This window comes from Tetrao urogallus (genome assembly GCF_951394365.1).
Source record: "Tetrao urogallus genome assembly, chromosome: 10".
In the NCBI taxonomy this organism is placed as follows: Eukaryota; Metazoa; Chordata; class Aves; order Galliformes; family Phasianidae; genus Tetrao; species Tetrao urogallus.
Window position 1 is genome coordinate 4315881 of NC_136823.1, and position 144179 is coordinate 4460059.

At 37.6% G+C, this 144179-nt stretch overlaps 1 protein-coding gene across 1 annotated transcript; it reads left to right on the forward strand.

The window, feature by feature from the left end:
• Positions 1-1412: 1412 nt before the first annotated feature.
• On the forward strand, positions 1413-80136 carry SLC6A11 (solute carrier family 6 member 11; the record flags this gene model as incomplete). The annotated part of the gene is made up of 14 exons (XM_079540442.1): positions 1413-1632; positions 4741-4875; positions 5023-5163; positions 6064-6154; positions 23699-23831; positions 41655-41789; positions 68156-68259; positions 71904-72028; positions 72563-72675; positions 73463-73600; positions 76167-76269; positions 77059-77159; positions 78481-78651; positions 79984-80136. 14 exons carry the CDS (start codon positions 1413-1415, stop codon positions 80134-80136), a joined length of 1863 nt encoding a protein of 620 aa, XP_079396568.1.
• Between the last annotated feature and the right edge of the window lie 64043 nt (positions 80137-144179).

Genomic DNA, 144179 nt, shown 5'->3' on the forward strand with positions numbered 1-144179 from the left:
ATTCAAATCAAATTTTAAGCAAAATGCTGGTTAGAAATGCTTATGTGGGTTGCTTCTACGCTTTCCAGTGTGACTAGAAAGGGCCCATAGCGTGTCCACACCTTCCAAATGTTCCCCCAACATTTCTTTACCCTTTTCTTACTGCCAGTACCCTGCCTGCTCCCTCTCCCCCAACTGCAGTTACTGTTATCTGCTTTAAGCTGGCCTCCTTTCTCATGTGCCACACCTGAGCTTGAAGGAATGGAGGAGGAGAGAGGGGAAAAAAAAAAAAAAAAAAAAAAAAAAAAAAAAAAAAAAAAAAAAAAAAAAAAAAAAAAAAAAAGGAAAAAGAAGGAAGAGAAGGCAGCAAACCAGGCTCCGGGCTGCCGCCTGAGCAAGCAGCGGGCACTGCAGCGCTGCAGGTGTGCGGGAGCCGCGGGCCCTCCACGAGCCGCATGCGGGGAGTGCGGGGTTCGCTGCCGCCCGGTGCTCGGCCCCGGCTGTCTCACCGGCGGGGCGGGGAGCGAGTAGCTGGGGATGCTCGGGCGGCGATGCCGGGAGGAGGGGGAGGAAGAAGAGGAGGAGAAGAGGGGAGCCACTGGGACAGCCTGAAGTGGGCGGAGGGGAGAGGCGGGTGTTATACCGTCGCTCGGGGGAAGGCTGAGCGTTTGCAAATTGCGGCTCCGAGGCTCGGGGCGCATCCTATCGCCGCCGGCCGGCCGGGCGGCAGCCGCAGCGCAGGACGAGGCTTCCCGGCTCCCCGATCTCCTCGCGCTGCCCGCGCTGTCCCCGCCGTCCCCGCCTCTGCCTCCGGCTGCCCTCAGCTGCTGTGCCCCTCGTCTCCTGTGCAACAGAGAGGAGAACGGCAGCACGCGGAGGTGCGCTCGGAGCCGAGTGTCGGCTAGAGAGCCAGTCCCTCTCCCAACCGCGCAGACATAAGCAGAACCCTGGGTGAGTAGTCTGGGAGATTCCCTGCTTCTCCAGGCAGGCCAGAACCGATCAGGCCCCTTCAGCACATCCCTTTCTTCCTTTCTTCTTGGTCTTATGCCTGGAACATGCAGGAGATCCCTGTCCTCTGTGAGGTTAGTCAAACTTGTGTACCTGCTTGGTGAAGGATTTTTGGAAGGTTTTACTACCCAGCCATTAGAATAACGTTCTACTATGACTGTCCCAACTTGAAAACCTTTTTACTTTCATGTATGAAATTTTTTTCCTTTTTTTTTTTTTTAATCTTTTTTATTAAAAAAGTTTATCATCTTTTACAACTTTTTTGGCCTTATGGAATTGCCCTGTTCATTTTCACCTGTAAATTTATGTAGGTAACACATAATTTGAAGCTAATGATATGCTAAGGAGTTTCTTAGTCCTTGAGTGTTGTAATTAACAAGTGATATCTGCATATTTTTCTTTTGCTTTCTTCAGGCTGAACAGCCATGACAGCTGAAAAGACTATTCCTATAATTAACGGCAAGCCAGAAGATGTTTTGGATCCAGAAGCTTCAAGTACCAACCTCGTCCACAGCAATGATAAGAAAGTTCATGAAAGAGGTCACTGGAATAATAAGGTTGAATTTGTGCTTTCTGTGGCAGGGGAGATTATTGGGTTGGGAAATGTATGGAGATTCCCATATCTTTGCTACAAGAATGGAGGAGGTAAGATGGCGTCATGTGTTGATTTGCAGCTCACTGTAAACATCTGGGAAATAAACACTTAGGGGTGTTTCACAGTGATTTCTTGCACTAGTAAGAGGGGTTCAGGACTTAAGTGTTTGTGTGTGTAGGTAGGGAAGTATTAAGCACCTGAGAATGAATTAAAAAATGTGATGTTTCCTTTACCTTCTTCTCCCCAAATACTACGCAGTTTAATTTCTCAAGGTTTTTCTTTGGTTGTGAGGTTGCTTTTTTTTTTTCATTATTAATGTATTTATATATTATTGTTGTTGGCTTTTTTTAAGGTAAAAGAAACTGGTTAGAATAGAACATTTTCTTGTGCATACAGAATCGAGCCTACTCAACAAAGTTTGTCTGACAGAGAATAAAGTAGCAGTTTATTTTTCTGAATAGCATACTTTGGGGAGGAAGAATATTGTTTCTGAAAATGCTACTTTTTTTATGACAAAAAAAAAAAGTCCTTTAAGTCAAACACTCTTTTTTTTTTTTTTAATCATTACTTCCCCAATCAGTACAGTAAGGGAGGGGAAGATACAAAGCTGACTGTTACTAAGCCAAGAGAGCAGGGTCTGTATACCTTAAAATAAGATGGTAGAAGTCTATTCTTTTCTCTCTCAAATCACAGAAGTATAATGTATTGTATGATATGTATTACTTACAGTCAGGTATCAGCTAGGTAAGATACATGACAATTAAGAGTAAGCACATCAGCCATGTCTCACACAGAAATGAAGGAAGAAAGACAAAACCTTAAGTTTAGAATCCTGTGAGCTAGATTCAACATTCTCCCACTTAATGTCTGAATCGGCCCTAGTGTAAACGTATATCCTTCAAGAACAGTGATATGCTCAGTGACTGATATATGCAAAGATCTGTTCTTAACAGGTTTGTTTGCTAACAGTGCTATGCCAGATTTCTTTCCCTCGTTTGCACAAAACTAGGTGAACTCAGGGGTGGTTTTGGCCATTTTGTCTGCTGTTTCTAAAGACTACTCTTGTGGTAGGTGTGTTACTAGTTTGCAGCTCCTCTTTAACACATTTGTACTGTGGCAAAACTAAGATGACAAGAATTCACTCATTTTAGCATGCTACTGTACTTTTAGTCTCTAATCAGTCTGTTGGATGACTTGCTGAACAGTTGCTGGCTTACTTAAGTATCATCATTAATCACTACAGCAGTCTTTAAGAATAGAATGAATGCATGTTTGATTGGCCATGTCCTGGTACCATGGGAAGTTTGCCATTAACTTCAGTTTTCTTTGGTGAGGTCTTAGTCTACGACCTTTGGCTAACACCTCTGTTCCTGTAACTCTCTAGACTGCTGAACTAGAATTAGACTTGGGTCTTGTTTGTTGCACTGACTGTAAATACTGGGAAATACTTTATGTGTAATATGTAATCATAATGAAGAGGTATATGAGCTAGTTACTAAATAGAATGCCTGCTAGGTACGGAACAAATTCAGAAGCAGGATGGGTACTTCAGGTCTAAGCTCTCTCTGGCACTACCAACAGATAATGTAGGCATAAGCTTCTATATTTCTGATTTGCTCTTATGGACACTTGCTTTTTTTTTTTTTTTTTTTTTTTTTTTTTTTTTTTTTTTAAATAGTTCGCTTATGTTTCTTGAATTAGATATTTCATGGAAACTAATTGGTTTGCAAGCAGGCAAACTTGGTATACTCTGTTGTTTCCTGATGGGTATCTGTTGTAGAGGAATTTTAAAAAAAATATTTAAGCCATTATAATAAGTTTCATTAAGTTGCTATGTTAAACTCACTGTGCTTGTCCATGTGAGTGAGCTAAACTTGTTTTCATGCTGGACAGCAGTTCTTTAAATCATGGCCTGGAAAGATGTTGTCTTTCAAGCTATTTGCATAAAGTGTTGTTCATTAATGATCAGATCAATCTTCAGGACTCCTGTTGAAGTAGGAATGTTAGTGCTCTAAAGAACTGATTGATGTGTGCAGTTACTACATCTATCAAAACTTTTGTGGAGTACTTCACTGTGTTTGTCTGATTAAACCAGTGGAACTTTGTTCACCGGTGTCAGTAAAAATGGCCCAAATAGTTACTGTTTCCTCCTAGTATTTGTATTCTTCCTTCCTTGTTTCCCCCTGAATCAGTGTAGTTAGTTGCTTTCTATCTCATCCTTTGGTTTATTAAGAAATCTGAGTACCAGGGGAATGAAGGAAAAAAAAAATATTTTGGCCTTGTATGTTAATGGGGTCTCTGTATAGTGAAAAGGCTGTATTTCATTCCTTGTTATTTAGGTTCAGTTCTAAATTGAATACTTTAAATCTACTGTATTAGCAAGTGACAATGTGCCTAACAGGTATCTTCTGTTGCTTCTTTGTTCATACTTCAGTCATGTTCTCTGTCTGCCGTACCTAATAACGTGGTTAATCATGAAATAATACAGAATTTCTGCTCTGTGTTAATAAGAGAAGAATGGTATTTTATTGAAGGCTTCAAGTTGTACTGCTCGCTATCTTTGCTGGAGTTTACTGTCAGCATGTAAGAAAAAAAGCTGATGTTTTGTAAATTCCCTACAATTTCTAGATGGCAATGCCAAGTCCTGTTTTCTTTCTCTGTGTAAGAAGTCCTAAGGTGTATTTTGTCATTCCCTTCTTACGATCCTCGTCATTGATCTTATCTAAATAACATCACAGTACTTGGATTTCATTTCCATAATGCTTCTTCATCCCTGCTTTTCTCCTGAGAAAAGAAAGTAAGAGAAGAGAGGGTAGAATGATTTGATGATAATCAGATCAGAATGGTGTGGCTAAGCAAGAATGTGATCTTTCCTGTGCTTGAGAGAATGTTCAGCAGAGTTTAGCCTATTCTGAAAAACTTAAGTATGCTTTGTGTTTTGACTGGGGATGGGGTGGTTTTTGTATTGGTTCTTTGTTTTCAGTCCACAATAATGGCTTAAGAGTTAACTTTTAATATTTGGTGCCAGAAGTAAACACTTTTTGCACTTTTAGCACTGCACCTGCAAGAATTAGCTAAGGAATGAAAATAAATTTTTTGCTAAGCTATCAAGGAACTGTGTTCATTGTAACCAATACCACCACAATGTTTACTCATAGGTGCTTTCCTCATCCCGTATGTGGTTTTCTTTATTTGCTGTGGGATACCAGTTTTTTTCCTGGAGACAGCCTTGGGACAGTTTACTAGTGAAGGAGGCATTACGTGCTGGAGGAAAGTTTGCCCTTTGTTTGAAGGTAACAACCTTTTCTGTGTTCTACCGCATTAAATTTTAAATGAAGGAAAAAATCTTACAAAAGTTAGGATGTACTTATAGTAGTAAGCATTTGTTCTTAAATTATCTGAAAAGTACAAATTCTTTGTTCTCTCTTCCTCCTCTCCAGGCATTGGATATGCTACCCAAGTTATAGAGGCACATCTAAATGTATATTACATCATTATTTTAGCATGGGCTATCTTCTATCTGTTTAACTGCTTTACTACAGAACTTCCCTGGGCTACATGTGGGCATGAATGGAATACAGGTATGACCTTGGTGGGAATATGTGCTGTACAAATAATGACTTCCAAGTAATAAAATGAATTAGTGTTGAGAACACAACTATTGTGGTAGAAAAGTCTGTGGGAATGGGCTGATCATGTCAAACTGTGATGAAATGAAATCACAGAATCACAGAATTGTAAGGGTTGGAAGGGATCTCTAGAGATTGTCTAATCCACCCCCCCCTGCTGAAGCAGGCTCTCTAGACCATGTTGCACAGGTCGTGCAGTGAAGACTTAAACATACCTTTCTGATTTAGGTCATTGTATAAGCATTTGTTCCTGTGAAATATAATGTCAGATGGGAAAAGAAAGCTTTTGCCTTTGTTACTTCTGTAAAATATTCTGGCTAAATCCCAGGACTCTCATTTTCAATCATACCCATTCTCTCAGAATACAGTAAGTGAATTCAACAGAAGAGCTCTTCTTCTTTATTTTAGATACAAGTTAAAGAGTGACTTTCCACTTGCTCTATGAAACAAAGTGGAGACTTGTTGTTGGTTGTTTCATCAGCCAGTTGTTGCCATTGGCCATTGAACAACCACTTGAGGAAGTATTATGTTGTAGTTCCTGAATGATTGCCTCAATTTCTCAAAGCTTCTTCATTTAGCCTCAGATGTTTAGTTGGCCCTTGTCATTGCCAAAGTGCATTTAGAAAGTGTAGGAATGTGTAGAGTACTACATGGATATTTTTCTAGCCTCTGATCTGGTGATCAAAATACTATTACAGAAGTAGCAGCTGGAGGATTTTAGAATATCTAGAAATCCTTTTGACCATGTAGAGTATGATATAGTAAGTGGCTTTACAAATGCACAAACTAGAAGTTGGACCAGAAGAAATGTATGTACATGTCAATATAACAACTTTGTTGTTGTTTTTATAGAAAACTGTGTGGAATTTCAGAAACTTAATATGAGCAACTGCAGTCAAATCTCTTTGCAAAATGCTACGTCTCCGGTGATGGAATTCTGGGAGTAAGTGCACATAAATAATCTGCTTGATCTGACTGTTCATTATCTTCCAATTTTTTTTTGTTTACAGGTTATTAGGTATTTTATAAACTGATAGCACTTAGTGATATGAGTTCAGCTGTAAATTTTCTCATATAGTCAAAAGATTCAAGATGAGAAGTTTTAACTCTTTTTAGAGGATTCAAGGAGAAGAATTCTATATTCTGAAAGAACATAGAACAAAGTGTGCCACTTACTTGGGATCTTGGCTCCTACTGCTGGAGGAAAGAGCCTCAAATACATACTAATGAGGCAGAGGTGAAAGAGGATGATTTTAAGTGTTTCTTGTTGTTTGATGGTGGTTGTTTTGTTGGTTGTTTTGTTTTGTTTTCCCAGGGTGTTTGCTCTCTTTTCTTCCATAACAGTTGCATCTTCATCTGAGCTAACTAATATTTTGCAGTCTGTACATCATTATATTTGAATGGACTGTGTTCGTTTTTCAGTTAGAAAAAGAAAGCTTAACACTCTTGCGTCTCCTTGATTCTGGTTTCTAGTTAGTGATAAAGAATTATCTCTTCACAAAATACGGACTGCTTTTGTGATGACACATTTTTTTCTTACTATAAATATTTAATTAGTACATGTGTAGTTGCATACTTGTTCTTTGCAAGGCACAGTTTGTATTAAGACAGTCACAGAACTAGATTTTTACTTTAATGTTAAAGTAGCTCTTCTTAATTTAAAGGAGTGTATTACAGAGTTTCTGGTTACTAAATATTCTTGAGAGCCCATTCTAATTACCAATTTATTATTTGGAAAAGCGTTATTGTGGGACTGCAGTTACAGTTGTTTTGTTGTTTGTTTTTTTTTCCCCAAACTGCAATAGTTACCTTTGAAAGGGTTATAAGTTAAGACTGTTCTTCAAGGGAGAACTCTGCATTTGGCATCATTTTCTTGAACATTAGCATATGCTTTTGTCTTTGCCTCTGGTCCGCCTACTCTTGCTAAATAAGTTATCTTAGTCTTAGCAGGTGGTAGTTATTGTTTCAGTAAATAATGTATTAAAACAATATTAAATTGTACAAGTTTTCATGTTTCTTTTCTGTTAAAATCAGAATAACCTAAGCACTCAGTCTGCTAAATTACAATATGCCTACTCTATCTACTTCCCAGGTAATCTTTATAATAAGAGGTGCCACATAAGAAAATCTTCTTTGTTTCTATGACTTCATTTTAACACAAATTATGGTTCTTTAGGACAGCTGAAACTGAACTTTTTTTTAATTTAAGGGGCACAGCTAGAGTAAATGAACAAAGTATTTTCTCCAGTACTAGCCTTATTTGCTCACTGTTTTGTTTTTTTTACTTATTCAATTATATTCAAAACTTGGCAACTGTAAGTATCTCCAGCTATCTAAGGAAGCAGGCAATGTTCAGTTGATTTCTAAGGAGGGCACAAGCTAAGTTCTTATCTCCCTGTGTGTCTAGGTGTTCTGTTTGCTGTTCTGTTTTTTTTTTGTTCTGTTTTTTGTTTAGTATTTCTGTAGTATGGTTTTTGGGAGATTGTCTGATTTTCGATGTCGAAGTTATTGCAACCTATGTGCAGGAGCATTTCAAATGCATTCTTTCTCAGAATTCTCTAAAAATGAAGCTGAAAAAGATTATGTAGCTGAACTTGGATTCCTGTTACAGTACATTTTGAATCCTTCAAATTCTGGATGTATTTGACTACCTGAGTTAGGCTGAGTTAGGAATGAGTTATGAAACCATAAAGGCTGATAATCAGATTAACTTTTTCTCTAACGTCTGTTACAATCGTGTATGAAAATGCACATTCTGGACTTCTTGAAGTCATTAAAAAAAAAAACCCTCCGAACCACTTCTTGTTATTAGTTTTTTTGTTGTTCTGTGGAAAAGCTTTTCATAATATTAACAGTTTTTACTGACCAAAGTAGCTTATGATATTAAACTTATCTGCTTTTGGTGCCCAAGCAAAAGTGGTGCTTGACTTTCCATCCTTGAAAACTGAATGTATCTACAGCTAGGTCAAGTTGCTCAAAGCCCAGTCCTGCCTGATCTTGAATGTCTCTGGGGGCAGAGCATCCACTGTCTCTCTGGGCAACCTGTGCATCACTGTGTTTATTGCATGTATAAAAATGAACAAAAAATAGCCCACCTTCTTCCTTATGTCCAATCTAGATCTTTCCTTAGTTTGAAACCGTTTCCTCTTTTTCTGTCACAGCAGACCCTGCTAAAGGGTCTCTCCTTTCTTGCAGCCCTACTTCCCCCTCTCCCCCCCCCCGCTTTTGACTACTGAAAGGCTGTTCTCAGCTCTCCCTGGAGCTTTCTCATCTCCAGTCTGAACAGCCCTAGCTCCTTCAGCCTAGCTTCATGGAGGAGTTCCATCCCTTGGATTATTTTCATGGTCCTCCTCTGGACTCCCTCCACCAGTGCTATGTTTCTAATGTACTGAGGACTCCTCACCTGGACAGAGGTGAAGTCCAACTAGAGCCGAGAAGAGGGGCAGGATCACCTGTCTCATTCAGCTGGTCATACTTCTTTTCATGCATTTGGTTTTCTGGGCTGCAAAGGCATATTGCTGACTCATGTCCAACTTCCCATCCATCCACCAGTACCCTCAAGTCTGTTTTGGCAGAGCTGTGCTCTATCCTTACATCTCCCAGCTTGAATTGATAGCTGGGATTGCCACGATCCAAGGGCGAACCTTGTACTTGGAGTTACTGAATCTCACAAGGTTCACCTGGGCCCATTGCTCAGCCTGTCTAGATCTCTCTGGATGGCATCCTGTCCCTCAGGCTTGTTGACTGCACCACACAGCTTGGTGTCCTCTGCACCAATGATCCTGCTGTCAGTGTCATTGTTGAAGTTGGTAAAATGATCCCAGTACTGACCCCTGGCTGACCCCACTTATCACTGATCTCCATTCAGACAGTGAACCACTGGCCACCACTCTGGGTACAATCTTGCAACTGGTTCTTCATCCATCAAACCCTCCATCTGTCAAACTCATATCTTCCTAAACTGGAGAGAAAGATGTTGTGTGGGACCACATTAAAGGCCTTACTGAAGTTCTGTTATGCTTATACAGAAGTCCACTAAGGTGATCAGGTATGACTTGCCCTTGTTGAAGCCATGATGGTTGTCTTATACCACCTCCCTCTGTTTCCTATCTTCCATGATAATTCCCTTGTTAAAATTTAAGAAGGTACATTGTTACATGAGTTTCAAATTCAGAATGGATATGATAAACTAGTTGAGAAGGGGAAGAGCAAACTTCACATACTGGGATTGGCTTTGCACTAAGATGACCACCTGGAGCTAAATTTTATAATTTAGATACATCAGGTACAGTAGAGCTCTGTGCTTAAAAATATACAGTGCAGATCACAGAGTAATTATTATGTAATAAATGTATCACCAGGCTAGTTAATTTGTGCAGTAAGTCAACCTGCAGATAACTGTTTCCAGAAGTGTTAGCTAAAAGCTTAGTAAAAGTCTTGTTCACATGATATTATTTCACTCCTTTATAAATGCTAGTGTCAATAATCATAAGTTTATTGAAAGATTCTTCTAAAAACGAAGTTAAAAGAAAGTTGATGGGCTAAACTGGACAGGGCAGATGCTAGCTGTTAATTTCAGAACTCAGAGATAGTGATGAAGCTTTTCACACTGCAATAACCAATCACAGGACTGAATTGATTTGCATAATGACTAGATTTCTTGCAGTTATATTACTTGATGCCTGTGGAGGATGGGGGAGGCGCTAGTTTTCTTCTGAACAACATCACTATTCAGATCCTTCTGTACGTTTTGCTTTTTGCAGTGTTGAAACTGCAATTCAAACTTCTCTAAGTTATGGTCATGATAAACACAATTTATTGTGGAAAGAGCTAGCTGGGGTAAAAAGTCTTTTGAACTATTAGCATCTATTCTTGAGACAATTTATGAATCAGAGTGGTAATTATTGTGAGTAGTCATCTAATTTCAAGTAGAATCGAATAGTGCATTTGTTAATTGTCAAGCTGATGTTAAGTTTTTCCTTTGGTAAGCATATAACCTCACTGCAGTCTCCAATTGTATTCACAGAATCTTCAGACATTTTAATTGTTCTAATTTAAAAATTAACAAAGAAAAAAAAAGCAAAAGGTACCCCTTCATTCTTGGAGACTGGAGAGGAAGAAACCTATGAACTGCATGAGTTATCAGTGCCATGTGTTTTCTTCAGGCCAATTGCTCCAAGAGTTGATCACAATGAGGAATACAGCGGTTGCTATGTATTGCACAGCAGACTAGACTGGCATTCTGTAAATGCCAGCAGAGGTTAGTAGCAGGGCACAAGCTGGATTTGTGTGTGCATAAATGAATGCACAAATCCTAGAAGGGATGTCTTCAAGAGTGTCTTTGGAAAGGAGTAAATTTTTTCTTTTCTCCTTATTACTGATAATTCTGATAATTACTTGTAGCTTTGCTGCCATAATGGCCTGATGCTGCTGAAGGAGCAGCATGCAAAGTCTGGGGGATTAGATTCACTTTACTTGCTCTCCTGCGTAGTTAAAAAAGTCTATCCCTGTTAATGTCTGTTTTAAGACTTAATTTGAGTTAGCTGACTTGTCATTGACTTCAGCTATCAGTGTTGACAACTCTGGGAAAAAATCAGGAGCTTAAGGAGGATTTCTTACCTTCCTTAAAAAGATTTGGTAATTTAGGGTATTGATTAGTTTCACATTCCATATGCATATACAGTTTTCAGAAGTAAGCAACTGAATTGATCAAAACTCAATTTTTAAACTTCAAACTCATTTTACAAAGGACAGACGAGAGTCTGAAATTTCTTTCATTTAATACTGGTGCCCAGGATTCAGAAACTGTCCAGTTAATTACTGTTTTTCATCTCATCCTAGAAGACCAGCCTGATAAAAGATTTAAAAAAAAAAAAAAAATAATAGTTTGAAGGTATGCCAAAATAATAATTTGAAGGTAGGTTTTTTTTTTTTTTTGTACAAATCTTAAACGGTAAATAGCATAAGCTGCAGTAATAATAGAGGTGTTGATCATTTTGGATATGTTAAAGCAGACCTATGAAAGAGATAGGTAGCCACAGATGGGGCTAACTTTATAGCCAGGGAAGTAGTATAGAGATTAGAAAATAAACTATTCCATTGTGCTGTGTGTTTTCCTAGGTGGGGAAGCAGTCTGGTAGGTATAGGGGACAGCAACTGTATCTTTGTGCTCCTTTGACTGTTATTCCGGTCTGCCACCGTGGACAGGAATTTGAGATTTCTTGTGCCTGGGAAGGGAGCTGGACAGACAGAGAACCCACGGTTTTGTGGTTCATTCCACCTCAATAGTTTTTTATTGGCTGTATGACAACAACTTAGTCCTCTGCTAAAGAGGGTCTAGTTGTTGTCCTGTCATTCTCTGAAGGGAGTGACACATCCTGAGCGTTTCCAAGTAAAAAACCTTTTTTTTTTTTTTGTTTAGGGGAAAAGAAAAGGATTTGTTCTCAGCAAAAAGGAGAAGGCACAAACCCTTTCCTTGAAAAGTCAGAAAGAGTTTTTCCTGTTTCATTCAGTCTGCGACTGACTGCAAGAGTCACATTGTGCTTAATCCCCCCTATCCTATGAAAAGTCATTAACAAGTTGGGCTCAATCCTGCAGTGCTCAGTACCCAGAGACCTTCAGCACCTCTCAGAACCAGACCCTTTGTGCATGTCTTGTCGAAGAACACTGAGCTGTGCCAGACTTGCTTGTTCCAGTTTAGTTCAAGAGAGGCCATGTGAAAACAGCTTTTTGTTTGGATTCGCATGAGCTCTTCATCTGGTTTTGCCTCAGAACCACAAATTCTGCCTGATTTCAGTTGAAAGAAGGAAATGGGGTAGGTCTCAAAGTGCTAAGCCAAGGGTAAATGTTAGCCTAATCCAGACAGATGAACTTTCCCTTGATTTTGATTTTATCTGGAATGTTTTGTGTAACATTTCAAATACACAGAAAAAATTACCTCAAAGTCATGTACTTGAATAGTACAAAATGCCAAAAGTAAGACTGTGCTACTGTAAGTTGATATTTTATATGAATTTGATTATTTTTGGTTAAAGAAACACATAATATTCTTTTCAGTAGAACTGAAAAGGATGAATAGGAAGAAAATGCCATCTTGGTATTCTGTATTTTGTTATTGTTCTCTTTATTCATTTTCCTGTATTCTGTAATCTGTTGACGAAGATATTGATTTAATCCAGGCTTTTTAGGGTGCTCGTAGTGTCAACACTTTTGCAATCATAGATTTCTTGATTACCTTCACATTCATTTATCTTCATAAAATCTATGTAAGATCTAATTATTCCCACTTTACAGAAGGGGCTCTGAGCTACAGAGAGTGCAGAAGTGCTTAAGTGTCAGAGGTCTGATAATTGTCTTTATTGTAGAATAAATTGCTATAAATTAGCTGTGCTAGTTTTAATTCAGTTAAGAAGAAAAATGAATGTACATGAGTCAGTGGTTCAAATGTTCTCCCTGTGTATGCAAATAACAATACTTGAGTTTGGAAGGGACCTTTGGAGGTCATCTTGTCTAACCACCTAGTGAAGCACAGCCACCTGGGGCAGGTTGGCCATGACCACGTGCAGGTCATTTTTCAATAACTCCAAGGAAGGAAACTCTGCAACATCTCTAGGCAATGCTGTGAATCTGAATAAATATATTTATATCTTAAAATAGAATTCGTAAGGGAAACTTTTAGTTCTCCAGTGAAAGTTAGGAGCTACACATTTGTGGTTTTGAAAAGTAATTGTATAATGTTGCAAATTCTTTTTCAGTAGTTGTAGGAGCTAAAAATAACAAACTTGGTTTTGTTTGATTGTTAGGGAGCCATGAACAAATTTGATCTTTTGTTTTCCAAGTTACATGGATTAATATCAGTATTTCAGATAATATTCACAAAGCATCTATTTCATTTTCCATGATTGAAAATGTCTTTGTAGCATTCAGTGGGAAGTGTGGGAAAGTTTTACCTGCAGTGTTACATTTTTGTAGCGAAAATCACACGGGAGCTAAAATCACCTCTTGATCACACAGTTCTTAGAGTTCTAGTAAATATGTTATTGCATTTTCTAACAGTTGGAAAATGCGTGCAGGGTGCTGAAAGACATGCTTGTAAAGCTGATGTCTTTGGAAGCTGTTGAGCTGGGTATCTAGTTTTGCTGGAGTGCTAAACCTTTTTAATTTTCTATTTATTTTTTTTTATTTTGAAGTATCAAAAATTTCCATATTATTTGTAACATACGAGTGTGTGTTTACAGACGCACCTCTGTAAAAGGCATTTCTTGATGTTGAGCAAAACAGTTTACTTACAGGGAAATTGAAAATAATTACATTTAAAAATTGTGAAAGGTCTACAACAACAAAACCTTACTTATGTCGCATGAAGGTTAATGAATCAGTCGATTCAGAGCATGCTAAAATAACCAGATGTGTTTTTTTTCTGACTTTGCTTCAGTTTTCATTTACTTTGTATATATGTAACTTTGTTATTTGAGGGAAGGCCACTACTGAAAAGCCTTCTTTCAGTATTGCCAGATTTTGTGCAAGTACAAAAGAGAAAACATCCTCTTTAAGATAACAACTTCAGTAAAGGATGTGGAAATCCTTGCTTTACTGGAGACCATACTTAGTAAATGGTTAGGGGTTCCCTACTTTAGGGTAGAAAAAGGGAAGTACAATGACAGATTCATCTGAATACTACATAGTCTTTAAAATAATCCTTTACATGGCTTGATCTTTCCTTCTTTAAAGGTGGTGATCCAAGTTCTGATAAATTTTTGGGTCACAATGCAAGGCCACGGTACTTTGAACAAATATCTATTTTACTCTTTAGCAGATTCAAAGTGTAGATATCATGTAGAAATACAGATTCTTTAAGTTTCCCAAAGACTTGGGAACCATTCAAACTAGTCAACAATGAATGATGTTGAAAGCTGTCGTACATGTTCTTCTACAGTTGTAACTGAGCAAAGTTCTAAATCTTCTAGAATACTGAAGGTTACTGAAACTGAGATACTGTCCAGGATAACTGCTATCTGAAGCCAAGTAGTCCAGTAGCTCTCCTAAAGAAACAAATGTACCTTTCACAGTTGAAGCTGAAATGTTAAATTTCAGTTTTACAAGATTTGAATGTGTTTAAAAACCATTTGGATGTGGTGCTCAGGGACATGATTTAGTGGAGGGCTGTTAGCTAGGGTAGTATGGTTAGGCTGGACTTTCTTTTGCAGGTCTTTTCCAACCGGAGTAGTTCTATGATTCTATTGTCTTCACTAGTTTATCATGGAAATAAGAGCTGCAAGACTAGCAAGACAAATAGCATGCAGCTCTTCTGGGGCATGTTTCTTCCATGTATCTAGAATTCTTTAAATGTGTTTTTATAAAAATTAATAGACTACCATTTTTAGCTGTCCAAGAATATGTCCATTAGATTTGTTCAGTGTCTTGGTATCAAAATTCTTAAGGACACTGATGCAAAGAATTTTTGAGACGCCAAAGTAATTCTGAAAAAGTTAAACAGGACAATAACATTAATCTTCCTCTTGGTTATCTGTTAGTGTGGGTACTGCATAAAGGAAATGGGTGCGTGCATTTCAGCAGCCTGATATTGATTTTGGCTTTTGAAACAGTGCCATTGTAGACCTTATTCTCCACAAAAACAAAGCAAAGTCAACTAACAATAACAACAAAATTGGGTTTTATTTGAATTAAGACACTTTTTAAGAGTATTTTCCAACTACAACTTTGTGGACTCAGGGAGGTAGCTGAAAGGGTGATTGTTTAGTTTAAAGTTCCTAAAGGAGAGATGCTTTAAATGTGCAAAAAAAGTTTGGTAGGTTTTTCACTCTTTTCTGCTATATTCTAGTGGGGCAGCAAGGAAACTGAGTTTTAGTGTCAGGAGGTTTTCCTCAGGAAGATTCATTAGCTAGTGTTACGGGTTTCATGAGTTTCTTATGAAGACTGAACAACGTCAGACAGTGCAAGCCTTCAAGCAACCATGTAGGCACAGTTGTCCTGCTGTGCAGAAACAGAAATTGGCTGTTACGCTCCTGAAGTCCCCTCCTCAGATATATATATTTTTTTTAATGATTTCAACTCTTCTGGCTATTGTTTTTAGTAAACAAATGAAAAATGGAGCCAGTCGAATTTACCTGAATTTAAGTAAGAGTCATGTAAGTGTTGCAGGAGGGTCGTGATGGTAATTTTATGAAGATTCCATAGTTGTAAATATGGACAAAGGAATCAAGACCTCCCAAAATATCTCACTTACAGTATTCTTACTTTTCTCTTTTGACCTGTCAACTGTTCTTTACTGCCTTGCGTCCCTGCTCCTTTGCTTTTTCCATTCTTAGTTTCCTTTGTAAGTACAACTTAGTGCAGGGCCAAGAACTCACCATCGAGGACTGTTTTGCGTAATCGGGGAATGGTTCTCAGTATTTCTTTTGGTCTAAAGCTGTTCTCATATGAATGCTTAAAAATGAACAATGGAATACAAGTCAACAAACTGCCTAAACAGCACAACAGAAAATTTGAGAGCTATCAGGTTGACCTAAATTTCTTTCGGTGCCACCAGTTCACAGCTACTGTGGCCTGAGTGCTAAACTAATTTACATCACTTGGTGAATGAAAACAACGTAGTATTTTTGTTTTTGTTTTACTTTTTTAAAACACTGTATAACTTCTTCATAGGGCAGTAGGTGGAGTAGAGGATAAACGTCACAGGGACTGAAGGTTATGAGAGAAATCCAAGAAACTGTAGAGTTGAGGTGAGTGGAATGATACAAAAAAAAGGTGATTTGATAGAATTAAACTTTGATTTGGTTAAGAAGTTGTTTCCATGACTTCAGTAAAACAGGTTGAAGGAAAGTAGGTCAGAAATAGCTACAGGAGAAGCAAAATGTTCCGAGTTTATACATCACGCTCTCTCTAGTTGTAAATACACAGATACAAACAAGTTGGTGCTGTATGTATATATGCACAGTAGTTGCTAAGTGATGTCTCGTTCAGATAAGTACTGATTTCAATGAGACAGGTTAACACAAATACTTTTAATTATTTTCCAGCAGCATGAGAAATTTTAGAGAGAAGTCTGCTGAGGAAACTTTAATATTTTAAATTTTGGTAAGTTTAAAAATGTTGGATAATGAATGGTGTAACATAACAGTTTTAGGACTTCAGAAGGAAAAAAACTAGGCTGAGCAGCAGCAAATGTAACTCAAGTAGAAATAATTCTTTCTGATATGTGTAGATCTCAGAAATATGCTGTAAGAGGTAAATATTTCATAGCTGTGCATAATTCTTCAGTCATGGGATTCTCACTAGTGTGACCACTGGGAATTATCTGTCTGCTGCTTTCTGAAAGGCAAGTATAAAATACAGTGATATTCAAGAAGAGAATTCTTACAGTTTGAGAAGATTTATTATTAAAAGAAATATTATGAGAATTATAAAATAAACTGCTAGCCATTTGATTTTACAGGGTTTTATGTCTTCACCATTTAGCGTACTTTGAAAAAAATTACAATGGGACTATGTAAGACAGTGAAGCATACTGCCTCAATTTTTTAGCATTTTGTATACCCTCTGTAGTGTTCTTTTCTCTCATTGTAAGAGAAGAACATTCTGTATTCAAGGAAAGGTGTGAAGCATGTAATTCTGGTGAACTTGTCTTTTCTTAGCTTTTATCTCTTAGTACAATAACTTGTGTGTCCAGTTAGTAAACTGGAACAGCTTAGAGCCTTCTCTGAAATACCACTGGCTGTATGTTTATATATTATTGTTAGAAATAAACTTCTCTTTATTCCATAGAGAACAAATCTCTGGAGGCATCCCAGGCCAGTTTGGGTGGGGCCCTGGGCAACCTGTTCTAGTGGTAGGCAGTCCTGCCCACAGGAGGGAGGTTGAGGCTGAATGATCTTCAAAGTGCCTTTCTACCTAAGCCATTCTATTTTATTTATTTATTTTTTTGCTTGTTTGTTTCTATTTACTTCCATACTAGCATTTTTTCAAGCTTTTACTCTTCATAGGCTTTTCCACTTTTGAGTTGTATGCTCCAGATGAATTGATTGGTCTGCTTTCCAAAATATCAAGCAGTTAGCATGTACTAGACAACCATAAGGAAATGTTGCAGCTCTCTGTTCTAGAAAAGTTTCTGTGCTGTTCCGTAGAGCTTTGTGTTATAATAGAACCAAAATATCAATTTCAGTACCTCTGAGATCCTTAAAGCTGCTCCTAATTGCAAAATCTGAGGAAAGAGGCTGGTTAAGCACTGACTAGAGCAAAAATTCGCAGCATTGCTGCTTCCTAGTAAGGCTGCAGGGTCAAGTGAGCTGCAGCATTCTTTTTTTTCTTTTTTTTCTTTTTTTTTTTTTTTTTTTTAAGATTGTCAGATAGTGGGAAAACTGAAGTGACTTAGATAACGAAGAATGAATATTGCTGGTGGAGAAAAAGCTGAAAGCAGCTTTAAGTTATTGATGTCAGTATGTAATTAGCTAAAGTGTCATCAGTAAATAATGTGTCACAAATGCTCTTTGTTAGATAAACAACTTCCTCTGATCACTGTGAGAAAAATAATGCTACTTTATCACCTTTATCAATGTGTCTGGAATACTGCAGTCACTACGGTTCTTCCAAAGAAAGCTGACTTTATGACTGTTAACTACTTGAATAAGCTTTTGGCTGTGTGGCGGTCCACAATGAGATTGTCCTTCTGCAGCTGCTTACTAGAATCTTAGATGCTGGTGACTCTTTGGCCTTGTAATTCAGGTATCAACAGAGGATCCAGGTACACAAAAACTGAATCCCACCAGTTTTAGATTAAGTTTCTGAGTGTCAGAAATTGTATACTTGCACACAATACTCTAATAAATTTGGGTATGAAACACTCAAAGCGATACATTTTCACAGAAATCAGGCAATATCAGCTGCATAAAGTTGAGAGATAAAGAAAAATGAGAGTTTAGAAAACGTTTTTTGATGAAAAACTTCTGCTTGGGAATGGAGAATGACTGAGAGTTGATGATGCTCCTGAGCTGATGGGAAAGCTATGTGGCACTGCTGCTCAAATCTGTTACACTGTTTGCACAAGGAGCTCGGTGACACGCAAGGTACATAGACAGGGTGTGAAAAATCCACAGGTATAAAAAGGGCATATTAAAACATGAAAGCAAACTGCACCATAACACTACTGCAGCTTTAATTCCCCATGCAGTGCACTGAGGACAGAGTCTGGTGTGCAGTACACAGATGGCATTGCCACCTATTTTCCTGGATAAACAGATGAGAAATGACCTCAAGAGGCTGTGTTCTCTACTTCATGTATTTGTTTTGTCAAAGAAAAATGTCTTGTAAACTGCTCCAGATCAGAGAGGGAACACAAAGGGGCATGTCCTTAAAAAGATTGAATGCACTCTTCAGCTTTCCAAACCGTGAAATAATGCAAGAATTACCTCAGAACATTCCTGTCAATAATGCGTTAGTAGCACTTAGTCCTCTTTCTCTTCAAGAGCGTGCTACAGCTCTGCACATTGGAACACTTTATTAAAGATGCTCTTTCTCCGGAAAAGTGTTCTCCCAGTCCATGGGAAATGTAGTGCTGTGGTTCCTGTGTCCCAAGAGAGTGCACTTGTAGAAGCAGCAGCTTTCAAACTGTTTTCAATGTGGATGAAAAGGTTATTTTTAGCTACGAGTAGTCAGAATAATCAGTTACTCTATAGTATGCCCATCTGCAGCAGTTTCAGAAATGTAGGGGCCCTTCTTTCCACCTGGTCTACTGAACCACTAAATTAAAAGGTATTTTAGGAAATTCACAAACAAAAGCAATTTCAGTAAGTAAGTAATACTTTTTCACTTGATTTCCTTTCCATATTTTTTTAGGGGAAATACATGAAATGATGTTGATTGAAAGAAGCAAGGTAACCATTAGCAGCAGTGTGTTTCTCAAATGTAGGTAGCAAGAGGTCATGGAATGATGCCTGGTTACTTGCTGAGGTCTACTGAAAACATGCTGAGATTTCTGACTCTATACTCTCTCTCAATCTCTACTTGTTCCTTTATCTTATACACGCTACTTTTTTGATTCAAAATGAACTGTCAGCATTCGGCTTACAATATTTGATCCAATAAACTGTAACCAGAATGAAATTGCCCTCTAAGTAATAATGCCATGATTTTGTTCAGTCTGGTTATAAATGTCTTTGTGACGAAACATCAACATTTCTGGAAGCTCACAGGAAGCAAACAAAGTGTGCTGCACTTCAGGTATATCCTGTTATTCCACTTACATTTGTCTTTTCTTCATTTGAGGCTATTAACTTTTAATTTGTGTTATTTCTATGGAGAAAAATAGAAATTATTCTTCAGTAGTAGTCAAGCTATATGTACGTAGCAAGAGGTAGTGTAAAGCTTCTGTGTGTTTTTGAATGTTAAGCATGTTGCAAATCTGCTCTGGTTTAAATTCAAAGAAGAGATCTTGATTTTCCATTTACAAGCAAAATATCCTGTGTAGAGTTAATATTTTGCTACTACTGATAGAAAAACTCTGGTCTGGCTTAATCTTTAAATTCCAAATTAACCCTAATCCAGATGGGCATCTTCCTTCAACATTCTTTTCTAGATGTTCAAATGCCACCAATCTTCTGGCTTCTTTCCCGGTTATTGGCTGGTCATGAAATTGAACTGTTGTGTTTAAAAGCAAATATGAAAATGAAGTCTTCACAATGCTTCTGGATTTTTTTGACTACTGCTGTTAAGGATGGACATGCATTATTCTTCTTGGAAAGAAAAATTCAAGCAAATTCTAAGAGGCAATTACTAACAATTGTTTGTTTTGCAGTATGACTGGTGTTTACCTGCACCTCTGCTGAGCTGCATGGCCACTTGCATCCTGATACCACCTGGGATGCTAGTTTTGACAATTACAATTTTTTATTGTGCAGAGGTGTTTGGAAAGCATTCCCTAGTTTTCTGATTCCCAATACCTGAGTTCAACAAATCAGTCAGTTGTCGCCAGCGTCTTCCCTGAGGCTGTCCAGTTGGTATAGTTATCTAAACAGAGCACTTCTGGCTAAGAAATTCATTGCTTTTCATTTTTACTTGTAGTATCACCTGATAAATTAGCTTATGAAAACTTGATCAGTTTGCAGCTCGTGTGAGGATCTCACTGTCTCCTTTCACAAGACCACATAATAGTTTATACCAAGAGTTTCTTAGGGCTGCTTAGGATTCCTTGGGTCCTCTGTTCAAGAATCACTTCGCCCAGAGGGACCACAAGGCACTCGCAACCTCTTCTCATCTGAATCTGCATAAATTATTCTGTGCACATATATTACTCTTCCCATCTGTTCTGCTTTAATATGAACTATCAGAAGTGATGAAGCACTGGTACAACCTTCACAGATGTGACTGTTCCTGGGCATCTTAATATAGAACATTTTCAAATGGTTGTTACTCTAAAATAAACAGTATTACTTTCTACATTGTTTTACTATTCTTGCTCTTTCTCTGTCTTTCTTCCCATGAAAAGATGAGATGAGGAGGATAAAATAACATAGGAGGTCTTGCAGTATTAAGTGAAGATGCTACTTCTTTCTGCTGTCTAGGTAATCTATTCAAGGTCACAGCAGCTTTTAGATAGAAGTTGGACTGCTGAGGAGTGAGAAGCTGCAATCAGCTGTCATCTTCCAGTCCCTGAATACATCAGCCTCACTTAGTTGCAGGGTAGGGCCATGTATTTTTTAAAATGCTCCCCCCTTTTTTATTAATTTGTGTTGAATAATGAAAGGACGTATATGAGGGTGTGCACAGTCAGACTGAGATGAGGCTTCGTGAACAGAATTTCATGTTCTGAATGACTTCTCTTTTCAATGCCTAACCTCTGCCACTGCTGTTTCAGGCAGTTTCAGAAGGAGAGCTAAGGTCCTGACATGGTGCAGGGTTGCATCATGCATCCTCAGGAAATCACTTATTGCCTCTGAGCAAGGCTTTCTCTTGGATGTATGTGGCACAATATATGTTATAGTTTAATTAGATGTTTCAGACTTGTTGCTGCTCGCTTTCTATGGGAAACTTTAAACCTTCATTTTCTTAAACAAAGAAACCATGAAATAATTTGTAGTGCTTTAATATATTTAAAAATACTCACTACAGTGCTAGCAGTTGAAATTGTTTGTCACGATGTGTCTTTTTTAAGTGTGAGAAGCAGGGCTAATTGTTTGGAGGTCATTAATCTGCCATTTACAAAAGCATCTCACCAAGGCTTCTGGATGGGAAAGGTATGCGTCCCTGCTATTTGACACTTCTCATAGAGCATTCAAAGACTGAGCGTGGGCATTCTGTGGACAGCTTCCAGAAACTAGTTGCTTTCAAAGTTTCTCAAGTCTTCACTGAGAATTGTGTTCTTAAGACAAAGTTGCCTTTGAAAACTGGATGTGGATTATGGCATGTCTAATACTATTCTGTGAACTTTGAGCCCTGACTATGTCAGTGTATCATCTATATACTTTCATTATAATTGCTATTTTGCACATTTCTCACTTGAGACGTTCATGGGTCTGGAAGTTGATTAGTGCTTGTAGCCCTTCGCAGAGCTGTAGGCAGGACGCGAGCATGGAATGTTTCAGTGCAGCTGCGTAGTTGGTACTCATTGGAATTAGTGACTGGTGTGATGCAGTTAATTGTCCATATGGATGTGTACAAATCTCCAAGAGTAGAATCAGATCAGATTCTTCTCCAGCTGTCTGCAACACCTAGCACATTTTCTGTCTATAATTAGGGAATGCAAGAGTCTTCATTGTGAGCAGTCGCTGCTGATGCATGGAAGGTGTTTCTCAAGACCTTGTAAGAGAGAGCGCGTAAGATGATGTGATGCAACCCCCTTTTTATTTAACAGAGGATAGAAGAAATGACAGCAACAGATAGAAGGGTGCTGGCAGAATCTTAATTGTGCTGCCTTATGAAGAAATTTTGCAAGAGAAAATAGATAGGCAGCATGTGTGCATATAAAATTGACTCTGCCCGTTGGCTTGTTGTGGTCACCTCCTTTCTGAAAGCTGTGTAGCCACAAGGTATGGATTGTGAGTCAAAAGCCTCAATTGTCTGCCCTGCTGCCTGGGAAAAGGAGTTGCTTATATTTAGGGGTTGTGCAAGCAACACCTAACAAAAATTTCAAGGGCATTTTGGATCACTATAATTTGTGTAAGGCTGAATGCTGGAAATTTATATATGAATTTGTCTATGTATATACAGCATATAACGCTGCCAGTATAGTTATGGAAACACAGATAAAACGAGCTGTGACCAGACCCAGCTGAGATGTGATTAAAGGCCACAAAAGGCCTGAATGGCTGATATTAATTATTCAGAGCGTAAAACTAGCAAATGACTAATTGCTTCATTTAAGTTGATTAGGGTTTCTTTTAGGTTAAAGAGCAATTGAAAAAACTCAAGGGAGTTCATGAAAATCAATGATGTTGATAGGAGTAAGTTTGTACTTTTAACTCTTTATCCAACAAAATCCGAACTACCTGTGTTTTATTTACAGGCTGGTAAAGAACTTTTTCCTTAAACTGTGCGCTTATCTAAAGCAAAAATCAAAGAACATGAAAGGAATGTGAAATCTCTCAGATAAGAGATTAATTCTGAAGTTTGGTCCCACAGGTTTCCTGTCTGAATACTAACAAGTGACTTTTATATCTGCTCACTCTTGTTTTATGAAAACAACAAAATAAACCCCTCTCTGTGTTGTTTACTAATTTAGTAAATCCTTTGGCTACGGGGATGTGAGGAATGTTCCTAAAATGGGAAGTTAAGTTTTTAGATCTGAGTGGCCTTCTCTAGTATTTTAAATATGCTGTTTTGAAATAGTAAATGCAGTATATATTTTTATTGATTGCTTTTCCCCCAAAAAAGGCAATTTTAAAAAACATTGAAACTTTCCTCCTGTTTCCAAAATATGATCCACCTGAAAGATGTTATGAAGTTCGACTTTAAATATAAAAGTTGTAAAATCATAGTTCAATTTACAAAAGGGCATTTATAAAAACAGGTTTTACAAGGCAAAAATAAAGGTTTCAACTCAAATATTTCTTATTGGAAGAACAATAAAACTGAAACTACAACAATAAAACAGAGCAAAAAACATTATTGGAGTGTTTTGTTTTGGATCTGTATCTTCTGCTGATGATTCAGAGAGGTAGAAGTTTTGTTTTTCTTTCTTTGACTTTTCTTTTGTACAAAACTTTCCATGCTGAATCTATTTAAAAATCTTTTTGATTTTTTTTCACTGACCTGTGAGAGTCGCACACTTGTTTATTTTTAACCTGATTTTAAATTCACTGGCAATATCCCCTTTTTTCCCCTTTTGTATCTTTATACCTGACGTGGTCCATTCTTTCTAGTCAGTAACCAGAAGTCTTCCTGGTTGAATATGGTTTGGTTTTAGATCAGTGTTTTCTGTGCAGTACTATTTTGTTTCAGTATTGTTTAATTTTTCTTATTGTTTCCCCCTTGGTAGACGCAGGGTGCTGGCCATATCTGATGGCATTGAACATATTGGGAATCTTCGCTGGGAACTTGCACTGTGCCTCCTCGCTGCTTGGACTATCTGCTACTTTTGCATCTGGAAAGGAACAAAGTCAACTGGGAAGGTAGGGTTGAAATACTGTGTATCAACTGAAGTATCACTCTCTTGTGCCCCAAACCTGTGTGTTATTATTTACCTTTCCTTACACTGTAATGGTAGAATTTATGTGTGTTTTACATTTTTCTAAGTAGCTGCATTTATAGAGTTTATGAAGTACTAATACTGATTAATTAAGAATAAGTCCTTTTTTTTTTTTTTTTTTTTTTTTTTTTTTTGCATTGGTTTGTTCACCTTATTTCCTAATTCTTTTACGTGAGGCTGGTTTTTTTTGTTGTTGTTTTCCCTGTGGTTGTTTTGTTCCTTAACAGCCAGCCCTTGGACCCTGAGATCAGCAAGAGTTGTGTTGTTTTCTGTACACGTGGTATTAAAATATGAATTCAGTCCTTAACTGAACAGGGTTGAAACTCTCTGTGACAAAACAAATTACACAAACAAGCAGTGCATTCAGAAATACCAGGAAACTATAATAATGCTGAGGAAAATAAAATTGATCAACAAAAGCAGAAAAAAAACATTAAAAAATAAAAACTCAGATGAAGATGGATGTATTAGGCAAAAATAAAAAATTCAAAATAAAAATCCAGCCATTCTATATTGGAAACCCAACAGAGCAATACAACTTCACAGCCTAAGGAAGTCCTGGGACAATGGAGGCGTTACCTCAGTGTAGTAGCAGACATAGATCTGAGTAGAATATGTGATTAGTTGACTAAGCAGAGAGAGGAAAAGAGTAATTGTTCTGGTAGGAACCTGAGAAAACCCAACGGTTTCTCATGTGGAAGCCAAAGAATACAAGAAAAAAAATGCTGGATTGCTGAAACATTTTGTTTATCTAATTTTTGGTTGTTTACTATATGGTTAGTTTGTAATTATGGTTAATTTTTTTTTTTTGTTTCTGTTTCAGTAGGCTGCATTGATAAATGAAATATTTGAAATATAGTGTGTAGTTTTTATTATTATTTGGAAAATATTGAAATGACTTTTTCTAGCTTTCATGAGCACATTCATTCTTCTTCCTCTCAAAATTATGGCTGCAATTATTTGCTGAATTCTGTTTCTATCTGCCAACTGTGTCAGTTAACCTGGCACTGCGTTTTTCACCTAAGTAATTTACACAGATGGATTTAGACAGCCCTACTTTTATCAAGTTGCTGCTTGAAAGAAGCTGAGAGGCATGTCTAGAGATACATATAAGCAATAATAGTTTAGAGGAAAGGGGGAAAAAGAAGACAAAAATATAGAGGCAAAAAAGTGAGATAAAGGTATGGCAAGGTAAATATATATATGTCTTTGAAGTATGTACTCCAAGGAGGTACGAGAGTGGTTTAGAGCTACAACAGGCAGCAAAGAAATGAAGTTGAGCAAAACCAATCTTTTTTTTTCCATCAGAAAGAATGTCTAACGAGGGATATCTATTCTAGCATAGAATAATCTTGTCCCAGAGGTGAAGGAAAAGCATGTATTTTGAATGCACATATGTGTGTGAATACAGGGCTGTGCAAAACTGTGTACAGCACTGAAGAAAAATAGCATTGGTAGGAATGATCTGCTAATAGGAGGAGTCTCTAGTGATCTTGGAGGGAATGTACTTTCTTTTAGCATTTGTGCAGTTTACATTTGGATTTTTGTTATTCCCCATGTACGTATCGCATAAGATTCCTGCAGTTTATACCACTTGCCCAGAAAAAGGTCTCGCATTTGAAAGTGATTCAAGTGAAACTGTTAGATTTTTTTCCTGACTGCTTAACTAAAATCTTAGCTCACTAGGAAATGTAATAAATGTATTTTTCTTCAGTTTCATTTTGATAACCACCTTCCACATGAGGTTAAGTGAAATAACCTGAGATAGAAACATTTCTTGCCCACTTGAAACAGGATGATACCATTTCTGATTTCAACTAACCAGAATTAACTTAGCTGTCTTGCAAAAGAAATGCAAAGAAAGTGAAATCGGTGCTCAGTCTTCAGCTTTATTGGTCTCAGAGGGGTCCTGCATGAAGTAGATTCATTATGTATTTATACTACTGAGATTGTTTTGCCACAAGCTGCGCTTTTATCTACAAAATCATGAGGAAGGCAACTGATTCCTCACACTAAAGACCACACTCTGGTCTTCAGCAGTCTGTCAGAGGATCTGCTGTTGCAGTAAGATTATTTCATAGCCAACAGTGATTCTTTCTTATTTCGTTTCTGCTTCTGTAATTAGTAAGGAAAGCCTTTTAGTAGATCCATGTGTAATAGTGCAATTGGTTTCAGCGATACATTTTTTTTACCCTGATTTTAATTCATTTTTCAGATTTGTTTCAGAATTGTAATATTCTTACGCTTGCCTCTTATCACTGAGAAGGTCCCTGCAAACCTGTGCCATCTTACTGCCTCCTTGGACTTTCTAAGCACAGATTTAGTAGTCAAATGTTGTGGTGTTACAAAGGATCAAAGTCCTCAGAAATAGAGATGGCAGAGCAGTTTTCTGGTCTGAGTTTCTGTGTCTGATATAATGGTGCGTTTTAAAAGTTCCTAATTAAGTTAATCTCTCTCTAGTCTTTTGTGCTAGATTGAATTTTGTTATGTGTTTATTTCCAGGGAGCATTTAAGATTTTCCTCTAGATTTTTATTGTAATATTATTTTTTTTTATGCTAGGCTGTTAAATTTCCTATACACATCAGCTGGATTGATTATTTTCAATGAAATAACACATTTATTCAAAGCAGAAAATGTCTTAAATTTTATTACTTTTGAAGACATATTCAAAGACTGGTGTCTGTGGGGCAGAATATCAGGAGATAAAGAGGAAGGGGAAAATGAAGAAGAAAGATAAAGGTCAAAAGAGACATAATGTTTTCAGATAACTATGCTCTGTGAAATATTCAAGAGGTCAGTTTATTCCTTTCCTCTTTTTCTCTGCATCCTAATGCATGATGGCAGGAAAAAAAATCTAAGCAATAAAAGTTGTCATTAAATCAAACCATCATTCTCTGAGTAGCACTAATACAGAATTCATCTACTCAGATTATGAATTGAATGTTTAATATTTTAAATTAATAAATGTATTAAATCTAATATACAGCTTAACTCCAAATGAAGTTCCTGTGACACTGTTAATGAGGTGTTTCAACCTTTTCCACTTCTTGAGTTCTTGAAACTCATCGCTTTCTTGTAAAACCTTTTAGTTTTCCATTCCAATTAATGTCTAATATTAAAACAATTTCAAGTAGCTCTGACAGCTAAATATGCCAACAGAATGTTATTCGTATATTATAACTTACTGAGATTGATAACATATGACAATCTTGCCCAAAAATGCTCCCAAAGTTGAGGTAAGAACTACATAGGAGACTGATAAAGATTAATTTTCTGAACACATTAGGTATTATCCTAGACTCTAATCATTAGCTCTTAGTTTAGTGCTTCATCTTTGAAAAACATTTATGTTTAATAACTATGGCAATTCTGAATATTTCTATGATGTGTACAGCTTGCATAGTAGCTGGGTCTTGCTAATTTTTGATATTCAAATAACATCTGTGAAATCTTCTTCATGTAGCAATGAAAAGGATACCAGTTCTTTTGTGGATCCTAACTGTCTGTTTATTAATTTGACTAATTGTCCTTGAGCTTTAAACTTTGAGAAAGGGACATCAGAACTTCCTACTCAGTTCTTCTGAGAGTCCTTTCTGACTATTAGATATTTTTCTATTTTTTTCTAATATTTTTTTCTTTTTCTAATGGCAATACAAATATTTTTTCAGATAGAGATCACTCCTATGACCTCATAGTGACTCCCTGTTTCAAGAAAGATTTCTATACTAATCCATATTTTTCATGTGCGATATCATTTACATTTCCAAGAAAATAATGTAAGGATGCTCTCTGTCTCATTGCAATGACTTGGGCTCAATGAATGAATAATGCAAACTCTGCTGCATATTTCAGTAGGTCTGCCAAAGGATATTATAGATTGCCAAAAGTCATGTTTTGCAGAACATTTGTAACATACTAGGTAATATTAACATAAGAATTTGTGCTCCACCATTTTCTTTTTGCTTACAACTCCTTCTTGATTATTTATATATAGGGTCTACTACAATTATAATGCTAATAATATACCATTATTGTATTTATATAGGGTCTAATACAATTATAATGCTAATAATAAATGCAAACAACTAATGAACTTATATTCCTTACTATATTAGTAAACTATAATAAAATTTAGAGTTCAGTCCAATTTGTGCTCTGAAATCTTCCCATAAATTAGACCAGTAAGTGTGGTTATTTCTCCCAGTATATGGCTGCTATCATTTGGGTAATACTGATTTGGAGAAAAAAAAAAAAAGAGGGTAGGAGAAGGAAAATTTCTGTTGGCCAGGGAAATTTCATTTAGTAAAGAGATAAAAATAAAATAGCCTACTATAATGCTGTAAGCCAAATTCCTTGTTTCAATTGACTCAACATGCAGTAAGCATTTTCTGATAGGAAGTGTTAGTATATTGTGTATCAGCAGGATTTTGATATTAGACTATCATACTGCTTGTAATGATCACTGAGACCAAGACTCATGTCATTTTTGAATCATCACAAATGAGTTCTCATTAGTACCATGAAGAATCTTCTTTTATTATAGACAAAACCAAACAGAAAGTTATGTAGCTTTTTTTTTTTTTTTTTAACTTCCATCTGTCTCCTGGTGAAAATGTGGTAGAGCTTTAGGATCATTTGGAAAAAAGAAATCCCATAAGAGGCTCTTTATTTGTAATTTTTAACTAATTTATGCATCACAGAGATGGCCTAATAATCTTTGAACAGTATTTTTTCTGACTTTGATCTCTCAATGTTTTATCCCTTCCTAAATTTTGTGTTGAGTTCCCTGAATTTCAGCACACCCTAATTTTAGTTGTTGACCTTACGCGGTTTCTCCACTTACACTTCAAAGCCAAAACATAAGGAGAGGCTAAAAAAACAACAAAAGAACCTGATTCAGAAATATAAGGTTAGAGATATTGTACTGACTTAGCACCAGGACTTTCAGGAGGGATCAACTCTTTCACAGTTAATGAGTGCCTACAAAACAATTGAGCTCAGAGCTCCTAGACACAGAGCTCCTATGTTTTGTCCTGTAAAAAGTTGTGGATATCCCTCTAAAACTTGTTCTCATTGTTATTGTTGCTTCTTTTTGTTTTTAGATCATAATTGACTTTTAAATGTCTTGTACGCCTTATCAAGCTTTGTCTTGAAAGCACGTCAGAAATCATTTTATGGTTCTGTTTATAACTTGCTAACTACTTCAGCTCTGTGGGTACTCCATTAACCAAAGCACAAAAATTGTTGCTAAAAGGTATTGTTGTGCTCACTTGTATAAACAGTAGTCAGAATAGCCATTCATATAGATGCCCTATCTACATGTACATGAGTTGTATAAGATGCTTGATTAAATTGTACTATGAGTCAAAGTTTGGAAGAATAGCATAGTGATTACACGGCATCTCCTCCTAAAGCTTTTCTTTCTTTTCTCCTGATTTTTCATTCAGTAACCTCACACTATCCATTACATCTTTAAAAAGGATATTGTTTGGTTAAGAAAATAATTTGCAATCATTTTAAATTAATAAATATGAACTCACTGCATCAGTGGACAAGGGAAGAGCCCCTAATGTTCCCTACCTCTACCTCAGTAAGGCCTTTGACACGGTGCCCCACAACATCCTTCTCTCCAAATTGGAAAGATAGGGATTTGATAGGTGGACTGGTCGATGGACAAAGAACTGGCTGCAGGATCGAGTTCAGAGAGTGGTGGTCAATGGCTCAGTGTCTGCATTGGAGATCAGTGATGAGTAGTGTCCCCCAGGGCTTGGTGCTGGGGCCAGTACACTTTAGTATCTACATGAGTGACATCAACAGTGGGGTCGAGTGCACCCTCAGTGAGTTTGCAGATGACACCAAGATGTGGGGTGCAGCTGACACATCAGAGGGATGGGATGCCATTCAGAGGACCTAGACAGGCCCAGGTGCATCTCATGAGATTCAACAAATGGAAATGCAAGATCTTGCACCTGGGTCAAGGCAATTCTCACTGCCAATACAAGCTTGGGGATGAAAGGATTCCGTGCAGCTCTGCTGAAAAAGACCAGGGGGATGGGAAGCTGGACATGAGCCAGCAGTGTGCTCTCACAGCCCAGAAAGCCAACCGTATCCTGGGCTGCATCAAAAGCAGCGTGGTCAGCAGGTCAGGGAGATGATCCTGCCCCTCTACTACTTGCTGTCAGACCTCACCTGGAGCACTGCATCCAGATGTGGAATCCTCAGTACAGGACAGACATGGACATGTTGGTGTGCATACAGAGGAGGGCCACAAAAATGATCCAAGTGATGGAACAGCTCTCCTCTGGGGACAGGCTGAGACAGGGCTGTTCAGCCTGGATAAGAGAAGGTGACCTGATAGTGGTCTTTCAATATTTAAAGGAGAACTACAAAAAGAAGGAGACAGACTCTTTAGCAGTGTCTGTGGTGACAGAACAAGGGGAACTGGCTTCAAGCTCAAAAAGGGTAGATTTAGGTTAGACATAAGAAAAAAATATTTTACAGTGAGGGTGGTGAGACACTGGAACAGATTACTTAGAGATGTGGTGGATGACCCGTCTGTGGAGACTTTCAAGGCAAGGCTGGGTCAGGCCCTAGGCAACCTGATCTAGCTGTGCTGTCCCTGTTCATTGTAGGGACGGCCTTTAAAGATCCCTTCAAGCTGTAGGAATTCTATGATTTTAGGACTTTGAAAACTTTCTCTGTAGTTATCACATATTAAAGTATGAGGCATTCTGAATTTATTTTTTTTTTAACTGGTTACTTCAATTATTCATTTAAGTATTTTGTTTTCTATTATGATGTCTTTGGGAAAGTTATAAACACTTCAGCAAAGCTAAAAACTTGCTTTTTCTAAGGGAACAGCAGTACTGTTTAACCTACCAGAAATATGCAGTGTATTGGGTTGAATATATGCAAGCGATGGCATAATTATTTCACTCCTATGCTGTTATTTGTTTTCTGTGTATATATACATAGTATATTAACCTGTAAAGCTAGGTGGGTTTTTTTGTCTGCTTAATGTTCTGATAAAAGCCTGTCTCACTCTAAATGATATGTTTGGCAAATTTGGTTGGCTCCCATGTAGACGGATTGTTCATGGTTTCAGGGTTTTATTTACGTATAAATCTTGAAGTGTTTGAGGGTATTAAGCTGAACTTTGTGAAATTCATGTTTTGACAGCATGGCTCTTGTCCTTTCCTATGCTTTTCTATTTCTGACTCTTTAATTATTTCTACTGATTCATTTCATCTGCTGAGATGACTAGAGTTTGTGGCCATTTAAGGGTAAATTGACAAGATATTCAATAGATTCTAAACTTTATGTATTAAAGAACCAGAGACAGGAGAAAGCAGCCATGTGTGAGTGTCTCCAGCCATGCCAAGCCTGGACTGTCTTGGCATAAACCTATCAACAAAAATAGCATGATGGTTTTGTAGGTAGCTCTGATATTAATATTAATCTGTAAAAATTGATGGACAGAAAAGAGTCATGAACTGGATGATCATTTAGAGCAAGTTAATAAGATAGCCAATGAATTGTGCTACTGTACAATTAACATCTGCAATTAAGTAAGTTTTAACTAAAAATGGAGGATCCTGTGTTTGCACTCTGTGGGAGTCTTGAAGACCTTCTGTCCCAGGCTGCAGTTCTAATTGGCCTGAATAGTTTAATCTGAAGTTGACACCTGGGCTTTTGAAAGTTTATTCTAACAAATCAAGCTTCTCAGTATGCATTAGAAAATAATGTGACAATTTCAAAGGTGACAATTTCACTTAAATATTGGTTATGTATTATTGTTAATTTTTCTGTTGAGGAAAAAACATTGTGTGAATGGTTCAAGCTGTCAACAACAATAAATGTTAAGCTGTCAGACTGCTTGACTGAGTATAGTGTCATCTTTCACTGCTGAATGCTGTACTTTCTGATGTTACTTCCCTTTTTCTAGTTTTCCTCCCTTCTCCTGCATTTTCTGTGTATGCCTCATTTGGTTTGCATTGATGATCTTTACCTTTTCTCAGGAAGGTCTCTACTTTGTCCCTGTTGCTCCTTTGCTTCTCTCACGTTGTCGACCTGCCTAAGGGTAGTTGATCATCCCAGAGGGAGAAGTGTTTTGTCTTTCATGCAATTCTGGTTCTGGAATAAACTACAGTGAACCCATTTTGTGTCTAGCTTTGTCTGAAGTATTTTATCATAGTATTTAGTATTGGAAGGTGTGAATACTGCTTTTATTTTTGTCTGCCGTAATGCATGAAACTTAGATGTTTCGTGGTAGTGCAGCTTTGCTGATGTCATAGTGCCTTCTAATTTACAGTTGTGTAAAAAGGATTGACATATGGAAGTAAAACAAGGCAAATAGAAACAAGGGAAACAGTTGAAAAGGGTACACTGATCTGGTAGGAAATATGGGCAGAGATGCAACTCAATGTGTCAAGACCAATGAGTGAAATAGGTAGGGGGTGTATATGAAAGCTGAAGAAGGACTTTCTATTAGGAAGTGTAGCAATAGAACAAGGAATAATGGCTTTAAACTGAGTGTAGATTTAGATTTAGATTCTTTGCTATGAGAGTGGTGTTGTGCTGGAGCAAGTTGCACAGAAAACCAGGATGGATAGGACTTTGGACCACCTAACCTAACAGAAAGTGTCCATATATCTGAAAGGGAGATTGGAACCTGGTGACATATAAGGTCCCTTCCAACCCAAAGTGCTCTATGAAACTGCTAGAATTAGAAGGTTAGCAAGACATGGGAAGGAATGTGGTGTGGTTTGAGACCTGAAAATCAGAGGTAGACAGTTTCATATCTTTTACACATTTATTTCTGCCCTCCCTCAAGGAGTTAAGCCTTGCTTGCCAGCAGTTAAGGTTCAGTCAGTAGTCTCAAAGAAAATTTATTTCTCAATAGCAGGCTATGTAAAAACCTTAATGGGTTCAGTGAGGCAGAAAGAAAGAGTAAAAGGACAGAAGGAGAAGATAAAAGAGAAAGATGTATGGATGAAGAAAAAAAAAAAAAGGACTGGGGCCCATTGTGAGGAGCCCAGGAAAAGGAACTGGGCAGCAATGATTATATCTCCTGAAGTGTCTTTTGTTTTAGCCTAAAGTAATAGCAGAGAATAGCCCTTCACTGCAAGGCTTTAACACTCTGTCCAAGACTGATCTCTGTATTCAAAGAGAGAAAGTAGAACATTCATGAGATGCATGCTGAGTTCCTGCTATCCGCCTCCTCTGTGTGAGGTTTTAAAACAGCTACTGAGATTTTTTTTTTCACTCTCCTGTGCACTGAGCATTTAAGGACACCTCAGATTTGTTAGAAAGGGAGATTTTTGTGCCTTTCAGAGTGGTTTTCTCAAGCTTTTCTCTAGCAGCTGAGAAGAGTATCAAGTAGTAAACATAAATCAGAATTGCATCTGCATGATTTCATTCCTTGCTAGGTGAACCTTAACACTGCAGGCCCGTTTTCATATCAATCTTTTGTTATTCTGGATCTGAGCCCTGGTCCACAGCCTAAGTGTAGAGTGGATTTCAGTGCAGCTCGGGAACGTGTGTGTGAAATTTTGGGGCAGAGAAAATCACCTGTTCTGTCAAGTTAATGTATAGAAAAAAAGCAAGGATAGAAAGGAAAGGAGGAAGGCTGCCTTTGGTCATTTTAGTGATAATTCACAGAATTTTCTGGAAAATTAAAGGTGAAGCACAATGACATAGATTAGCATAGAGATATCTGTAGGAGAAATTTACTAATTGGCTGCAGGTAACACATAATGGGTTATTCTCTCCTTGAAGTTACTATGCACTCATGTGATTTCTTCATGTTTTTCTACTTATAGGACCTGCCCTTCTTATGAGTTCTTTTATTCCCTACCAGAAGAAATCAGCTAACAATGCATAACAGAAGACAAACAGTTGTTCAGTCTTTGCTGATACAACTGTGTCAGGGCTAAAATTTATTTATTTCAAATATATGACACGACTGCTTTCTACTAAGCTCATCTGTGCTTTGTGACTGCTGAGTTATGAGGCTGTTCATTTGGTTTGGTTACGAGTATACAAAAATTCCTTTTGGATACTGCTTTTGTTGGGTCTTGTTTTTATTCATCAAGAACATGCAAAAGAACTGCTTGGTCTTGCAACATAATGTAGAACCATGAGAGTTGATATATTTATAGCACTGTCTTTCTTAGTGATTCTTTGGTTTCATATTTCTTCTGCCAAAGTAAAACAGGTAAAATACCCTAATTCTCACATGGGTGGTTTGTTCTTGGGTAGTGGGAGTCTATAAAGCATCAGGATTGGCTCATTAGCAATTTACAAGGCAGTATGTAGGTAACCACACCCATGGCACTATATGTGAAGGTTAGTACTGTATCAAATTCCTGCCAGTGAGAATGCACTCTCTAGGTTGTAGTCAGTTTATCCATGATGTAAAAGTGTCTTTGTAGTAGTTCTGTTTACCAGGCATCACGTGAGAGATTTACGAAATTTAATTCTGTGTACCATCTCGGTGTCATGGATTGAATCCAAACTCTTTCTTAAGAAAACTTACTGAAATAAATTTCTACACGAGCAACAAAGGCAGCTTCAGCAGTTGCTGGTGCTATATTGGCTACTAAAACACATCCCAGAGAAAAGAGTTGGCTGCAATGCACCTGCTATTCAATTTGCCTTTCAAAAATAAAAAATAAAATAAAATAAGAAAATAAAGAAACTCAAATCATCCTGTATAAGCTTTGATTGTTGTCATGTCATGTGTGTCAACAGCATGACACCAAGAATTCTGCAAAAAAAGATTTTTCTTATTTTCTGTGGGTAGAAAAGGTACATGGTTCTATCTGCGATAATGAACACCAATTGATGTCAGTATTTAACTTAATTTGTAAGTCACTTGTTCCTGAAGTGCCTTACTGAGGTAAAAACCACATTATTACAAGTCTTGGGTGAACACAGTAAGATGCCTGTATTCCCCAAAGAGCTTGTCCTTACATCTGATTTGCATAATGGGCATTTGGAGATCCCTGTTGAACTCCAGGTATAAAGTGAGGACAGGGAGATGTGCCTGAGGTAGAAAGATAAAACTGGAGCAGAATCATAGTTTCAAGTCCAGGCCAGTATCTTTATTGTGTGATTCTTCTCCTTTTCTGATGCATTGCATCAAATCTACTTCTCATACTGTGAAGTTCAGCTCAAAAGCAGAATTGATTTGCAGCACACTGTGTCAGATCAGCATTCTGCAAGAGGGCCATGAGGTGATTTAAGGGCTAGATTTAGAGTCTACAGAAGTAGGAAAGTTAAGTGCAGTAAGCCTTGAGGTAAAATACAGATGTGACTAACTGCACTGTAATAAAAGTAATAGCCACAGGGAATGGAAATGTGGAGAATGTGGGAGCTGGAGGATAGTTTAAGTGGTAAAGCTATTTATTATGTTGTTGGAACAGGCTGCCCAGGCAGTTGGTGGAGTCACCATCCCTGGAGGTTTTCAAGAAATGGTAGATGTCACATTGAGTGAAAAGACTTAATGGGATGATTGTGATGGGCTGATGGTTAGACTGGACTAGTAGTCTTTCCAGTCTTTATGATTCTATGATTATATATAGCTATTAATAATTACTATACTTAATAAACACATAGTATTACAAATGTTTTATGATGAATATATCTCTCAGCAGTCACCATGGTGGTGAGATTGTATCATCTTCTGGCTCAACAAACACAACTTTTCAGTAATAAATGATGAGCTCTGTTTTGTCCTACAAACAGGAAAATCATCTCTTGTCCCCTGTCCTGTTCTGACCCTTGCATCTTTATCTGCTTCATGGGTTAAACATTCTCAGAATATATCAAAAACTACTGGATAGAGCCTTCAGTGAGATCTGGACAGGCATGTCTAAATTAGCTATAAATGAAGTCCACTTAGTGCCTTATTTGTACCTCATTTCTGTCATGTCTAAACTCAGTAAACTGGAAATTGAGGTGCCCAGTAAGGAACAATTCTGTACATTCATTTTGTAGAAATTGAATTGTCTTATATCAGAATCATCAGAAACTCAGTCCATACTGAAAGCTATTTAAGAAAATTTCAGGTTTCTATGCCTGTTTATAACTAATATCAGTATCTGGCTTGCTATGTGTAGTAGAAAACAAGAAGTCTGAAAGGTCTGGAAGGTTCTGAAAAAAAAAAAAAAAGCTTTGATTTATAAAAGCTTAAACTTTTTGAAGACCTTTACAAATTGTAGGGGGAAAAAAAAAATCCTCAGTTGATTAATTAGTCCTAATTCATATTTAAAATTCTTCCTGACTGATTTTTAAAGTTGACTTTTACTTGATTAAATAGCAGTCTTTGATTTTGAGATATTTGTGTCTCTGCAAATTCACTACTTGATGGGAGCTGCATGTAAACACTTTTGCTTGCAGTAATGAGCTTAGTGAAAATGTTTGAAGTGCTTCCTGTATTATTGTGAGGAAGACTGGAATAGAACAGGTCTTTCTCTTTGTGCACTAGGTTGCTAGCAAAAATAATTAAAAAACCATTATTCTAGATAAGCATAGTTTCAGTACACGTGTGTTTTATTTGCTGTTCAAGTTCTATGCTGTCCCATTTATGGCTGTAATAAAATGCTCTTCAAGCAGGATAAAATACAGGACACTTGTCTTGAAATCCCTGAGACTATATTTGTTACTATTTAAGTTTAGTTTCTCTTGGTAACCTAAGAAATGAATGTCTTTAGGTAGTTTTATTGACTGAAGTAGGAAATCTTACACAAATAAATGGAAGTAGAACTCTGCATTTGCCCTAGACAATACATTTTGAAAATTCAATGTAAGATCTGTAGGCCACATCAAAATAGCCAACAATCTTGAAGAACAATTTCAGAAGAAAAGACAGATCTTGATCTCAATAATCCTGGGAGATCTGGAAACAAAGCCAGCTGGTAATAACTTGAGAAAGAATTTCAAGTAATAAATTTAGAACACTTTATGTTGTTTAAGAAATATATATGTATAGAAATAGCAATTCATCTATGTTTATTGTTTACTTCAGAAGAAACAGCTGTAGTTCATTGTTATTGTCTGTCTTTGGTACTTTTTCTTTACTTTCTTATGTTCTTTGTAATCCTGGATTGGTAGAGTACTAAGATTCCACTTAGTCAAATATTTTGTCATCCTATCCTCCTCCTGAATTTCTGAGTAGAGCCACAGAAAATGTTGTTGAAATGAAATTTGGGAAATGCTGCAAAGATCATAAAATCAGACCCAATTTAAATAATAATTGATACTAGAAACAAATACAGGGGAAAAGTATCTTCACCCATGTTTAATTTTTAAATTAAGCTTAGGAACATTAACTTTGGTTTGTTAAAGGTATTCAGTCAAGATGGATGTTCCATCCATTCGTTAAAAAGAACCCAGACAAAATGGAATGGAATAGATTTTTTTGTATTGATATGAAGTTTTGGAGTCTTCATTTAATTCTAAAGAGAACTGTATCAGCTTGACTCTGACATTTATTTATTTATTCATTGCCTTAATTACCGCACGGATAAAAATAAGGACTTGCACAGCTCTGCTAAATGGAGACTTTCCTGTTCCTCAGCCATTGAACTTGGTGTGATCTGAAATTAAAGTTATTTATGTATTTCTGGTGTTACTATTTCATGATTAATATTCTACTTCCTGTAATCACTGTGCACTTACTAAGATTCCTTTATACCTTTCTGAAGCTATCTTTTGCCACCTAATTTTCTACTGTGCCATGCATTCCCAGTGTTTTTTTCCTCAGAGCTAAGAAATTATTTCTTATCATCAGAAATCCTACTAAAATTTCTTACCTGTTGGTTTTTCAGCTGCTTTCTATACCAAGTGGAACTGTTGTCACACACAGTTAATAATGAGCAGCTGCAAAAGACTCTGTGTCTTGTGAACAATAAACTGGTCTAAGGGTGATTGAGAAGATTATTCTGGTGCAGTTTTGTCTCTATGGGTTAACAAACAAGAAAAACAGCAAATGATGCTAAGTAAATCTGAAAAACACAGAGAAAATAGAGCCCTCATCTGTTGTGCTAGATCTATCTTCTACCCCACTCATACCTCTTACAAATCCACTTATCTGGTATTTTGTTGGCTTTTTGTTTGGTTTCTTTTCTGCATATGAAATTTTAGCTTAAAAATATTGGTAGATCTAGAAAATGTGTTTTTCCTTTTTGACATAGTTTTGAAAAAACTTGTGAATCAGCTGTCATTCCTTTGTACTGTTCTTCTTGTAAATCCAGTTAGCGTTGAAAAATCTCATCTCTCTTCTGTTGTGATTTGTATATTCATAGATGGTATGGTGTCATGTCAGCAGAAGAGTTTCAGACAATGATGAATGGAAAAATTAGCATGTATGGTTGTAAAAGAAAATCATACCGTTATCTGCTGTTAACATCTATGATGTTAAAATTTGAAAAACTGAAAAATTATTAGTGGAACAAGATGGCTGGGTAAACTGTGGCATGTAGACTTTTTTTTTAAGGGAATATGTGCCTACATTTATAATACATTGGCATGTGTACAAAGACACAGACTGTGATAAAATAATTCCTTGTACAATTTTACTAACATCGGTACTGTAAAGCAGGATAAGAACTACTCTTTTCCTCTGTCACATCACTCTGGCAGTGAAATTTTTGGTTCCCAAGTAGTTTCTCTGCACAAATGTACTGCACTGGAGATATAATTTCATCTTTTTCTACTTTGTAGACAAACCTTGTATGCTACTGATACCTGCAAACTTTAGCAGTCTCTTCCTGATAAAAGAAGTTGGTGCTGTCAATCGAGTTTTCAGTGGTCATTGTGTCCACTAAATAAATAAGTTAAATGACTAGCCAATAGTCAAAAACTCTAAATGAAAGTTAAAGATGGGCAAAGCATGGAGTCACATCATTTTCTCAGTATAACTCTTCTGATTTATGGCAAATCGATGATGATTCCATCTTTGCTGCTACTTTCGCTTATCTCCTGAAGAAAAATAGAGGAATTCAAGGGGAATAATGTTCTAAAATATCAAGTGATGATAAATCTTTATTCCATTTAAGCTTTTAGACTTCTGAGACTATGTTGCTCAATTCATTGCACGCGGAGCTTCCTCCTTATTCTCGTAGATTTATCAGAGATTTTTTCTACATTGCTCACAAGTCACTCTCACTTGAATATCTGGGATTGGTCTTGCCAGACTGTTCTGAAAAGCACCTTTTTAATTTAGGATGGGAAGTTCAACAGTCCTCATAGCCTGATCTGTACCCTTGTACCAGATCTGGGTGTTTTGGTATGAAAAGACACAAACTGGTAGCTAGGTCAGTTTTCATTGTGTAATTTTATGCCTACCTAACTTATGTTACATAAGCATCTAAGTCTCTTAAATTTCTGCTAATTGAAGTTCCAATGTTTTGATACTTAAAGTTCATGGCAGCCAAAGCTCATGGTGTCTTTCTACATAGTGATATGTATAAACATCTTTGTAGATTTCCCTGTTGTATTGCAATAGGAGAACTAAGTGCAAGAAATACCATGCCAGACATTTTTATTTTGTTTCCAACTCCTCTAATACTGGCACAGCTCTGACAAGTTTAAAAAAAAGCATTTTGAGCACTGGAATGCAAATTAACATACCAAGCAATTAAAGTCAATTAAAACAGGATGTGGTGTAATTAGAAACAGTTGTGTTCACATTTATATTCAGAGAGGTTTGATGTGTTGAAAGAAAAGAAAATGATTTAGGAAACTTTTAATGCCTACAGATGTGATGATGATAATAATAATGACATTTGATTTCTAAAATGCCTCATCCTCTTTAATTTCGTGAGCTCTTGAGAAGCATAATAAAACAAGCACAGTGACAAATGATACACTGGACACAATGGAATGGAGTACACCAACACACAGGGATACTCAAACACTAACTACAAATAGTGGCCTTCCCTCCCCTCTCAGCACACTGAGTACCTGTTCCAGTAGCAAAGAAGCTACCAGCAATGTTAGCTCAGGAAGGCTGTATCTTTCCTATGTGTACTTCCTTGGTATCTCGTTTATTGTTTTGAGTATTTATATTAGCATTTATTGCCAGAAATACTGAACCAATTTTCCTCCCTATTTATTATCTTTTTTCAGTATTGTAGCCAGAAAGGAAGGGGATCCCCACTCTCTCCATTCAATACAGGACTCAGATCAGGACCATGTCCATTGCTTTTCTTCTCATTAACCCACATTCTGTTTTCATTTTGAGCCTTGCTACAGAGGACAGTCTCTTTGAGACAATATCTATTTGAACTCAGTCATATTCGTTTGCATTTTCACTAAGTCAATAATAGTAGAAGAAAGTAGTGGGATAAATCTTTCCATTTTGCATTGTGTTGACCTGTGAATTAATCAATTCAGAATTTTGCACTTTACAGGTTTATAATGGTTGGTTTGATTTCCTGGGAAAATAATTATTTGTATTTTCAAAAGGGATAGGGGACTTGAAAGATATGTAGGTAATTACCTCCTATTAAGGCCAGGAAGAATGAGATGTCTAAGTATGACTTGGGCAGATGGACACATTCAAAGATCTGCTGCATGTTTTCAACTTCTTCTTTTCTGTCTGTGCCACGTGAAGCACACATGACAAGATTTCATATTTGGGATTATGTATTCAACGTGGCTTGAAAATCAAAATTCCATTCATTTGTCATGAAAATGTGTTTGTCCTGTCATGGGTTGTCTGATGTTACAATTCTGAATTTGAGATGTCTGTTTTTGAGGGCTTTACAAGTTATATCTTTTTACCAAATGTTGCTCATTATTCTTGCAGTTTAATTCACTTTGATTTGTGCAAGTCAGATGTATTAAAGCATCATCTCATGTTAGGGTATATTGGACCTGCTTTGTGCAGATAGAAATAGTTAACAGAGAATTAAGTTTAAGTTACAATACTTCTTAGAGGAAATGTATTTGTAGCGATGTGGAATCAATCATTTAATCCAACTCCAGATTTGAATAGCTATATTTGGCTCTCAGCTAGGTGACTGTATAATTAGAGAAACTCTGCTCATTTTTTTCTTTGGAAAATACGACTTCTCACAGGTTTCCAGAAATGTTCAGTTGTTCCCCATCTACTAAAGAACACCGATTTCTGAAAAAAATCTGGCCACATAAGTAAAAACAAAAATGACTGGGTTTCAGCACTTCCTTAGAATGCCTCACTTGATAAGGGTAACACAGCAGATCTCAGAAGGATACACGTAGTATTTATGTATGTTTATGAAATGTTCGTTCTTCAAGCACGGACTTGCAAGCAAGGCAGTCATATGACATCAGTTTAGTAATTACTAGGTGGCTGAGAGTTCATTGCATGTGTTGTTATATACTTCATATAAGATAACGCAATGAATTTCTTGTGATAGTGAATCAGTGTCCCTCTACCAGTGTTTGGAGTAGTAGTTGTATAGTGTATGTGTACACCACAATATACAATGCAGCCAACTGTCACTAACCAGAGTAAATAATAGATTTAGAAACTTCACAGTTTTTATTGAAAATATTGACCTTTCCTGCAAGTTGTAAATCATTTAAAAGGGAATATGGTTGAAGGACAACATTCATCTGTGTGAACAAAGGCATCAAAGGCCCCTTTTCTTCCAGAAATAATTTAAGTGTTTTAAAATCTAACTGGAAGATAGACGATGCACTTTATTGCACTTGGAAGAAAATGATTTTCTAATGTTTGCTTGTTTTTCCTAGGTTGTATACGTAACAGCCACATTCCCCTATATCATGCTGATGATTCTTCTGATTCGAGGGGTAACGTTGCCAGGTGCTTCTGAAGGAATAAAATTCTATTTGTATCCTGACATTTCCCGACTGTCTGACCCACAGGTAGGACCATGGCCCATGCATTTACTTTCTTCTTTGTCTGGGAAAAACCGCAAAAGTTTATTGATATTAAAATCTGAATGCGGGTGATTCCTGGGTAGATGTTTATTGGTGGAGATTTGGAGTTGTAGATAGAGATTTAAAGCTATCACTGCTTACATTTGTTGGGTTGGATTGTATTACTCTTTTAGTAGAGTTACCTTGGCTGACAGATCAGAATTTTCCGACGTACTCAGTTGCTGTTGTACATTCTGCCACTGAGAGGCAAAGTGTTGCTACTGGTTTCATCAGGAACAAACCTGACTCTAAATTAGCCATTTGAGAGCTGTACCTTTCTGTGCTCATTCCAAAGCTAAATCTCAGTCAAGAGTAATATAGAAATTAGTCATTCAGATCATTATTGACATTGAAGAAGTCGTCTTTATATACCATGAAGAGATAAAGGTCCAGCAAGACACTCAAAGCATTAACTTTTTTCAGGTATTTCCAGAGTGGAGTTGAACATGAAAATGATGGCTTAAGTTGAGTTTTTGTTTTTTTTTTTAATGATTGATTACTACAATAAAATAATTAATAATGTGTTATTTCTGTGATATCAAAGAGGGAAAATGATACAAGCTCTATAATAGCTAACAGATTGTATACAGTGTTTTACTTATCTGGTTTGGTGTTGCAAAAGACAATAGACGTTGATACCATTAGTAAACAAGGTGATGTGTTTTTTCTTACCCTCAAAGATTAACCAAACGGAAAACACCAGGGGGAAAAAAAAATTTAAAATACAAAAATTTCCAATGAAAATTTAATCTTGTAGAAATGCCATTCAGCCTAAAAGCAGCAACTGTTCTGTGCCTGCATAGATGAGAGGTAAAAGAACAGTTGTGGAAATGGAGTTAGGAACCCAGAGATGTGCTATGGCTTCCTAACATCTAGCCTTAGCCTTGAATAAAGGTATCCTCAGTTCTCCTGAGAAATTAGCACAGTGAGAGAGCAAAAAAAAAAAAAAGCAGAATTCCTTCATGTACTTCCAATCATTTGTTTGCAATACTTAGCAGACACATACTGTGGTAAATTCACCAAGCCCCATTTCAAGTGAACTCTATGTCTTAATTCATCTCAGCAGAAACATGAAATGTCTCTAATATGCTTATCTGAGAACATGGATGGCATGCGTTTATTATGTTCAGTTTTAACTAGCGTTTCACTTTATTATGTGGTTCTGACAACTGAAGTTACCTACAGTCTTAGCACAAAGTGACAAGTACTCGTTTCTTGTACGTGTTCTTCCACCTGTGATGTCTGTTGACCTCATGTGAGCAGGAGGTAGACCTGCTACTTAGGTTTTTTGCTTCCTTCATTTGTCCACTGGCACACGAGAAGCCTTTTAACAGGATTTTGCCTCTGTGGATTTTCCACATGCAACCAACACCCTTGCTGCTGTTTGTCACTGAAGGAGGGCATGCAAGCTTAAACAACGTTATTGTCAGTTTACAAGGGGTTTTTATATGCCTATTTACCATACTGTTTCCATTTGTAAAGAAGTACATTGTTGCCATGACAATTTCCAAAGCAGAGTGTTAAGCAAGGAGTCTGAGAAGCACAATGCCACATGTGCCTCCATCAGTTGGTCCAGCACATACAGCTCAGCTGATACTGGAGTGTCTTTAAAGAAGGCTTCATGTTTTGGTTTAACAAGCCAATATTTTTTCCCTCTGTTTCAGTGTGATTTTATCTAATAGACTTCCAGGCTTAGCAAACTTTGGTATTTAAAAGATTTATCTCTTTTTGTGGGAAAGATGAAATAGGATAGGCTCCATAGTTCACAACACAGTTCATTAGCAATAATGTAGATGGCTTAATTGTAGCACAGGTGGTGAAATGGTTTTAGAGCATTATTTGTATTTTGAAAAAAGTGTATTTTATTGAAATTGAGCTTTGTTTAGACAAATCAGCTCTGGTAGAAGATTTCTGGGTTATGGGTAGTGTCCTTGGCACTTCTCAAGATAACAAAGAAGCTTGGCATCACAATTGTAAAAGTAGAAGATATATTTTTAACATTTTCTTGCAAAGCAGAACACAGTAATGTTCAAAACCATGATTCTTTTGCATTAAAAAAAAAAAAATTAGAAAAAAATATCCCAAAACATTCCACAAGCCACTTCTGAATTTGTTCTAGAAGTTTTTGTCTAGGAGAAATTAGGAGGCAGCTGAACTAACTGTAATATTTGTGTTTTCAGTTTCATCTTCACTCCTTGTTTGTTTGGATCTACTCCACAGTATCAAAGCATAATGCATGTGTACTAGCAGACGTTGTTTTTCTCTTTGCTTAGAGGTCTGTTTAAATGATGTTCCAAGAAGACTGTGTGTCTGTATTAGGAGAGCAGTATTTGAACCACAGTGCCAGCTATGTTTACTGTGGGTTGAGTTTCTCTTCAAAGCTTGCTTTAGTCTGAAGTTCTTGAATCTTTTGTTTTTGTGCAATTTGCATTCCATGGTTTGTTATAGCTTTCTAAGCAGCTATTCATCTGTCTTTTCAGCTTCTCTTAGAGAGCACAGCATTTGAAAACTATTTCATTTTTATGTTTTCAGCAGACTGGGCCCTCATGGTCTGAAAATTCCATGTTCTGTCCTGAGTATCTGCAGAGCTCATACTGATCACTTTTCATGATAATAGTAGAGTAACATATTCAAGCTTCAGTGATGCTTTACTTCATCAGCACTAAGGTCTCTATAGCCCCCATATTCAAATTGATTTGAAATGTGCTCCTTTACCTCCAATCTGGAAGACATAGCTGCTGTTTATAGATTAAACATGGGGTCCTTCCTGAGCTCTAACTCACACAAAAGAAGTATTCTGAAAAGTTAATAGGATTATTATGCTTCTTATGTCTGACCTCAGAATATGGTTCTAGTTACCTCTCAACAGATGTAAGTCACTTAATATGTAGTTCGTGCTTGTGAGTGGTATTCCCTGTTCCTTTCTGCAGGAAAGAAGTTTGATTCCCTGTAATGGGATTTTCCTAATATTTGTGTGCTGAAGAGATTTTAAATTCTTTGATAGGGACTAGCAGACAAAACAATTTGCTGTGTCTGAAATTGTGGTAAATTTAATCCCTGCTGTAGCTGTGGATCCTTAAAGTGTGGAGGGAAGTGAGAATAGAATCTCCTTGTTTATTGCATGCCTGTGTGCTGTATCTGGCTGATTTACTAATTTATTTAAAACATTCACATGCAAAAAAAAAAAAAAAAAAAAAAAAAAAAAAAAAAAAAAAGAAAACAACCATACAAAAGTATTGCTTTAATGGAAATATTCATAACAGCATCTGTAGAGGTAGACATGATTTATAGTTGCAGTCTTTTCTGAATAGTTGGTGTTTACAAAAGTCTTGAATAAAGTTCAGTAACATGGTTTTGGGGCTGAATTTCACAGAATGCAGTTCCATTTGGGGGAATGACAGTTGTGCTTTACCTGTGAAGCAATTACTCATGACCTTAAATATGAAATATAAATTACATAAAAGCACAACAAAATATGAGCCACCACAGTTAGAATTGTTTTTAAATTCATCTGAACTTTCATTTGCAGTGATGAAGTGTGAATGTTGCAGTAAAATTTCTGATGCCAGAAACATTTCTACGATGCACATCTAGTAGCTCAGCTTTTTGTCCTCTTTTTCCATCTTCTCTGAACAGAGCCAAGGGGGAAAGAAACAGAAGTGACAAGAAGGGTGTTTGCAGAGAGAACCTCTAGTTACTCCATTGTGATGCTGTGGCAGACATGCTGAAATTTGTCATGACAAAAGCTTAAGTTTCCTCAGTGTTCTGCATAGACTCTTGCTAACATAGGCCAGAATGCAACTGATTTATTTTGTTTTATTTTTAAAAGCACACTGCTGATTCGTGTCCAATCTGTTGCTCTACAAAAGCACCAGGTCCTTTTCAGTTCTTAAGTCTGTGTGCAGTCTGTGTTGTTACGTGGGATGATTCTGTCCCAGGTGAAGGACTTTGAATTTGCTTTTTGTATTAATGACGTTCCTGTCTCCTATTTTACTAGCTTTCTGATATCACTCTGAATCCCAGCCCTGCCTTCCAGACTGTAGATCTATCTCCAAAGCTTACAAGTAGTATCATCCAACAACTTGCTGAGAGAGCACTCTCTCCTTTCAACCAAATCACCAAAAGAAAACGTTTGATATTAACATCAGTGCTGATCACTTAGAGACATCACTGCCCCATCCCTGGAGGTGCTCAAGGCAAGGCTGGATGGGGATTTGGCAGCCTGATCTAATATAAGGTGTCCCTGCCCATGGCTCTGGCTGTTCACATGCTCTGTGTGAGGAAAAAAAATGTACTACATTGGATATAAGTTGCAGAGAAAATGTGTTTTTTCAGTAGACATCCACTTAGAGCGGATGCAAGTTAAAATGTTATTTTTGCCTGAAAATTTTACTTTTCTTTAAAATCTCCTTGATTTTCTCATTAGCATAAGTGTATTTTTCTAGTTATTACTCTTTTTTGGCATGGACCTGCAATTATTTTCTTTTGATTGTAATTCATCACAGCTGTTAACAATTCCTGTTCATTTAGCCTACATATGGTATGCAAGTGTGTGTGAGCACTGTGGGACGCTGATGTAGAGGTGGTATTTCATTCAGTCCTGTTCTATTTAAACTGGAAAAATATGAAGGAATTTATCATTCCTGAACTTGTGATTTCCAAGCACAGTTCTCTGTGATGAGAGCATCAGTAGTAACATCGTTATGATTCATTGCCAAGGAGTCTCTTTTTAGCAGAAATATAAACGACTGAGATTAATTCCCCCTCGCTCCACTGCTAGTCCATGCAGCCTTGAAAGCAACTATCACAATCGCATCGCCATCTTGAGGCCAAATGAAGCCCCTGTTTCTGAAGGCAAAAAAAAAAAAAATAAAAATCGTAGCCTCAAAAGTGGAGGCAACTGTTTTATCTAATCAGAAGTCCTAAGGCTTTCTTCCTATTTCACAAAATTTAGAAGGAACAAAAAAAATCAGTATGTTGGCAATGAAATGATGTCTCATATCTGGACAAGTGTTTTGATACTTCTGTTTGTTTGGAATGTTACAAGTGAGAAACCTAATTCTAATGAGGAACTTACTGAACAGAATGCATTCAGTAGAGTACAGTCAGCCTGGTTTTTAAGTATGGTACATAGAAAAAAGGTTCCACAGCAGATCACCTGCCTGCAATCATACCAACCTTATCACTAAGTCTAGTAATACCTTCAGCAATTTACTGCACTTTTCACTGTTTCAAGTAATCATGCAGACATTTAGTTCAAAGAATTAGCTGGGGAGAAAAAAATAAACAGTAGGAATGAAAAGAAGAGAAAGTCAGTTCCCATCACACCTATGCAGTTCTGATAAAAGCTCTGTAATCTTTTTCCCCTGCCGTTTCCCCCCCATTCTCTATATTGTTTACATCAGTAGGTATTCACTTTCCAAACCAAACAGTTACGATGCACAGCTATGAACTGTTGTGAATGTAAAAAAGAGGAGTGAATGCCAGAAGGCTGTGCAAGGGCCATAGGTATGAAAATCCTGAGCTGAATTTACTGTGTATGTAACTCCAACTCTAATGTGTATTTTTGAACAAGCAGTGTCGTGTATTTGATACGGAATCTACATTTCAAGCTGTTGTGCCTCTGAAAGAAAAAAAGTATTGCTGCAGTTGTGAGGCTCTCCTGTTCCTTTTAAGTATTAAATTCCTTCCCCAACTTTCTAAAATTAAAACTTGAATAGGAACAGATTCTTCTCTGCACAACTCTGCTGTTTTCCGTCATACAAATAACTGAGGCTTTAAATTGTAAGGTAAGCACTGTACAAAGGCTGGTGCAATGTTTAAAAACATTTTGCCCTGCCGTGCATTTTATAATCTGTGTAATGAGAATCTTCCATTTTACTATGCTCTTTGTCTTTTGCATTACAAATTATTTAAGTGGTTTTAAAGAAGAGCTAGACCAACAAATTGCTGCAATGCAGCACTTGCTGAACAGACAGAGATGTTTAACAAAACCATAAATCACTCCTGGGAACATGTTCACAGTTGCTCCAAAGACTGGCTGAAGGCAAGTCTGGGAGCACATTGCGTTAGCCCTACTCCAAGGAATGTATTTACTGCTGTGTTGAATCTGCACTGAGGTCACTGAGCGTATGCATTTCAAAATGCATGGGGAGAACGCACTCAGGGTCTTCTCCTGTCACAAAAAAACAATCAATGAAACAAAAAAAACCTCTGCAGTGCATGGAATAGCCCGATATTTGTTCACACACAAGTCACTCCATTGTGCATATATATCTCAGTTTGCTGTGGGAAAGGAACAATCAAAATTGCAAACAAAACTGCAGGACTGTTAGTTTGTAGCACTGACTGATGTGGCCATCTGACTGATTATGCCATCTATGTATATAGATACAGCCCTGGATTTTCAGCAGCTTAACGCTGTGAAATTTATGTAGTGTTTTGTTATGTACCAAATTTGATTTCAAAGGTCCAACTATTGCCTTGGAAAATATTGCCTTATTTCAAGCACTGAGCAAATAGTTTGTCTCCCACCCTCCAGCCCCCCCCCCCGGCCCCCCCACTTCCCCAGTTCTTTCTTGTGTTTCTTGCTACTGCTACATAAGCAACAGCAAGCTGAGCAGGCAATAGCAGATTCTGGCAGTTAGTAGGGACTTGTTGAAAGAATGGGGTCATTTTGTAATTTGCCCAGGGCTTTTAGGCCACATGGAATCTCTCCCAGCTTTTCCTACAGCCCCCTAGCAACCATGGCAATGGAGAGACATCACCCGAGTGTCAGGGAGACTAACAGCACTTTAATGTTAGACTTTATGGCCAGTGGGACGTGCCACTGGAGGGAGACAAGGTCCACGCATTAGCTTGCTGTGTTGGCAGAACAGGGTGAAATTTTCACTGTTTACAACGATGGCACCTAAAAAGAACTAGATAAACACAAAGAGCTGTTTTATGTGTAAATTGATTTACATTCTCTGGAACACTTTTAGTTGTTAATATGGTCAGTGAGTTCAGCCTGTCATCTGCTCAAGACATCAGGTCCCCCAGCAAGAGAAAAGTCGTTGATAAAATTTGTTACAGATTAAATTAAAAAGTGGTGCAAAAATACTAAATGAGCAATGACAGTAATAAAGGAATAGTAATAAGGCATCTTGTTCTTAGTGAAGGATAATCAATAAAGAAAGCAAATAAAGGTTGCACACTGGCTCCGGGACAGGTCACAAGTGGGTATATGATGTCATAGAATGAGAGGCATTGGAAATATGTAAGTATTGTAAAAATTGCAACAGGATTCTTGGCAAATCCTTGAAGAGATATTCCAGAGGAATGAGATGAGAAAAAAAAAGAGCAGGGCACTACTGGAACAAGTTACAACTTACAGAAAATGTCTTATTTACTGTCCAAAAGAAAAGTACATTTACATGTTTTTCTTTCAAAATCTTTAGAACATGCACTTTGTCATTCTCCAGACATTTCTGCGATTATTTCTGTCCTAGAGTAAGAATACAAATTGAACTCTCTAAACAAACCAGCAGAGGAAAGGGTGGACAAAACTGCACGCCTGAAAGCAGTGCGTTCACTGCACAAACTCATCACAGAGGTGCCATCCTGCAGGGATTGACTGTGAGATTGGAAAGGTCTGTAGCTAAGACTGCATGGAGCACAGTTCACTAGATAGCCTACATGAGATTGGTACTGGAGTTCTCCTCAGGTGTTCTCTGAACTAATGTAAATACATACCAAATGAGGAGGCAGGCAGAAAGAAACAAACAGCAAATACCTCTCTCCAGGTCACTGTATGTGATGACTAAGGATTACTCTGAGCTGTGGGGCCTTCTGTGCCAATGTCTACATATTTACCTTACAACTGAACGTGCCTGGCTGCTGCTCTTCACTCTTCCTACTGTGCTTTCCTGCAAGTGTACAGTTTGTATGGCAGCTGGTCATACGTGTGCGATTAAGTTGCAAGGGTGCTGTGGGAAATAGGTAAAAAATGACAGAGGAGGAGGAAGGTGGGAGGTGACCTATGTCAGTTGCTGGTGCATTGCCTTAGTGTATATGGGAAAAATGAGCTGCCTCTCCCATCAAGAGTCACCAACTGCCAGGTAGCTCCCAGCAAGCAGCCACACACAGGAGAGATTAGGAAGATGAAGATATGTGTATCTGCAGCTGTTACTTTCAGATGCTCCCTACTCTGAACGTCTATGCAAAATTATTTCCTTGTGGGTAGAGCAAGTCCACTTTTTATTAGTATTGCTTTTCATTTAGGCCATTGAAGCTGTATTGACTGTCAGTTACTTAGCATACATAACTGCTTCTTCCCTATGCATTCTGTAGTGTTTATATGTACTCAAATAATTTTTTTATATATGTATACAATATAAAATATATGCTATGCTTATATTATTAAAATTGCCCATGAAGATAAATGACAGGATGGGATGCTCAGATAATTTTTAACTTCAGTCTGTTGTGATGCATTTCATAATGTGGAGGAGCTGCTCAGATTCTTTTCTCTGAAAGAAGTATTTTAAGAGGTACACTTACTCCTGTGTCGATCTTAATTTTCAAAACATGTTTTTTAATTTAGTGACCTTTTCTGGAATTCCTGTTATTTTAAAATAGATTTCCATATGTTATGATATTTTTCCATATGGTTGTTTATAAATAGTTACTTTAAACACAGACTCAAATAAGTTGCACATTTGGTGGCCATTTGCACCAAAATCCTGGCTGCAAAGATACATACTTTTTATTCTGCCAGAAGAACAGAGGCAATAATCTGCTTTGTTGCTCCAGTGCCAACCAAACGCTATTTACTTCAGTTTAGGACTGTAAATAAGGATAGGAAGGGAAGCATTTTCCTGTCACGAAGAGAGGCGATAAAATGCTTTGTGTAAATTTGTTACAGACTTGGCAGGAAATCATCAGATGTTGATGCACTTTGGGATGCAAGTTCACTGCTCTTTCATTTGTTTGTTTATTTTCAATCCGTGCAAACCTTTCAGAGAACATTTGAATCAAGAAAGCACTGCTGAATTTGTAAATAATCAGAGGCAGAATCTGGTTGTTGGTGCTTTTGCACTTAAGTTCTGTGTTCGTGTATTGATAATTTGTTGGAGCAAATCGCAAAACATTTGGAATCATAGAATTCTCAGGTTGGAAAAGACCTTGAAGATCATCAAGTCCAACTATAACCTAACCATACTACCTTAACTCTAACAACCGTCCGCACCACATTTCACACAGATCAGAGCTTTAGAAAGTGATTATAATTTGAATAAGCATTTTCCTTTATTCTTTTAATTTTTATTCCATTTTGAAACAAAACCTTATTTAGGAGTTAAGTGTGAAACGATTCATTTAAAAATAGGGAAATAATATTTGATTTCTCAAAATGTCCTTTCAATTTTTGACCAAATGCTTTAATGTTTGATGCAATTGATAAATAACGTAAATTAAATATTCATTTCTCTGCAGAATTAAATGCGATCTCAAACAATGTCAACACTTTAAGTAGCTCTCCTGGCTTTAACAAAAGGCAGGCACTGAATACAAATCCTAAGCAGCACTTTTTATTTATTTATTTATTTATTTTAATCTTGAACTTCACTGTAAGTTTCTGCCAATCCATGGTGTAAAGGAAAGGTTTTCTACTGCTCAGCTCTCTTAAGAGAAGAACTAGGCTCGCAACACAATTTTGATGAAATTTGAGTGGCATGTTTTGTAAGATCTTACAGTTGGGTGTACGGTTCCTGCTGCTCTCGTCACAACTCATTCTTTTACAATAGTCTGAATCCCTCTGTGTAAAATAATAAAACAAGGCGATTACTCCAAGGAATGTTCATGAAAATGTGTAGTGAGGGCAGGCATTTTTCCAGCCTAGAGGTCTGAACAAACTTGTTTATCCATCCATGAAGGTGAGCTGAACATAGGTGGAAAACGAAAGCTGCAGTTAACTCACTGCCTTTGCCTGAAGAAGGTGTTGTTGGGACACTGGTCTTCAGAGAGTTGCTGTCTTATGGAGGAAAGCAAGGCATGTCAAGCACGGCTAGGGATTGCAGGCTCAAATGTTTTGTTCCGTAGTTTGGTCTTCTCTACAAAGTAGGTTAGGCGGTCCAGACTCACCTTGTTTAGCCTTAGGTATAAAACTAATGTGTAAGATTCCTACTTTGCAGATGGTTGTCATTAGTGTCAAACACGTGCAAATAGATAGTGGACTATCAGTATATGGAGTCAAAGAATGTAAGACTGAGTTTGTAGCATTTGGGAAAGATGAATAATTAAAAGCATGGTGCCTTTTTTCTTCTTTCCATACTAAAGTAATTCAGACTGTAGATTGGCAGTATCAAATAGAAGCAAGCTGTTCTTCAGAAGGAAGAGAAGTATTGCAAGTGACTCTGAGGAACAAGTTACAGCATCAAAGACTTTTGTGGCTTGGAATGATGCGTGGATCACTCCATGCTTCTGGCTGGAGATCAGGAAAAATTGCACATCAGTTCTCTGAATGTTTCTGATAAGCGTTTAAAAATAAACTTAGGATATCAGCATATAATGTTTGTTTTCCAAATTAAATTCTCCACTGCAAATCCGTCACAGGGAAGTGATGACAAGCGTCTGTCCGAAGGCCTGAAACTAATTTTCTGTATTACTTTATTTACTTCCTCTCCACTTAGATTTATTTTTGAAAATCATCTAGGGAAGTGATTTTTGTAACTGTTGAACCTCTTATGAAGCTCAAAGTTAGTGATAGGATTTGTAGCTCCTAGTGATCTGAAACTCTTTAAACTGTCAGGTGGCATCTCAGTAACTTCTTGTAGCTGAGAATAATTCCAAAAAACATCGAATGCCTTTTGCCATTGTTAGTTCTTGATATCTGAGGCAGAGGAATAACATAGTCAACCAAAGCTTGCTAGAGATGTCAGAGATTCTTGGCACATAAATCTCAGTGTGTGTCAATTTTGGTTTGTTTGTTTTGACTGGTTCCAAACTGAATCCTGCTACTGTTCATCAGGAATAAGCTCTGAGATGCTCCCTCAGATGGTACACACCACGTTGTCATCTTCACATTGTTGCAACTGTCACCCTGTCAGCTGCAGTTGCAACTGTGCTCTTCATCCACAGAATCACATTTGTCCCAGTCAACAGAACAAGTCAGAAGTTGGTCAGTTTGCCTCTCTGTACCAGACCAAATTTCTTGGGAGTCTTGTGCACACAACCTTAATAGCAGCACTTGTCTACTGCAGGTGCTACATGACTTCCCATCTCCGTCTGGCCATTAGGACTGGAGACTTCTGATGTGCATACAAGAGTAAAGGAAGGGTGGACTTTGAAGCTTAGTTGCTCAAACTATGGTTCTGTAAAATACCTAAATTAATGACCATCACTTGCAGTATTGAATCATTGATAAAATTCAAATATTTAAATCATAATTTAATCATCAATTAAAGAGGCTAAAGGAGAAAAAAGATTTTCTGTAAATATGGACTCTTCAAGGCTTCAGTGCCATTTAAAACCCGTGGGTTACCAGTGACCTGCAGATACAAGGCTGAGAAAGCACTGGCAGCAGTGCTGGCCAGAAGGTATGTGCTTGGGGTGAGAGAGGTGTTGGGGCTCCCAAACTTCCTGCACTGACCCTGGAAAGAGAAAGCCGCCTTAGGAAAGCATTTCCAATGTGTTCTACTCAAGTCATTTTAACAGATGAGTAACCTTTTGATGCAGCTTAACTGACTGGAATAAAATTGATCCGTGTTTGCTGCAGTGCTTCCCTGAGCTTTGGATTTTGACAGTACTTAAAAAAGTACACTGAGCTGCACTTGCACTGATTGAATACTTTTGTTACATATTTATATCCAAATATCTATTTATGTACATATAATACATACATAAGTAGCTGAAGTGGTAAAATATTTATGTTAGGCTGTCTTTCTAGTAATTTGAATCCTTTCAATTTTATTGTCATAAGTCACATTAAATAGAAAATGACAGTTCTCAAATGAAAAGAGGATTTAAGATGTTTTATGGATGTGGCTAATGTTGTAGATTAAGTGTATGGCATTTCTTAGTTTTCTGGGGCAGTTTTTGCTGAGTTGGGATGAGATTATCCACATCCGTAGCTTTGTTGAAGGCTGTGACTAAAACACGATTAAGTTGTTGTAAAATTATACTTTTTGTTATTTTGGATTGCTGACCTACATTATCAGTGACAGTTTTTAAAGGATTATATTGCACAAGACATAAGTTCTCTGGGATTGCCATTTTAAAAAGACTATTATCTACAAATTATATATTTATTATTTATTCTGCCTTGGCATTCAGATTTTATTATGTTTGTGGAGGGCAATGCTTAGGTTATTGTGTGGGCAACATGAAATCAGTGCTGTTTTCAGTTAAGCATTTGTTTGTGTAACAGTAATGGGTAATAAATTGTCACTTGGCAACATTTAATTGGTTTATTTTTTTATTAATTTGTTTATTACTGGGACTTTCTACAGACATTCCTGTTTGTTTTCAGTTTTTTGTTTGTTTGTTTGTTTGTTTTTGAGTGCTTTGCCTCTTTCCATTTAGTCTTTAAACAATATATTTTTTCCAAATAAATAAACTATAGCAGACATATTCATTGGATATGAGCTGAAAGCAGGATCACAGTTTTGGTGGGTATTGTAGACAATTAATAGATTGTAGTTGCTTTCCAGATAACAGTATCAATTCATGATGCTCCTTAGACAATTGGTTTGCTCACTAAATAGCAGTGGTAAATCTGCAGGACAATATATAGGAAACAGACACTTTGCTTTCCTTGCTTTCCTTGCTTTCCTTGCTTTCCTTGCTTTCCTTGCTTTCCTTGCTTTCCTTGCTTTCCTTGCTTTCCTTGCTTTCCTTGCTTTCCTTGCTTTCCTTGCTTTCCTTGCTTTCCTTGCTTTCCTTGCTTTCCTTGCTTTCCTTGCTTTCCTTGCTTTCCTTGCTTTCCTTGCTTTCCTTGCTTTCCTTTCCCTTTCCTTTTCCCTTTCCCTTTCCTTGAGGGACGAGGCTTTAAACACAGTTAGACCTGAAATTAGAGCATAGCCCTCCTGTTTCTGCAGCCAAGGCCGCATTGCCTTTTTGAGTGGCAGCCAGCCAGTAACTCAGGAGGTCCTACTGGAACCCTGCCTTGGATTTGGTAAAAGTCTGTCAAAACAGAGATGCAGAGCATTTAGCAAAACATAAAAGAGTGTACTATTTAACTGGATGAATAGTTAAGTGGTGGAACTCAATGCTAGTGAATGCGGAGGGCAGAAGTATAAATTCATTCAACTCATTATGAGTAGGTCAATTGTGAGCTGTTAAACATGAGTCCACCCACAGCCTGTGGTTCCAGCATGTTTCCATTGGAGAATTTCTATCCAGCTTTTCGGTGCTGGTGTGTCTGTCCTGCAGGTGCAGCCTCCTCTACCCCTGGTCCCAAACACAGTGATGTCTGTGGCAGCTTATCAGAGTGTGTGCTTATGTGACTAGAAAATGATGCATCAGTGGCTGACTGCTACAGATTCGTAATTAATTGGTATCTTTAATACTTTCATAGCAATTGTTCATAATTTTCATAATCTCATGACGTATTGGTGGGGGAAATTGTGCCAGAAGTTTTATAGATGTAGAAACATAATGGCCCTTATTTGGATACCTGCGATATCAGGTGGGAGAGAGCAGAGAAAGGAATGTTAGTGGAATGGAGAGGAGATGCAATGCAATATTTTTTCTGCAGAGCAGCAGGTGTTAAAGGAAGTATATGAAACAAACTTATAGAATTTTAATGAAAGCTTATGCTAAGCATGCTGGTCAGCAGCAGAGAAGGCAATGTATCATTTGCTTGAAAGCATATAAGATGATAGGTAAAGATCTATTTTTTAACTATCATCTTTGCTGGTCTTACTAGCCTAACGTCATTGCTACTTGTGGAGAAACAGAACAGCAGAAGCACATGCTTCCTCTACTGTAAAAAAATGACTAAAATTATTCCTTTCCCCTTATCAGCCATTTTCAATCTTTTCATCTTTTCTTCGACAAAAACTTTCTTTCTTAAATCAAATATCCTTAGTTTCCAAAGCTTTTGGTGAAAGAATTTTCCAAAATAGTTTTGAAAATCAAAATAATCTTACATCACCTTCATCCATGCAGTTGCTGACTACTACCAAACATTTTAAGAACGATAAACTCTCTGGACTGGAGTTCATCTTTTATGCAGTTTCTAAACTTTGCCGGTATCGTCTGTCACGTTTCCACCACCAAATATAGATGGAATGGATGTGGAAATAGATTAATTTTGCCCTGGTAATGCTGCAGAAATTTGATTGGTTTCTGAGTTTTTGAAATGCAGTTGCCAGTGGCACAATTCCAGCAGCTGGGCTGGAATCCAGTGGTGAAGTGCCCGTCCACGGCACTGTGCCAGTGCAGTTGAGAAGGGGAAATATGTTCTTTACCTCTGGGCAAGGCAACACTGCAGACTTGAGTTTAGTTTGCTTTTGGATTTTATGCTTTTGGCAGTGGCTAGAGAAAGGCAATGCTGTGGTTTAGAAAGCCATGCTTTTATGACTGTTGCTCCCTGCTTTCCATGAAAAGTCAATAGAGACAGATCATTTTCTTACAATCACTCACTAACTGCAGTCTCTGCAAAAAGAAGTTGCATGAGTAAAAGCCATAGCCATAAAAAGATTACTGAGAGACTCATTGCCATCTTCCCCAGTGCCAGCTGGAAGAAGGTGGTCAGGTCATTTAATCTGAGAAAGTGTGAATCAAGCAGTTAGTGCATTGATTCCCTCAAACAGGATCTAGGGCAGGTGCTGTAACTATTGAAGTGACAAAAGCAAGCAAACAAGAGGAAATTATATAAAAAAGAAGAGCACATTTTCAAAGGGAGCAGTTTCCACTCTATAGAGTGATATAGTAAACATGAATAAGGTTTGGGAGACAAATTTTCGCTTCCCAATTTTTGATTGTGTTGCAGAGGGCTGTTTTTTACTCAGATGGAAGCTATGTTATGATGAGCTTGATTTTTCCAACCCAACTCGATTTATCATTCTCCATAATTTGATGAGGATTTTTAAATTTTACTTTGCATTTTATGTCCTCAAGCCCATTTTCAAATGTTTCATTAGAATAATAGAATGTATATCAACTCTTTACATATTTCAAACTTTAGCTTGACAAATATTTCTGCCAGCAAGACACACACACAGAAAAAAAAAAACAACAACAACAAAAAAAGCCATTAAGTCAGTTGCTGAAGTTTTCAAAGGTAAGGAAGTACTTTTTTTCCAGGCATTTTTGCTCTATTTTAAGAAAGGTTCATAAGCAATTAAATATGAGTGGATCAATTATTTTTAGTGGAATTTGAAATGTGTTCTATTTATTACTGGGCATGAATAATACATGGTATTAAGTTGATTCATTAATACATCTGAAACCTTTGGATCAGCATTCAACTGCAATAATTAAATAATAATACATACACAATATACAATATTTTACTCCCTGGTCAAATTTTGCTTCATTTAGGATTTATGTACCATTCTGTATCATCATTTAGTACTTAGATGGGGTCTATATTGAAGAAATGGATGGGAATTCCTTTGTAGAATACTTATTTTAATATGTGATGTAGGTTGTTTTCAGTAAAAATTCAAATAATTCCCATATTTCTGTAACACATTTACTCCTGCCTCAAACTTCGCTCTTTAGAAAGATGCTGTTTAGAATGCTGAATGCTTTAGAAAAAACAGCATTAAAAATGCAGTTTTTTATCTAAGTATTCTTAAGAAGATTTCTTAAACATAATTCTCGAGAATTAACTTTTTGAAAGATACCATTTTTTTTCTTAATTTTCAAGTTAAATTCTTGGAATAATGATTGAAAAACAATACATTTGCACTTTTAAAAAATATTGGAAATCAGGACCGAATACTATTTTTTTTTAATATCTGCAGTGTTCCTCCAGCTTCAAGGATGCTCAGTGAGAATCTCAAAAGAGTGTCAGGAACAAACAAAAAACCTATCAGAGAATGGTCTGCATTATTACTGTGATATTATAGTTGAGCAGTTCTGTAATAGAAAGTAGGTACTTTGAAATTATCAATTTGCTGAGAAAATATGCAATCCCACTGCATTTGCATAAAAGCAGCACCCACCACCTCAGTGTTTTCACATTTGCTATTTGGTCTCCATAAAACGTCAGCAGGCATTGATGAATGTCAGTGTGTGCAAAGTTTTCCACGTGGAGGAATTCTATTACATTCATTTACTTCATATGCACTTGCATGTCAGATGCCATTTTGTCAGACTGCTCTTCTGCTGCTATCAACACCTGCCTCTGACATCAGGGGGCAATGTAATAATATAGGATGCGTTACTTTTGGAGCTGCCCTCATACTGAAAAGCCTCTAACTGTTCACAGGCACTGTATATGTGGCAACAGCCAAATATTTCTTTCTGAGAGCATTTGATGATGGTCAGTAAATAGGTACACTAATGAACACCCTCATATTTGAAATAAGTTATCTGCATTTCCTGCATTTATTTCTAAAAAGGTGACAATCCTGTAAATGTCATTTCTAGGAAATAAAATTAAGCATGCTTTGGTCCCTAAACATGCTAAGAAAAAAAGACCTGTTGTCTTTATGACACTGAATATATACTCTATATCAAAAAGGCAAAGAAAGCATTCATGCTTTTTCATATTGTACACAATGAAAACAAAACACTGAATTCCTTAACTGCTTAATGGCTGAAGCTTGATATCGTGCAAATGCATGAGAAGGAATAAATTCTGCTGATTTACTGTGCACTGTGAGAGGACTAAAGACAACTGAAACAAGGCGTTGCTCTAGAAGTCAGTGACTTTATCTTTCCATAACACCAGATGGCTTTCAATAACTGAAAGCTGTCAATACAAACAGACTTCATCACAGAAGAATGATGGAGACTGTTCCTGCTGATATGAACCCTGTACATGTAGTATGCAGTTGCAGAAAATAGATCTTAGTGAAAGGAACAGATGATGTTCTAGTGTTGGGATTGAGTGAGATTTTTTTTGCCTCCTATCAATGTTTATTGAAAAAAAAAAATCAGTTTGCCAGATTCCCAAATTTAAGCTACGAACCAACCAAAGGCATTTCTAATTTCACAAAGTTTCATTAAAATTAGACAGAAAACTGTTTCAGAACTGTTTCAGCTACTCATATAAGATTTTTTTTCCTCCAGAAATCATGTTCTTCATAGAAACGTAAATGTTTTCACCCTGGTAAAATCTCCTGAATGTTTACGTGCAGTTTACGTGGTCAGTCACTTTATGCATCAAAACTGTAGTGGAAAGCTGGTATATATTTCAGGGGAAAATTCTGTATTATGAGATGACTCCATTCTTACTTGTGTTCTAGGCAGTAGTAAGTACTGGTTGTAAATGAAAATATGCAAGTCTCATCTTGAGGGCTGAGATGCCAATTAGAAAGGGAGGCAACATAAAGATCAGCAATGGAAATAAACAAGCATCTCAGCATTAAGTGTATCTGAGCCTTGTACCTTCCAGAAATGAGTGAAGGAGGAGGAGATTGCTCTTTTAACAAACCGATTCACTGTATTGCAGTTTCATAACAGAGTTAAAAGTGGGAGCTGCTCCTTAGTGAGGTATCTGTAGTGATGTTACATTTGGGATAAAGTTGTGCAGATGCATGGGGTACATGCGGTGTGCAGATAGTGGTTCTCAACGATGGGCCAAGTCAAGGAGACAATTGATAAGCAACAAGTAGCACAGTAACGTAAAACATCTGCAATCTGCTTAGCTGCCTAAGTTCTTGCTAGGTTGCAGTTTGTGTATTTGAATCCTACCCTCACGATACGTTGACTCTGGGAAAAGGATTCAAAGCCTCTGGTCTTTTTCTCATCTCCTGTTCTGTTGTGCTGAGTGAGGTAATTTTGAGGATGATAAAATCAAAACCATAATCAGAATAGATTGCAGGCTCAGAAGACTGTAATGAGAGTAAGGGAATTGGACACTTGAAAACCCACAAAGCCCTGTACCTGAAATCCGTGCATCCATTTGTTCACTGCTCTTGCCACAAACACATATGCATACCTGCTATCTCAAATGAGTGTTCAAGTTACTACTTATCACAGGTAGCACTAGGCAGAGAAGAGGAATTTTGAATAATATTAATTTCATTGTAATGAATGCGCACCTTAACATATATGGGTACACTCATGATTATGAAAACAGAGTAGTAGTACAATAGTACTTTGTGGTTGCTTGCTTTGGAATCTTGCCAAAGCAATTAAGATATCTGCTAAGATTTGGGTTAATTAGTTCAGGAAAGTAAACTAGTCCAGTAACAAACATTTTTTCAGTCATGAAAGGCAGTCAAAGTGAGTGAAAGAGTTCTTCCTTCAAGTCCCAGAGGAGCTTTGCTATGCCTTGCTCCAGCACCTGACTTCCAACATTGGCTGTCAACACAGAAACATACTACTAACGCAGCTCTGCATTGAGGAAGGTCCTGTTCCATTTTAACAGGGTGGTACTTGGCTAACAATCATGTTGGGCAAATTAGCATTTAAATGTGTAAAGTAATCTGAGCTATAGTGTTGGCCTCCAAAAACAGCAGTGAATAAACAAAACTTCATGTATTTAGGTCCTCTTCCCCTTCAGCTCACCGTTCTCATAATGAATTTGCTGTATTCATCCCCTTCGTAAGTAACATTAGCAGAAAGTAGGAGAGAGACTGCCTAGCAACCCACAGAGATCCCAAAGAGAGGTGGAAAGGAAGTGTTTTTCATGTAATTATTCACTTTTACAAAAGCTGTTGTCAGGTAGACACTAGAAACATAGCTGTTTTATTCTTCTCCTAACCTACTTTTAATCTTTTGAGAATCACTACCGTTAAAGAGAAGGAAAAAAGAGCTTAATTCAGCCATTTTCTGCCTGGCCGTTCAAGTTGTGTTTTCTTGCTCTAATGAAGGCTGTGCTTTCAGAAGCAGTGTTGTTTAAAAATGCCTGGATAGTAAACTTTAGAAACAAAGTCCAACATCCAACCTTTTTTTTTCCTGCTTCTCCAGAGTACGCAGTTCATATTTTGTTTTGGTTTAGTTTCCCATTTAATAATATTTCACATATAACTGAATGAAGCAGAGATTTTATTTTTTTTATTATTTTTTTCCATCCTACTTCTTTTTTTTTTCCCCAAAAAGTCATCTGGGGATAAGGGCCAGGGGCTAAACACCTCATTTATTTTAGGTAACACAGTCAGTGCCAGTGTGCTTGGATCCAGCAGTTTCTTTCATTTTCTGAACATGACAACCTTAGCTTTTTCCTCAGCCACCATTTGAGTTGACTGAAGCTGCATAGAGATAACTGATAGCACCTGGGTATGCCTGGAGGAGTTGTTTCACTTCTAAAACATTGTGTTGAATCTCTTTTCTATTGCTTACTGCCTAAGTATTTCAAGTAGTCTGGAGATCGGCACCTTTTCAGTGAATAGTCTTTGATTTACAACTTCATTTTTCTGTGTCACATTTCTGCTTTAGGTTCAGTGAATTTCAATTTAATAAACTTACATATTGAAAATTTTCTTTTAAAGGAGTAGATGTAATGGAAAATAAGTGTATTGAAAGTATGCTGAAATACAGTTCGAAGTGTATTGAGTGTTTCTCATTTGCTGAGGCAATAGCATCCAAATTTTTAAATTGATCCTATAGGAAAGATTGCTTTAGTAATGAGAAATAAGAAGATATATAGAGAGAGATAAATGTAGCATTTAGCAGAAGAATGTATTAAATAGCAGTTTATGAAGCCATCTGGGAATGATTCTTATAGTTGCATGCCAGCCTACACTGAACTGAACAGACCCACTTCAGTCAGTAGCATGCTGGTTAGATTTGCAGCATGAGAGAACAAAAAAGTTCATCTAAGTGATGTTTTTGTTATTTTTACAGGACATGGGATCTAAGGCTGGAAAAAATAGTCTTGTAAATATAAATGGTTTTATGCCTCAGCAACTTCAAGCTATGTGATACTGTTACGTGGAAGTAGATTCCACGTGTTCTTTATTTTCCCAACATAAAAATACTATTTTGAGTACCGGATTCCAGTTTCATATACAATTACAGCTCTTTCTGTAACTGCTAGTTTAAAATGAAGTTTTTTTTTTATCAGGAGGGGAAAGAAAGGTTCCAGTCTGATCTTGAAACACGGTCAGAATATCTCAGTAGCATCTCCCTGTCCATCTGATTGACCTCTGAATTCCAGGTATAGGCTTATAGCATGAGTGTGTTTTTATGTTGGATTACAGCAGCAAGATAAGCTTGGCTTTCAGTTTCAGCTCCTGCTCAGTCAGGCATGTTAATAACTGAGAGCAGCCTTTATAAGATGAATTGATAGAAATGAAAAATTCAGACTGCAATGAAAGGATAAGTTGAAGCAGGGACTTTGCACAAAGTCATATGAAACTGCAGTTTTCTCATTATATTTGGTGCAGCATATATTTTAAGATCTCCTACAGTGCTCCGTCTGCATTTTTGGCAGTCTGAAATTAGGCTTATCCCAACCTCCTGTAGAAGTACTTGGTCCTGTAGTTGTCATCACCAAAGGCAGTTCCTTAATCACTGTAATTCAGGAGGTGAATTAAGAGGAAACAAAAGAAACCTGTCAGGTCCACAGCTGGCAGGTTCTGTTGAAAGACTGTGATTCTGCAAAAAATTCTGTCAGTACTCACCATTGGACAGGTAAATAATTCCATCATATCTGACGCCCCCTTTAAATGTAGGCACTACTTGAAGATTAATGTCTACCACTGATAGTTTCTTACAGCTCTGCCATCCTTACACATACAGTACATCAAATACACAGATGGCCTCACTGACTCTGATAGCTCAGATGTAAGTCACTGCTCGCAGGCTCACACACCATGTGCCTCAGAAGCCAACCTGAAAGTGCTAAGCTTTGAGGCCTGGTACAGGTAGAATATTCAGTAGCCGACATGAATTTTGGACATTTTTCACATATTCTCCATATACTGTATGAAACACTGGCACATGACCATTAAACCTTTCAAGGTGTGTGACTTAAATTCTGACAATACTTTTAGTTGAGAGTGTTTTGTAATGAGTTGTTTTACTCGGGCCTTGTTACTGCTTTTAACTCACACTTCTATTTATCATTTCCTGACAGCACAGGATTTATTTGTAAAATCTTTATTTGAAACCAAAGGAAAGCTGCTCTTTAAAATACAAATACTGCTGAGATTCATCAAAATTAATGAATAATTTAAATTAAAAGAGAACTATGAAGTGATTGCTCATTCTCTGACAACAAAATGGGAAGTAAATGACTATTGACATTTGGAATATCATGTTTTAGAGAATGAGTGCAGCATTTAACTCTCCTATGAGATCTCATATGTTCTCAGATGGAGTGCTTCATTATGGAATTGTCATTAACCACTCTGTAGTTAAGAATGCTTTGAGTTTTGCAGCTGAAGTGAGCGTTCAGTCTCACTGTTAAGAATGAAAAAAAAAGCATCTTCATGAAATGAATTCCCTTGATTTTGTTAGAAATAAGTAAGCACCTTAAGAGTGAGTACAAATATTAGCAGCCATTATGTGTTTTTCATTTCTAATAGGGCTGTTAACTGTTCATTACAGAAGTCATGGAAAGAAAGATAAGCAGTGTGCATGTTCTGTTAAATGCAAGAGTACTCATGGTGCGTGGTCGTTGCTCCAGTTACATGTGGATAAGTGAATTGTACACCAACCTTGTAGTTCTTTTAGATCAGCCATTATTTCAACACTATCCAAAGTGCCTCCTGACAGTGGAAGTATTATGGTGATTTTATACCACTGAGAAATCTGTGAAATTTAGCTTAATTTCTGACTATCACATTTTAACTAACCTCTCCACTCTGCTCAGAATATCCTCAGTGTACCTAATTAGGTGTCTTACACTTTTCTGTAGACTAACACGCAAATGAAGAGCTATACACAGCAAAATAGATTAGTGAAATTTCTCAGATATCTTCCTAGCTGTGATACAAAATTAAGTTTTTCAGGTGACCATATACTATTTTTAAAATTACGTACCTCTTAGGAGGATCAGACTGAAAATAATTACTTGATTTTCCCATTTTTCCTAGATATTTGCACCTTTTAAAATACATTCAGTTGATTGTTGTGATGGTTTGTGGAAGTGATGGTTAAGGTCAGCTTATCCTGGGACCATGTTTCCTGAAGTCATGGGAGGATTCCACAATAGCTTTGTGGTACAGTTTTGCTTTGCTTTGAGAGCAGGAAAGCATTTGATAAACAGTGATAAACCTGATGATTTGATACATGGAAATGACAAGGAATTGGGTTGCAAGGGCTCCCTCCTAAGAGCAGGTGTGTGGCTGCTGCACATGTGAATTTTGATCTCTGAGGTTTCCTTCTTCCAATACAGGAAACGTGGCAGAACATTTGTGAAAGTGTTGTGATTTGTGGACATAACATCACATGAAAACTTTATAGCAGCAACATGAAACAAAGCTAATCCTCTGGATCAATATTCAATATTGTTTGCACTACACTACACATCCTACTTTTTCCTTCTTCATTCATTATATGTGCTACAGTTCTCCTTGAGCAGAGTCTGGAGTAGTACTGTTATATAAGCGAAGATTGAATCCTAGCCCTATGCACAGGAAGACTGAATTAAGGTTACATGGTCATGTGCATTCATGGATATTGCTGGCTTTTGTGGGGTTGACTTTGCTAAACATAATTCTCCATATTAGTAAACAAATCAATGCTTTTATTCTGCTTTGTGGATCTGTGTTGTACCTGTGTAATTTGGTAATGGGCAGGACAGCTGAGATTGCTGTAGAATAAAGCACGAGCAAGCCTCAAAACAGAGAGCGGGGCACAAGCAGCTCTGCTCTTCTCCTTCCCACTTAGAAAATAGAACATGAAGAGAATTTGCATCTTCTCATTTCCACCTAGACAAAGCAGGTCGTGGCATAGAGCTGAAGCTTCTTTACTGTCTTTTCTCCCTTTGGGACAAAAGCTTCATCACATAGGCTCATTGATCCTAGCAGCAAGCAGCAAGAATTATTTCTGCACAGGAATCAGAAGAAGAGCAGCACTGTGTTTGCATTCTTCTGGTTTGCCCATACTGCTGCTAAGCTGGTGCTGGGCCTAGCATGTCAGGACAGCAGCTGTAGCCCAGAGGCAAACTGTGAGCACAGGGATTGAAGGTCAACCCTTTGGCATTTGTTTTTTTGTTTTTAATTTTAAGTTATAATAAATAATGTTTCTTGTACTTTAATATTGTTTTTGCCTGGAAACTTTAAGAATATGAGGTGAGGAAAAATAAGAAGAAACAGTTACTTCTTTTAAAATAAGACTTAGTGGAAGACTGAAATATTTTCAGACCCCAAATGTATGAATGCATGCTATTGAATTGATTTAAATATCACTAACTAAAGGACTTTCAAGGTAAATAGTTTATAAAGCATGAACAGGATGTTCCCTAGTACAGGTTCTTTCCTCTGGAATTTGCTCATGCCAGAAACGCATTGAGCCCAGTCACATCTCAGAAAAAGCATGCTCCTTTTGTCCCAGCCTTTCACCAGCTGCCGGCTCCAAAATCTTTGCTTTGCAGTTCGCTGGCAGTGTTTTCTTTTGTCTCTGTCCTTCAGAATTTCATTGTTCTGCAGAATCCTGCTACATTCATTCTATATACTTGGAAAACGTTACAACTTTTAGTCTAAGCCAGACATTACAAAATTACCCAGCTAATGCACTACAGCGATTCAGCACTCTCAGAAATAATTAATAATGCTTTTGTTGCCGTAACCCAGCTGGATGGTGCCTGGGTTTGAGCAGTATCTACAAGGAGCCATCTGTACCCAGTTTTCATGAAAATGAGTTTCCTTGAGGTACAGTTTATGAATGACTAAGTCTGGGTGCAACTAAGATGAACAAATAATTTGTGTGCCAACAAAACCTACAACTGCTAATGAACATTGCCTTTTAATGCCAAATTTGTCAAATGGTCACCAGTTTTTGGGGCAAGAAAATAAAGAAGTGACACGTAATATAAGCTTCTTACTTTTAAAATGTCAACATCTTTAGGCTTGTGACAAAATAGGAGAGTTGACCATCTCATATTTTTCCAGCTACCAAAATCCTACCTGTAATTCCTGATTTCATTTCCCAGTTTGCTGCTTCCTTGATCAATTGTAGATCTTTCTGACATTTCAGAAACCTGAAATTGAAATATTAGGTAATCACAAATCAAATCTCATTGGTTCTCTGACTCTATAAGCAAAGCTACACTGATTCTATTATTCTTTGCAGCAAATGAAATTTCTTCCTCCTGCCTTTTTAAGCATTAGCCACAATTTCTGGTGGAATTTCTACTTTGAAATCTCAGAGTGCAACAAATGCAAAGGGCTCTTCAATCTGATGCAAATATAAATATGTGAACACTTCTATAAGTATGTGAACACTTGATTACAGAACATTTAAAGTTTTTCCCTCTGTTTTTATATTGATTCACAGTCAGGTGTCACTGTCTTTAGAGGAGACTCGTTTTCATTAGAGGAAAAGATACCACTTAAGGCCAGATTTTTATCTCTTATTTTCAAACTAACTTCAGGACCTCTAGAAGGATGTGCTCTCTGCTCCTGTTCTCAAGCAGCTCTGGAGTTTCTCACTTCAGAGTACAATTCCTCTTTGACCCCATTTCCACTAGGACTTGCTGTCCCAGGAATAATCAGACTTTGGGAGCTGGCGTATGCCAACAGGAAAGGCTAATGCTCATCTAAGTGCTGTACAATGCCCTGCAACAATGCATTGTGCAAAGACCGAAACGGAAGGAAACAGCAGATTCTACATCTGCTGATCCAGTTTCCTAGCTTTTGTTTATGCTTAAGAGGACCGTGCATTTTCAGTTGACCTATGCTACTTGCAGCTTTTTGGGAGCTTCCAATCTTGTTAAAGAGCCCGTCTGTCAAAAGGCTTTCTCTGTGCAGTTTTTCCCTTACCAAGTGGTGAAACTTTGAGATGTAATCAGCTGTATCTTATTCAGTATGACAGCAATGAAACCATTTAAGCCATTGATGCAAATCAAATGTGATCTTAATGTTATTCCTAAACAGAAACACCCTCAGCAACTCCAGAAACCAAGGACTCATTTGATCAGATGCAAAACAAGTACATCCCCTTTGTATATTTATGAGGATTTGTTTGCTATTATTAGTACAGTCATGAAGTCAGTACCTGAGTAGAATTTCATCTCCTTCCTGTCGCAAACTCGAAGTAGTTAATGGCTACGTAGCTACTGCCTCTGGTTATCAGCCAGGCACTGTTTTGTTACTTCTCTGAAAAGTGCTTTGCTTGCTCTGCTCTAAAAAAAAAAAAAAAAAAAAAAAAAAAAAAAAAAAGAGCTCATTTATCTCAGAGGTCAGAAGTAAGAACTTATTGGATTGGAAGTAGTAGTGCAGCTATGCAGGTGTGGATTCTTCACACCACTCTCATGGCCAAACCAGAAGTTAAAAGCATATAATCATCTCCAGTAATATTCCACCCAAAATTAAGTGGAACGATTAATGAATAATGAAATAATCTGTTTAATTTCTAAAACTTAAAAAAAAAAAAGTTAATTTTCCGTGGTTGCTGCGAGGACAATAATTGTACTGTGTCAGTTCGTGCTCTTTTCTCTTTTTCTGGTTTACAGTGCAGTTTTTGGTCAGTTTAGGATATAAATGTTGTCACTGATACTATGAATTTATTTATTTCATTAGCTCTACAGGACTTCTATTCTTCAACTGTACAGAGACCTATCACCTTTCCCTAAATAAGCTGTCTTCTCTTTCCTCCGTTCATCTATTTGTGTAGTATATATAAATCTCATATTTTGTCTTTATTTTCTTCATGCTAAATTATGAAATTTTAATTTAAAAATATCAGTGGAGAATGAGATAAATATAGCTGATTTATTTAGCTTAAAATTATATCTTACAGTGTTAATAAAACCATTAAAGATTTTTACTCACTGGGGTTTTTTTTTTCTAGAAATTCTGTGTCTCTTTCTACTTAAGGTTAGTTTGAATGTGTAAAGACCAGGTGGGCTATTTCGTGTTTATACCTTTAGGAGGGAGTGGGGAGTTTAACTCACAACATGTATCATTTTTCAGGTTGCAACTTAGAAAAGTTTTGCCAGATGCAATTTCTCTGCATGGTTTGCTCTGCAAATTTGCAGTCAGTGTAGATGTACCTATGACTCCTTCCTGACCTCTTCTAACCACTCTACATTTTGTCTTTAGGTTTGGGTGGATGCTGGTACACAGATATTTTTCTCTTACGCGATATGCCTTGGGTGCCTGACAGCCCTGGGAAGTTACAACAACTATAATAACAACTGCTACAGGTAATAATACATTCTATGCTTTACATTTATTTCCAGTGACGGAAGTTTCCACAGTGCTTCACTCTGAAGTATTTCCCTTTTCTTTCAACAACTCACATGAGTGATTGGATTCATTTTTTGCAGAACCAGAGACGTGTAACTTGTTTTTTCAGAACTCTTTTCCAGTTTTTGTTTTTTTTTCATTCCCTTTGATTACCTCTGACTTCTCTACAGCCACAAGTCACTCAGTACACACATGCTCAACTGTACAATACACAAAATTTCATAGATGCTTGTGTGCCATATTTGATTGTATAATGTTTATCTGCTCCAAAAAAAATTCCATGAAGAACAGCTGTTAAAACAGTTTGGTCTATTCTGCATGTCAATGTTATCATAGTTTACTGACGCCAAAGTAGAACGCATACGTAGCATGTTATTGCAAGTCTGTATAGATATCAGCAAGGAAATTGATAATGACTTTCAGTAGGTTTTAATCTTGTCATAGAATCACCAAGGTTGGAAAAGACCTCTAAGATCATCCAGACCATCCACATTTTACCAATATTTCCCATTAAACCACATCCCTCAGTACAACATTCTAAATGCTTCTTGAGCACCTCCAGGGACTATAACTCTACCACTTCCCTGAGTAATCTGTTCTAGCACCTGGCCACTCTCTTGGAGAAGTATTTCCTAACGTCTAACCTGAATCTTCCCTGCCTTAACTTGACTAACTACATGGGAGAAGAGGCTCACACCCACCTTACCACAACCTCCCTTCAGGTACTGGAAGGCTGCTATAAAGTCCCCCCCAGAACCTTCTTTTCTCCAGGCTGAAGAGCACCAGCTCTCTCATCCTGTCCTCATAAGAGAGGTGTTTCAACTTTCTGATTATCTTTCTGATGATCTCTTCTGCACCTGCTCCAACAGCTCCATTCTTTCTTGTGTTGGGGACCCAGAATTGGACATAGTACTCTTGGTGGGGTCTCACAAGAGCAGAGCAGAGGGGCAGAATCACCTCCCTCGACCTGCTGGTCATGTTTCTCTTGATGCAACTCAGATACAGTTGGCCTTCTGGGCTGCAAGAGCACATTGCCTGCTCTTGTTGAGTCTGTTATCAACTGACACCCACAAATCCTTCTCCTCAGGGCTGCTCTCAAGCTATTTTCCACCTAATCTGTATTTGTACTTGGGATTGCCCCTATCCAGGTGCAGGACCTTGCACATCTCCAGACAGAGAACTAAAATTACATTTTTTAATAAATGAAATAAATTGTAAAACAGTTCTAAATCAAAAGAAAAAAAGAAAACTGTGGGAGAACAAATCCCATTGTGAAAATATTTAAATTCTAAATTATAGCTTTACTTGAAGAATTTAGAAGCCGGTTTCAGAAAACGTTTTCCTAACAGCAATTTGTGCTTCTGTCAGAGAAACACAGAATAGTAGGATCCAGCAGAGAAAGAGAGATCTGGAAACCACAGCCACACAAATGTATCCACCAGCTGAATGTAAACTCTCCAAAAGCAATTAAGGGTACTCTGCCATCTCAAACACTCAAGTAACTTGTCAGCAAAAGTTATTGTTTTGCATGGCTACGAGTGCCAAACTGCCAGACATCTTGCTGCATTAAATAGTGTAAGTCCCAAACACTTCAAACAGTGTTGATGGACATTACTTTCAGAACAACCATAGAGATGCCTCAAAAGAGAGGAGAGCAACAAATGCTCCTACAGAGCAGTGGGCAATAAGGGCTTTCTCTCTCTTTTTTTTTTTTTTTACCAGCATAAGAGATGCTTTAACTAAGAGTGCTCATTCTCTCAGTTATTTAATTTCTTTTGAGTTGCATCCTATTTTATAACTACCTTTTTACTGCCTCAAGGACTGCAGTAATGTTTTTTGTGATTGTTTTATAACTTACTTAATCAGGATTTTTGATTTGTGTAAATTTATGTAATTTTATTTCCTCTGACAGCATACGTTGGCACCCATGTGAAGAAGATTGGCAGCTGCTCATTTTTAAAGCTCCTGAGAATGGTGCTGCAGCAGAATAGTTTTTAATAAATTCAAGCTTTGCAATTCAGTTAAGAAAATATTTTCACAAAATTCCTCAATAGGACAGATTTGGTGGCGTCACAAAATCAGATTCTTCAGAAAACTGAGGAAATGGGTAGGGCAGAAGTTAACTGCAGAAAGAGCTGAGAGAAACTAGGCTGTTAACAGATTAAGACATACAGAGACAGAAAAAAAATGCTGCCTTTTCTCAAAAAAAGAAAGCAGAATTAAACTTACATCCTAACTACCACTTAAAAAATTAAAATCAGGCCATGATTTTGCCTCTTGTAGTATGTACAGTTTCTTGTCTGATTGTAACATACTGCTGCTATTCTGCACCCTGTTCTATTGGAGAACAAAGGTACATTGCAGTGGAAAATGGTGATGTTACATATTTTAGTGGGAAAAGGAGTTTTCTTACTAGCAACTTGATCCACATCACTAATATTGTAAATTAATTGCAACCAAGTTAATGCACATTTTTGAGCTGGAAATGAACTTCTATTGTCTTTATTAATCTGTCATTTTAATGTTTTAAGACAGTGAGACAATTACCTGAGGCCAGATCCTCTGTGGATTTACAGCAGTTCATATCAACAGTGATTATTCTGAACAGACAAAAACAGTGGCAGTAAAATCAGCTGGCAGTGCTTTCCACATAGTTTAAATATATAATTCTGTACATATATATATATATGTACAGAAGTTTCCTGTAATTTTTAGTAAGCTAAGAAATCCCTAAGGAAAGGATTATCTTCAGACTCTGTAGACAGAAGAGAAAAATGTTCTTGTTCCTGCTTCATGTGCTCTGTATTTATAGAACTGATCCAGCTCCCTGCTGGGCACAGAGCAGTTCCCCACCGTTGTACTGGGGACTGTACCTCAGCAACATAATTTTTGCATATAAGCCCTTTTACAATTCAGGAGTTGGCTTCCTTGCTGCTTGCTGTGGTACAGATGAAAAGTCAGCAATTTCACCTGCTGTTAACAAACTGACAAAATTTGAAAGAAAAAGAAAGTGTTCTTGATCAAGCTTCCATTCTAAGATTAAAAGAGTAATGTGAATTTGCCTTTAGAGAATCTGTATAGACAAGGAAGTGACTGCAGGGATGCAGAAAGCTCTACAGACTCTTCTCTCTCATCAGAGAAGCTCCTTAAGGAAGGTAGAATGAATTTCCAGCAATATCCAGGCTGTCAGGCAAGGTGAAGATAGAGGGTGGAGTCCCTGAATTATTCAGGTGATTGTCAAGGCATTCATTTGGAAGAATGTAAAGTTTTCATAAAAATTTGACTGTTTCCCATCATTTGAAATCCGTTAGGACTTCAGTCTGACTCTGATGCCTTTCTACCAAGGATACTTATTAAAAATTGATGGAAAATTAGATAAACTTTCTTTTCTTTCCACTGCTTGTTGGGCCTGGGCACTTGCTTTCAAAAATTCAGTGGCTTGTTAATCAGTGAATCCAGATTCCCTCTCACTTTTCCTTCCCAGAACAGAAAACGAACAGAAACAAAAAATCAAAACAGAAACAGATGTTAATCTTATGGCTCATTCTATGAATGAAACCCAGGCTCTGGCAACTGCAGTATTTCTTATTTATATTTTCAGAGACTGCATCATGCTCTGCTGCTTGAACAGTGGCACAAGCTTTGTTGCTGGTTTTGCTATCTTTTCAGTGCTTGGATTTATGGCTTATGAACAAGGTGTTCCCATTGCAGAAGTTGCAGAATCAGGTAAGTTCCAAAAGCAGTCTTCTGATTACAGAAAAAAGACCCAGAGTTGTCACAATAGCTAGTCTGTGTCACATCCTTTGGATAAGTTAACTGTTTTGCAGATATTTTGAAAAGAAATCAAATTAAAGACCTGTTACCTCTTAGAATATGTTAGAATAATTCCATATGAAGAGTTCTTACTTATTTGAGAAAACAGCTTTAAAGCTTTTTGGAAAAAATTTTGGAAGTCATCTCAACGCCTTCTTAAGATGTACTATCCAACCACATATTTTTGATATCTAGACTGCTTACACCATCTCCTAATGTCAGTACTTTTTCTCTCAAGCTCATACATTGAGACACTCAGAATGATTAAGTATAAAATTTCTTACTTTAAGTCCAGACGGACAATAAGGCCCATGTTTACAAGAAATTAGCTATCCAACTTACATTACCATCACTTGGACTTAGAAACATAATGAAAGTTAATAGTTCTTTATTGTCGTTATATAAAGTATATAACTGTGTGAAACTCTTTGTTTTCTTTTGTTTCAGGACCAGGACTAGCATTCATTGCTTACCCTAAAGCTGTTACCATGATGCCTCTTTCTCCTCTGTGGGCAACTCTGTTCTTCATGATGCTCATCTTCCTTGGACTAGATAGTCAGGTATGAAATAAACACACTTGAAATACTTTGAAGTTCCTTGTATGTGTGTGTCATCATCCTTGATTTAAACGGCATTTATCTTTATGGAAGAATGAACTCTTGACTTAATTCCTTGCCTAAAACCATTGATTCAAGTTTATTATTTTGAATCTCATTTATGTGACAATGGAGATTCTGTTATTATTTACCATTGTTTCAGCCTCAATACAGCTTTATGTAGTCTATATTTGGGCATTCACTTTGGTGGCTCTTTTGGAAACCTTGCTCCAGAGCTGTGAGCCAGGCACTCGGGTCTCTGGTTTTCTGGTGATTTTTAAAGATAGCAGGAATGCTTTTTCCCTCCCTCATTAGATATCTTGGGCACTTAATAGCTTTATAGAATGTCTTTCTTCTGTAAAATGGAAAGAGCTTCACCTTGGAGAAACAGTTTCCTTAGAATGAAATTCTGCTGCAGTCCTACAAAAGTCGCACATCATTCAAGCAATGTTTGAAAGATTTAAGTTTTATGTAATCCAACTGCTACAGGGCAAATAAATTCCGAGATAATATTAGCGGCTTCAAATATTTGAATTTGGTGGTAGACTGGAAATCCATAGCTGTAGGCTTTTTAATTCTGAAATGATGTTCCTCTCAGTTTGAGCTTCTGTTTGTAGTATCCTCAGGGATCATTCAGTCTTTCTCAATGATGAAAGCATAGAAGGATATTTGAAGTGTTTTGTAGCAAATCCAAATCCCAGGAGTAGATGAGATACATATTTTATTTGTACTTTCTTATCATTTGTTCTAGTTCGTGTGTGTTGAAAGCCTTGTGACAGCTGTTGTAGATATGTATCCAAAGATTTTCCGAAGGGGCTACAGAAGAGAACTGTTGATTCTTGGCCTTTCCATTGTGTCATATTTCATTGGTCTAATAATGTTAACTGAGGTAAGAGGTTCTTTGTTCAACACCTACAGACTAAAGGAAATGTGTGTCTTATAAAAGTGACAGATAAAGCACGTGAATGTTTGCCATAGACAGAGTGCACTGTCAGAAATATGACTACAAAATCCTTGAGAGACTGTTATCAATTAATTTATAACATTTGAAACGTGTCCTCAGTTTTATTCCTAAACTCAGTTTTTTGAGTTTAGGAAATAGCTGAATTTATCTGGCCAAGGAAATTCCATCTGCTTTGCACCAGCCGACCGCATATACTGACGATGGTTTCAGCTGACTTACTCTGGGCAGACCAATCTGAAGACAATAAAATGTTAGATGAAAAAATTAGTAAAGATGATGAAGTGAAAAAAAGCTTAAAATGTGATTGATTTTTCTATCATCAGGCCAACCCCATCAGTAAAGTCCATTTCTGAGCAGAAACTGATTTGATAAGAGAAAAAAAAAAAAAAATTTTTTTTTTTCAAACAAATCAAACTCTGGGATCTTTTGCTGCTTTTGTAGGATTTTAGTCCTGCTGCTCAGTGCTACCTTTAGAGAGTGACTTGAATAAACAGTCGTCTTCTTTTTTGTTTTAGCTTCTCAAAACTTTGAAAATACAGGCAGAGTCCATACTCTCCTCTGCTCATGTTTTTTCACTTGCTCAGACATCAGAGCCTCCCTGCACTAGGGAGAGAAGTGAACAAGTGTTTCAAGTCTGATGAGCTGTGGAGTTAAATGCCAGAGGAATGTGTGTCTGGAGAACCCTGGCTGTCTTAACTGTGAAAGTCAACTATGTGTGTCTTGTCCAGCAGTATCAGGCAGGGTTTCCCAGAGAAGCAGCTTCCCAGGGCTTCATCAACTCATCTGGTGACACTTAAATTCCTTCTGCAGAGATCCATGGTCCTTGCACCATGTACTTTTCAGTTTGCTTTGTTGCTGAAGAAGAACAAATTTCATCCATACCATGGGAGAAAAATGGAGACTAGGACAAAATGAAATTTGTTGTTGCTTGCTTTCTTTTTTTCTTTCTTGTTGAAGTGACATTTTATACCAGTCTACTCAGATGTCTTTCTCAAAAGAGACCTGACCCTCTGCAGTTGAACAGAAATTACACAGACCTCAGTGTGAAGGAGCTGAAAACTCACCACAAGAAAGTTTATTAATTTTATTCAGAAGTAAAGGGCTCATTCAAAAAAGAAGATGGTGACTGTTGGTGTTAAATGATGCAGTGGCTGAAATAAGATTTATTTCAATTGAAATGGTCTGTGAATCTCATTATTATTTCAGTGTTGAATGCATATGGGATAAGAGATTAAGTATCTTGCATGTAGATTGGTATAATATTATTCGTATAATATTAGTCAGGTTTTCCATAATGTTATTAATTTGACTTTAAAGTTTTTCTTCTCATCTTGCCTAGAGGCAAAGACTCTAGAAAGTCAGCCAGTTCTCTGAGCACCTCTGATTAAGAATGAGAAAAAATACAGGAAATGAAGAAAATAATGGTGTTTTTGATAGATGTGACAATTTAAATAATTAAGCTGTATTCAAGTAATAAGGAAGAGGAAGACTGTCATATAGGAGTAACTGAGACTGCTTGAATCACGGGACCTAGGAAGTACAGCTCCACAGTGCACTGTGCTCCAGCACCCAACAGCCTGCTGCACAATGTAGTGATAAGGAATACTGATAAAACCAAGACAAACATGTCTTGGTTGAGCACGTATACCTTTCTTCATGCTAATTTGTGCTGTGGTACTACATAATGCAGAAAATTATAGGACCGTTGATAACCAAGTGCACACTGTGTATGGATTCTGTGCTCACTGAAGATGCTGCTTGGTTTTGGCTGCTCTGGTTTTTGGAAATGCAATGATTGTTATTTTAAAACAATTTGAAAAAGCAAATTTTTAATTGTTAAAAAAAAACCATTAACAATAAAAAGCTTGCTTGAGTCAGGATGTTTATTATTTCATGCTTTATCACTTAATATAGACTCGTGTAATTAATGCAGCCGAAAGTCTGAGTTATATTCAAATTACTTGTTTTGCAGTCTCTGCCACTGGAGATTCTAGTAGCAATAGATTTTGCCTTCTTTCCCAGCATTTTAACTTGTTTATGTATTAGTGGTACCGACACAAAAACAAACAAAACCCTATTTCTACTCTGATCTGGAAATCAAAATCTCCTGCATTCATCTATCACATTTTCTGTGATAACAAGTGAAATTGAAGAAAAAAGGTATGGAAGTGGGATAGCATTTCAGAAACAAGTGCAACGTAGTTCTCTTTGTACACTATTTACTACCTTAAAGCAAATGTGCAGTATTCAGCTGGCATAGGGAATAATTTGAAGTGCTTGAAACAAGAGGTCGTTCACAAAAATCAGTGAAAAATGAATATTCTTTTTTCAGGAAGGAACCGACTTTGACAGGAAGATTGCCAGATAACCAACAGACTGGTTGTGAAATTAAATACATATTTGTTATGAATTATTCATACCATTGCCAACATGACACTTCATTTTGGTTTTTTTGTGTTTTTTTTGTCCTCTTTCTGTATCTGTCTTGCAGGGTGGAATGTACGTCTTTCAGTTATTCGACTCCTATGCAGCTAGTGGCATGTGCCTTCTTTTTGTTGCCATATTTGAATGTGTCTGCATAGGCTGGGTTTATGGTGAGTCTCTGAAAAATTGCTGCAGTTTTGAGTATTTATGAAGTTTTCTGTTTCCACAAGGAAAACAAACACATAGGCCATGTACGCTTGCAAAGCAGGGCCCTTTACATTCCCATGCTTTCTCCTGGATTTTTTTCTTGCCCTTTTGTGGGACTGACCTTCACTTTCCACTAGCTGCCTTAGAAAGCAGTAAGTCCTTCTTCTCTCACAAAATGTCTGTGCAGGCCACGTTCCCTTCTACATCTGACACTCACAGATAAATCCACTTGGAGTTCATACCTCATTAACACAAAAGGGACCTAGTAGTGTTCCTCACTCTGCTGCTTCTGTCAGCAACGTCAGGAGAAAACCAGCACAGATCCAGGTATGTTCATGGCACTTCCTCAAGCATTTCTTTGCATACAAAAGACTCAGAATGTTATTTTGTAAAGCATATATGAATTTCAGATCTCGTGTGTCGTGAGCTAATTAAGGATTCATGCATGAGCTTGTAGGATATGTACTTTTCAGCTTGGGCTACTCAAACTGTTACTGACAGAAGTCATTCTTGTCTGACAGCTTGCCCACCACTGCTCTCTGTTGCTATTTGTCAGACATGTATGTAGGCAGCAATCCCTGCCAGAAGCATGGAACAAAAGACAGTTGTATGTGTGAGACAAAGAGATAGCAGCCTCAATTTCTGAAGCTTTGACAGAACCCACATTTTTGTCTGTTCAGTTTTAAATGCTGATCTCTGTAACCTTGTGCATGTACATTCTACATCATCTTTTGCTTTGCTTTTTTGGGCAGGCAGCAATCGGTTTTATGATAACATTGAGGATATGATTGGGTATAAACCATTGTCATTGATCAAGTGGTGCTGGATGGTCTTAACTCCAGGTATTTGTGCAGTAAGTATAGAATATCTGAGCAACTTGTTTTAGATGCAAGGGATATTTTATGTGTAGTTCTGGAAGTTTATTGCTGTTAATAGTTCAACAGTTGAGAAAAATACCTATTGATTTGCAGTGTATGTTTTAATGCAAAAACTCTATAGAATCTTTAAAAATTGTTAAATTTATGTGTTCTGTGAATTGTTAGAAATCTTTGTATATACAGTAATAGGAAGAGATAAACTCAGAGGCCTAAGTGAACGTTTGCCAATATAGGAGAGATTTTTCTTCAGTGCTTCGGTAATACACTCTGTACCCACCAAGCATAACTCAAACTCCTCCAGACTTGTGTAGGTTTCCCAGTCACTCCAGCATCCTGTTTCCTCCCCTCTCTTTGGGTGACTAGACATATTCCAAAGAAGTCTGCACATTTTTCCTTCTAGCTTAGATAGTAGAATAAACAAAAGATACAATTCATATGCATGAAGAAGGGGAAGGAGGAAGCTGAAAGTACAGCACTGTGCTTTGGCTACATAAAAGAGACAAAATTACAAAAGATGCATGATCAAATTGCCCATAAACGTGATCCACAAGATTTTGAATATTAGATACTAAAACTTCTCAGTTTTCCCGTAACGAAGTGATAGCAAGCACAGACATTAGAACACCTGAAGATCCAGGCTCATTGAGCTCAACCATTTTCAAGGTTGTGAAAATTCCTGTCTATTTTTCTCCAACTCAGAAATGCAGAAAATGTCACTTGCTCTTGTACACTCGTGTTGTGACTTTGGAGTAAACACATGGCAACTTTCTGTATTATGTACCCTTAGGAAGTCTAAACTGCTTAATTATACACTGGTTTAATTTATACAAATATATTAGAGCTTCTGAGAGGATGAAAGATTTGGCCTGCAGAACTGCAGTTATGACAGCAGATTAAGGCAACTTTGACAACTGTGGCTTTCATTTTTCATCATGACAGGTGGGAGAGTGTCACCTAATCACAGCTGGTTCATGGTAGCAAAACTTAATCTTTCCTGCCCAGGTACTGTTCGCCATCAAAATGCAGGTTTTATTGTCACTGAGTGGTAAATAGGATTAAAACTTGAAAGGTTGTTAATTTCAGTGCAAGGATCTGAGACACATTATTTCAGATGTACATAGAAGAATGTATTGCTGTGTTATTTGTTTTTTGGTTGTTTTTTTTTTCTTTTTCTGACTGTAAAGCTCTGCTTCCTACCCTTAGGTAGATTGGCCTTGCCTAAACACACAATCATTTTCTTGTTAGACAGGCAGTGCTATTTGAAATACTGCTAATATTTTTCTCTGCTTATTTCAGGGAATCTTCATTTTTTTCCTGGTGAAATACAAGCCTTTGAAGTATAACAATGTATATACATATCCTGACTGGGGCTATGGCATAGGGTGGCTAATGGCTCTCTCTTCCATGATTTGTATCCCTTTGTGGATCTGCATTAAGTTCTGGAAGGCAGAAGGCACTTTCATAGAGGTGAGATTTTCAGTTTAGCAATACTGACAAAGAAGTTGGAATGGAAGTCTTGCTTGCATAAGACTATGCACAGTTTCATCAGAAAATCAATGTCTTTGTTTCAGGTAGGCTCCAAATATGTGTTCCAATGGTATTTGACTCTTGCAGCCTGGCACTGTCTTTGGTGGAAAGAAGCATCTGTAGTCTCTCTGTTTTAATTGGAATTTCCACACTGCTTTTCTGCTTTCACTGGCTTGAGCCTGTGGTAGCTAACCAGTACTCTAATCTGCTGTGTTCCTTTTCCTGCTGAATTTGAAGTTTAAAATGTCTATAACATTATCTAAATCAAGAAGGTTTATATCAGCCTTTCATTCAAGTCTTTCCATGATTTTGATAATTGATGTTTGTGTCCCTAGGATTTTCATCCAGGAGCAGGGTAGCAAACACTCACATAGGTTTGCTGGACACTTTCTCCAATTACAGTTCTCTAAGTGAGAAATAGAGGCAAAAATAAATATTCAGTACAATTTACTAAGATTTGGTATCAGGCTATCTCAGGTCTAGACTAAGATTATTAAATTTAAGAAAATTTCTCAAAAGACAGTGAAGATGCCTATGATCAAAGAAACAAGAACATCAATCTTTTTAGCTTTTTGGGATTTCTCATATTCCAGAAGAAGATGGCTCTGTCATCTCGGTGAGAGGACAAGGGGAAATGGCCCCAGGTTGCGCCAGGAGAAGTTTAGATAGTTTAGAAGTTTTACATCAGGAAAAACTTTACAGAAGGGTTGTTAAGCACTGGAATAGGCTCCCCAGGGAGGTGGTTGAGTCACCATCCTGGATGTGTTTAAAAACCATCTGGATGGGGTGTTCAGGGACGTGACTTTGTGGTGGGTGTTAGAGTTAGGGTACTATGGTTAAGTTGAGGTTGGACTTGATGACCTTGAAGGTCTTTTCCAACCTGAACAATGTTATGATTCTATCTACAGTTCCTTAGATAATACACAATAAAAGTAGGTATCTCACTAGTACCTTCTTATGTTGATGATCTCTACAGGTCCCTACCAACCCCTGTGAATCTATGAAACAGGCTATAGCCAGAGCATTGTTCTGAATTTACTCATGAAGGAGACTGTAGCTGAAAATTAGCATGAAAATTCTCTTTTACTTTGTCTTCACCTTCCTTCTCTATCCTTTGCTCTGGTGTGATGTGAAAAGAATTGCAATGCAGTCTTCTGGATGGACAGGGTCACGAGAAGTGAACTTCCAAGAAAAGACAGCTTTAAAGTCAATGTTTGAGAAATACTGTGAGCAGGAAAAAGGTAATGATTTCCATTTTCTTGCATTCTCTAGAAATTCAGGAAGTTGATTACACCTAGCTCGGATCTGAAGATGAGAGGGAAACTTGGAGGAAGATGCTACATTGCAGCAATAAATGACTGCGATGCCAAACTGAAAGGAGATGGCACCATTTCAGCCATTACGGAAAAGGAGACACATTTCTGAAAGAACTCTTTTTTTTTTTCTTTTTTTTTCCTTTTTTTTTTTTTTTTTTTGTATAAAAATAAATAAATTCACTTAATTATAGAAGCTGGCTTGTTTTGCACAAAATTTTATTAACCAGTTAATTTTAAAGTGAAAATTGTATACTTGTTTAAAAGTGATTTTTTAAAAATTACTATATAAGTAATAAGATTATGTAAAAGAAAAAGAAATAGTATTATATGATATGTTAGTAATGACTTCTTGTAATATGGTAATTTCAGTAAATGCTTTTTAGAAATTAGAGAGACCTGTATAATGGGCTGTAAAGCTTTTATATTCTGATTTCTGGCAGGTGTGACATTGTATAGCTATATGCATTCTAATCTCCAGGTATTTCAGACCATTTCAGCTTTTAATGTATGTATATAAAAAGTACCAGAATGTCCCGTTGTTTATATTGGAAGAAGCTGAGGATATGTTGCTACATTATTTAACACACATGTTAAATGCCGTTACCTTAGAGCTGTCTAAAGTGGGCTGTACCCAAAGTCAACTGAAACCAGCAGGAGCTTTTCCAACTGAGATCAGTGGCTTTTGTACCACACCGTCTATGATTCAGCCTTTCTTCTGGGCCAGCACAGCTGCAAGACTGAGTTTTGCACCTAACAAAGCTCCTCTTTCAGGGCAAGTTTTGTGAAGCTTGGAAGCACCGCCTCGACTGCTTTTCCTGCCTTCCCTCCATGTTCCATCTGTTTCCAACAGGCCTGAAAATGTTGTGAGATAGCCCCACTTCTGAGTCACTGTTCTTCGTTGGTTTTATTTCTGGAGATTGGATTAAGAATATATATTTTTAAAGAGTTATAAAATTTTCTTTTCTTGCAAGTTAATGCCCTCTGAGATGACATGTACTGCTTCAGAAGACTTCTAAAGCTTTTTCGTTTTCTTTAGTGGCTGGGTAGCCAGTACTTCATTTCGGTTGACACTTCCCATCCCCTGAAGTGAAATGTGTTTATGCTTGTACAACAGGAGGAGGTCAAGGTCTCTCTGTGTATGCAGAGATGTTCTAAGGAAAAAAAAGATCAGGTTTAGAGCTCTCCATACCTTGGCCTCTGTCTCTTCAAACATTTGGCAGTCTGTCTGTTCAATCCCCTTAAAAGAAATCAGGGATCCTGTAATCGTGATGTGTAGCACTGCGTGGCTGTTCTGATTTTCCAGATACTTTCTAAAAACTCTCAGATTAGGCACTGATTTTTTACTCTGAATGGTATTGAGGCCTGCACTGCAGTTAGAGTAGGAATTTATTTTGTGGAACACCAGAGTAATTGGTCCTTAATTTTTACCAGAGTTCCAGGAGGTAATTTGTACATTGTGCAGATGAAGGAATTAGGGCTGGGAAGTTGTTACTTCTCTGTTTCACAAAGGCAATAGTAGAGCTTTCTGATATGAAGCCTTTTTATTCAATCAGTTGTATTAACTTACTCCCTCTGATTGAAAACAGATTTTATACGAATCCAACTGATGGAATTTTACCATGAGGTAAGCAAATGCTTGCTTCAAGTATCAAAATCTGTGGGTAGACTCTTGGTTCTCTCTTTTTTTTCCCCTTCTGCCAATATTCCAAAATGTTATTTCTGGACAATTAATTATTTTCCCATCCTGTTTTTCATTTAATGGCTGGATGATAAACCTGTAGAGGAATACTGCACAGTATTCAGTGGGGAGAGACAAAACAGCCTAAGAGAACGCTGACAAAATGTCATGAAATCAGCTGTCCTCTCTGCAATTCAAGATCAGCAAACCTCAGATACCAATATATGAATTTATTGGAAAAAAAAGTGTCCACTGGCCTTTTAGTAGTGAAAACAGTTCACTAGAAGTCACTAGGCACACCTTAATATTACGTGGAGCTGTATAAGTAGGCAAAATTTCATTATGATCTCGATACCATACCTGTTAAAAAAGCATCTTTCATAGAATCACTGTCTCAAGTGGCAGCATTAATTGGTCTATTTTGTTTCACTTCATTTTATTTGTATTTTTGGTGTCTAAAAACTTTCCTACCGCAATTCCACTTCAAACATTCAAAGTCTTGCTTGAATTTGCATGTCTTTATCACTAGGTGCTTAGTAAAGGACATGTTGAAGGAGCCAGCCTTCATAATAGTGCAAAGCCATTATCTTGTGAATGTTGGGCCAGCTCAGGGGGTCTCTTGAGATTGACATACAGAACTGGAGGTGACTGATGAAAATCACTCTCAGTTGGGAAATTATATATGATAAAGAGAAATGTTCCCAAAACTGAAACTCCAGATTGAGTTACATAGCTGTAGAAAATAAAATGACATGACTGCAAGCTGAAAACAGTTCCACTCCACAATCTAGTATTTTTTTTTCTTATGTCCAAGTAAGTGACAAATATTTCTAACTTGGTGTTCCTTTCTAGTTTTTCTCTCCACCCAGAACCTAAGACCCCAAAATCACAGATGAGCCCTGTGATGTAAATATCAACCCATTTTCAGTGAAGGATGAGCAAATGTAGCTGCACTATGAGGTCGTGCTTGGCCTTTCGCCGTGATTTCAATGAAGTTATTTTTATGAATGTTTACAGTAAAATGTGCCAGTAGGTGGAATCCACACTGGTTAACTGGGCCACCCATTAGGTTCAAAAGGAAAATCTCAGACAAATCAAGATTACCCTTTAAATCATAACACATGTTGCTGTAGCAGGAAAAAAATACAAACCCTGACTTGTGCTTTTTGGCTTGTCAGTGTACCTTGAACTGTAGTATTCATCCAAATATCTGCACAGGAACTATGTGCTTTGTATGGAATAGGCTTCCTGTTCTGCTGCTATGAACCATTTCACTGCTAGCTTTATACACATACATGTGGTTTGACATGGTCTAAAGCATTATACTGTATTGCTAATATGCTGTGCTTGTAAATGTGTGCATTTAATATCTGACTTGTTTAACACTTTACTGATATTTTTTAAAATATATTTCTTTTTTTGGGAGGGTGGCTGTGGGAGGGCAAATTTCCTAGTAGTACTGTGATTATTATTATTTTTGTTTTTGAAACAATATGAAGGTGGAAAATGCAGAAAACAACTATATTGTGATGATTTTTTTATGTGTTAGAAACAGTATTGCCCTTTTCTGAAGTATCCACAGTATTATTTAAAATAATTCAATAAAAATCAGTAACGTCCAAGGTTTATGTAACATTTTGATCATAGAAAGATTCTTTTGGTTTTCAAGGGCACAAGATTTCATATGTTTTTGTTTTTAAAAATTAAAGAAAATGGGCAAAATTTATACTGTGTATTTTAGTTTATATCTTTGTATTTTATATCACCCTTACCTGACAAATGAAATAAGCACAACTATATTCTTAGAGCAGAAATGTGTCCCTCAATTTTAAATTGGGAATTTATCAATGAGGAAATTAAGTCATTTGAGGTTATGCAGTAAATCTGTGGCTGAAACAAACTGAACTGAAGTATCCAGATCTCACAAGTTAATGTCTCTTTTACTTATCACATCCATGTTGCCATGGAAAAGGGCAGATCAGCCACTACCTTCTGAATTCCCCCATACTTTCCCCCTTGTGACTGCATTTTTCTGGGCCCTGCTTTTTCAGCATTGTTAGAAAAGCCATGGAAAGAGCCAGCTCAGGAACCAATCTAGCTGAAACCTTACCCAATAAAAACACACATTTAGCTCTTTGTAACTCTCCATAACGTTTATTACCTGGCTATACAAATATTCGTGCTGAAGGGAGGTACTGCTGCAAGATAAATACCGTCTTCCAACTGCTGCATATGTTATGGATTGACATGATCAAAGGTGAGAATTTGAGGGAAGAGTAGCAGATCTCTTAATTTTAAAATCTGTTCCTTCTGCTTTTTTGACCTTTGCTCACTGAGAGCTGCAACCAATGCCAGCCATGTCTAGCACTCCTTCAGCACATCTGAATTCCAGTCACAGTCACACCTGTTTTGTTTGCTGGCCCTGCTCACACAGACTGTACAATGCTCTGCTTGGGCTTTCAAGCTAATTTTATGCATCTGTGACCTTCAACTGCTTTGACCATCACCTGTGTTTGTCCACCCTGTGAAAAGCATTGCCTTGAGCTTTGTTGTTGATACCAGCAAACAGAAGTACATGTGTTGTCATAAGTGGAAAAAAACAAAACAAAACAAAAACAAAGCAAGAGAAGCATAAAGGCAGCTGAGAGTCCCTTGCTATAGATGGATGGCGACAATATTTGGGATATGCTTTCAGCTTCTATCAGCTTGCTATTGATGTAGTCAGTCAGCCAACTCCCAGTACTTACTACAAGAGGCACAGCATCCTTTCCTAAACTTTATTGTAAAACAATCTATCAGGAAATCTGAGAGCTCTGGCTGATCTCTTTTTACTTAATTGATAACAGCCATCATAGTACACTCAGATGAATCATTCTTCTCTTCTTCCCAAAGGGCTAAAAACTGCAGTTAAGCCATGCCATGCTCAGAAGAGCAAACCGCAGTTACTCAGGCAGACACCTCCAGGGCCAGTTCTAAGTTTGGTTGCAGCTAGTGACGTGGAATTTTGCTGTGCTCTGATCAGCACTGGCATCAGGAAGTCCTGGCATCCCATGCACAAGCGAGAGGTAGAAATGATTAAGACAACACAAACCATTTAAAATGGATGCAGTCAAGACATTGCACCACTTGTGCTTTCACAATCTTTATGCATTGGGAAGAGGTATAATGTCATTATTTGTACACAGCGGGAGACATCAGGGCAGTTTATGTGTTTATATCCTTCCACCTTTGAATCAACACAACTGGGCTTAGGAGCAAATTTTGCTGGGTAGTTAGTGATCAGAGGCTGCTGCCAAGCACCATGCTGTGCTGAGCTCTGTTTCAGTGGGGATGACAAAACACTGTTATTCTTTCTAACCAAGCCCTACTCTCAGCTTGCCCCCAAATTAATTCAGAAGAACAAATGCATGAACTTCAACAGAAATGTACCCAAGAATATTTTTGGGCCTGCAGGCTTCTTGTTTTTTTTCCTTCCATTTTCCAGTGAAATGGGTTTTATTGTCTTTGTTGAAATACTAGCAAATAAAAACAAAACATATAATGCTCTGTAGTTCATTAAGTGGAAATGAAGAGAGTAATAGAGTCAAGCTAAAAATCTTAGGACCCAACCAATTTCTTCCTGTTGTCTGTCATGAGGAAAGCACTCTGTATCATAAGTGATACTTAATCAGCTTTTATCTACCTATTTTTAGATACTCTTCAGAAAACCAACCCATGATATGTTTAAAAGTTCCTGCTATCAAGTTTTTACTTCAGATTTTATGGAAAGTATTTTGGGGCTCTTTTAGAATGTACTTCTCTCCAAATTTTAGTCCCTATTGTTTCTGTGGCTGTCATTGCTCCCCTTCTAAACATTTTTCTTCAGTGCAATTTTCTGCTTTTACAGTAGAAGAAGGGAAAGTGATAGCATTGGAGGTTAGTGGCAGCTTGAATTAATTATAAGTAATTGACAGCACATGATAGCCATGATGGAGAAAGAAAAGGAAAGCGGTACAAGAGGAGGTAGGCAGATACTATTTCTTAGGAATAGGAGGGAAAAGAGTATAAATGAAACATTTTTGCTGGGTACTACACAGCTTTTTTCACTTGGAGCTGATACCATGAATGCACTGCCTGTGGTTAATTCTACCTTCATCAAGGATGTATCAGGTTGGAGTTGTGCAGTGTGAGGTGGATGATAGGCTTTTGTCTCGATTATTTTTCTACTATTGTAGCTTCCATTATATTGGAGGCTTTTGCGTGCTATTGATCTGAGCTGGCATAACTGTTGTAGGATTTGGACTAACAGAATACGCAGACTGTTTCCCAGTTACTCCTGCCTCTGCTAAATCCAGTCCCTGGAGGTTCATCCATCATCCATCATCACTCAGACAAGGTTCAAACTGTAAGCATGCAGTATGTACAATACTGTCACTGTTCTAAAATTCCTAATTACTTAAATCATTTGAACAAGCTGCTCTGCATCTCTCTTCTTTCCACTGAATGTACTGAGAATCTTGCATGTCCATGCTGGAACTATCACACCTGGCTTGGGCTTGGCACATTCCTGTTACACATTGCTTGTCTTTTGAGTTATTGTATAGAGATGTGGTAAACTCAAGCTTTATGTATTTAGCTGAAGGAGTTTAATCTATCTGTGCCTTTATAGACTGTGTGTCCCTTCTTTAAAAAAAATCAAATGTTATAATAGGTAATTCTGTATTGAAAATTAGTAGTTCTGTTTTGGGAAATAATGTAATAACATCCAGGTGGGATGGAGTTGAAAGCACAGCACTGAGGGCACTAAATCTGCTACTGTAACTCTAGACTAGTTATTAAAATATAAGCTTGTGAGATACCTTCATGGACTCTGGAACTACCTGGGAAATACTAAAACTCAGTGAAGTTAGTACTTTTCACACCTGGGAATGTTGTTTTCTTTCAGCAGCTGCCAATCTTTGTTCAAATAGAGCCAGGTGAAACAGATTTTTCTTGCCTTTTTAATTTCACCTAAATTTTGGACTTCTGCTAGCTGAGGGAGAACTAAAACTTGAGAAAATAGCTTATGTAGTTTGCAGCCCCTGTGCTCTGCTATGATGTGATGTCGAGGCATTCCCTGGGGAAGGTTTCTTTTTTTGATGTGGAGTAGAAAAAGAATGGTTAACAGCCTCCTCAGCTGCAAGGTGCTCTAGAAAGGTACCTCTAATGACACTTCTGTGGTGCAGTGGGGACACCTTTTGGTTGCAATTGCTCTAAGCCTGATGACCCTACAAGATAATATTAAAAACGACTTGCAATACTCGCTGCTTGCAGAAAGCAAGTAGAGGCTAACTGTATCACTGGCTCTTCCTACTTCTTTACGTATACTTGATATGTGGTCTGCTGTCTCAGAGTAAAAACGCAGCGCCTCAGATCCTGCTTTGCCAGGTCCTTCTGCAGTTCCACCCGGTTTTGTTGCAGCTCCCATTCTGCCGAAGATCTGGCTTCCATACCGTTAGGTGGCAGCACGTGCCAGCAAAAATCTCCTTGTCCCCAAGCTTGGTAGCAAAACCGGGCGCGCAGAGCCAAGAGAGCTTCCTTTGCAGCCTAACCGGCACGTGAAATTGTATTTATATTCTTTACGGAGAAGGTATATTACAATTTATTTCCAAAAATATGAAGCTGCTGCTGCGGAGCTACTTATTTCAGTGTGACAGCGATGGTTTTAGTTTTTAAAATAATGGGGAGTAATGTGTGCCTCAAGGAAGAGTAAGAACCCATAACATGTCCTGGGGGAAAAAGAAGGTGGACGTGCAGTGTTGAATTTTTCTCAGCGATTCAGGAAGGCATTACTGTGTGCCTGATTTATTGTTTTAAACACCTGCCGGTCTTCTCCAGAAAAATTCCTTCTGTGTCGTTTTCTCTGGAGACAACTAAATTGTAATCAAATGCTAAACAGAGAAGAAAAATGAAGCGTCGTACCCTACACTGAGCAGACAAATCTTGAGCAAAGAATCAATTTACCAGGAAACAGGCAGCGAATGCAGCAGTGTAGCTTTCTTAATACCTGTGGAAACATTGCCAGCATGATCACTTCTGAAGAGGTTCTGCCCTTACCTGTGTCTGAGGTGATCAAACTCATAGCTCAACTTAAGCCTGAGCTTAATTCTTAGAATAATTTTATCTTCTGAAGCCACAGTAGGAGGTGTTTGTAAATATTTATGGTAAGATACTTAGCAACAAGCTGTGCAAGTAAATCACACGGTTACACTGTTGGAGTGATTGAGCTGCTTCGTTACCGGCCTTTGCTGGAGGTGTCTTTTCAAAGGATGCTACCAGAGACAGCTGGCGTACCTACACTGCAGCTGTCAATTGGAAGTGTTAACTAGGTTTACATCCTGCAGATTGTTTCCATGTTTTCTGAAACCTTTGCTGTCAAATCGCTGTTTAGAATTAATTATTTGTAATCCTCAAGTTCTTGGAATGACCGTGAAATAGATGGCCTTCTACATGTAAGTTATTATGCTCCAAAGTAATTTCTGGGTTCAGGATTGCTTGAGTCCCCATAGACAGTCCTGGATTTTGATGTTTACAGCAATGTTAATGACTATTGTCACTGCTTTCTGCTTATTAGATAAGAACTGTAGGCTGTATCACCCAAGGTAGGAGGGCAAGAGTACTGTCCTGCACCTAACACTGTTAAAATTCAGCAAGAAATATTTGTGATGCAGTCACTCATCTAGTTTGAATTTTCTTCAAGTTAGAAGCACAGAATCACTTGGGTTGAGAGGGACCCTAAAGCCCACCCAGTTCCAACCCCTGCTGTGGGCTGGTTACCACCCACTAGACCAGTCTGCCCAGGGCCCTATCCATCCTGGCTTGGAACAGTCCCAGAGATGGGCACCCACAGCTCCTCTGAGTAATGTGTTCCAGTGCCTCACCACTTCCATGCTGAAGAATTTCTTCCTTATATCTAAGCTAAACGTACCCTCTTTTAGGTTAAAATCATTTTATTCTTAAATTGAAAAAATGAAGTTAGAGTTGCCATGTGAAGACTTGTAGAAAACTGTTGCAGGTTGGTAGAAGTAGCTGCACTGCTTATGTTAAATTTGTCAGTATCAGTTAAAACTGCTTTTTGGCTTTCTCCATTCCTCTCCTACCTCCCTGAAAAAACTGTTAATGCTCCCAAGTTTAATACTGGGATGGAGCCCTAAGCATGTTCAGATAATCTGAATTGTTTTGTCACCTCTGACTAGGATTATTTTTGTCAAATATAAATATGTATTCCTTACAAATTTCACATGAAAAGATAATTACAATATAGTTCTGAATAAAAAGCCTGATTTGCAATCATAAGAAGGCCTTCCTTCCATTACTGTTAATAAACAACTGTACAAGTTGGTGACTATTTAAAGCTCTGAATTTACTCTGCCTTCCTCCTGACAAGCCTGTTCGTTGGTTCTGACATGCAGACTGACAGCTACATGGCATTTTGGAATGCTCCAACTGCATTAAGTATGTGGTACTATTTATTTTAGTACCCCCTTTCCCACATCAGCCACTGACTCACAAGAAAGAGCTAGGAGCAATATTTGGCATTTGCTTCCTGTGCGGTACAATTTTCCTGGTTCATTAACCTTCTTTATGTAGATGTAAATTCTGAGCCTGCCATGGTTATTTCTGGGGCGCGTGTCAAAACAAGATTTGTCTGTCTGAGCAACGTTTGCTTTTGAAAATGTTTAAAATTGCTCCGGCAATCTTGTCTTTCAGAGCAAATTTTTTTTAATGTATATTAAGCTATGTTTATGTTGTGAAATTCAGATCTCCAGCACCACTGAAGTGACTTGTAGAAGAAAAGCAGGAGACAAAGGAGAGCCTGTGAAGCACTAACTGTGCAGTGCTATCCTGTACCTGTATTACCAGGCAGTGCTTGCTTCTGCTTATACAACACGGCATTACTGCAGAATGATGGAAGCAGAACGTAAGCTCTGTTGTCACTTGTAAATAAAATTGTATTGGCTATGTATATGCAAGCATATGTAGAGAATGAGAGTTTTATTTCCATCTAATCAAATCAGAAAAGGCTCTATATGTCTGTATTTCTCTGTGCATGATACAAAATACAGACAACTGAATTCAGTCCTCATTTCTGCTACGGATCCCCTGTGTGACTCTAACAGACGAGTGAAGGGAGAAAATTTGCGTGGAAATCCATAACTCTTTTGATGCTGCTGGATTCTGTACAGTTCTTTACTTAGAAGAGACTTGAGTTTATCCTAATTCATATAAGGTTTTTAAACCTCTGTGCTGAATGCACAATGCTGCTTGTGAATGTGCTGAAAGCCAGAACGTTCTCTACTAAGAGAGTAGCATTGAGATCTGCCCGTTAGCATTCTAGAACCAAGAACTTTGTTTGCATTGAATTTATGATTTATTTTTTTTCTTTTGAGAATGAAGGAATTGATCTATAGCTGGGGGCTTCTTTCAAGTGATCTCCTATCAGGAGTAAGATTATGCATTAAATGTTATGAATAACGTACACACCAAGGAGAATGAAATGCAGATGTGAGCAAGTCAGGAGCAGTAAATTTAAAAAAAAAAAAAAAAAAAAAAAAAAAAAAAAAAAAAAATAGGGTAACTATCAGTGATGGCCTTATTCTTTTTTTTTTAAGGGATCTGTTTTTTTTGTTTGTTTTTGGTTGTGGTTTTTTTTGTTTGTTTGTTTTGTTTTTTAGCCACATTTACTGATAAAAAGAAAGCACTATGCTCTAGGACATAAAACTTCTGTCATCACTGAGACCTCACTCACCTGCGGCTGGTTTTATTGTTCCCCCAAATATCTGTTCCACTTTTTTCCCCTTTTGTTGTGCCAAGAACTGAACAGAGAAGAGGGGGGGGAAAAATACTTTGGCCTGTTTTGCTGTTACTTTTCAGGATCTCATCAATCTTGTCTCTGATGCAAGCTCTATCTTTCTACTCCAGTGGGTGTTTCTTAGAAAGGATGATGCTCAGCACAGGCAGCTTTCACTTGTGCCTGATGCACACTTGTTTTGCCCAGGGCTCATCAAGTATTAATACTTCTTCTCTCCCTTCTTCCTTGCATTAAGAATTAGATCTTCGGTGACCTTACTCTCAGAAGCACCAGACAGCCCAGCACGTGTGTCAGTCCTCTGGTATGGTAGACTGAATCTCCAGATGCTACCAATGTGTAATTGGATTTGTTTCATCTCATTTTCTATCATGATTCTAAAACTGGACTATTGCTCTAAGTTTAGGACTCATTTTGGTTTTTCTAGTTGCCTGACAAGAATATTTTCAAAGCAATTGGAGGCCAAGATAGAAAGAAAAAGGTGCCTCTAAAGTTAGGCGTTACGTGGTTTTCCCCCTGTGATATAACTTATTCTCAGTAAAACGAGTTGCAAAAATCTGAAAAAGTGAAAGATGAACATAGAATCACTGCTTCCTTTCTTGCCTGCTGAGCCAAATCCTCACTTTGTCTTTTTATGGTGCAATATGGATTACTATATTCTATATACTATACATATATACTATATACTATACTATACATATATACTATATGCTATAGTCTGGTTCTTGGAATTATATTCTCCATATCAATGTAAAATAATCTTTAAAAAAAAAAAAGCTCAACAGAACATAGTTTAAAACTACATGATGTCAGAACCATGATCTAATGCTGAAGTTGGTCAAGAGATTGGGCATGTATGTTCATTTATCTTATTTACACAAAGAAAATTATAAATAAAGTTCTGAATTTAAGCAAGAAGAAGTAGTAGGCAGTAGTGCAGATTATGACTCTTACTAGAATGGCAAACTGTTTCCAAGTTAGTCCAATGCTGCTTTTCTGCTGTATGACTGATTTACATCAAATTTGAGGCTTTTTGCAACCTATGTGGAGAAGAGCAAAGATCCATTTGAACTTCATTTGACTTTCTGCAGCTTTCTGACTAGCAAGAAATGATCTGTGGGCTTTCTGTACTGTTCAAAATATGGTACCCCCTTTCCCCAGCTGATCAACAATAGCCTGGCAAGAAGTCCCCAGAATTCTGTGTACTGGAATAACCCGTTAATGTATTTCTAAAAATGAAACAAAACCAAGCAAAGAGAAACTCATTTGGCTTTGGGCTGTGCAGTGTGTGGCATGACTTGTGCAAGCTGTTATCCTTTTGGGTTTTGGCTACCAACTGCATTGTGCCAAACAAGCATGATGTATGCTAGTGGAAAGCAGTAGAGATTTGCGTAATTTGATGTCTTGACTTATTCTAAAATTATTGAAAAACTAATTCTGGAGAATAATATCAATGTGTTTATATATATTTTATGGCTGCAGTTTCTGTGATTCCATCAGTTCTCATTTAAAAAAATAAAAATAAAAAAATAAAAAAAAATTATACCAGTGAAACTCTCCTCCTGTGATGTAGTTTGTATCAGTTAATGGCACGCAAGTTTCTCCTAATGACTGGGACGTACAAAGGCAGAAAGAGCACATATCAAATGAAATCACTATTAGTTGAAGGGCCTGAAGTAGTATATGCCTCACTGAAGAAATTTGTTTTGAGCTGGCGCAACTCCTGGGAGAGCATCCAGTTATTTGTGCAAATAGGTACATTCAGGAATTCTGCAAGATGGCTGTCCTAAAGTGAGCTTTGAAGCCAGCAAGCTGGGATTTTCATAGCTGCTAGGTTTGCATTCTTGAGAATTTTTAGGCATCCACAAATTCCATCACAGAGTTCTGCTTTTCTCAACACTGGCAGGTTATCTATGTAGCTAATTTAAAAATCAGTTTAAATATTCAACTTTAGACTTCCCAGTCTGGAAACTTCAGTTAATACGTTTCTTTCAAATGTCAATGTTACTTACAGGATCACGGAAAGAGACATCTTATAAATTGGAAGTATGCAAATAGGTTTATCTGCTGTATGGAGCCACATTCAGGATAACCTTATGCCGCTGGATGACCCTCCCACAAGGTTCAGACTGTTTTGGAAGTACAAATCCTTACACGTTCTGTATAAAACATAAAGTACAGTCTGTAGGACTCTGGATTCCACAGTGAGAGGAGGGCAAAACAACATCCAAGTTGCAATTTTAGCTGGCCCGTGAAAGAGCTATTGACATCTCTGCTGTTATGTCTAGCAAAAGACATTCAGTTTTCATTTTCTTTCTGTTAATCATTGGGGATGGCAAATCAACACTGCATACATCTGAAAGGTTTTAGGATTTCTTTCTAGAACCTTCTTTGATTGCATGGGTTGCTTTGGGCTAAGATCCAAAGAAAGTGTAACTCAGACTTTTTCTGCCCTTTTGCCCATATATGTTTGAGAATTTTTAGTATTCAAAAATCAGCAGAATCTAACCTTCTCCTCAACTTTCTGGTTTTCAAAGAGCAACAAAAGGTTGTTGATAAGTAATCTGCCAGAGCATAATCTATCTCAGGGACCAAGAATGCTACTGTAATAAGCTTCATATATAAAATGCCTTCGTTGAGAAGGGACTTATTTGAGTACAGAACAAGAATTAATGGGGTGAAGGAGCTGCAAGGAGAATTTGAGGCACAAATCAGCAAAAGCTATAAACTGAGGTTGGCTGCTTGTAATATGGATAGATAAGCATTCTTTCAGGATTCAGTGGAGGACAGAGAAGCATTAAAGCACACTGGTGGAAAATCTCCTTTGATGAAAGATTGCAATAATCTGAATCTGTTTGAAGTGATTCAGGTATAGCTGATCCTTCTTTGGGCAGAGTGATATCTTTTTTGACTTTATTTGTTAGAATTCTACCTCTACGTTCTTGCTAGCCTGAAATTAATCTGAAGGTATTGCTTAAACTTGAAATAAACATACTAATTTCTCCAAAAACATATTTAAGATATATTAAGATCAAATATATTAAGATCAAATACACATAGCTAGAAAATCCAGCAAGTACTAATCAAGTCTGAGCTATAGCAAGATAACATTCATGTGTCATGCAGCAGAGCATGTCAAAGTGCTGTAGAATGTTTTAGCTCCATGAACCTACTGAGTTATTTAGTTACTGAGTCTATACAACTTTTTCTCCATTAACTTGAGCCCTATTATAGATAACTTTGGCATATAGGTAACTATTTCTTTGTATAGCATTACTTGGGCTATTTTTTCCAATATCTTTTGATACTGGTAGAAAGCTCAGAGGGACAGACCTCCTAGAAACAGTAGTCTGGGGCACTTTTGGAAGAGGTGACTGAAAAATGGGTTCATGGTGAGGTTTGCACTAGTGAAGCAAGCTAGGTTCATATGCTGCCAAGAAGAAACTAGATGATTCTTTTTGCCTTTAATGACCTGCAGTTGACTTAGTGGCTACGACTGTAAAGCTCTGAACCCCATTACCCAGCTCATCTCCATGAAATCAATGAATGTTTCCCTGATGACATATAAATAGCTCAACCCTTTTAATAAATGTCGGGAGTGGTCTTTTGTTTTCCCCATATGGCTCTTGAGTGTTCACAGAAAAGCAGTCCTCTTAAGCATTTCTAAAAGATTATTAATATAAATGCAAGACATAGACACAGGCAAAACCAGCAACTCCTTTTTCCTGTTGTCACTGAATAGAGTTTGTATGCTATTTTGAAAATAATCACAGTGAGATTTTAATATTCCTTCTCTTAATTTGCATTCTGCTAGCTCATGGCTGTGTGACGCTGCTTAAAGAAACTATCTAGATTGATGTAATAATCTTTACTATCATAACAACAAAAAAGAAACCAAACCACAAAAAAACTCCATCTCACAAGGTTTGTTTTCAAATGAATCCGATGAGAAAGGAATGTTGAGAGCATAACAAGATCTATACATGGCTGTTATGTGATTCAGAGTAGAAAGATGCTGTTGCCTTGTGCTGGCACCTGGCTTTATCTTTTCTCCCAGATGGGGAGAGATTCAAAAGTGTAACCTGAAAAGGATGAAAGGCTGCTGGCAAACTTTCCTAACAGGAATCAAATATCAGTGGCAGATTTTCAAGGTACTTTTCCAAACCAGTTTGTGGGATGTGGTGTGGAGGGACTGGAGAGTGGAAACAGAGGTGCTGTTAAATGCAAACACTTATGAGACAGTTGAGACAGAATAAGTGCTTTTCTTACAGTCGATCTTTAATTCTCCCACCACAGAGGTTTTGTTTACTAAATAATTTTTTGTTAACTGTTTTGTTAACTAAATAATGCCAACCTCACTTAATCATAAATGTATTAGGGATATCTTTACTTGCTTTGGTGACTTTCTCTGTAAGCCTTTAAAAAAAAGTTCCAGCTTTCATTGGTTTCAATCCGCCCTTGTTTGATTAATACAGTAACAGACAAAAAATAATCTGTAACAATTTGTTATGGATTGTGCTCCATTTCAAGGCAGGTTGGTTAATCTTCTGATTAGATGCTTGATAATATTAGCTGACTGTTTGCTGTATTTGACTGCAAGTGCTACAAGCTACGAGTGGCTCAAACTAATGGTTATGAATGTCATTATTGCTTCAGTCAAGTAACTTGGTAGCTGAAGTCCTTATTAGCAACCCTTTTAGAGAAGGGGATAATTGCTTACATTGTCATTCTTGACATGCAGTATTTTTAAGGCTATGTGTTGTTCTTTATGGGATGTAGCTCTGGTCCAAGTTTTAATGATCTGAGGGAAACAGAGTGCTTGCCTGAGATTTGGTCTTCTCAGGTCTGGTCTATGCATGTGACACACAATCTGCTAAACCCATTGGGCTGGCAAACTGCTCTATCTCTAGTGTAAATCCAAATAATGATTTTTACAGAATATCTAATACTGGGCAAGATTTATCCAGCCACTTTCTTCTTTTTTTGAAGTCTTCACAGTAGTATGGGAACGGCTGAATCACGGCCCGAACCTCTGATTGATCACCTGAGGCGAGCAATGAGTCAGCCCTGGGAGCACGGGTGAAGGCAATTCACCTGTGCTGCTGGAAGGGGTGGAGCCTGGCTGCACCTCTCCTAGACCCATTAAGAGCTGACTGCCAGGGGGGAAGGATCTTTCCTGGAGATGTGCTCCGCTGGAGTTAAGCCCAACAAGTGAGCCCAGGATACAGGTAAGCATCCTATCTTTTCTGCTTTGGTGTAACAACTATGTAGCCAAGCTCCCTGCTATACCTCATAACTACAACATCTGTACATTCATTGATTGTACAACTGTCATACTCAAGATTTGGGCCTGTGCTAAGTAGCTTAAAGCTACCTTCATCTAAACTTGTTTCTACATGTATAAACATCCCGAATTGTGATAACAAACACAGCCAGGTAGGAACAAAGTTTGCTGTCAAGCTGAGGCTACCTTCTGCTTTAAGAAATGGATTTGTTCATGTTAGTAGTGCCTGTCCTCATGCATATAAGTATCTTCATAACTCTTATAAATCCTAATGAATGAATCTCCTAAAAAGAAGAAATTTGGCTGATGAGTAGTCAAAAGCTTTCCATTAGAAGTTTCTGGGATATATTCCTGTGACTTCATGAAAATCTGCTTAAGAGATTTCAAGAAAATCTTCCTGCTTAATAATCTAGCATTATTATTAAGGCAAAGTGGTGAGATCATTCTTTGGAGCTAAGTTTTTCTTTTTTTTTTTCCTCTTTTTTTCTTTTACCTGTAGTGAGCTGAGAGATGTTTGATGTGAGGGTTCTTCTAAGTGGAGGTAAAGATATAAACTCAGTCCTCAGCCTGTGTAGTTAAAAAGTCAGCAATTGCTTGTACAAACTTAAGTGCAGGTTCATGTGGAGTCTAATCACAGCCATAGACCAAAAACCCGTTGTAGATAAGCTATGCAAACAGTACAAAAACTTTCCATGAAAATCAAGGTTTGCAGACCCTAGGATCAGGGATCTAGAAAGATATGCTGTCCTTCTAAAATCTTTCTGAATTTATAAAATATGTGGATGGTTTCTGATAGTTGCTTGAGTTGACACTCCAGCGTAAAGCAATGGGAAATGTGCTGAGACACAGCATGGTAAGTATGAGATTATGCAGCATGAAGTCTAAACTACAACCTATGCAAATCTAGACCTGAATGGCTGATGTTAGTTCAGAGAGAGCGCTTATCTTACTTTATTATTATGCTTCTAGTTATTAGTGGTTTTGGACAAATAGTCCACACAGCTCTTTTCAGTGAGAGTCTGGCAATCAGTGATAGCACACTGTGCTCCTCTGGAGCAAAAATATTGGTTTTGGTAAATCCATTTGTATTGTTGGTGTTGTGTTGCAGCACTTTACACTGCAGATTTTTCTCTCAACATAATGGAGCAGATTATCACTACATTTTCTTCTCTACTTAACTATTTCTAGTGAAAACTTAAAAAAAAAAAAAAAAAAACTGTGCACTGTGAATTTAGATCCATAACTTGCTTTAGTTTAGTGTCGGACATCCAAGATCTATACCAATCTATAAACTTTAATTTATTTGCTGAAGGCAATAGCTCCTTCAGGCTATTCACACTGCCTGGGACGAGAATCAAGCCTTTAAGCAAATCATACTGTCCTGTTCTGATGTCTCCATCTCTGAGCACACTAAGCAACAGTTAACATGAAGTGATATAAAGTGATACAGAAATGAAGATATAAAAAGATGCTTAGTCAGCCTTCTTTGTAAGAGGACATAAGAGGCTGAAATATTGTTTAGGAAGAAGCATAATTGTTCAATGAAAGCTCACTTGTCTAACCATGGAAGTAACATAAAGTTTCACTCGTTTCAGTCAGAATGTTCATCAACAGTGCTGTCAGCTTTTTAAGACCTCATTCAGACTGAGGCTTAACTTACAGCTGGTTACAGAAGCAGCCTAGGGTAGTGTCAGTATTGCTTTGCTGTGTAAACAATTACCTACGCAGTTTCCACTGGAAATTCTTTCTTAAGCGATTTCTTTCCTTCAAATAGTAAATCTTCCATGAACTTCCCAGAAATAGGCTATTGCAGTCATTGCTTGGCCTCTGTCTATCAAAAACAAGTTACTTTATTTAGCAACTGCTGCTGTAAGTCTGGTAACTTGTAATGTGTGACTTAAAAAGATGGTGAGGCTGATTTAAAGGTCTCAAATGTTTTTAATGTGTTTATTACTTCCCTGTTGAGCTATTCCAAGAATTGATTAGTCTGTTATAATTTTAGAGTGTAATGTAGTATGGTTGTGGCTACATATCACATTTTAATTATATAGAAGAGCATTTACAGCTCCTTTAAGTCCTTTTCAAATCAGATTTCTTTGCTGCTTTATGTATTGATTTTTTTTTTTTCCCTCAAATATTGAGATTTGAAATTGCTATTGACTTTAGATTAAGTGACCTGATTTGTGACTAGCTTTACAGAAAACTAATGTTGATTGTTTTCCATCAAGAAATATTTTTACCTCATCAGTACATCCAGGTTGTGCTGCAAGTGCCATTCTGAATGTGTAAATGACTGTTACTGTCACTGCTACCTACCAGTATTCCATCATGTGAGTACTGCATGGGAAAGCAAAAATTCTGATTTAATACTTGAAAACGAGCCAGTAACTTAATTGCTACAGAAACCATAATTAGAAATCATTAACCGTTAATAATGTGTTTAGAAGACTCAAAGCATTGCTGATGGTGAAGCTATCATCTACACAACTCATTTACATGCTAGACAAGCTTTAAGGATTTATGCAAGTAGATTCAAGGTTGCAGTGGAGAAGCTAAGAGGAAATAATTTTCTAAGCTTTTGCTTCCTCTCATTTCAACTCAGTTGTTGCCACTAGCTGTATAGCTGGAAAGATTCCTTTTCGAAAATTCCACCACATCATTTCTGAAGGAAGAATTAACAAACTAAGCTTTTTAAATGATACTTGCCTTTCTATTAATATTTGTACATCTTTAAGCGTAAGATGTAGTTCTACTGATCTATTTTGGATTATAATCTATACGTTAAACATAGAACAGCTGGTAATACAAAAGCATTTAGGAGTCTGTTGTGCAGTGGGGCAGGTGAATTTTATACCCAAACTTAGGGTGGACCATGTACACCATTTTCATCCCATCCTCCCATTGAACATGTTGCATATGATTCTTGAGTTCACATGTGAAAGTAGGACAACATGCCAATTCTTTGACAGACTTCTGTGGTAGATGCACCTGGGCCCCAAATCTTGGCCCCTAACTAGAAACATGCATTTCAACTGGAGTTGGGAGAGTATAACAGGAAACATATTTGAAGATGGCTATAAATAGCAGACAGGTATCACAATGCTGGAAAAATGATGGGAAGATGCATAGCAGCAGAAGTAGTCTTCAGGTTCTGGTGGTAAGTATGGTCACCTATGAGTAACTTAAATGGGAAATTGCTTTCCGTTGATGATTACTTGCTCATTTCAAAACAAGGAGCACTAGATTTAGTTGCCTACTTTTCTAACTCTGGTCTTAGGATAGTTTTACAGCTGTAAAATCAGAACAATAATAAAATAATGCAAGTTACTAGGATTGGCTCATGTTTCTCTGGTTCTCTTTACAAGACAATAACTTTGCAATTGATTCATCTCTGTATTTGGTTCCTTTCATCTTTTGATGCACTGTTACAATGCACCCATATCTCAAGGCTGTGCATAGATATTTGCTAAGTAATATGTCTGCTTGTACTAGCCTTACGGAGAGTTAAGATGTGCAGCTAAACATACTGCTAATATTCATGAAAGAGTTGAGCAGATGCTTCTGTGTGTTTTTTTTTCCCCTATTGTTTTCATTGCTTATTTCATTATACTTTTTTTTCCATTAAAAATGAACAGATATATCTGTCTATACAAATAGATGATATAGGGGAAAGAACAATGTTTAAAGCTGGCTTGCCTACTCTAAACATTGTAAATTGTTGTGCATATCAAGTCGACAATAGGAAGTTGGAATGTGCTAAACTTAGTCATGTAGGAGGCAGCTGTCAGTGTGGGGAATCCTGAAACTCCTAGGAGATACTGTTTGACAAAACATTAAATTGTTTAAATAAATATATACATACATGTATTCTAATATGGCAATGTGTTTAACAATTTTAAATCTCTTCCCTAAATATTCTGCTTATCTGAATTTTAGGAGTTTCAAAAATGCCACCTAAAAATGCCAAACGAAGTAAATATTTTGCTTTAATACAATATTGTCATGAAAACTGTAATAAAAGAAAGCATAAAACCAAAGTTTCAGCTGACACGATGAAACAAAAGACCATCTGAATGATGTATGGTGTCTCTTCTCAAGATAAGAAGTCAGAAAATTGCACAAAGCTAAATAAATATGTCATGCCCTTTTATTCCAAGGGAACCAAACCAGTTAAGCAAGATAATGATTTTGTTGATAGGCTCTTCAGTTGAAATACAAAAGTCACTGCTACAAATCGTGAGTTTAGGATGATTAAGATATAATGTGAAATACATAAAAGCAAGGATTATGGAAACTAGAAACTAAGTTCCAAAAGTAAATACAGCAATTAAAACAGATTGTGATTATCTTGTGTTAACTGCCAAGCATGATGTAGAGTGAACCAACCCTTAAGCTAAACCATTCAGTCTCCAGCATGGAGATACTGTGTAGTCTGTGTATGAGTGCAACTTTTCTGATTGTTGGCAGTTTCTAGGACAGAACAAAACCTCACGCACATACATGGTACAACTGCGAAAGCAAGCAGGCCTACTCTTAACCAAGAAATGAATTTACTTAAATATTTTACCCTAGCTTTGTCTCTGACCTAGAAACAGTCTGACTGACTGGTTGTTGTGTTAAATATCCAGTAGCTGTGGGGGAAATTATATGCTAAACGTTCTCTAACTGCAGTTTGAAGAACAGTTGAAGTGAAGTTTATTTCTGGAAATGTATAATCTTCTCACATTAGCCTTCTGCCTTTGTGGAAAGGATTACTTGCACAGAGTAGCTGGGCCTGTGACAGGCTTGCTAGAAGAGAGTGGCAAGTGTGGTTTATGCTCCCAAATTGCCTCCCCAGTTGCTAAGTAACAGATGTTCACTTCTCAAGTGACTGGAAGCAGCTTGATTGTCTGGCTGGAGGAAACTGCTGACTTATGCACAGTGTCTTTGGACAGCCATTACACAGAGTTTAATAGTGAGAAAAGCAAAAACCTGCTCTGAAAACAAAATATTTTGTGTGTTGTTTAGAATATTTTATAGCATCATACCGTTCATGTTGAAATTAAGCAACCACACTGTTGTGTTTCCTTGAGTGGGAGGGATACAGTTCTTCTGCAGGGTTTGCTGCTCATTTTGCACATCTCCCCAGACAAGCCCTAGATGCCAGGCAAAGCCAGCAGTGCTACACTTGTAGAGGCTGGAACTGCAAGGTGGTTTTTTTTTTTTTAGCTCTTCAACTCTAGCTTTAAGGCTGAGTTCATACAAAGTATGAGAGCTTTCACTGGCCATGATGGTAAGTTAAGCTGCTCAAACTTATTTGATGCACAGTCATTTGTTCTGAGAGCTCTCCCTTAATAACTAAATGCAGACAATACATTCTTCAGATTTCATTGTTATTCAACGATCTTGACTAGCTTAAATTAACTCAATCACTTGGAACATCTTTGGCCATAAGAAGAAAGTAATTCTTACACTATCATCCATGAAGTATGACAGTATAGCGTCATCTTCCTGCATCAATGTGTTTGATGGTAGATCTTAATCTTTGTATGACAGCTATGGCATTGCTGATCTTATTAAATATGTATGAAAGACCACAGGCATCATTCAGTGACTTCAGTGGGCACTAGGTCAGCTCTTCCTGAGGGACTCTCATTTACAGAAGGTCTGTGGATTTTAGCAAAGATCTCTTCAGCTGAGAGAATGTTTTGTTTTTGTTGTATATGAATGCAAATCTTTAATTTCTGAAATGATTTTAATAGATAGCCATCTTAACTACAGCTAGTATAATTTACATTCCAAACAGCTCAGTATCCAAAATGCCAGAAGTCCCTAATGTTTGCTTTGAAAGACTGGGTCTTAAGAGTGAGATTCATCTAACCCTTGCATCTTAAATTGTTGAAAAATCATTCTGCAACTTTACTTTGATTGAACCAAACACAGTTGACAAAGAAGGAATATAATGAAGTTATAAACTTTTACTGATAGGTAAAAAGGTTTTTCATGGCTAGCTCACCTGCCACGAATCCAAAGTTTATGCATGCCAAATGTCCAATCAGCAATGTACAACTTAGTATATTCTGAAGAAAAATGAAGCTGAACTTTACAGGCCTGTGCTCATGAAAGCAAAAATTCAGGGTTCCAATATGTACAGAACAGTACACTTCTTGCTGTGCAAATTCAGCTACCTGTTCCAGTTTGGCCAGTCTTTCCCCAGATTTTATATTCAAGTGCAGTAAAGGTTTTGCTTTGCTTTTCCGGAAGGAAAACTTCAATACTGCAGTAAATTGTTCCACATTCAGACATGAGTAAGTGGGAGCCTAAGATGGTGTTAACTACCTATTCTTGTTGCCTCCCTAAGAAGTTGCCCTCATGCATGCTCTTTTGAGAAGAGACTTTATGTTAATTGCATTGAAACCACTGTAAGATAAACCTTTTCATTGGGCTTTATGGTCTGTAGTTCTGCAAGTATACAGTCAGACTGTTTCACTGAGATTCTGCTATCAAGTCTGAGAGAGTGAAGATGGAAATGTATGTTTGAAATGAACCTGTATGAGCACTGTGAAGGAGGGACATAATTTATTTTGAGCAAGATGATTGCTCTGTTTCCATGTTCCATATGAACTGGAGGGCTTTCCTGAACTCTTGACCTCAACGTGCAAGCAATTTCCAACGAAGCTGTCATTCATTCTGGCTTGTGCTAGTCGCAGAGAATCTAGAGACAACTTCAGTAAGAGGGATGATCCCCACTGTTATCTCCTTGCCCTTCAGAAATGTGTACCAACTGATGTTCAGTTGGTAAATCTTCAATGCACATTATGTGATGACTAAGCAGGAGCTGCTGCTCCCCTAGAGCTGTACATGACCCTGTATCCATCATTGGGATGTTAAGTTTGGAAGTGCAGAAAACCTGTAAGCTATAATTTGATGTACCCCTTGTTTCAAGGGTGATGTAGTTCAGAGTTGTGTAGATCAGCCTTCTCTTTTTCTCTGGACGACCACTGAGAAATTGTTTTTTGAGTATGGAAAGGAAGGGAAACCAAATCCTGAAAAAAATATACCTGTTGTGAAGAAAAATGGTGAATAAATTATAGTAGCATGTTCTGATTTAACATGCAGTGTGATTAAATACTTTGTGGTCATTTTTGTATTGAGGAAATAAGGACTAAAATTATTTTACAGATTCTGTTTCAGCTGAGAGAAACACTTGAGTATATTCACAATTTTAAGTACATGAATAGGTCCACAGCCCTTCAATTGATGCTCTTTATTACTGTGTAAAATCTTGAGCTTCTTTCTCAAAGCTTTTACTTATTTCTTCTAATCAGGCAAAATTCCCAGTAATTCCATAACACACTCAAATTGTTATGCAAGGTATTTATAGATGATTTTAACAGAAATAACTTGGACAAATCTATTGTGTGGAGAAAAAAAAACAAAAACAAAAACACAAAACTTCCAAGCAGTAGCAGACTGCAGACTTTATTTTTTCTGAATCCACACTAGAAAGAAACTGGAGGGGTAAGTGAGGCAACCTAAAGCCTCTTAAATACCTTGTGAGCATCTGGCAGTCGCTGCTGAATGCTGAGTAGCAGGTTTGCTGGTCTCTGCTCAGCTGAATTGCAAACTGAATTTGCAAAATACAGCCCAGTTTAGAATGAAAAGAGAAGGTTCGCCCACATAATAGCATCTCTTCAGATGATGATAGATGTAATCCAGAACAACTTACTATAAAAATAGACTTTTGGTTCTCTTATTTTGGCACAGAAACAATAAGATGTGGGAAGAGGGGAGAGAGCATGAGAAACACTGCATCAATAATTCCCATTTGAGCCTGGAGACAAGCCTGTAAAGTTGTATACTCCGAAGCTCCCTGGGCAGGGTTTTATCTAAAAATGCTGGGTAACTTACTTTCATCTTAAGTTCCCACAAAAATATGTTTTATTGCATTTGGTGCTTGTGTTCTCTTCGTGCCCTTAGCAATCTTTGTACTCAGTGAAGTTCAAATAGACTTGGTAGAGGAATAAAAGGCTAAAGACCTTAAGATACTATGAGGCTTCTGAGTATAAGTAGCCTAACCTAATAAAAATTTCGTGTCAAATATAGAAATTGTATTACAAATTATTACAGAATATACAGAAATATTTATTACAGATTATATGGAATTTAATCAATTTCATCACAGAGAGAAAAGCTTCACTATCATCTCTCTGCTATAAGAAAACTGGCTTTGAAGAAGGGCATTAAAAAATCCCAGTTGTGGCAAACTCTTATTTATTTTTTCAAATGGTGTCAGAGAAACCAGCCCTGAAACAAACTCTCTGGAAATCTCATCCCTAGAATTCTCATCTTTGTAAGGATCATTTGATGTTAGTTTATCACATTTTCAGTGTACATTAGTAGGAATTGAATGAGTAGCTTTTCCTTCCTAATATAAATAAATTGCTTCTATGAGGAGGAAACAAAGAAAAAACCAACATAACCATAAAACAACTCAGATTTGAACTTCTAACGCTTCTGTCTCTATCATAATTAAAGGCAGGTGAGGGTGTGCTCATCTTCCATTGCAGCATTGATTCTTTTCCATTTAATTGCAAAAATTATTGATGCATTAGACAATTATAATTTAAAAAAAAAAGCAAGTTCTCTTTATGAAGAGAAAAAGAGATAAAGAATCTAGGTTTACAACTTCAAAGCCGAACTCGAGTTCCCACAACACAAAGGAATCTCTCAAGCCCTGTCTCTTTGTACAGCTGTAGTCTGGAAAAAAACCTACAGTTTATAGTATTACATTCTGCTCAGGTAATCATCTAACATGAACTGAAAATTTCTGATATAGTTCATCTACTGATTGTACACTCAAACAATTGTATACAACGCTATAGGATTGTCCATACTGGAACAGAATAATTTGTCTACAGTTCTCTGTACTGGAAAAGAACAGTGATTTATCTGATTTGATATCTCTTCAGCTCAGGGACAAAGCAAAATTTAGGAAATCCTACAATAGAGACCTACTGAGGACAGGAGAAAGCATTAATTATTAAATGAAAAAGATAAATGTTTTTCTCCCATCATTAGCTTTTGCTTGTATGATTTGAGGGTTACAAAATTACAGAAAAGAGTAGGAACAAGAGCTCAGAGTGGCTATATATGTACAGTGTGAGTTCAGAGTGACTATGGTTTCTGCACTATAAACCAGTGTAACTAGCCATTGCCTGTCCTACAACTTTATAACTAGGAAAGGTCCCAAGAGGGAATCTTTCCTTCTAATCATCCACTCTCACTCTGACGCAGGCTGTTAATCTGGCAATAAGTAAACAAGTGAGCTTCCAGAACAGTAACTAGACTGTATAGTTGTATATAGGTTGTTGTAGCTAATTGTCTATAGTCTAAAGACCATCTTACTTGCTCTTGTGATTCCGTTTTTATGAACTAAGTAGTGCCCTTCAAAAGGAGACCTGGGCACAGCCCACTGGAAAGCTTTTTTCCAGACACCACTCCAGCAGTTTGTATACCCTGCTTGGAGTGTTTCATCTCAAACAGTCCAACACTCAAAAGTTTCCAGGCATGGAACCTCTGTTGTAAAGCATATCCACAGCACTACTTTCAAACAGCGTTCCACCTAAGAACGGCAATTACTGTACGGCCGTTGTGAACTGGAAAAGAAAACAAAAAGAAGACTAATACGCATTTTAGTTACTTTTTTGGAGACTCAGTCCAAGAGAACATGACCTGAGTAACCGTGAGAAGAAAGGCTTGGGATGCAAGATGGATGTTTTTGTTTCCTCAAGAAAAAATAAGATGTCAACTACTATTGGTACAGCAAGCAAATAGGAGTGATGAGACAAGAGCCTGGATCATCTGCTTTCCAGTCTACTGATACGTGTAGTGGAGTTCTTGCTAAGGTGGTGGTTATGTGTTGGAGTAAATGCAGACATAATCTTATGGTACCTAGCAAATTCTATCATGTTACTAGAATGTAAAGTTTACCACAGCGGGTAGGGTCACAGATTTGTTGTCTGATGCATAACTGAGGTTGATGGTGCTGCAACTCCTCCTAAAGGTGGTGTAGGTGGCTGCATTCTGGCTCTGTTGATCTTATGTACAAATGACTTGGTGTGTGTGTGCGCGCAATACACTAAACTGGAGGTCATACTTTAAAAAAATAATAATAATATGAAATATTTGGACATCATCTGAAATCAGTCTGCTTAGCTAGCAAATGCTCCCATCACAAGTCTGATCTTTATGCTACAATGCATTTGTTCAGTTTGTTGCATGCTGTGCCTCAGGGGCAGTGGAGTCTGAGCGTTAGTTGTAGGGTACTCTAACCTGACAACAGCTGACCCTGCAGTGACGATCACAAGCTCTTGCTAACCATTAGCAGAGAGTGACTGGCTGTGGCACCAATCCTGCAGTCCTCATTCTTTTACCAGGAAACAGTCAGTCTCTGTGTTCTCTGTGTTTTATTTTACTGTGCGTCTTGAAAGCATTAAAGAGGTGATGGAATCTCAAAGCAGCATTTCTTTCTCATCTCCATAGGCAGCCTTTTTTGTGTGCTTTCTACAAATCAGGTACATTTAAATATCAAATATACTTGGTGCAGTAAGAGAAAATTCATAGAGAAATTCGTATCACGTCTGCATGCGTAGAAGTATACATACATGCCCAATCACACACACATACACTAAGAGCCCATTTTACTTTCCAAATAATTTTTTTAACCCAAAAGCAAGTATACATTTTAGTCTCCACTGTAATTATAATCAGTGTCTTCTTCTAGGAAGATAAAAAGAGAAGAGTGAAAATCAGGAAAAGGGAAATGTTAGAAGCCCTTTCATTAGGGCTTTATGTATTTAAAGAATTTACATTTTTAACCAGTGGCAAATTTATTTCATACTACATAAGCTTTAAGGATCCTTTGGAATAAACAGCATGAAAGCTGTCATTTAGGAACAATCATCTATTTTCTGTTTATTGAGAGTTTGCTTTTTTTTGTCCACGGTGTTTTGCACGTGGCTGAAAATATTTGTTCGAAGTGATAATCATCAAACAGCTTGTTCTGCTTGGAATTGATTTGTTAGAGCTGCTTCTGTTATGAAAATAGAGGGAACAGTGCCAACTGATTCCTTTGCACGGCAGACTGTGACCTGGGAGATGTCTGCCTGCCTCGCAGTTAAGTATGATGTTCTGTAATGGAGTACCTACTAGCCACATATGAACACCAAACAAAATCCTGCCATGACTCTCTGGATTTCAAGAGAGGAAAGGTGTATTGAGTGCTGTGGAGACCACAACTTCAGCTTCTGTGATTCAGGTTTAAGGTCACAGATGGCCAGTGATTTTCCATGGGAATTAATTAGTTCTCAAGTGGAATTAGTGGATGGTCTCATCACGCTTCCCATCAAATACTTTCATCATTACTACTGCAAAAAACAACCTGGGTTGGATATTTAGGGCTTTTCAATTTGGAATATTTCTTAAATTGCACAACCTGACATCAGCTTGTAAAGAGGCACATTGGCAATTTTTTTTTTTATATCACTACCTTTACGGGGAGGTCAGGAAAATTGTAGCCTTCTAGGATCGGATGGGATAGCACATAGAATGCTGACTGAACTTCACCTTTGGCCCGTTGTCCTGAAGTTCTAAAAAGAGTCTTCTAACTGCATATCTTCTTAGATACTGTCTAGCTCTCAGGCCCTGTCTATGCACGTATCCAAGTACCTGCTGTCTATTACAGGAGCACAAATACAAATGTCCTAAAACTTTGCTCAAACACAGAGGCACTGCTGAAATCCATTTCACATCTTGCTGGCTTTTTTGGACATTTTAAATTCATCTGTATCTGCCTCAGTCCCACTGATACTCATTGTGTTGGTCATGGGAGACGAGAATACTGAGATTTTTGTCCATGTATTTTACTATTAGCATACAGATATTCACTGGCTTAACTTTTCTACTCATTCCACCAGAAATAAAGAAGAATAAAGCACGCTCCTTATTTCAGTGATGACTTTTCAATAGGATATTAGTAGATTTTAGATGGCATTGCATTAGGACTTGGGCAAAATGGACATGAATTTGCAGTTTCTTAACCCAAGAATACTATTAATCCTTTTTAAAGATGCAAATCAGTTATGTAAATCCATGTCTGTGTCAATATGCAGTTCCTGAGCTTTATGCTCATAAGATTGTTACTGTGGCAATATTGATTAAGGAAAAAAAATAACTATAATTGAGTTTAGGTATCCTTGAAAGGAAAGGCTTACCAGTGTGCAGTCTTCTGAATAATCTTGTTTGATGACCAATGAGTTCAGTTTGTGTTTGTTTGATTTTTGGGGTACTGTAAGTTGGGATAATTCTTTCTTAAAGTTTTCCATTAAACTAGTAAATGTAGAACATGAGTATTACTCATGACAGTCATTCATGTAGTCTTTCCAAAAGTCACCAGCAGTAACTGCATGAAATTGTTATTATTCTGTGAAGTCGGAATCCACATCTAGAGCTAGGTTTCATTGCAAATAATGATGTTTGTGTGGATTTAAGAGGATCAATAATATCTCCAGGTGCTGTCTGTTTGGAACTTGTGATTCTTATGATGGGCTCCCAGATGTCCAAAGTGAGCTAATAGCATAGTTAGATGTAGAAAGAAGCAACATTCACACCAATAATAGTGATTAAGTTCTGAGGAAAGAAAATAGGTTTAACATGGTGTCTTTCATTATTACAAAGCATCCTTAGGAACCAAAATATCAGAAAAATCAGTAGCAGGATGATGAGAGAAGGTCTAGTACTGTTGCTAAGCAACCCTGCACATTAGCTTTAAGGCACTTGTACTGTGATATGATTGGAATAGAAATCAGAATTGCTGTTTTCTTTAGAAAAAATATTGAACATATTTGTTGTGTTTTATGGGAGAGGTAATGAGACTTATCTAATATACACTGCAGCTAAATACAGCACTTGGAAACTTTGTGAGCATTCAGCTGGCATCATTTTGCAGAGAAGCTGATTGCCACGTAGCCCTTGATGTGTCCTTGTCTGGATCATACTGAGAACATGTCCACTTTGTAGCTTTCAAAACTAAACACTTCCAAAAGTATTTCCGCTGGTAAAAACTGTTAGTCACAGTGCCCTTCTTACCAAACTGTAGATACTGTATGCTTGTGCTAGATGTATTCTTCTTGGAGGAGGTTATTCCAAGCAGACATGCTAGGTGATAGCAAAACTGTGAATTTGTTCTGTAACATAGCAACTCTTACTAATCTCATGAAGTCTGTACTGTCGGCAAAGACTGTAGCATACTTTCTATTTATACAAGTGTAACATACATTAAAAAAATATGTGAACTACTGTCTTGGAACAGTAATAAAACAGATTTTCTGCTGATATGTATAAAAAACGTTGCATGTTAGCCTTTGGATATGCATGATGAAATCCTGGATCCACAGACAAACCAGAAGTGTCAAGTCTTAGGTGACAAGTAATAGTATATGGGAATACTCGAACACAAGCTTTTATAGTTTTCTTTACCTTTTTAACCCAAGTCTTTAAATTTGACGTCAGTTGATATACAGGCACGCTTTTATAGGAAAACAGGTAAGGTTTTGCAAATGAGGTTGAAAATTTATTGTTTCAGTGAACAGGGAAAAGGTAGTTGTTCACTGCCTGACACTGGAGAGGACAATACTTTCACATTGGCTTCTTTTGTTGCTGGAACAATGAACAACATTCATTGTTCCCCACTTAGAGACTCATGAATCAAAAATCTTCACAGGGGAAAGCTGTATTATGAGGAGTTTCCTCTCAAATGAAATGGGACAGTACTCATCACTGACCTAGGAACAAAATTGAAGCTATTTCTGACTTAATGTTTTGCCTTATAAGGAAAGCGTACTAACAGGAGTATCTAGTGAAGGGTCTGGAGCACAAGTCTTATGAGAAGCAATTGAGGGAACTGGGATATTTTTAGTCTAGAGAAGAGAAGGCTCAGGAGAGACCTTATCACTCTCTACAACTACCTGAAAGGAAGCTATAGCATGGGGTGGGAGTTGGTCTCTTCTCCCTGCTAACTAGTGATTGGGTAGAAAGGAATGGCCTCAAGTTGTGCCAGGGGAGATTCTGGTTGGATATTAAGAAGAATTTCTTCCTTCTACCACATCCTGGACAACCAGGGAGTCACTGTTCCTGGAGTGTTTAAGGAAAGGGTACGTGTAGTACTTAGGGACATGGCTTAGTGGGCAGTGTTGATGGTAGGTGGATGATTGGAGTAGATTATCTTAAAGGTCTTTTCCAACTGTAATGACTCTAGGATTTTGTATTTATTTTTGCATTAAGACTTCTGCTTTGGAATTAGGGCTAGTGAGTATATGGAATGTCATTGATGAGAATTTGTGATGTTAGTCTGTAACCAGTTTGCTCCTGTAGGTCTTCAGTGAGATTGCAGCAAATGGTAGGGTAGCAATAATCTTTACTAGTGATCAGAGGATCGCTCCTAACTGAAGCAGATCTGTCTGCTGGAAGCTGAAGATCTTTAATCATCATGAACAATCAGTTACTTGTTAGATTTGCAGCTTTAAGCTTGTTACAAAATCCTGCAATCATTCCTTCCTCTGTGATTTTTAGGAAAGCCTTCATTGCACTCCCTTGAAAAAAAAATAATAAACTTGAATCCTTCCAAGGGCCATAAAGTGTTGTTCAAATCATTGAAACCCACAGGTATTGGACAGCTAATGGATTTAATCTAGCTCTGTGTAAATACCATACATCTGCTTCTTCTGTTACCTATTTTACTGTGATTTTTTTTCCCCACTGAACTGCTCTTACTTTGCCATCTATCCAGAGTAACATAAAACCATTAAAAAAAAAAAAGTGAATGGATTACTATTAGCTGATTTATGCTGTTTTTCCCAACAAATCACATTCCAGAATGGAGCATAGCTGTAATATTTCACAAGGACAGAAATTAATTTTTTCTGTACAAGATTTTTATATAGCAAGATTTAATGATCTATCCTTGACCTTCAGCACTTTTTTTTTTCCTGGCTTTAATTGCACCAGATAAAATGCCCCAGCAGCAAATGAATGCCCAGCTATGCTCTTGGCATTCACTATACATGGCTTCACTACTAACGAGGGAGTGACACTGCTTTTGACAGCTTTGCCCTGTAGGATTTTTTCTGTGAACTATATTTGTACACTCTAGTCTGAGCCATGAGAAGTATTTGCAATACAAGATTTTTCTTGACTTTCTTATATGACAGGAGAATTAGGAGAAGACTTGTAGTAATTTGAAATGAAGACTTAGTATCCCATGCTATATTGTGAGAAAAGTCAGGAAGGCAGTCTTAAACAAGCTGTTTGGTGCAAGCATGTATGCTGCACTGCATTTTGTATTTTTATATGCAGTGCAGCATACTGAGAGATTGATGAAAGATGAGTGGTATTGGCTCAAGAAAACCTGAGGGCCACTGTGATGTGCTATAAGATGCCACTGTAAATGATCACAACAGCCTTAAAGAGGAAGTTTCAGATACGTTAAGCTTTTCAAGTGGAACACCCTCTGAATATCAGATATTGAATGAGATGAAATATAGGAAATTTTATGCATAAAATGAAAACTAAGACTCTCATGCTTTCTCTTCATGAAGATATTGGTATAGAAGAGACCTTAAGTAAAACATGGCAGACCTGTACTCAAAACCGCTGCCAGATTTTCATATGAGTAAAGCTACTGTCAACACTTCTAGGCTGTCCAGGGACTTTCTCCCATACCTTCACCACAGTGAAGTAGGGTATAAAGGCATATGTGGAGATACTCTCTTCAGGTTACACAAAAACTTATTATGAAGAAATTTTGGCGTGGAGATTATGTAGATAGCATGTGAACTTAAATGTAGCTAGAACATAAACATCTTTTTTTTTTTTCCCCCCCTGTTGTTTGAGACTATTTTGGAACAGCAGCAGGAAAACTGACACTGTATTTCATAGCTCAATTTATCATATGACTAGATATAACCAGAGTGAAAACCAAGGAAAAAGAATGTTTCTATGTATTAACATGGATTTAATGAGCTGGAGTTCATTTTTAAGCAACATTCACATGCCATACAGACAATTTGAACCTTCAATGCTGCTCTTGCTCCTCTACTGTGTTTTAATCTTATTTCTGCACACATTATGTAATCTTTGTTCTCACCATTGTCTCACACCAACATGCAGGTAGAACCTGCTGTACTCTTTCATTTTGCCTGTGGGCCTACTTAGTAGTTCTCTTCTGCTTCTCTGCAAGCAGCTGAGCTCATACTCCTGCCTCCAACATGACAAGCCACGTGCAACGCTTTGCTTTATTACTTCAGAGTTTCTCACACAAATTTTTATTGGTAGGTGAAAAAACAAAGACATTTGCATGGAAAATTTGTATGTAATAATTTGTTAGGCATTTAGAGCACTTTTCCAAAACTCTTCTTTCATCAGCGGGGGCAAGTAGGGGTGAACAGGCCAAGCTGGAGAGGAGAATTAGAAACAAAAGATGTAAGGGAAAAGGAATATAGTAGAGGAAAAACTGATTTTGTTTGAGATTGGTTGGGGGGTTCAAACAGTATTATTCTATTTTTAATGCTAACTATACAGCGCATGCAATAAATAGAGTTTATCAAGAAAGTCTGGGTATGGTCTCTACGTTTCTCTCCAGTAAAGTGAGAGAGAGTCAGAGTTCTGCATTAGTTTCTGGTGCATCTAGCAAATGACAATACTCTCAATTTATCAGGTAGTAATTAAAAATGCTCTGTAATTCCAAGTATTTCCCTCAGATATAAATACATATGTATGTATGAGTAATAATTTATTTCTCTGCTTTTGTTACTAACCAAGGATGTCTTATCAGTGCAGCTCTGCCATGATTTCCTCTTATCCTGTTTTATTTGTGAAGTGCGAAAGAATGGTAACAATGCTATCAACATTTCCCTGCCTTTATGTTTGGTTAATTACAAGAAGATCAGGCTGAGCTTCTTCACACTGCAATGAAGCCGACAGTGCATTAGCCTTTATACTACAGAATTTAAGGGAAAAGGTTAATATAAAACTCAGAGTTGAGATAGCAAAGAATATTGGAAGTGACATGTTGGCCATGAGCTCTGCTTTGGGCTCTGGGGAAAAAAAAATAGAACAAGGTTAGTTCTAACCTTGAAATTAACCTTTTTCTATTTTTTTCTTCAGCTGGAAGACCACCTACAGGCCAAGATGTCGCCTTTAATTTTTTGTGTGTATTTCAAACATAGACTTTGTCCCACTTTTATGGTTTAGTCTTTGGAGTTATCCAGTATGAAGTGGCCACTGTGCTCATTAGACTGTTTAACTTGGACTGTAGAAAAGATTAAACATTTGTGGTAGAACTCTTGCTCTGTTTCAGCAGAACCAAATGTGTTTGTCTTGTATTCACCATGCTGTATGTTTTTTTTTTCTCTTGTAAGCCCTTTTTTTTTTTTTTTTTTTTTTAATTTTTTTCCTGGCTATTTGTTCCTTGTCATTTGCAGTACTCTGATTTCATTTGTTCAGCTCTTGGCATAATATCCTAATATAGTCAGCTGCCTCAATGAATATGTGGAATTTCTGCAATTTGAGTAAATATCAATAGACTATTGAACTTTTATATTATGCATACTTGTAATCAAGTCAACTGCTAGAGAATTTGCACATCTATGCACTTAGATGTGGAAAAAATAGTCTGTTCGTGTAATTAAAGTCTATATCGTATTGCGCAAAAAGGCCAAATTAAGGTTTAATACCAACACTTCCTATTTGTTTAGTGCTTGACTTTGCAACCTAAATACCACTTCGGGTGAAAATATTCTTCATTAATAAGGCACGTAGGTACTAAAAGTAGAGTAATGGAGGGGTATTGAGCTTTCTCTATTATCGTAAACTTTATATCAGGATAGGGACCTCCAAGAAGCAACAACAGGGTCTTGAGGGAGAGGAAGATGTAATATAAGTAGATGGAAAGGCTTTACGGTTAGAGGAAAGTGTGTTTTGAGGAGAGTGGAGTCTGGAGACTCCGTAGAGACTCTCTCCATACAGAGAGAGGTAATGGCAAGGGGAAGATTTACTAGCTCAGTTGCATTCTACTTCAAACTCTGGTTCTCCTTTTCTATGTTACTTTCCATGTTTGCTCTTCATCTGATTTTAATTGTGGAGACGCTCAGGACAAGAATAGTTTCATGCTGTATTTTTGATGCCTTGGATCATCACTACAAAGTCATATCTATTAAACTGAGATAGAGTGATATTGTATATGGAAGCCAAGAAGAGAAATGCAGCTTGAAACAGGTATGACTGAATTCTGGAACATGCTGGAAATAATAAGAACAATTTATTTCTAAATAGTACATCTGTAGGCCAAAAATGTGAAAGAGATTGCGAATGTGAAATTAAGACTTTTTGTTATTGTTGTTGTATTGATATCACAGTGCTGCACACAAGCTTCAAACTGCAGAATTTCTTCAAATTGGCATCAGTACACACTAAGGAAAATTACACTTTTGTATAGACACTAAATTGATTCCGAGTTAAAAATGGAGGGGTGAGTTAAAAAGGAAGTAGCTAAAGAAATCATAAAGAAAAAGATCTACATTTTACAGAGAAAAGATAATGTCTAAGTCAAAAAACTGTCTTAGTCAGCATGAAGTCAGAGAAGCTGAAACCAGAGAGAAGATGGAAAAGTGCTGCTGTTGCAGTGTGAGTGACCAGAACTATAGATGAAGAATGATAACTGTGCTGCAATTAGGCCATTTCAAAAAGAAATTTAAAGTTCGAGAAACTGTAAAAAATTATGAAAGAAATGAAAACTTGAAGGGATTTGAGCTGTTTGTGTTCTTATCTCTCTTACGTGGGATGGAAGGTTAGACAAAATATACTGACAACAAAACAGAGTAGAGCTTTATTTTTTTTCTCTGATTGCTCCAGTATGTAAAGCAGCAGCCCGTATACTGGCAATTCATAGCATTTCATGACAATGATAGCTTTCTGGGGTTTTGTTTTTATTGTTGATTTTATTTTTTTGATGTTTGTTTTCTTTTTCATCGGATGGATGTGTCTAATGTACAGTTTATGTACAGTGATCATAGTGTAGTGTAGTGACGTGGTCCGCATGAAAAACTTCCTATTTTGCATTTTTCTTATTTAGATGTAACCAGGGCATAAGTAATTGTTAAATCAATGGCAGCACCACTGAATATGTCACAAGCCTCTGGCTGAGAGAAGAAACTTTCTGAACTTTTCCTGCTCTTCCAGTCCCCATTCACATTTCTTAACCCTATCAGTCCACTAAATTTCACTGAGAAGGAAGGTTATCTTTTGTTGTTTTTGCCTTTCTCTTTAAGGCATATTTATGCCATGTCTTAGTTTTTTCCACCTTCTGTATCTTCTCTAAAATAAGAGCCATTTTTTTTCTTTTGAAGTGCAGTGTATTTTCCAGTTTCCGGATTGCTCATTATATGCCTTCTTGCCATAAACTTCCATTTTCCTTCGTGAAGATCCAACTGAAAAGGAATCAGCTAAAAAAACCTGACAATACTCAATCTTCTTTCTCAGAAAAAGATGCAGGCATCGCATTCATCACTAGGCTCCGGTATAGGTATACCTACCAATTTTGAGGGGTTTCAAAATGAGGATAATTTATCAGAAATAAACCATTTTCACCAGCTTACAGCATCATTTGACTTGATTAGCAATAGCACCAATGAGTGGTTACTTGCATCATCTGTTCTACTGTTTCCTGCCTTTCAGAATGATAGCCTCTATTTAAAATACTCAAGTCCAGGAAGGTGTGATCAGCTTCTCTCTAGTGTCTGACACACTCATTCTCTTCCCCTTATTTCATGCTCTAGTTTGTTTTCTAATTTGGTTCTGCCAGTAGAAGCTACTTCCTCCTTGTGATAGAGAAGCTGTAATGATAATTGTCTTTTGCAAAGCAATTCAAGGTAACTAATCAGAATAATGATAGCAGCAGCTGCGACTTCTAATGAAGTTAGAAACTGTCAACTTGATGATAATCATTGTCTTAAAAAAATTAATAATTCAGTCTAATAAATTATCATAATCAGTGCACAATGGGCCCTACCTTCTTTGCCACTTTTGGGGAGACGCATAGGAGTTCTCTCATTTTCTGACTGTTGTATCAAAAGCTATGTTTAATAACTGTACAACTGTGCTTGCTGTCTGAAACCTCAGCGCTCAAATACCATCCATAAAGCACTGGACCGTGTGTTCTGCCAAGTGTACTGTGCTAGGTAGTTCCAGCAACTCTCACCCTTCCAGCCTAATTACTTCACACATCATAAGAATCTAACTGATTTAGGGCACACGTGGAAAGGAGTCAAAGGATCTTTTCTTTAACTGGAATGACTAGTAGGTGGGATAGGGATTGAAACATGTAGATAAAAAATTGTCAAATTTGGTAACTTGCTTGCCTGCGTTCTGGCTTCAAAAGCGGTGTATGATGTTGACTGTAGCAGGAAGGAAAACTGTCCCTAAAATTACATCTTGGACCTTGTGTTAACTTCATTGTACTTTGAGAGGTCCCCCAGTGATACCAGCCAGCTTTCCTGTGCTCCATGCGAGCTACAGAGGTCACGTGAAATGTAACTTAGTTGCAGGGTAATGTACTATACCCCAAACATTGGAGAAGTTGAAGGAACCAGACAAGAATCCCAAGAAGCGTAGTCTCAGAATAAAATACTTCACCAACAAAACTGCACAGAGTTTTTTCAACTGCAAGCAGATCACTGCTGAGAACTTCTGCTAACAAGAATGGCATTTCATTCTTCTCTTGCTACTTTTCCTGTCCTTCGTTGTCATCCCTGCAACCTCTATGGAGCTTTAATGAAGCTTTTTTCCATGGGTTGTCAAGAAAGTGGAATTATATCTGTAGAATGAGAGATGTCTCCAACATGAAGCCCAAACTGCCGTATAAATGTTTCACCTATGGATTACAAACTGGCTACTGACCTTCTGAATGATGCAGCCCAGTATTCTCTCCTAAACAAATGCAGGTAGGTAATATGCTGGCTTATTGAAGGCTCAAGTGAGTCTGCATTGCCTTGTGATGATGAGTCTCCTTTGAAATCCTAAATTAGGCTGTTTCCAGTGTAAACAATCTGTCTTTAGCTGGAGATGCATACAAAGATGCTTTGAGGAAGATCCTACTGCTCTTGCAGTATCGTGCTGAGAGTATTTTGTGCTTTTCCCAACAGATCATGCTGTTATTACTGCAAATATTTGCTCTAAAGAATAGCAAACAAAGTTCTGGAAGACTGTAAGAAAAAAGCCATAGCTAATATTAAAGGAATGTCCTCCTGAGGCACTATCTAGTTTTCCCCCGGATTCTTTTTTAGCCTTCAGCCAAAATTATGTGTGAATCTGAATTCTGTTTCTGAATAAAAAGAAATATAACAGGTGTAGAAATCTCTCTTATTTGTATGACAGCTCAAAGGACTGAATGCTGTTTGCTGCCATATATGAACAGAAGAAAATACTTCTCCCAGAAACTGCACAACTTAACAGTAAAAAAGTAAGTAATAAGCAAGAGATTATGATCTCCATTTTCAAAACAAAGGGAGAGAAGCAGTTTTTCCCTTCCTATAATAGTAATCTGTTGGACCTGGGAGCCAAATTTCAGGCTTAAGTCATCCAATCGTCATATACGTCTGTGTTAGGATGCTCTTTTCTCTGGCACACTGTGTAAGTAAAAAAATATTCTAATGCAACGTTCAGCTATAGACAATCACAATAATCTATAAGTTATAAAAGGTTCTTTTGATTTATATGTAACTTTAACCATTTATTTATAGACTTATAAGCACAAAACTGGTTTCAAAATGAGGATAAATTCAATAATTGCTATTTTGTAATTTAAAATAAATTTAGACATAGAACAAAAATAGATCCTCTCAGACTGGGTATTACTGCCAAAGAACATCAATGTGTTTGTATTTCAAAATAGTGAGCTCAACGCTCCCCAACATGCACGCCTCAGAAAGGAGATTCTAATAATCTTGAAAATACTATTTGACTTGTTAGGGGCGTGACTTTTAAAGACCATGCTTTCAAATTTATTTAATTGCAATTACCATGGTTAGAAATTCATTTCGAGTCTTTAATGAAAGCTGAAATTCTCATGTAATCACTTAGTTTCAGTAGCTGGGCTTTAAGAATATACTGTAAATGCAAAACTCATGATACACCATGAAGACTGGTAAGGTTTCAGAATTAATCAGAGATCACAGATGAACTGATTGCTAGTGATTAATCTTATCTTTATCTCTTTGCTGGAAGAAACTAACTTCAGTGGCAGCACAGAAGATACTTCATTATTGTCTGAGGAACTATTTCTGCTTACACAAAACTTAATACAGTGCTCTGCCTCCTCCTGATTTCCTCTTTGAAACGACTTGAGCTCCACCTAAATTCAATGAACTGTTTGGGTTTTTTATGCTTTTTGTTCTTTCTGTCCATTCTGCAAAGGCCCCCATCTATGTGGTTGTGAAGCCCTACTAGAGAACAGTAGGGAAAAGTATTTTGGTTACCTAAATGGATCTTTCTACCACTAATGTCTGTGATTCTCATTTTGTCATCTTCTATCTCCAGTTCTTAAAGCAGCTCCCTAATTATAGCACAGCTGTTAGGATGAAGGTTGTTTAAGTATTCTGACATTTTCCCAAGTCTATTGAATAGATTTAATAATTAGACAATGGGATTTTTCTATTCCTGCCCACTCGCACCCTCTTCACTGACTGTTGCTTGTGGTTCTATTATTATCTGGCATATTCTAACAATGTTCTTCCTTTCAGAGGATCTTGAAGCAGGCAGAAAAGTATCAGAGAAGTAATTCAAATGACTGAGCAAAAGGCAGAAAGAAAGGACAATGAACCTTATGTTCATTTCACCACATAAACAATTCCAAAATGCCTCATGCCTTAACATACCATTCTCAAGTAATACAGTGTTACGTGTCCATATTCAGAGCTAGAATGAAATCCCCTCTTTGTTGCCGTTCCTACAAAGAGAACGGACTGGGATGATTTCTGTGGATGAATAAGTACTGTACTAGTAATTTCAAATGTTATTGAATATATGCAGTAGGATTCTATTGATTTGACTTCTCATCTGCTCACAGTGCTTATTTGAGTATCTTCTAACTCAAAGTCATGGTCCAAGGAGTCCAGACTGGTAGAAAGAATATACTGAGTGTGCTACACAACATATTAAATATCCGTTATGCACAATTATTTGGGAAGTTAACATTCTGTAAGCCTTACAAAATATCACAGATAAAGCAACCACATCAAGTCTATCTCTCAGTATTGTTTCAGTTGTTTAAAAGTGTCTAATGTATAGTTCATGCAGTGAAACATACAAGGACAGAAATGTATGGGTCTACATATTGTTCTCATCTTCCACAGTGTTGCTTAGTCACCAGCAATGTAATCTCTGAGACTATTGAATCCATACAGGGAAGTTGCGCTCTCAGTCACACGTCAGGCTAGTAGTTCCTCCAGACAATGGAGCCAGTGAGAAATTAAGTAAACACTGAAAGTAGGAGTATTTCTTGTTTCTGTTCTGTTATAGCTAAAAGTATCATGCAATATAACTTGTAAATAGGAAAAAAAAAAAAAAGTGTGTTTTTTTAAAATTGCAAAAAATCTGCATCCTCTCTCCCTTTGTCGTACAGTCTAAGTCAGCTAAAGTATTAAATGCAAGGAAAAGGGTAAAGATTTCCTGAATTCAGTTTACAAAACTCTGATCTGATTCCACAGACACAAAACTAGGATTTTAGAATGGAAATTATAGGAAAGATTAGGGGTCAAAAGAAAAATTTACCTTCAAAAGCCTGGTTGGTACATGTCTTTATACCAATTTTTACCAAGCTGATGAGAAATTCAGATTTAAAGTATGTGAGGAAAATAAAATATCCAAGGTATCTTTATATGCCATATACATATGAAAGAGAGACTACTTTTAGATAGAAATGAGATGCATTCTCCTACAGTGAAAGGGCTGCTACGTGGTGCTGTTAACCTCTAACCAATGTTTCTTGAGACTACATTGTTTAGGACCCCAGATTGTGCTGCCCTTTCTCAGTTCTGCCCATAGGAATATGTGCTTCACTTCCTTTGAATATAAAAGGAGAACTTTTCACTGTCGTGACACAACCTTGAGTCTGAAAGAGGTCTCCCAGTGAGCTCCTTGAACCTGTGACCAGTTACTAGATGTTAATAAATGAATGTAATTGATTTTCTTAGGATTTGAACTTTGACCTTTCAGCAGAAGTTGAACAGTTCCTTGAATATGAATTATACTACAATTGGTATCACCTAAAACAATGCTTCTCTGACAAGGAAAGTGTTAGTAGAAACCTAATGTAGTCAGTTCTATCTGTTGATACAAACGACCTAAAAAAAAGGACATCTCACTGTAAGGTGATCAGTAGAACTGAAGGCACTGATTGAATTCCCACTGAATTTACTGGCAGGAGATTTTGGTAATGCTTAGAGAAGACTTGTACTGTGAAAATCCTTTATGCAGGTTCTATAGCTCACTTGATCATCCCCAGATGTAAGTTCAATGTGCTAATTAATCATCATTCCAAAAGCTTTTGATACATGCTAAATGAAGGACAACACTTTGTATTCTAAATGGGGTCTGCCCTTAAAATCAGCCCTTAAAAAGATTTACAGAATTCATGAAATTGATTGTGAGGTTTTTAGGAGTTAAGATAAGGCAGGTTTGAATAGATGTTCTCTTAAATTATGCTCAAAAGAGCCTGTGTATGGAAGGGAGGGAGAAATATAGGCCCTTTCCTACCCTGGAGGTTAATTATCTACATGTTGTTAGTAAGACTAGATACAGTACCACTGGCAGTACAGCATCTGAGGCTGACATTAACGGATATGCAGGAAGTTGTGGGTATACTTATAAGTTGATTAAAAAGGGAATGTATTCCAGTATTTTGAAGTGGAGGAGCTATACAGAGCAGTATGGATCAGCTCATTGGAAACTGAAAGAAAAATAGTTCTCGATTTGTTTTCCTGGATTCAAGAGAAGCACTGTATAATCAGAAGGAATAAGGAGAATTTCCATCCTTTATTGGATGTGAGGGTAAACATAGTGATGAAAATGAGTATAAGCCTGAGGTACTTAATTCCTTCTTTGCTTGAGTATTTATTAGTAAGGCTAATTGTTCTTTGGGTACCCAGCCCTCTGAGTTGGAAGACAGTGATAGAGAGGGAAATAAATAACCTAATTTAATGGGAAACTGGATGACCTCCTACATCATTTGAACATTCAGAAGTCTGTGGGGCCAGATGAGATTCATCCGAAAGTGCAGAAGGAGCTGATGAAAGTGCACACTGAGCCACATTCAGTTGTTCATCAGTCCTGTATAACTGAAGAGTCCTGGTTGACTAGAGGGTGGCAAATGTGACTCCAATCTATAACAAAGGCAGAAAGGAGTATTTAGGAAATTATAGGCCTGCCAGTCTAACCTCGGTACTGGAGAAGGGTATGGAGCAGGTCATCATCATATAGCACATGTGGGGCAATCCAGATGCAGCTAGCATGGATTTATGAAAGATAGGTCCTTCCTGACTGATCTGATCTCTTTCTAAAACAAGATGATTCCTTAAACATAAGGAAGAACTTTTTCTCTCAGAGAGTGGTCAGACACTGGAATGGCCTGCTCAGGAATGTGGTGGAGTCACCATCCCCGGAAGTGTTCAAGAGGCATCTGGATGAGGAGCTACAAGATATGGTTTAGTGCTTGTGGAAGTAATGGTAATGAGAGGATGGTTGGACTAGATGATCTTGCAAGTTGTTTCCAGCCTTGTGTTTCTGTGATTCTATGATCTTTGTAGATGAGGGGATGTTGTTTACATGGATTTCAGTAAAGAATTTGACAATGTCTCCTCTAGATTGTCCTGGAGAATTTGGCTGCTTGTGGCTTGGACAGATGTATAGTTTGCTGGGTTACCTGTATGGATGGCCTGACTTGGAGGCACGGTGAATGGAGTTCAGTCCAGTTGGTAGCTGTTCACCAGAGCCATTCACTAGGACTTAGCACTGAGACCGTTTTTGTTTAACATCTTTATCAATGATTTGGATAATAGAGATTGAGTGACCCTTAGTAGCATGCAGATGATACAAAGTTAGGCAGGACTGTTGTTTTGCTGGATGGTAGGATAGTTTTGCAGAGTGGCTGGAAATTTTCTTGACAGAAAAGGACCTGAGAGTGTGCTCAGGTGGCCAAGAAGGCTAGCACCATCCTGGCCTTTATAAGAAGTACTGTGGCCAGACGGACTAGGAAAGTGATTGTCCCCTGTACGTCACTGTGGTGAGAGCACACCTTAAATACTGCATTCAGATTTCTGCACTACAAGAAGGAGACTGAGTTGTTCTGGTATGTACAGAGAAGAGTAGCAAAGCTAATGAAAGGATTAGAAAACAAGACATATGAGGAGCACCTGAAAGAGCCGGAGTTATTCAGCCTGGAGAAGAGGAGGCTGAGGGGAGACCTCATCACTCTCTTCAACAACCTGAAAGGAGGTTGCTGGTCAGGTGACAAGAGATAGGACACAAGGAAACAGTCTCAAGTAGTACCAGGGAGGCTTATACTGAATATCAAGAAGAATTTTTAATAGAGAAGGTGATCGAGCATTGGAATGGGCAGTCCAGGGAAGGGGTAGAGTACCCATCCCTGGAAGTGTTTGAGGTATGTGAGCATGCTACCAAGGGATATGGTTTAGTAATGGGGCTCAGTAGGTCAGGCTATTGTTGGACTTCATGACATTGAAGGCCTTTTCCAACCTAGATGTCTCTGGTTCTTAGAATATACACTAATTACCTCCTAAATTGTTTTGCTTATTTTTCCAAGGTTATAATTTTTTGGAATGTGAATATAAGTTATTCTCTCCTTTCTCTGTATCTCTCTGTCTATATGGTTGCGTGTATGTTGAAACTGAATCTCTATTCTTTAAGGAGAAATTAGGATGACTTTTCTGTAACCAAAGGCATTTGCAGGGCAAACCTGTGGTAAAGAGGGAAAAGCTGTGGATGCTGGGTTTCACAGTATCACATTCAGAGCTAGTGTAGCCTATTCTATCTGCATTACTCTGCTATTTTTGATATGCTATATTCTGAAGATACTTTGATGTTTTGCTTTTCTTATCATGACAGTGAGGAGCATATTCTAACTTTACAGAGACTTAAAAGGATTGTTATTGTTCAGCAACTCTATGACTCAATCATTTAAAATAGTTATGTCTGTGTGTTTCTGTACTTTTTAATTGCTTTGTGTTTTGTAAATTCAACCTATACTGCAGAAGAAGAATGGTTCCTTTTTGCTTTGATAGTTCTGTTGAGGGTGTGTTCCTCCTACCCTTTTTTTCAAAGAGCTCAGCAAAATTTGTTTTCCAGTCTTCTTTTTTTCATGCTTTGGCTTCTTAATTAAAAATTTTACAGGGCTATCTTCTTTTTATAAAACGTTTAATTCTGAAACAACCCCATAAAAAGAAACTGCTAATGCACTTGGATTTGTAATAACAAAGTTAAAACCTTTCTGCTATAGTATGCTGCAGGTTCTAATTCTCAGTTCTATTAGAAGAGCTAAGCTAAATATATGAGGGATTGTCTCTCCTGAGATAGCAGCACAGCATGATCGCGAATGAAACTAAACTCACTGTGAGTTTGTTTCTATAAAACATCTCAATATTACGCTCTAAAAATATCCCTAGGAAATTACTAAGCTATCATTTTTGACCACCTTTATGAATTATTTAATTATTTCTTTAACACTTTCTATTTGAGAAAACCAGTTTTTTCAGACATTATCCAGCTGACGCAGACAACCCATTTGTAATTTTCCAAGATTTTAAAGTGTAAAAGTGCATATGTCTATCTTTTCTTCCCTCTGTCCTTACTTGTGTACTTATCCAGCCTCCAGATATGCACTTCTCACTCTGGTGAAGTCCTCCAAGGGAATAAAATGATAGCTTAGAGGATTGGGACTGTTTGCTCACATTATGGTCCCAAAGCAATTTCTGTATTCCATTCTATTGTTTTTATCTTTTATCACCTGGATGATCTGAAATCATCCTTTATCATTTAGAATTCATTCTTCTTCATATGGCAATGTGATTAACCAGAAAACAAAATAAAAACCTCAGAGATTTCACTCTCATGTTTCAATAATCTTTATACAATTACAGTTATTAAGGAACTAATGTGAGAAATTTCTGAAGCAGGTGCTGGAGCAGAATGAAGGCTTTTATATAAACTTACTCATAGATACTCTGTAAGTTACAGGCTTTTTGTTTTTGTCTTAGTGCACTCCTTAGACAAGTAAAAATGAGAAGCACATATTTCAGTTCAGATGAACTTATCATTTAGTATTTGTTTAAACTGTGTTCCGTTTGTAGAGGTAATTTGTAGTCATCATGCATTGTATGAGTTGCCAGACTTCACTCTTTAATTTACCTACCAGTTTAATGTAAAATTTTATAGTAAAATATCTTGAATAATTTTTTGATTACACAAATACCTGTAGTGCCTTATTCAGTATAGAATAGTACACCATTCTCTTTCCCATGCTGCGTCCTTGCTTTGATGCTTCTGGTAGTATAAAGCAAATGAAGCCTTCAAAGCTAATGGGAAAGCATTATGCTTATACCAGCATCCTGAGACCAGAGACTTGTCCAGTTGAACCACATAGACTAGATTATCTTGTAATGGAAAAGCTAGGTAAAAACTGCAAGTGTGTTGTTCCAGGAAGTTTGATATGGGTTTGAGGAGCATCAAAATCCACCTTGATTCATACCAGTCCTAACTTCTTGATTTCATTGCCACTAGAGCTCAAACTCCTTGGCAGATGATTATTATTCAGACTGCACATGGTCTAGCAGTAGGCAAAGCTACTTGTTTGCAATTCAGTGTTGAAATATATTTTGTCTTTGGTAGTGGGTCAAAAGAAAGTAGTATTGGTGCTTGAGCATTCTGTCTGATTCAAAATCTTAAGGGCTTTTTATGCGCAGTGTCTCAGCCTTTTAAAAAAAAAATTTTTTTTTAGTTTTCTTCTGCCAGATAGCAAATCTAGTATATATTTTGGTTAATAAGTCTATTGCAGATATTGGAGCAAAGTCTCATGAGTTGACTGATCAGGAATGTGTGAGGTTCAGCACAAAGAGGGAGCCTTCTTTTGGCTATCATTATACTTCATCTTTTACCCTTTAGAAATTTTAATATTCTTTTTTTTGCCTTTTGTCTGTCTCCACTGCTGTAGGGATTGGTACTTTGAGGAAAACTTTACTCAGAAACATAATCAATGTGCTTTTCATTTTGAAAACTGCTTGAGCAATTCTGCAGCATCTATAGGATCAGCAGCAGGGTACAGAACCACTTGAGTAAATCAACAAAGTATGTTGAATACAATATATTAATGTTACCTGCAGCGTAATTTTAAAGCAATAAGCTTTTGTCTGTGTAAGCTTTCTAGTCATCTAGACTGAGCAATTTCATATGAAGTCTTTTTCTACTTCCATTGAAATGAATGCAAAAGGAAATTCCTAATTTATTAAGTAAAAAAAAGCCCTTGTGTAATGATGTCTTTCTAAAAGTAAAATTACCACGTGACTGAGGCTTGCTGAGAAGTATTTGCTTTTGTATTCATTTTCAATTTTGTCTGTGCTATTATAAACAACAACAACAACAAAAAATTAAAAACAGCACCAATACTAATAGATATCCCAAAGAATGAATGAGGTGGATAACTGGACCTAACAGTTTCAAATTACATAATTGTGAAGAATGTATTCAGGTATTGAGGCTAAAGAAGATACATAATCTTGTTCTCTCACATCATGTATGCGTAAGAATTTTGTCTCAGACATCTTGGTGTATATTGTACGTTGGTGTATAATTATCTGGCCTAGCTTTCAGTCATTACACTGTGACACATGTTCAGGAAATTGCCCGGCTGTGCTGGGACTAATTCCCTCTCAAGTTTCAATATGTACTAGAACAAGAGATGAGAGAGCAATCCCTTATGGAACAAGTCAAGAGGCTGTGCACACTTCTATTCAGTCATCTTTTGGCTTAAATACTACACTGATTTTAATCTAATGCAGCCTGTTCCAGTGCCTTTTCACTCAGAGGGTGGTGATGCACTGGCACAGGCTGCCTAGAGAAGTTGTAGATGCCCCATCCCTGGAGCTGCACAAGGCTGGTTAGATGGGACCCCAGACAGCCTGATTTAGTCAGGGTAACCCTGCCCATGGCAGGGAGTTGGAAATCATCTTTAAGGTCCCTTCCAACCCAAACCATTCTATGATTCTAAATATTTGGATTCATTCACATGCACAAATATGGTGTGCAGTTTATATGTTCTCACTGCATGAAGGCCTATTTGACTATGCTTGAATAAGAATCTCTTAATTCTGAGTTCCAGCTGTTTGCTATTGAAGTTTTCTCTAAAGTATGAGGGTAAGGTCACTTGTGTTTTAGAGGCAGGAATCGGCACTGTTTCCTTTTCTATCTTTTGCTCAGAGCATCTGAAGTCTATCCTTTGTAAAATAAATAACATCTAAAAAATCTAAAAGCATTTGTAATAACAAATAAACCAAAGAAGTAATGAAGAAATATGAACATGTGCTTCCAGTTTAACACCACAGCACTCTCGCACAGTACAAAGGATGAGAGTTTGACTTGTTTGAAATTCAGTTTCAAAGTATTGAGTGTGAAAAGGCAGTGGACTTTGATTTCGTTCACAGAAAGTTCAACTCTAGCTTAAATTCACACTAAGATTTGATTTATATATAGAATTTTCTTTTTCTATTTGTCAAACACCAATGTGGAAAATTAATGATGAAGAAAATTGTCTATCACGCTTTCACATTAGCAGCTGCTGTCATGTTTCAGGAGGTCTGGAAAACCAATCTGTTTGTGTATCAGCCCAGTGTAATAACCCCAAACCAGCTATAAGTACCTAACTGGGCTGTTTTGACTATTTTTTTTTTTTTTTTTGTTATGCTGTACCTTTTGCAGACAACGGCATGGGTACAAGATACAGATCAAGATAATAATGTGGTGCCAATGTTGTTCAGAGGTAAATAGCTACAGGAAATGCCAACAAATTGAAAATCAAGTAATTTAATTACCAGTTCTCATAACCATGCATTGCTTGCAAATGAAGCTGTATCAAAACTCAGGGAGAGAATGTGAAGCTAAATAGAGTGATGGTGATGGTTTTTACTTCATAGTAGACGCAGATGAGAAAAATAAATCCGATTCCTTAATGTTGTTCAGTGTATCTGCTGTTGTATCTGAGCTTCATAGTAGTTACACAAAGTTAGAGCTGTCTGTGGACACACCTATTTGGGGATTAGAGCGTTCTGAATTTGCCTTAATTTGTTTTAGGTGTGAGTATAATCTGGTTTAAATACTTTTGGAGTAAATATTCTTCTACACGGAACATATTTCAATTTGTAAGGATGTTTGTTTGGTTATCTGGCCTTCCTTCCTGTCAATTCTTGCAAATATATCTTTATCCTGCTGTTTCTCAGCAGTGATTCCCAAGATGAGAAGAACTGGAGAATTGCATTGCTTGTGGCAAACTGAGAAAGATACGAATGTCTCTGAGCACAGAAATAATCTGCCAAGAGCAAGATAAGAATCTGGCTCAGAGTTCAATGAGACTTGACTAGGAAAATGTCATTTTTGATGCTTTCAAAGTGATTCTGTGGATGTGAAAGCCCTAAAAACTGCTTCCTCCAGGAGCATGTTTGACAATAAGGCAGATATAAGTGAGACAGATGTTGAGCTTGAGGGAGAGCTGGCCTCTACACTTACTTTTGGTCCATTCGTTTTTGGAAAACTAACAGAAGGGAAGTTCAAATGTGTGTGTTCTGTTTCTTTTTTTCCGAAGCCAGTTTACCTCGCAGTCAGACCATGGACTGACCACTGACTACGTCTGTGTTCCTAATAGCTCATCCTAGGAGAATAAATCCATCCAACTCTCGAAGCAGTGCCTATGTCCAGATTCAGGAAAACACATCTCCTGGTTATCTCCAAACTAATAAAGCAAACTGATACTCCTACTGCGGAGGTTGCCCTTCTATCAGGGGTGAAAGTTTTTCTCTTTCCTCTGACTGCAATGATGACCACTTTACTGCTACCCTGTACTTTGCAAAATGATTTATTGCAATTGGTGGAAATAAGTGGGAGAGCCAGAAGCAGTGGATAAAGTGCTGATTACAAACTTCTACAAGCTCTAGCGTTAAATATATTTTGGAACCCAAAGCAGTTACAAGAGCAGGTCTTCCCTGAACCACCTAAGGCAGAGTTTGACAACACAGGCACGTTTAGGCAGTCTTTGAGGCAAACACTGTGATGTAACTGCAATATGAGTTGCTGCTGTTAGCATGGCATTGATCCAAGCTCATTAGACTTGCCAAGCATTGGGCTTATTATCTCCAGCCCTGTGCTATGCTAATGCAATTGCACAGCTTTCAGATCTAAGCTACTTTCACGTTCCCGTGGCTCTGTGCAGAAGCAGCACATCAGCCTGTCTCCTCAAAACAGGCAGGGCAGTTACACCAGCAGTTGAGTTTCTGGCTGGGTCGGGCAAAACAGCTTGAAAGAGGAGAGCTTTGACTTGTGCAGTCTCTTGCAGAATCACTGTGTGTTCTGTAGGCCCTGGCAGCTGTGCAGTGCATCTCGGCACCGATGACCATGGTGGAATTGCCTGAGATACAAAAGGCAAAGCTGATTTGTTTGGTTACTGTTGAAAATGAACATGCCAGCCTCATGCAGATCTGCTCTGTGCTTTGATCTTGTGGGTTTTTTGCTCTTTTTTTTTCCCCTTCTTTCAGTATTTTGCCTGTGTTCATATTTATGGTAAGTTATTGGTATTTTGCTTTATCCACGAGTTGAAGCATATTACACAGCCGTTAAAATCCACAGTTTCATTCTCAACATGCTGAAAGTATTAAACTGTCCTCACCCTTGATCAAGTTTAATGTTTTTTGGTCTATCAGTGTTTTCCAGACAAGCCAAGTGTCACATTGAGGCATGATTTGCATATTCATGAAATAATTTGTATTCAGAAGCATTGTTTAATGCTTTTTGGACAGTTTTTCACACTACTAAGTGTTTGACTGAAGAGGCTATGCAGGTAATCTGAAAAATAAGTCTATCACAAAGTTAGCAAAATATTACACTTAAGTCTAAAATAAATGAACTCTGAATTATTGCTTTCGTTTTATCAAAGAAGCCACCAGCACAGCAATGAAATATACTTTTACAAGAAAATAATTAAGAATGCTTCTCTTTCTCAGAGACTTGTTTATTTTCTTCTTGCTTCTTGACTGTAGGTCAAATAAATATTGGACTGTTATTTTCAAGAAATTGTGATAAGTTTTAGTTTGATTTATAATAGCATTTTTCATGCACTGAAAGTATGTACTCTTGCTCCCCAGGCCAAATTAAGTTCTGATTTTTCTCTTTATGTTCATCAATCAGTAAACATTTGATGACTCTCTTTTTCTTGACTTTTGTGGCAAATAAATTCTTTTTCTCATTTTTTTAATGCTAAATAGTAAGTGGAGTGCTCAGCTTCTACCCAAAATATGGATGCACCAGTGCAAACCTGCATGTAACATATAGGAACAGATGAGAGCTCACTAGCAGCATAGAGGCTCTCCAAGAACTAGTATCTGTAAATGCGATCAGTTAGCCTTTTATGCTAGATGTTCCTGCTCTGCAGGGACCTGTTCTCATTTTCCAGAAGTGCTGTATGCCTGTCATTTCAGAAGTATTCACACACCTTCATTTGGATACACATGCATTTGTTTTTACTGTCTCTGAGAGAGAGCTGCAATGTTACAGCCCATATTGCTGGTCTCCTCTGTTTAATAGAATCTGCTGATCAATATGTTAGCCTATCACATAAAGATAACACTGTAAAGTTGTTTCCAGAGGTTCCCAGACTAAAGTCTTCTCTTGCAAAGTTTGTAGGCAAATTCCTTGCCTAAGGAATTGAACTGAAGGGTTCATAGAACAATCAGTAGAAAAATACACGAGGCTGAACTTGTTGAAATTGCTTTGAAGATTGCATGATGTTGCCAAACAGCTCAGAAGACTGGGAGGTGACCACTGGGACATAAGACAGGTGCCCTCCTGAGAAAACCCAAACAATACATAGCTCTGCAGCAATGTTTGTTCTTGTGAAATGCTGAGCAGTTCAGGCAGGACTCTTTACAAGTCCAAATGGGCTAGATGAATTCACAGAGAATTCACAGGTTCAGGCAACCTTCAGCTACACAAAACTGATTTTAGCATCTGCCTTAAATATCCACAGAATTAAAGTGTTTTTTGGTCCAACTCTGGGTAGCGAAGCACATAAGGATATTTAGGGTGTGCTTTGTTATATACATAGGTCTGCTATGGGTTGCCATTCACAGAGCAAAGTGATAGTGAGGATACGGGATCTCTTGGAATATTCAAAACGTCAGGCTGGATACTGGCACTGTATTGATTTTGCCGAAATCTCATGTATTTATGGATGTATACAAATGACTAAATTCAGCCACCTTTGACAGAAATTATTCAATTTGCATTTGCAATTACATTGATTTTGCATGTAAATTAGATACCTGCTTTGCACATACACTGATGGACCTATTTTTTGCTTGTGATTGGCAGAGTGTAGGGACCTCCTTTCAGAAGCAGGTTAGTGTTAGAGGAGGAATAAGCCAAAAGTAAAATATCCTAAAAGCTTTTTATTTGATTGCCTTCCAAGCCACAACAGCTGCAAAGGGTGATTAGCTTCATGTGGTGTCAGTTGCAATTTTATCCAGCTTTATTCTGTGTTTGTTTTCTCTTTCAGACATTTGTCCTTGCTGAGACTACAGCTGTGTGTGCCCCATGCAGACCCACCACTGCAGACATTTCCCCTGGAGGAAAAGAACTCAGCTTCACAGGAGGGTAACCTCTGCCACCTTCACGGTGAACTTACTAAGCTTTGCTCTGCCAGAAGAACAATTAAATGCTGACATCCCTATGTCACCCAAGTCAGGTGAGAACTCTCTGGAAATTTATTTTGTGGCCTGCAGAAACAGATGGCATGGCATGCACCATCACTGTCAGGGTGGGACAGGGGGACACCTATCTGCAGTCAAAAGATTCAAGGACATAGATGCTATTTGGCTCAAACACTGAGCTGCATCCTGGGTAGTTGTACCATCTGATAAGAGGATACTACCACAATGAAGGTGTTAGAGCAGTTCCCATTTTATTACAAATACTGGCTGATTATCTTCCTTGGGTTTCTTACCCCACATTCATTCATTTTTTCAGATCAACATTCCTTTCTGTAGTTCTTGAAAAACTGTAATGTTTCATGGTTACAGTCCACAATCTCCCTTGAATGAATGAAGGAACAAACGAATAAATAAATAAATAAAGCTTATAGGTAGATCCTATAGGTAGATCAGGCTGCTTTGAAATCTTCAGAAGGCATGAGAGCATCAGTGCTATGCTGTCAGAGTGAAGCAGTTAAGGCAGCACTGGTCCCAGGATTCCATCAAGTTTCAAACATCACAGCAGTGCTAGCAGCCCTAGAATCCCCTATATGTGCCTAAGAGCTCCTAAAAGTAAATCTATGACTGATACACTCAGTCAGTGTTTGCTGTGGTAACTCCAGTATGATGGAAACAGTAAGTGAGCTGTGTCAAAATGAAAGTGTATTTGCAGAGTTATGCAATTTGCTCATAGTTTAATGGAGGTTGGAAAGTTTGATGTCAAAACAGTACCACAGTTGTACAGGAGCAAGCTTGCTGTCCATGCCATGTTGTTGTTGTTGTTGTTGTTTTCATTTGTTTGTTTTTCTGTTTTACTAGGGTAACTTTTTTCTTTTTACATTGCTCTGCTTTTCACTTCAGTTTTCACTAAACAAAGTGACAAGCTGCTTTACAAAGTTGCATAATATCCTAATTTATTCTCCTACCCCAGCCTGTCTTTCAGTGTCACACAAAAGTTTTTTTGCACCTCATACTTTTTCTCTGTGACTACAAAGTTCTGTCATGTAGAACACAGAGCAGGACCTTACTCTCCACAGGATGCGCATATTTGAAACCGTGGCTGTTTAACGAGACCTTCCTCACTGAACAAAAGTTTTGATTTCAGCTTCTGGTGTAGTTCAGAGTTCTCCACGTTTTTACAGTTCTTTCGTCAAGTGAACTCCTCAGCACAACCTCTGCTGCACTTACAGGTATGTTCTCCTACTGCTCTATTAACATCTCATTAAACTGCACCCCAGTAGTGGCTTTCTCCTTACTGCTTTAAGGACAAACATTTGGAGAACAGTAGCTTCTATTTGCAGACATTTTAGACAAGACCTGTTCAGAGCAAGTGCTAGTAACTAGCCCATCTAGCTCAAGTGGTAGGAGAAAATTTGATGGGCATGATTTTAAAGCTCAGAGATGGTCCAAGACTGCCTCAGAACCTGATGATGCTAATAATTACTTTACTGGAAATAATGTCACTGTAGGGTTTTCAAGGACATCAGCAATATTTTTAATGGCTACACCAATATTAACTCATTTACTTCTACATTTCAACTTCATTTACCCTTAGCTATTGGTTTAATAAATGTTTACTGGATTTCCTTTAAATGTCCTAATGTTTCAGGCCATTAATAAACAAAAATGTTGCTAGCCTCTCCTGTCCTCTTATGACTGCCATGGAAATAAATGTGGGGAAAAGAAGCACAGCAGTAGCAATGCCTGTGGCGATGAAAACAAGGACTACCAGAGCCCTATAAGGAGAAAGGTGCTCTACAGTTCAGTCACACCAAGCTGCCCGTACAATTCTAGTTCTGGTGCTTTCCACACACTAATGTCTTTTTTTATTATTCAATAACTTTTTTTTTCTTTTTTTCTTTTTTAATTTTTCCATGGCATTTTTTATCCTTATGTGATATGCCCAATCAGGATAGGCTGAAAGAGCTTTCGTCTGTCTAATCTATAGACCGAAGAAGCAACTGCTGCCCAGAGTTCAAGGCAGCAAAGAAAATTCTGATTATTTTTCAGCTTACCTAAAGGAATATTCATCTTTAGGAGGCACAACACATAGTGAGAATCTGGTGCCTTTATCTTGCTAGCAAGCAGCCTGCCTGAAACCGAGATGCTGCCCTATCTCTCATGCACGTCTGCCTTTGCTGTTCTTGGTCTGCTTATACCAGAACAAATAGCTGCTCTTCAGGAAAACCACAGCTTCTGGTGCCCAACAGGGGCCATGGGTTTAATTAGAGTTTGGGGAATTATTTTGCTTTTAGGTGCAGGCTTTTGGGTGATGTTTTAACAGAGTATGCGAAAACTAAAGAGAATTGTAAAATTGTTCAGTGCTATCCAGTGCCTTACAAACTCATGCCAGCAATTTTGGTATCATTGACAACAGCAGCCTATGTCAGCTTGGCTTTGTTCTGGATTGGATTGAGCACAGTCCTTTCTGAGTTTCTGAAACACAGCATTGCTTTCAGTAGCAGTTGCAAGTGTCCCACTAGATTGTCTTACTAAATCAGACTGTGGAACCCATGGAGACTGGTTCTGTTTGTCTGTTAATTATAAGCAAATTGTTACAAAGAAATTAGATCTCCTGTGTAAAACTCTAAATCTTTTCATTTTGTTTGTGAATTTCCTATTCCTGTGTCACTAAATGCCTTTTGGGTATATGGTTTGAAAGATCATGGAGTGAAGCCCTGATCAAGTGAACCTCAGAACAATTAGTTAACATACATACAGGGAGATTTCTGTGAAAATCAGCTCCTAAGAGGTATTTCCTAACTCCTGTGTAATGGGCCACTGTCCCTACTGTAAAAGTTAACATGATTTACGTTCAAAGCTTTCTCTGCTGTTGCCTGCCTTCTAAGTAGTTCTGGCTTTGCTTCCAGCTCTCTCTATCTTGCATCTCTAATACTTAAGCTTTCCTAATTCTTTCCTCTGCTATTCTGGCCTTCCCTACATTACTTGTCTGCATAGGAGAGAAGCTGTCCCAGAGCCTCAGGAATCATGAAGAATAGGCAATATCTTAAAGTGCAGCTTTTACTAAGGAGCCAACCTCATTGCACTGGGCGAGAGATTTCCCTTCTTACATTATTACAAGCAAACATGATTACAGCTGAAAGAATGCGAAAAACAGAAGCACTGAAATATTTTGAACATAAACTGTCAGAAGCCAGGTACTGTGTTACAGTGCCCCAAGAAAAATAGATTTCCTACAGTGCAGGATGGGTCAGTATTTATTTTTTTCTTCAGCTTGATCTTTTCTAATAGCACCTAAATCCTTGTCACTTGTTCTTTTTCTTCAGTCCCCTCTAACTGCTGAAATTACTGAAAAAATTAATACCAAAAAATGGTCTCCAATTCTGTCTCACATGATTTTTAAATGCTTCAGCTTTGATTCATTCATTAACAATAGTTCATAATTACAGAGTTATTTCAGCCAAATACATTAGTGTGCATTAAATCCTCCAATCTCTTATAAGCCTTCAGGGGATGCCACAGACAATGTGTTTCACGGATGGGTAAACTGAAGCAGTGGAAAAGGAAAGCAAGCTGTATTGCTGAGATTATAATGCCAGTATTTTAAGTTCCTACACTTAGGTTCTGTGATTTTCAATCTTTTTCAGAGTATGAAGTAGACTGAGGGGAAAAGAGCCTTGCCTTTCACACTGCTGGGGTTGTTTTTGCAGTACTGAAGACCACAGTGGGGCAACAGGGAGAAAGAGAGGCATAGCAGAGACTGACTTAAATAGTTTCAGCACCAGAAAGCAGAAGAATGTTTCCATGCTGCTTCATTCTGACGTGATTTGACAACCTCATTTCACCCTAATGTCACTGGAAATCACAGTCCAATTTGACTGTGGCATAGTGTAAGATATAAAGAGACCTATATATGTTTTGCATGTTTTGCTTCAGAATAGAACAGTTAACATTTATAGGCTTTGCCTAGTATGGACTGCCTAGAGCACCAAAACTGCCTGCTATGTCCCCTCCCAATTAAAAGAAAAATGGATAGGTTTTACTATTCCTGTGTTCTTTTGCCTTTTCACTTGACTGAGCATTACTGGATGCTGTCTTTCTGTCAGTCACATTTCATCTTATCTTTTTGCCTCTAGCCATTTTGGTCCGCAATTGATTTTCTCACCACTTTAAGCAGAAACTGTGAGATCTGTATATTGGCACATTTCTCAGAGCTTTCTGCAGTAGTGGAAGCAGGCTGCATCCTACATGCAGCTGCTGAATATCTTTATTTTCCTTTTGAAGGCAACGGAAGTTACACATACTCAGTAATTTCAGTGGATGCTGAGAATTTTGCATAATCAAATCCATTTTTCATGCTTCGAGCAATTATTTCCATGAATGTGCATGCATATATACATATAAATACATACAAATGTGTACAGGCTTGTGTGTATCCGCATTTGTACATACGCAAGTTCTCTTACTGGAAAATTTTGCTTTATAAGTAAGCCTCTCTCTTTGCCATAGGAAAAATAATAAAAGTTATTAGTCCTTTAAAAAAAAAAAAAAAAAAAAAAAAAAACAACCTTAAGAAAACTGCATTCCAATCATATTCTGTGAGGGTTTTTTTGTTTTGTTTTAAATTTTGTTTTAAATTCTGTGAGGGTTTTTTTGTTTTGTTTTAAATAGCTAAAATAATTTCTAATTTAATCTGTGATGTGAATAGAATAAGCAATTTCCATGTTGTCCTTCATGTGAATAGCTCAGAGTCATATGGCAGTCATTAGATTGCTCAGGTAAACTGTGCCTTAGACAACGGACACTCTTTTGCTTCAGTTACTACTGCAGTCCAATCCCTTCTCTAAAATTGTCCTGTTTATGGTTTCTCTTTGATAAGTTAAAAAAGCTGTGGTGCTGCAGTAGGCTTCTAAGCTAGAATTGGAAAGGCAGAAATAGACTTATTTCCCTTCTTGGATTGAATTAAATAGCCAGGACACTGCACTTTTGCAGTCAGCGTCAGGTTGCATCCATGCCTGTATGCAAATAAAGGGATCTGTTCACAAAGAACTCTAAGGAAGTAGATCTTGGATTGAGTGAGAACTTCTGGTTTACAGACACTTAAAAATCATGACCACTTGAACTAGAGAAAATAGGGAATAACTTTTATCTCTATTTGAATCTCACAAGAATGTGTAGGTCATATCTGTGCAGAGTATCAAATGTGAGTGTGGCTCTTCAAGGACATAATAAGGCATACACACAGTCTCTGGGTCTGAGACTAGCAGGACTAGCAGCAACTCAGAGTAACAGAGCATCTCACTTGGACACACATTTCAGAAGAGCATTCAAATAGTAGCCTTAAGATTATGCCCCAACCTCTGCTTCTTTGACTTAGCAAATACAAGATAGAAAAACAAGCAAAGAATATATCTTCCCATCATTACACAGTGCAAACCGGTGTGTCAAACGCAAGTAATTCACTAGAGGAATCTTTCTGTTTCTCCAATAATTTTCAGTGGTTTTGCACTAGCTGGCATACAGTGTATCAAATGAGTAGTGGTTGTGCCTTCAGCTTTCTTGAGCTTTCATAGTCTGTCTCATTTTTTCTGCCAGAAGCAGTTATACCTCATTCCAGCTCAGTGCTATTTTAGACCTTCTAGCTACAGCAATAATGGCAAAAAGAGCAGTTTATGACTAAACCTGAATGTGTGTATGTTTGAATCAGTATCTGGGCATGTATGTAAAACAGACATAGTGTGTGCATCAGTACACACGTGTATAGACATTTCTTTCAGTTCCACGTACTGGTTGTGAAACTTGCAAATATCAACAACAAAACTGGCAGGAATCTTTGCTAGTCTAGTGTGAAAAGAACAATTTGAGTAGCTTTCAGATGCCACTTCTATTGCTTAAAAAGACTGTTTTTATGGTCTTCAGCAAGAAATGTTTTCTACATTGGGTAGCTGATTTATCTGTGTACCACAATTAGATAGCACTCATCCAGTTTAGAACATTTTCTTATGTGTATGTTCTAGATTTATCATTATGGCATGCAACACTGTCCTTCTAGTAGTATTCTTCAGAGAATGAGTGAAGATTTCTGTGGGCAGCTAGGGAGCATGTGGGGGAGGATCATTTTTGAATACTGACTGGGTACAGAGTCTTAGCAATGCCAAAAGGAAAATACTCTTGCATGCAGGGAAGATTTGATGAACAAAATATATTTTGCTTTGCTTGACTCAATGTCCCATTCTTCAGTTCCACATGTAACTGACTTCATTTATTTTGTTTACAATTAATACCATGGAGTTGGGTTGGGGGGTGATTATTACACTGGTACTACTGTGTAAACTTGCTCACCTTAATAACATCTTGCTGTGTTGCATTAGTTTCAAACGTTTTTTCCTGGTTAAGTAGCAGTACAGTTTTCTTGCAGTCAGAATGTTCCCTGCAATTGGTATTATTTCACAATGGTCTTTTCTAGTTACAATTACTCTGCTTACAGAAATCTTAAACTATATGAATATAGGAGACAAATAATTGGGAATAAAACCTCTGAAAAAGAATGATAAAATATGAAGGCTTCAGTTGAGAATGCTTATATGCTTATAAGTGTTACCATGTGGTAATATTTTTCAGAATGCATTTTTCCAAAGAAAGCTGTAACAGACTAGGTTTTCACTGAATGTAAGGGGATCCTGGGTAGTTTATTTGCACAGAGATACCTACATTGTCCTGCTCTGCTCTGCGCTGTTCAGCCTCACCCCAAGCATCGTGTGCAGGTTTGGGTGTCACAACATAAGAAAAACATAAAGCTATTTAAGAGCATGCTGAGGAGAGCTATGAAGATGTTGAAGAGTCTGGAAAAGCAGACATATGAGGAGTGGCTGAAGTCCCTTGTTTTGTTAACAAAGAGAAAATGAGTCTGAAGGGAGCTCCTCATGAGGGAAGCAGAGGGACAGTGCTGATCTCTGCCCTCTGGTGACAGCGACAACCTGAGGGAATGACACAGAGCTGTGTCAGGAGAGGGTCAAGTTGAGTGTTAGGGACAGATTCTTCACCAGAGAGTGGTTGGATACTGAAACAGGCTCTGCAGAGTAGGGGTCATGGCACAGAGTTGCTGGAATTTCAGATATATTTGGACAATGCTCTCAGACACAGGGTTTGACTTTTGGGTGGTCCTGTATCGATCCCACAGTGGACTCGATGATCCTTGTAGGGCCCTTCTAACTCATTTAGTCAGATCAATTCCATTATTTGTCTCAGTAGTTTTCAGAGACAAAGTAGTAACTAGAATTCCCTTTGCTACATATATGAAAGAGAAAAGAAATAGCTTAGGTGTGGATGAAGTCAAAACTGAGCTGCCATGACAGATACTAAATCAATTCTTTCTTTCTATGTGATTTCCATGATCCCCAGATGGCATGAAAACAAAAACAAACAAACAAAAACCACTACAGAACAAATGATCTACAGATGCATGAATAACAGCCTGCCGCCTTTAGTATTTTGACTGATGAAATCTGCCTTTGCAATTGTCATGGCTGCTTCCAGGAAACGCACATCCTGCTCTTAGAGAACAAAAGTCACTTGCTTAATTTGAAATCCTGCCCTCTCTCACTGTTTCATGACTTTGCTCAGAGCCTGAATATGTTCATGAGAGCCTTTATGGAAGAAAATTGTACTGAAAAATGGAAACCGTAAGAATGATCGTTTCATGCCATGAAAAACAGCCTTGCCCCAGGCAGCATTGATTCTATTATCTCTGACCCCATCCAAAGTTCAGCATATATTACAATATCTTCTAAAGTACCCTAGAGTCGCTAGAAGTTCAGTTAAAGTTCATCTTGTGGCAACTTGAACAATATATTATAAAATTAAAACAAACCAAAAGCCCTTATCCCTTCACAGTTTATAGTCCTTAAGGAACGGTAGGATTTAACACCAGTTTCAGACATAAATTTTTCAAGTATATTTTTCATTTTAGGTGATTCTCCAACTGAACTTTTGTTGGAACTTTTTCCTCTACCCTCTATAATCTCCTACAGAAAATAGCATTTTTCAGTCTGTCTCTAAGTGGTTGTCAAGCCAGCAGATACAATGTTCCCATGTTAGAAAGTTTTGTTTTGGAATTATATCATACCTTGTATCGCACATTGTATCATATGTACATCATCTCTCTGGTGACCAGTGATAGAACCCAAGCAAATGGCATGAAGCTGCAAGTGGGGATGCTCAGGTTGGATATCAGGAATAGGTTCTTCACCAGGAATGGGGTCATGTGCTAGAACAACCTCCCCAGGGAAGTGGTCATGGCACTGAGCTTGCTGGAGTTCAAGAAGTGTCTGAACAATGCTCTCAAACATATGATCTGATTTCTGGGTGGTCCTGTGTGGAGTCAGGAGTTGGACTTGATGATCCTTACAGTCCCTTCCAACTCAGATTATTCTATGGTTCTATGATTAATGTGAAGTAACATTTAGATTTTAATCTGAGTTAAGTAACAGATCTACATTTTTTTTTTCTTCAGCCAGATAGAGAAAGAAAAAGAGACACTATTTCCTGAGGCCTTTAAGCCTTAATGGTCCTGATCAGTCCCAAATGGAGCCTCCACATACATCCTCTGCCTATGGGACCCAGGAGTCCCATTTAAACTCAGTGGAGGGTTGGGAGCTGCAGTTTGTAGTAGTACTAGCCTCTGGTTTGGTCACAGCCACGTTTATGCCAGCCAATAGACTGATTGATCTCTACTTGTAAGCCCGTGTGTTTCATCACATTGAACTCACCTGATGACTTGACCTCTTGATTGAGCCTGGCTGCCATCTGTAAGTCTGCCTCCTTGAGTATTGTGGAGTTGGGCTTTGGGTGCTGAGGTTCTGTTGTACTGGCTGTAATATCCACATGGGCTTCTGGCTCTTAGGTACCAACTGGACTTTGCTATGCCCTGCTGCTTGGAATGTTGTCTCTCTGTAACAGAAAAAAGAGAAAGGTAAGATTTATGCATAAAACTTTCTAGTAGAGGCTTTCCTAAAATGAAAAATCTTTCTAATATAACTATGTGGAAACTAGGTAGTTTCAGTTAAGTGCATATATAATTGAAAGCAACACAATTTGTACAATTTGTTTGGTTTTGTTCCATCTTTTTTGAGATTTTTCTGTGTTCCACAACAGCAAAAGCCAGCAACTCCAGAAATTCTTCTGAGTAATGTTGTAGACGCTCATAATGTATCCATTCCATCTCACAAACACCGAGAATAAGCCTCTGGTGGTCACACTCTGTGTGCCTGTGTTGGTAGGCTAGGTCTAAATAAGGAACCTCATATATAAACTCATGGACTTATTGCAAGGAGGAATAAGAAAAAAGAAAACGTTTCTCTCAGTGAAATCAAAGGCTCTGATGGATGTATTCACCTGCATTCACCCAGTTAAAGCTTACTGCCCTTCTGTGTTTGGTGAGCGTGATTCCTGTGCTTGAAGGAAGGAAGGCAGCAACTCTGCTTGAGGCAGCTTTTTAGCCTTTTTGTAGTACAGAGTGTGCAGGATGTTTGTTGGTATCCTTGATAGTCCAGAAGCACTGTTAACTAGCATATTCAGTGTGAGTCTATTCAGCATGCTAGCTGACTGGGTCTGTCTAGGTCTGTTTTGCTAAGTGGATGATGATCATCAGCTATTATGAAGGATGTTACTGGCAGGTAGAAATAAATTAGTTTGAAGGAGGAAGAAGTCTCTTGGGAAAGATGAAATTCAATTTCAGTTGGAAGTCTATTAATGAATTCTCAGGTTCCTCCGTCCAGCCTGAAAGCTTTTCACATCTTTCAGCTTATTACGGATTTAATAGGTTTTTTTTTTCCCCACAAAGTTTGAACGCCTATGATAGTTTCCTGTTTTCCTTCCCTTTAAAATGCAAGACTTATGTCCAACTCCATGACATTTTTTGTATTGTAATATCCCAATCAGTTTTCCAGCATTCAGTTTCTCATAACTTATATAAAAAAGGAGATCAAAAGCAGAACTATTTGAAATATTTGATGTTTTTGTTGTTATTGTGTTCTGGTTTGTTTTTCTTTTCCACTGGAAAAGAACTGTAACAGGAGAAAGGGATAGAATCAGTGGGGAGAAAAGCAGGGGATGACATGAAAAAGAATTACTGGAAAGAGTACTATACTAAATTTGAGTCTATGCTGCTAAGCCTTACACAGCGATTTCAGAAGTTTTCTAGAAAGATAGCTTGAGTGAGATTTTTTTGTTGTGTTTGATAGATGTGAGCTAATGTGTATCAGTAGTTCACATGTATCTGTCTATTCCTGGGATGTAGTTTGGAGCCATGACATGATGCAGAATAGCTATCCAGATTCTGTACTGACAGCAGGCAGCCTTCCAATGCAAAAAAAAAAAAAAAAAAAGCTTTAAGTGGTGGTGATTAATTCATCAACCCAACAAACTGGAAAGCTGCTTCTCACAGAATGGCTCATTAACCTAGACTATATTCAGCTGCTAACTCTAGTTAGTCACATATAATAATGACTGACACTAAAGGGAACACCAAACGGCACATTCACCACTTATTTGCTCCTTTAGTACTTGTGCCTGAACCATCCATTGAGGCACAGAGGGGTATATAGGCTGGAGTGGAGAGGATGCTCAGGAATGTGTAGAAACAAAAGTTCAAGCTTTCATCTCTGTAAAGCAGAGAAACATCCAATATGCTATGAACAGTGCTATCAATTTGACTCTAGATGTGCATGTGATTTCCAGGTGATCAAATAAAGAACGTGCTAACCAAGCACGTCTCTACCCTTAGAAAACAACTGTGTCTGAAAGACAGCTTGATCCAGAAACCTGTAAGACTCACTCATGGCATCTTTGTGCTTCCCTTATCTGTGACCAGAAGTGTTAGTTGGCTGTGTTAAATAGTGATTATTCCACTTGCTATCTATGACTGTGTTCTAGTAAAGATATAAGCAGAGTGCAAGTTCTTTTGCAATTACTTTTTTACCACTCCTGTTTGCAGCTGAGTTGTCACAAGGGTTGACGAGTGGTGCTTGTTTTTAGTACGTAATTTAAATGAAATGCAGTTTAAAATATATGTCTTGGAACACAAACTAGATTTATTTTCACTGCTAGAATTTCCAGAGACCTAAGTATTCTGGATAATTAATTTTCTTTATTTAAATCCAGAATAATATACCTTTGTCTTCCTTCCTTTTGGATAAGAGAGACTTCTGTGTCTTGTGGGAGGCTTAACAATGTTCTTTTTCTTCTTTTATTGCTACTGGGAAAATCAGTTACAAGTACTATTTCTTTCTTCACCTGTACTGTGTGTGGAATTAGACATGTGAATCTCATTAATGCTAAAAGAGAACTTACACCATGGTGTCATTTCCCATCAAGGTGCAATTTGTTCTGTCTTTTTGAATCTCCAAGTCCATAAACACTCAGCATTCCAAAACCTAGCCTAGTAGCTTTCTAGCTGTATTTAAATTGAATTTGCAACTACATATGCTTGTAGTCAGCTGAACCTGCAGGCTTGTGCACAGATTTCTGCTATCTTCTTTTAACATGAAATGCTGCTTACATTAGCAAAACCCCTGCTGTCATACTGCCAGTTATTCTTTCTATACTGCATATTCCCCCCTCCCTGACCTGCTTTTATCTCCTATACTCTTTCTTTTGAAAAAAAAGCCACGTTTGCCCACAGCAGATTTCATTTAAATGTGCAAGATATCAGAATTATTCACATATTCAGCTATGATTTAAAATAAATACAAACAGCTAGGTCATTTCCTGACTGTAAATAATTGCAAAAAAATGCAAATAATTCCAGATTGTGCTCCAGCTATCAGTACTCTTCCTCACTGCCTTTTAATGGAGTGCAGCAGGCTTTTCACAGGTAGGCTCTTTAGATAACCACTTGTGAGCAGTATTTATCGAAATTCAACTCCATCTTTCTAATTCACAGCCAGTGTTGCTAGTGGTTCAAGGGTATCGTTCTATTCTACAGATTAAGCACCTGCTGATTTACACAGACTGTGGTTTTCTTCACAGCAGTTTCAAGGCGATATAAATTTTTAGTGAAATGATTCTCAAGATGAATCTGTGGAGATACTCAGATGTTGTTCTCCATAATCTTTGGCCTTTGAGAAAATGGAAGTGGGCAGAGGAACTTCCTGCGCATCACACCTCGTGTTGAGGGTTATGGGAAAATAAGCTACAGGTTCACTTTGAAACTGACAATAAATGGCTGATAAAATATGAAAATTCCTATGTCAGTTATCAAAATACTTTGAGCAGGACTAAAAGGCAACTGGGTAAACACAAACATCATCTGTGTCTAATTACTTATGGAATCAAGAAGAGTTTAAAAAAACACTGCACAGGAACAGCAGAGCTATTGGCAGGATGATGCTTTTCTGTCCCTGTTTGCCAAACAAAGAGACAGTTTCCTGACAATTTAAGTCACTGTGGGAATGCTGTTGCTTGACATGGTGAATGGAAAATGAAAACATCACCTTCACTCAAAATCTGTATTTTTGTTTGTTTGTATGAGAGTCGTAGTGCAGTTTCCATTTAGTAATGTCCCCTTCACCACAAAGGATTTAAGGGTATTTTTGGCAGGCTGTCTTACAACAGTGTTTTATTCTCTGATATCTCCAGATGTATCTCTGCAAGCTTAGTATAAAACGAGGAGAAGCAAACTGTGATTCAAAGATTTTTTTTCTCCTCTTTTCCTTCATCACAGAGGATAATGCAAGATGCTATCCTGCATCACAGAACCCCCACATCTGAAATGTATTCCCTGATGAATGCGATTTATGAATTGTACTATGTCCCAGCATACTGGGGTGCCAAAATGACAGCCCTGGTTAGGTGGCCTGGGCTCCTAAGTGTGTGATGGTTGGAAAAGATTGTAGCAAGGTATGTTCAGGATTAAGAAGAAGGATGGATGATCACTGTGCAAAAATTTGGGAAGGAAATGTCATCAAGAAACATTCACAGGCAAAATACAAAGTAAATAAAAGGACTACTGAGTGATGCTGATGGCAGATGCTAGTTGAGCAGGATGCAAATTGCAATCAGTCCTTTACAAAAATAACTGGAACAGACTTTGTCTTCTATTTGGAGAATTATCTTTTTGCATTTTCTGCCATCATTTTTTCCCTTCCTAGGATTTTTTTTTTTCTTTTTTATATTACCTTAGCAGTACTTTAGAATGTTCCATGTTGACACATATCAGTCAATCAGTAAGTTTATAAGAAATGCAAGAATGAATGTTTTTTCATCTTTGTATTCTTTACAGAGTGAAAAAACCAAA